The following is a 144,179-nucleotide window of genomic DNA, read 5'->3' as shown; positions in this document are numbered from 1 at the left end:
GGAGCAACGGATCCAGCTGATGTAGTAAGTCATTTATTCTTAAGTGCTTTGTTCTAATCACGATATTGAATAGTGTCTGACTGTAAACCGAAAAAAGACTGTTTAAATATGAATTGCGTGTCTGTGTGTAGGCTAAATGATGAATGAACTGCACAGGCGCGCGCTTTGTTTACTACAGTTAAACAGCGCGTGTCGTTCATTCACTCTCACACCTACATTAGTAAAGGCTATGTTTACATGAACACATCCAGACTATATTGCTAAAGCCTACTAAGATGAGTAAAAATAGACTGAAATATGTTCAAATAAAATGTCTGTATAAGCAACAAACTGCAAATTCACATGTATATGCTAATATATCATACACAATACAGAGTAAAAATGAATGTTTAGACAAGATTTTGTGATTAATTTTGGATAGATTATAAAGTTTTGACTGTAAAAAAAGACTACTGTCACATTAAATAGGTACGCTTTTGTTCACAAATTTCTGCTTAGTTAAATATACTATAGTATGAGGTTTTGTCAAAAATAAAGTAGGTATATTGAATTATCAACTAAGATTTTATTATAGTGTTTGTTCCAATATTCAAACTAATGAATCCTTACCTTTTTTAATACGTATGATAAAATGTATACTTTTTACAAAGAAATACACTTGAAATATTGTTAAAATTGAAAATTGTTGTTGTAATTGTAACCTATTTGTAATTGGTTACAATTTCTAATTGTACAATATGTATATATAGATCATTTCTTTTGTCTTTGCATTCTTTGGGACCCTGTGACACACCTTTGTGAAAGGCTAATTAATATGCAGCTCATTATGTATGTGGCACATTATCCGGCCTTTGTCTTCTCAGGTGTGAACACGCCTCCATGCATATTGCCTTTCCAAACAAAAGGTGTCCTATAAAATTTAAATCAATGTATTGTTTTGTGTAAATGATTAGCCAGGATGATTTTCAGATCATTTTGAAGCAAAAATTCTAGGCAACAACACTCATTAGTCAAAAGTCTTGTGGACACATATTTAGTATGTGTTTTGTGGCCTTATTTCAGACACTTTAAGTTTTAGTTTTTTCAATAACCACGCATAAACATTATTCTCTAAAAAATACAAACATGTACATACATGTTGCTCACATATTACGGTAGCCCTGTTTGTGCTATATAGAGTGAATTTACACCTTTGCCATTAACATGTTTATAAATAACTGAAAAAAGCACAAATGTCAGAGGATGTCAGAACACCTCAAGGACCCCAAAAACCCCTTAGACCTCAGAGGGTTAATGTCTGACACGTCTTGGTCTGTGCCTACCTGTTCCTTGTGTTCTTTGTTGCGTCTTGGATTGATTATTTGGTATTTGACCCTTGCCTGGACTGGTTTACGATTTACGGATTACCCAATAAATAACATCTAACTGCAATTGGATCTGCTGTCTCTCTCCCGTGTGTGTCGTGACAATATGACCATATTAGCCCGGTTCTGTCAACACTACATTGGCTCCCATCGATAAACATCATATACATTTTAAAATATTGCTGATTACTTACAAAGCACTAAATGGTTTAGCTCCCCAGTACTTGAGCGAGCTCTACGCATTACACTCCTTCACGTCTATTGCGATCTCAAAATTCTGGCCAGTTGATAATACCTAGGATATCAAAATCGACTGCTGGGGGTAGATCCTTTTCCTATTTAGCACCAAAACTTTGGAACAATCTTCCTAACATTGTCCGGGAAGAAGACACAGTCTTTCAGTTCAAATCTAGACTAAAAACACATCTCTTTGGCTTAGCATACACATAACACATTATAGACTTCTATAATTCAATGTTAGGCTGCATAGTTTAGATCAGCCGGAACTGGGAACACTTCCTATAAATCCTGATGTACTTTGTACATCATAAGAAGGATGGCGTCTATGCTAATATTTGTCTCTCTGTTTATCACGAGGTTTACCGCAGTCCGCCAGATCCAGGCCGTATCCGGGTCTTATGAAGCGACTGCACCTGGACACAACAACAACGCAGTCCTGAAGTGTCAACTAGTCTCTCCCTTGTGAAGGCCTCCTTCCCTTTACCTCTGTTCTGATAAAACGTCCGGGATAATTCCGATTCACATGGCTACGCGGAAGCGATAAAAAATTATCAGAGCCACCAGGCATTGTTTTATGCAAATGAGTGGCTGGATCACATAAAATAATTTTTTGTTAGAACGGTGTTCTGTTAGCGGCCCCTAAGTTAATAACTAATGATCGTTGCGATGGAAGTGAATCAATCAAAACTAACTTTAGCTGGACAATAATTTTATTCTAGAGCTGCTGTAAAGCCAAAACAATCTCTGTTACTTTAATTTCCTATTATCACTGTAAAGCTGCTTTGAAACAGTCCATATTGTTAAAAGCGCTATATATAAATATATAAAGGTGACTTGACTTGACTACAGATCAACATCAGATATGCAAATGAAGAGAGACCTCAAAATATCCTACTGCAAGTGTACCGCTCATTCTGAAATCTGAATAAAGATTTGTGCCTCTGAAGGTATGTGTCCATACGACAATTCGCCTTGTAAATTTTTTCATTGTGATCATATGTGCTAATAATATGTTATGTGTTTGGCTAGCCTATTGTAAATTATTCAACAGTGTTTTGTTAGCATGTATTTTAATACAGTTAAAATAACGGCTTGAACATAACATTTATTCAACTATCATATATTTGACACCTAATTCCTATGCAAACTCATTCTAGGTACCATCTGTCCGTAAGTCACAGAGTTCAACAGTGTTCACCCACTTTCTCATCGGTCTTGGCTAGTAAGTAATAAGCTTGAAAGTTATAAGCCTTAAAATACAGTTACACGTTGTTCAGTATATGCTTCTGTAACAGTATTTTAAGGCTTCTAACTGAGCAATAAAATTGGGAGGCCAACAGCATGGGTAGATGTTGTGTACAATTATACTCTAACAATAGTATCTTTTGCAGCACAGCGAATCACCTCAGCAAAATTTGCGCTTTGCTCATCGATGCGGGGTACAGCCAATTAATCACAGCACACCCTGTCATTATATAGCCTGTTTCAGACAAATAACTATTATAATTACATGGCCTCTGTTTTATATTTATCTGAGAGGTTGTAAACCTATTATCTGGTCTGGGTCTACACCGATAACTGCACCAGAAACTCATTCTAATCTTTGTGTAATAATCTCACTCTATTAATCACATCACTCTGACAAACACACACACACAGACACACATATACAAGCAGACAAGCTACAAGATACACAAGGAGCAGCTGGCAGATGGAGAGAGATCTAAAGTCCAGACAGTACAGGGTGAAAGAGGACACAGCGTATCATCTTTTCCAATTGAATTTCAATCTTTAAATACCCTTGCGTGCCTCTGAGACATCATGCTATTTCTGCCTTTATTTCTTCTTTCAAATGCTCTCACTTGTCTGATCTATGAATCCACATAAATAGCTGCTCAAAAGGCCATCCGCAATTACAGTAAATCCGAGTGTGATGCAGTGAGTGCAAGACACAAAGCAAAGAGATGCCCCGGGCTCAGACGAGTGCCAGTTGACCTTCTTTACACGTTTAATCGAAATCCAGCTATCAAGATACTTTATGAATATATACAGAGGGAAAATATATTGTGGTAAATAACTTATCCTGTGCCATGTGTGCTACAGTAGGTGTGTAAAGTTTTTATCTCTAAAAACTGTTTAGCTTATAACGCTAGTATATGGGGCATATAATAAGTAAAAAGAGATCGCTAGTTAATACCACTAACAAGGCTCAAAATAGCGCCACACTAACACGGTAGCTTAATGAGGGTCTCTACATACAAACCGAAGCACTGAGAACTTTGTAAGTGTACAGACAGTTTAATAATAATATACTTTATAAGGACAGTACCATCGCGAATACAGGCAGGAGCCATCTTTTGGAAACAGCCTCGACCAGTCGAACCACTAACGCCGTGCTAAGTGAGCTGAACTGTGAGATTCCAAGTCACAGTTCAGCTCATAGATATCATATAGAGACTAGATGCCCTATTGGCCGCTGTGGCACAAGAAATGTGGCCGCCATCTTAAACCGGTCATACTCCTATTTGCATTGCATAGCAGCAGTAGATGCCAGAGCACTGTGCAGGATATTCCTGCTCAAATCGGCGGACCATCACTCTGGGATTAAGTTTCACGAGAACAAAATATTCAATGTGTCCTGTATCGTAGCTACGTGTATGACATTTGCAGCGAAAAACCCGCGTGAAAATCAGTTCGGTATTCAGTGAGATAAGATTAATTAAATGCGCTGGCAGCTCATTGCACCTGCCAAACAGATTACACTGAGCGGAGCGGGTGACCGGTTTAAGGTGACGGCCCCACGGCTCGTCCGCGCCAATAGGCAGTAGCGGTCGATAGAGCGTCTATCTATATGATGTCTATGGTTCAGCTCGTAGCACGGCGTTCGTGGTTCGACTGGTCGAGACTGTTTTCCAAAGATGGCTCCGCGATGGTACTGTCTTTATAAAGTATATGATTATTAAACTGTCTGTACACTTACAAAGTTCTCAGTGCTTCGGTTTGTATGTAGAGACCCTCATTTAGCTACCGTGTTAGTGTGGGGATATTTTGAGCCTTGTTAGTGGTATTAACTAGCGATCTCTTTTTACTTATTATATGCCCCATATACTAGCGTTATAAGCTGAACAGTTTTTAGAGATAAAACTCTTTACACTCGATTATCATGAAAACAAATCCCAGAGAACAGTCGACTCGGTACCAATGTGTTATTACACCCCAGGTTCATTTTGCGCCGGAGTTCTTCTTTAAAGGTGACGTGATAGTATGTCCCAAAGCTTGCCTACTCTTTTGCTACACACTCAAAAGTATGTACTTTTTCTTCACAAAAAGAATAGGCCTAAATACTTTTAGATCGTAGTAGCCTATAAGTAGCCGAATTGGGGCTGGGCCATACTTTTAAATATTAAATTAAAATCACCAGTAGGTGTCTTTATGAGTGAGTCATTCATTCATTCAGTAACAAAGCAAGTGGCTGTAATGAACGGGTCATTGAATCTAACGATTCGTTAAAAGCCACAGATTCGTTCACGAATCACCGCTGTGTGCTACAGTTCTGCTGTGGCTTTCGTTGCAAAATAGAGCAATAAGCCTACTGACAATACCGTTTTAAATTTAGTAGGCCTACATCACTTAATGTTACCCTTTTGTTTGTTGTTTGTTTTGTTTGTTGTATAAAATCAATGTCACATTTGAAATCGTGTGGATATTCAGGAAACATTGCATTTTTGCTCGTATAATATGATCAACATTAAAACACTGCTGGATATCAGCCTGCATTTTGATCGCAGATTTAGTCACAGAAACAGCGCAAGCGGCTCGTGACAGAAAAAAGACAGACTGAATGACACTTTAATTTAAGTAGAAAATCTCAAATGAAGATCGCTGAACTAGCTGTTTTTTCAGATCATCCGCGCTTCTTCAGCAGTGTAGAGAAATCACGCGCATGGTTGCCAGATACTATTCAAAAGAACGGGTAGAAAACGTGTTACTTTACCAAAAAAACTCTGACTGGGGGTTTGAATAATTGAAATCTGGCAACCGTAAATATGAACGCTCGCAAACACAGTCTGACTGTAATGTGTTGTCGTCTCCTTTATTCACAAAAACAACTTGTTTTGGTGAAGTTTTTTTTAAACCCATCAGTCTCGTCTTTTTTCCGTCAACGATATTGCATTGTTGAAATAGTCACATTTATTGTTTAATGACATGGGTGTCGTCTCTCATCGTTTTGTCTTACTCAGGGGAAAAAAGGTTGTCAACGAACATTTTTTGTCATAGTTTTCGTTAACGAAATCAACACTGCTGTGCAGCAGAGGTTTCCACAAGAGATTGCCCTGACCTCCTTGCGGGCAGACATCGTGCTCTGGTCCACCCACACTAAGACGGTTGAGCTCATAATTGTTGAGCTGACCCAGACAGCAATATAGTGTCAGCCCAGATCCAGCCCACATCTGGTACACCTGGATTCCACAAGTACCAGATGTGGGCAGAATTGTTGCTGTCTGTGGACCGTTCCCTGGGAGGAGTGAATGGAGGTTGCATCTGAAAGGAAGAAGGAAAAGAACACAGAGCTATCATCTGCGTGCTCGCAGAGGGGTGGAGGGCATTCGTACGTCCAGTGAAAATGGGGTGCAGAGGCTAGACTAGAACATCAAACCAGCGATTTCTAAAGTCACTTGGAATCCAGAGGAAGGCTCTCAAAGGCCTGGCAGAGGAGGCAGAACAAGGAAGCTTTAGGCTTTGGCTTTGAAGGAAGGATAGAAAGCTAGGAGACGTCCCTTCTTGCTGCTCCGCCACCTTGAGAGTTTCCGGGATTAAAGGAGTGAAACATCAGTAAAGGGTGGTCCCCGGCTGATGACCCTGCAGCCAAATCAGGCAGAGATACCCAGTAGGTGGGCTCACCCTTCTTACAACTAAATACCTGTCAATAGAATAAAATAATCATGATAAATTTTACTGCATAGCAATGTGCTAAAATCATCCAGAACACTGAATAGCCACACTCTGGAAACACACATTACTTTGAGGGGATTGATTAAGTCATTGTCTCTGTTAATTAGAGAAAGCGGAGGTGAGCGAGTGAGAGAGAAAGAGACCCAAGGCTGACAGTTATTGTGTGGTGTGTCTGCACTAGCTTGAGTAACTGCAGACCTTTCTGTCCTTATATTTATCTTCACTTGCTTTCAGCAGCAAATGAAACATGAAAACTGGACAACTTGAGCTTTTGACTGCCAAGGCCAAAAAGCAGTTGGCCATGGCTTTAATTGTGTCCTGTCCACTCCATTTTCCACACTCCTCTTTCTCCATCTTTGGCAGGCTTGTCATTTGGAGTCCACGGCCTGCAGGAATAAGTCAGAGAACAGAGTTACTGTGAAAAAAGCCACTTGTCGCTTCTGTTAGCGGAGTTTTCTCTCATCTCTAATCACTCAGGGGTAGGAACTCCTTTTCAGGGTCACATTTCACCAATTTGAAAATTTTACATTTATATTTTAAATCAGTTTACTGGCGTGCTGCTGCTTGAAAGATAAGTGAAGTAATTAAGGTGTGAGATGCGAGATGAGTGAAATCTACTAAATAATATGAAATGCAACTAAACGCATGTCAATCTGTGTGTTTTCTTCCTCCATCATTTCATATTTTCTTCATCCTATAGACATCATTATCCATCTCTGTTCCCTTTCGAGGGAACTCGGACTGCATCGAATGACACTTTGCGGGAACGCCCTTAGCGTTACGCATCTGAAGTATGAATGAAACTAATCCAATCCTGATTGGTGTTGCGTCATAACGTAACATGTGACGGCATACACGGAAGCTACAAAGGCACGCCGGCACACAACAGAGTTAGCTTTTTGCTCTTCAGCAAGCGCTCTGTGTCAAACTGTCTGTCCTATTTGGTGTTGTTTGTCCCATAAGAATTGTCCTAAATAAAGGTCTGCAAAAAAAAGATATTGCAATATAGAATCTATAGTGGCTCGGATTTCGCGTTTACCGAGGCAGCGCGTTGATTACGGGTCTACTCTGCAATAAAGATTCTGTGACTGGGATCTCGCGTTGTCGAGGCAGCGCGTAGATTAAATGTCTGCATTGCAATACAGAATCTATAGTGGCTCGGATTTCGCGTTTGCCGAGGCAGCGCGTTGATTACGGGTCTACTCTGCAATGAAGATTCTGTGGGTGAGATCTCGCGTTGTCGAGGCAGCGCATAGATTTAAGGTCGTACATTCCAATACAGAATCTATAGTGGCTTGGATCTCGCGTTTGCCGAGGCAGCGCGTAGATTACGGGTCTACTTTGCAATAAAGATTCTGTGTGTGTGCGAGGCATGAACAGTCAGCTCCTGAGGGTGCTGGCTGTGTTCATTGAGAAATATCTCGACGCGCACAGCCGTGCGTTTTCGGGTGTTTCAGCCTCGCGCCTGTTGATTTTCTTCTCGAGAGATGAAAACCAAATATATTGTGAACGACTCGAATCTCGCGTTTGCCGAGGCAGCGCATAGAGTACGAGTCTGCAATGAAAGGGACACACGCGATCTGTGAACTAATACTGTTTGGGGGCGAGCCATTCACAGTCAGCTCCTGAGGGTGCTGGCAGTTGTTCATTGAGAAATATCTCAACGCATATATCCGTGGGCTGTCGGATGTTTCAGCCTCGCACCTGTTGATTTTCTTCTTGAGGGATGAAAGCCAAATATATAACGACTCGAATCTCGCGTTTGCCGAGGCAGTGTAGATTACGAGACCGTAGCCAATAACACAAAACAGTATGTCTGGTAATTATGGCTGCATTTAATTTTAAGAAATTAAAATGATGAAATTTTATTTGACTTTAAGGAAGTTAGATATTTTAATTCAGCCTACCATTCAGACCGTGTTTCACTTATACAGGGTTTATGGCTGTATTTAATTCTGCTTCAGGGGCCCGAGAACGAATCCCGATTGATATCCGAAGCCAGGCTCGAGAGCCTGGTTCCTTTGGTAAAATATTTCGATGCATGGAAAAATCTCACGAATATTTCTCCCTGGGCCCTGTGCACTAGTCAAAAGGGGTACAGGCTGCAGTTCGGTTTCCGCCCACCAAGGTTCAACCGGGTGGTCTGGACTGTAGTCGACCCAGTTCAGGGTCGGGTATTGGAACAAGAAGTAAACTTCCTGCTGGTAAAGGAGGCTATAGAACGTATTCCTCCACCAGACAGGGATTCCGGGTTTTACAGCCGCTACTTTATAGTTCACAAAAAGGATGGGGGGGGTTGCATCCAATAATAGATCTCAGACACTTGAATCGTTCTCTGAGGAGATTCAGGTTCAAGATTCTCATTATTCCCATCATCGTGAGTCAAATTCAATACCAGGATTGGTTTGTCACGATAGATCTAAAGGACGCATACTTCCACATATCCATCCTTCCATCTCACAGGAAGTTCCTGAGGTTCGCTTTCGGGGGCGAAGCGTACCAATATCGGGTTCTTCCGTTCTGCCTAGCTCTCTCCCCACGCACATTTACCAAATGTATGGATGCAGCTCTAGCACCCCTGAGGCTCCAGGGCATCAGGGTACTCAATTATATCGACGACTGGCTGATTCTGGCCCAGTCACAAGAGCTGGCGGTTCGGCATCGAGATGTCATCCTCGCCCACATCCAAAGCCTGGGGTTGAGACTCAACACAGAAAAGAGCGTGTTGACACCAGCCCAGAGAACCACGTTTCTGGGAGTGGTGTGGGACTTGGTCACGATGCGGGCACGATTGTCTCCTGCATGAATCGAGTCCATTCTGGCCACAGTGTCCAGGATAAAGCTAGGCCAAGCCATTACTGTGAAACATTTTCAAAGAGTGTTGGGGCTCATGGCAGCAGCGCCCAACCTTATTCCATTGGCCTGCTGCACATGAGGGCCCTCCAGTGGTGGTTGAAAACCAGCCAGTTCTGCATGATCAGGGTTACGCGCAGATGCCTTCGTTCCTTATCTATGTGGAAAAAAGCTTAGTTTCTGTCCCAAGGTCCAGTGTTGGGAGCGTAATGTCGCCGGAAAACCGTTTTCGACAGACGCCTCCCTCACGGGCTGGGGCGCGGTCATGGATGGCCACTTTACAACAGGCCTATGGCAGGACCATCATGCCTCCAGGCACATAAACTGCCTGGAGATGTTGGCGGTGTTCCGAGCTCTGAGGAGCTTCCTGCCGGATCTCAAAGGTCATCATGTCCTTGTGACGTCAGACAATATGTCGGTAGTGGCCTATTTAAACCATCAGGGGGGGCTGAGGTCTCGCCCTCTATGCAAACTGGCGCATCAGATCCTCCTGTGGTCCCAGGGGAAACAGTTATCTCTAAGAGCAACATACATCCCAGGGAGTCAAAATCAGGGAGCAGACATCCTGTCGAGACAGGGGCTGAGGCCCGGGGAATGGAGACTCCACCCCGAGGCGGTGGAGTCAATATCTCAGAGGTTCGGTCCAGTGGAAGTGGACCTATTCGCGTCTCGAGAGACGAACCACTGTCCACTGTGGTTTTCCCTCACTCATCCAGCCCCGCTGGGGTTGGATGCCATGGTGCAGACGTGGCCGATGCTGCGTCTGTATGCATATCCCCCGATCGCTCTGCTTCCGGGAGTTTTAGAGAGGGTCCGTAGCAACGGGATCAGTCTACTGCTGGTAGTCCCGTTGTGGCCGGCCCGAGTATGGTTCTCAGACATTGTATCGCTCCTAGACAGCCCTCCGTGGGAGATTCCCCTCAGGAGGGACCTGCTGACACAGGCAGAGGGCTCAATATTTCACCCTCGGGCTGAGCTATGGAAGCTCTGGGTCTGGCCCCTGAGGGGGCACAGTACCTAGAGGCCGGCCTATCAGCTGGAGCAGTGGAGACCATACTCAGCTCTAGAGCTCCCTCCACAAGGAAATAGTACGGCTTAAAGTGGAATGTCTTTACCAATTGGTGTAGAGAGCGCGAGGTGGATCCAGTTAACTGCCCAGTGGCTTCAGTTCTGGAGTTCCTCAAAGATCGCTTTTCAGCTGGTCTTACCCCGTCCACACTCAAGGTGTACGTGGCTGCCATTGCGGCTTTCTACACTCCTCTAGGTGATGGGCCTCTGGGGAGACAGCAGTTGGTCGTACGTTTCCTCCGTGGGGCTTGTAGGATGAGACCTGCGGCTCGTACCAGGGTTCCCACATGGGACCTGGCAGTGGTTCTCGAAGGGCTGGCCGAGGCCCCCTTCGAACCACTGGAGTCGGCTGAGGCCAAGAACCTTTCCCTGAAGGTGTTTTTTCTGTTGGCCATTACTTTTCTGAGGAGGGTAGGAGATCTCCAGGCGCTCTCTATATCTAACGGGTGCCTGGAGTTTGCTCCAGGGGACATTAAAGCCATCCTACATCCGAGGCCGGGCTATTTGCCTAAGGTGCCATCTAATGAGGCACGGCTTTTCATCCTCCACCTCACGTGATGGCGGATGAGGAGAGACTTCATCTGCTCTGCCCTGTCAGAGCACTAAAAATTTACATTCAGAGGTCCTCTTCATGGCGGAAGTCAGACCAGTTGCTGGTGTGTTTTGGGTCGCCCAAGAAGGGTCTTCCCGCCTCCAAACAGATCATCAGCAACTGGATTGTCCATGCTATTTCCTCGGCCTACTAGGTGCGCAATCTGCCTTCACCTTTGGCCGTGAGGGCTCATTCAACCAGAGGCATGGCGTCCTCTAGAGCCCTCCTCTCGGGGGCCCCAATCCAAGAGGTCTGCGATGTAGCAGGATGGGCCACCCCCCACACCTTTATTAGGTTTTACAGTATGGACATCCCGTCTACGCCTGGCACACTCGTGCTCTCGTCCTAAGTGTGCCTGTCAGCAGCTTCACACTAGGACAGGCAGGGCGCGTTGTGGCATAGTGGGTACTCGTTCCCCCAAAGTGTCATTCGACGCAGTCCGAGTTCCCTTGAAAGGGAACGTCCTTGGGGTACGACTGTTACGACTGCGTCCCTTCGCCACGCCTTCCCATGCCTGGGAGCGACTTGCTTCATCGCATAAGCTAACTAATGAAGCAAGTCGCTCCCAGGCATGGGAAGGCGTGGCGAAGGGACGCAGTCCTCGTTCCCTTTCTCAGAGAACAAGGGTTACAGTCGTAACCAGTGTTGGGAGTAACTCGTTACAAAAGTAATGCATTACAGTAACATATTATTTTTTGCTGTAACGCAGTAGTGTAAGGCATTACTAATCAGTTTTCAGTAATATTTTACTCGGTACATGTTCAGTAAGGCTTGCGTTACAACAGACTTTTAGTTTTAATTGTAAAACAAACAAAAAACAAACAAAAAAAAAAAACAGGAAGACCTGGAGACATTAACGAATGAAAAATGCAAGTAGGCTAAATTAACTGTTCGTGGTCAGTCAATAGCCGCGTGTGGTGTCCAAGTCTGTAAATAAAGACTAAATGGCAGCGTCTGATATATTTTTTAAAGCGATTTTTTTTTTTTACAGGAGTGCCGTGAGCTATGATTTCGGCCTCTGTGCTCGCGCTGGCCAGTGGAAAAGCAGCTAATGGTGAAGATGGCATGAAGAAGACTATACATTCGCGAGATGGACGTATGAGCATTAGGCTATTCGTTCTGTGTTTTCTTTCTAAACAGTTAGGCTATGTTTATGTGGTATTTTTCATGTTTTCATCACGCAATCATGTTTTTGATGCGGTGGTGACGCGTTCATGTAAGGGCGGCGGCGCTACCGATAAAGCACCTAAAAGCTGTCACAAAGAACCAGCAAAAGCAATGATTATGAATATGTCAAATATAGCAAGGAGACATTTTAATTGTTTATAAATAAGGTCAAGATGAAGTTGACGATGCTGACTCGCGATCTTCGCAGTAGGCTAGTGAATGCACCAGAGAGAAATGCACATTTCATTTCATAAGCAGAGAGCAGTCTGTTTTCTTTCGTTTTGAATTGTTCTGTTTACAAGTAGACATATCAATATAGATATATTTTTTCAGGTCCGTGAATAGGCTACCTTATACGTTGAGTTTCGGTTCATTATGAGACGCGCTCAAGTTCACGCGCTTAAATCCAGGCAATTGGTTGATGAAACATTGATTAAAATTAAGATACAATTAATACAAAACGAAATTCACTTTAAAGAAAGGCTTTGTGTGTGTAAGGTCTCTGTGAAAGTTTTAAAGCAGTCTTTTAGTGCCGCTTCATAGCAGTCGCGTCCGTAACGGAGACTGTAACATTGTTTTTTCCTCATAAATGAGAACACGAAAAATAAAATAAAATAAATATTTTATGTTCTGTGGAGAGCCAACCCTTCTTCATCCGATTTGCGCAGTTTAATTCACAGAATTACAAAAAAAAAAAAAAAAAAATCGTTGCCTCCTAAAAGTTAAAGTTTTTTTTTTGTCACGCATGACTGTCTATTTCCCTAATATTAAATATAAAACGCATGTGTAGACTGATATTTTTCTAATGTCTGGACTCCTTTCAGGGAGGAGCCTATGGATAAACAGACATTTCAATATTTTGGTATTAATGCATTTTCTGTGAATTTATATTTCAAGTTTTGACTGCAAATGTCATGTCCATAAAGCTGGAATTCCCAAATTTTAAATAATTTATCATCAACTAGTTTTGTGGTGTAGGTCTACGTATTTTATAATGTTATGTTAACTTCAAACAATACTAATAGTAATTTAAAGATGTGGTAGCATTGGATCTGGACGGGAAGGATAACGCTGGGAGTTGGAAGGGGTGTGTCACGATTCTGCAGGTTCGTGGATCTGAGTGTCGCGATTTCAGTTTCATATCGCATATCGTTACAGCCCTAGTCATTTTAGAATGTTAAGTTCTACTTCTGTATAGTTATTTTGGTGAAAGTAACTCAGAAGTAATACAGGAGTAATGTAACGCATTACAATTCTGAGACAGTAATATTTAAAGGTAATGAATTACTTTTAAATAACAGTAACAAGTAATATATAATGTATTACAGTTTGGAAGTAACTTGCACAACACTGGTCGTAACCCGAGGACGTTCTCTTCCTAGAGGTCAATGGTCTTTTCTGGAGGAAGCCCATTAACGGCATTGTTCTCCTGCCATCATCTGATTCTCCTACATACACATGAAATTATCACATGTTAGGACATAAAATGTGTAATTGTCAGTACACATTACCAGGACCTGATTCCCCTTTCATCTCTGTGTTTCACATGCACATGTACACAAAAATACACTGATTACCTGTCAGGGGTTGTGTATAGGCACAGTCTGAGTAATCTCTTGTCTTATAGACCCCATTAAAACTAAATTGGAGTTTTGTGACTTGTCCATCTTAAGGGTGCATGTGCACCTATTTTTATTGAGGAGGCTGTCCGGGGTCATTTGGTATACTTGTCCATCTTCAGGGTGCATGTGCACCTATATTTATTGAGGAGGCTGTCCAGGCTCATTTGGTATACTAAGTAAAATAAGATTTAATCCCACCGGTCACAATAGTGTCCGTAAAAAATGTTTCATTTCTAAGGCTATAAAAATGTTACTGAATGATCTATCAATGCATTTCCAGCAGATATTGAAATAATAAAGGCTCTCAATGAAATATGTGCAGTGTCGCATGTTTACTGTAAATTGTCACATGACCAGAGCTGTTAACTTCCTTTTTGCGCCAAGAGAAGAGGATGGCAGAAAGAAAGCTCCCAAAGAATAGATTAGTAAAGTATGTTAACATAAAGATAGGACCTAGATTTTTGGTACACATCATGTTTAAGGTGTCTAGTATTGATATATGCATTTGCAATTACTCAACTTTGTTTAATGTGGTCATAGAACTCACAAACATGTCAGCGGCAACAATAGTGATCGGTGGGATGACCCATTGTATCTACATGCTAATACACATAGGCTTACTGTTCTACCTTACTTTCTGCTGCTACCTAACTTTCTACCTAATTTTACACACAGACACACACACAGAAACACACAAACACACACACACACACACACACACAGACACACACACACACACACACACACAAGACTAGCTAGCTAACTAATTCTACCTAACTTTCCACACACACACACGCAATTACAGGTAGGCACACACACGCACACCACACACCCCACACACACACGCACACTACACACCCTACATACATGCACACCACACACCACACACCCCAAACACACATACCTCACACACACGCACACCACACACACCCCACACACACGCACACCACACACACCCCACACACACGCACACCACACACCACACACACGCACACCACACACACCCCACACCAACACACACCACACACCACACACACGCACACACGCACACACACACCCACACACCCCACATCCACACCACACACCTGCACACCCCACACATACGTACACCACACACCCCACACATATGTACACCACACACACCACACGCACACACACGCACACCACACACCACACACCCCACACGCACGCACACACACCACACGCACACCACACACCCCACATACGTCACACACACGCACACCACACACCCCACACACATGCACACCACACACACACGCACACCACACACACGCACACCATCCACCCCACACACACACACAACACAACACACACCCCACATGCACACCACACACGCACACCACACACACGCACACACGCACACACACACACACACACCCCACATCCACACCACACACCCACACCACACACCCCACACATACGTACACCACACACACCACACGCACACCACACACCCCACACACACACCACACACCTCACACCCCACACGCACGCACGCACACACACCACACGCACACCACACACCCCACATACACACACGCACACCACACACCCCACACGCACGCACACAAACCACACGCACACCACACACCCCACGCACCACACACACACACACACCACACACCCCACACACACGCACACCACACACACCACACACAATGCATTTCCACCAGATATTGAAATAATAAAGGCTCTCAATGAAATATCTGCAGTGTCGCATGTTTACTGTAAATTGTCACATGACCAGAGCTGTTAACTTCCTTTTTGCGCCAAGAGAAGAGGATGGCAGAAAGAAAGCTCCCAAAGAATAGATTAGTAAAGTATGTTAACATAAAGATAGGACCTATATTTTTGGTACACATCATGTTTAAGGTGTCTAGTATTGATATATGCATTTGCAATTACTCAACTTTGTTTAATGTGGTCATAGAACTCACAAACATGTCAGCGGCAACAAAAGTGACCGGTGGGATAACCCATTGTATGTACATGCTAATACACATACGCTTACTGTTCTACCTTACTTTCTGCTGCTACCTAACTTTCTACCTAATTTTACACACAGACACACACACAGAAACACACAGAAACACACAAACACACACATACACACACACACACACACACACACACACACACACAAAGACTAGCTAGCTAACTAATTCTACCTAACTTTCCACACACACACACGCAATTACAGGTAGGCACACACACGCACCCCACACACCCCACACACAAACGCACACTACACATCCTACATACATGCACACCACACACCCCAAACACACATACCTCACACACACGCACACCACACACACGCACACCACACACCCCACACACACGCACACCATCTACCCCACACACACACACCATCTACCCCACACACACACACAACACACACCCCACATGCACACCACACACGCACACCACACACACGCACACACACCCAAACCACACACACACGCACACCACACACCCCACACGCACACCCCACACGCACGCACACAAACCACACGCACACCACACACCCCACGAACACCACACACCCCACACACACGCACACCACACCACACCCCACTCACCCCACACACACGTACACCACGCACACCACACACCCCACGCACCACACACACACGCACACCACACACCCCACACACACGCACACCACACCACACCCCACTCACCCCACACACACGTACAACACGCACACCACGCACACTCCACACGCACACACACCACATGCACACCACACTCACCCCACACACACGTACACCACACACACCACACACCCCACACGCACACCACACACCCCACACGTACACCACACACACCACACACGCACGCACACACGCCACACACCCCATACACATGCACACCCCACACACACACACACCCCACACACACACACACCACACACCACACACCCCACACGCACGCACCCCACACACACCCCAGTCACCCCAATGGTTGATACAACACATTATCCCACCGGTCACAATTGTGACCGATCATAAAACTCACTTTTTCACACACTTTTCCATCAAAATTTCAAAAAATGATGATTGATTGTTTCAAAGGGATACTAATGACACATGATTTGGATATTTTTGTGTCTGGGAAAAAGTTGGGATTAAACGGGTTAAGACGTGTTTGTAGCAGGTCAGTATATTTATATGTAATATTACAAATAAAGTAAACAAAAAGTGGGGTCTGTAAGATTTTTATGCTAGTAATTTATGCATTTATTGGATCAAAAATACAATAAAACATGAATATTCTGAAATATTATTGCAATTTTTTAATAAGATGTGTTTTCTGTTTTAAAATGTAATTGTGTCACGTGATCAGTGATAAACATGATCCTTCAGAAATCATTCTAATATGCTGATTTGCTGCTCAAGAAATTCAATGCTGCTCAATGTTGAAAACAGTGCTGCCTAAAAATGTTTTTTTTTTTTTTGGAAACTATGATACATTTAAGTTGAAACCAACAGCGTTTATTTGAAATTGAATTTTTTTGCAAAAACTTTACTGACACTTTTGATCAAATGCATCTTGCTAGCACTTCGTTATATTTATATATATATATTTGTATGGAACCTGCCTACGTCACCGGCAACCGCTACGTCACGAACCACTGCAAACATCCAATAGGAAAATTCAACTGCAGTAGCCACAATTCAACCTGAAGAGGGCAGCACTCAGACGTTTTTACACCATATATTGTAGAATTAAAACACTTTAAAGGGTTAGTTCGCCCATTTAAGACATGAAGTTGTATGGAATCCTTACCAGCACTATAGTGCATACACACTGACCCACTCTGTAGTCACCTCCCTGGTCAGAGTTCTGGCCGCTGGAAGTTTTTCAAGAAAGTACTCCCGGTTAGTTTCCGGGGCCTCAAAACTGTGCGTTTTTACGTGAAAAAATGATTTGCGTATCAAAGCTTGATTAATTTAACACACAAAAAACACGCCGGTCAAAATTCATGCCTCAGTTTTAATCGGCACTATTTTCTTTCCATTTCTATCAATCCGCGCTGCTGTCAACGTCAACAGTGCGCACGTTCCGTTCAGCTGTTCCATAGTGTTTACACAATCGATTACGAAACGACGTAAAAAGTAGAAAATGATCGATGGTGCGAACTTGTAAATTTCCAGGCTGTGACCACAAGAATGTGGCGGGATCACCGTTCAGATTCCATCGTTTTCCTGTTTCGGATATCAGCTACGAGACAGCTTTGGCTGGTTGCCATCGGCTACTCTGCGGGAGCTAAAATATCCAGAATCAAGGATTATCGTGTGTGCAGTGCTCACTTCAGCGAAGACGAAAATTACATCCCCAACCAAGGAGGAAAAAGAAAAAAACTGATTTTAAAGAGTTTTGCTGTATACTACCAGTGCGGGTAGCTCTATTTGTTAACTTTATGATCCCATGTCTAAACTGTACGGTAAACAAGCTGATGTTTAGACTCCAGTGGAAAACACGTGAAAAGATGTCTAATATAAAAACAGTATATAGGATATAGGTACAATTCGCTCTGGCTACAGCTGTGGGCCCAGCATTAACTTGGACAACTTCATCTCTGTCCTCTCGCTCTCTCTCTTCCCGTTCTATCTCCATCTGTTGAAGTTCGGCATCGGTAGCCTATACACCGGTTCATAAAGGTATCCCTTTGGCGTTGTGCTAAAATTACTTTCATCCTCATCTGTTCTGTCTGACATTGTGCTAAAATTGGTTTCATCATCAGAAGTTTCGCAGTCAGACATGTTGTCAGTGAGTCGCGCTATCAACAGCTGATCGGAACGTGCGCACTGTTGACGTTGACAGCAGCGCAGATTGATAGAAATGGAAAGAAAATAGTGCCTATTAAAACTGAGGTATGAATTTTGACCGGCGTGTTTTTTGTGTGTTAAATTAATCAAGTTTTGAAACGCAAATAATTTTTTCACGTAAAAACGCACAGTTTTGTGGCCCCGGAAAATAACCGGGACCGGGAGTACTTTCTTGAAAAACTTCCAGCGGCCAGAACTCTGACCAGGGAGTTGACTACAGAGTGGGTCAGTGTGTATGCACTATAGTGCTGGTAAGGATTCCATACAACTTCATGTCTTAAATGGGCGAACTAACCCTTTCAACCTAAATGTCAAAACATTTACTGGAATCAATGAACAGCATTTATGAAGCTCCATTCTTACAGATCATTAACTAAAAAAAGTTCTTATAGTGTTTAGTTACCCTTTAACATTATAAAATGCATAGACCTACACCACAAAACTAGTTGAGGATAAATTATTTAAAATTGGGGAATTAAATTATTTAAAAATTAAATTATTTAAAATTGGGGGCGTTATGGACCTGACATTTGCAGTCAAAACTTGAATTATAAATTCTCAAAAAAAGCATTTAATACCAATATGTTGAAACGTCTGTTTATCCATAGGATACCCCCTTAAAAGTCCAGACATTAGAAAAATATCAGTCTACACATGCGTTTTATATTTAATATGAGGGAAATACACACGCATTAATTCATGCGTGACAAAAAAAAATATAGCTTTTAGGAGGCAAAATATTTTTTTGTAATTCTGTGAATTACACTGCGCAAATCAAAAGTAATACTACCCACTGGATGCAGAAGGGTTGGCTCTCCACAGAACATAAAATATTCATTTTATTTTATTTTTCGTGTTTGCATTTATGAGGAAAAAACAATGTGCGTGACAGTTCTCTGTTATGGAGGCGACCGCTCTGAAGCGGCACTAAAAGACTAAAAACTTTCACAGCGACCTCAAACAGAAGACACAAATTTCTTTAAAGTGAATTTTCGATTTGTAATAATTGTATCTTAATTTTAATCAATGTTTCATCAACCAATTGCCTGGATTTAATAAATAAGAAGTAAATATAGCAGACAATAGATAATCATGACACGGAGGCGCCTGCACCGCGTGAACTGGAGCGCCTCTCATAAATTAACCGAAACTCAGTGTAGGCTATAAGGTAGCCTAGCCTACTTCACAGACCTGAAATATATAAATATATATTGAAATGTCTACTTGTAAACAGAACAATTCAAAACGAAAGAAAACGGACTGCTCTCTGCTTATCTGTATGAAATGTGCATTTATCTCTGGCGCATTCACTACTGCGAAGATCGCGAGTCAGCAACGTCAATCTCATCTTTATTAATAAACAATTAAAATGTCTCCTTGCTATATTTGACATATTCATAATCATTGCTTTTGCCGGTTATTTGTGACAGTTTTTAGTTGCTTTCCTTACATCATCTTACGTGAACGCGTCACCATCGCATCAAAAATGATTGCGTGATGAAAACAAGAAAAATACCACCTAAACATAGCCTAACTGTTTAGAAAGAAAACACAGAACAAATGGAGTAGCCTAATGCGCATACGTCCATCTCACGAATGTACAGTATTCTTCATGCCATCTTCACCCATTTAGCCGCTTTTTCACTGGCCAGCGCGAGCACAGAGGCCGAAATCCTGCCTCACGGCACTCCTGTAAAAAATAAATCGCTATAAAAAATATATCAGACGCTGCAATTTAGTCTTTATTTACAAACTTGGACACGAACTTAGCCTACTTGAATTTTTCATTCGTTAATGTCTCGCGGTCTTGGTGTTTTTTTGTTGTTGTTTTTTTACAATTAAAACTAAAAGTGTGTTGTAACGCAAGCGTAACTGAACATGTAATATAGTAAAATATGACTGAAAATTAATTAGTAATGCCTTACACTACTGTGTTACAGCAAAAAGTAATATGTTACTGTAATGCATTACATTTGTAACGTGTTACCCCCAACACTGATTGTACCTGATATCCAAAATAATCAATATTTAATCGAATTGTGAATTTTGTGTCAATACCCAGCCCTACTATTTATGCAGCAGCAGCATATCTTACATGCTCACAGTGCACGTCTGTGAATCTATTAGCAGTAGCAAGTCAATATACTTGCTCTGCAGCTGCAGCAGATCTAATAGCCTACGCCAAGACCATTAAAGGAGAACTCCGGGCAATTTTTAAGTTAATCTTGATCGTTATACCTTTGTGAGTACTGTCTATAGAAAAAAAAAATGAACCGGATTGGTGATTGCAACACGGAGCTGTTCACGCAAATGCCCAGAGCTCCCACTCAGCTAAAACGGCAGTTATGGGGGCATATACATAAAGAGTGTCTTTGTGCCTCTTAACAGACACAAAATGTAATTAAAATGCCTGTCCAACATGAACAGGGCCCTTACATGTGAACAAGACGCGTTTAGCAACTTGGGCATTGTTTAAATTCACCTAAATAGTGTTTTAGACGACTAGCTGTAGTCTCGCGCTGAAGTCCCATGGTAACTCAGTTGTAGCCAAAGGTAAATAGCAGTGTGTAGGTGAAGAAGAAATGGTTCGCGTTTGTGTCGTTCAAGGATGACTACACAGACACAACACAGCGCCCAAATGGAAGGATAAATAAAGTTTACATTACCTCCACAGTGGTTGCACACGTCTTCGTCCATGGAATCACTTTTTTCTTCAACCGGCCCCGCTGTGTTGTGTCTGTGTAGTCATCCTTGTCAAAGTGTTCGCTGCAAATGCGGTAATCTTTAGCGCGTAGTACTTGTATGGGAGTTTGCGAATCAAGTTGTAGTACAACTAGACACAACTGCAGAATCTCGAGGTCATGGAAAGGAAGATGATGAAAATAAGTTCTTTTATTTTCGCATTCTGTTGCCATAATTCGGAACGGCACAAACGCAAACCATTTCTTGAACCGGTTCATTGAAACGAACTGTCCGAAAGAACCGGTTCGCGGAAAAGAACCGGACTTCCCATCACTACTATTTACCTTTGGCTACAACTGAGTTCCCACAGGACTTCAGCGCGAGACTACAGCTAGCCGTCTAAAACACTATTTAGGTGAATTTAAACAATGGTTGTTGCTAAACCGTTGCTAAACCGTTGTTCATGTCAATGATGTAATATCCGCGTTATCCCTGGTTCCCGCTTGTACTACCATAGTAACCATGGCGACAGAGGTGGACAACTGCGTTACGTCTGGCTGCAAGCTCATGCTGTTGTTGTTTCGTTCAAACAATTATGGACCATGGCAAGCAGACTTTGGGACAAAAGGAGAACTAAAACAAGGATCAATATCCACGTGGCGTTTTTGAAATGCCGTGAGCTCCATGTCCATGACAAACTTGACTTGACAGAGATGCCACTCTTGCATGTACTTTATTAGACAGGTGAGCAAATGTACATACAACTAATCAATGTTATATAGTTAAACATGATGAAAGAGCACATTATATGCTACTGTGGGATCCATAGTGATGGAGAACATTGAACTTTGAACAGCAATCTGAGATAAATGTTAATTGCATGGTGACGTGCAGCCAGTCCAATTTCCCCCCAGCAGCGCCAACAGTGCATCAATTATAACCCACGAAAAAAAAACGTGCAGGTATGTGTACAGAAGTTTTTTTTAGGAAGTGCGTGCATGTTTGAATTCCTGTCCTTGTTTGTTTATTCATTGCAGAACAGGATGCGAACAGGCAGCATGTATCTCATCTCTCATCTTCTCAGCACCTGTCGTGAGGAGGAGCTGGGACTCAATAATCAATAATCACCCGCTCCTTCCTTTACACTGAAACATAGCCTATTAACCAGCCCAGTATCTTACACACATGCAAATTTTGTAATACTTTATTGCAGTTATTGTTCACTTCATTTTAGAACTCCCTTTTCCTCAAAATATGCCATAGGTTCACTTAAAAATGTATTGCTTTGATACTTTGGTATCAAATGACAATACCATGGGACTTAGACAACACGATTACCATATTCCTATAGGCCTACAATGTAGACCTGTGGGGGTAGCCTACTCCATTCTTCGAAGAATACCATGATCATATTACCAAAGCCTATGTTCAAAATCATGGTAGTGGTGTGTTACAAAACATTACATGTCAGTATTTCTGTTATGTTGCCAGCTGTGGTTATTTATTTATTCACTGAAGCGAAGACTAACTGTAATAGGATATGAATAGGCTACTGCAATGTCATTTCACAAATTAACAATTTCTTGGAATAGCCTTGCTGCCTGCAGAACTGGTTCATTGCTTTTGTCTACAAGACAAAGATCAAGTCACCATGACGACTTTAGTAAACAGCGCATGTTCACTTCTTCTACGGCAGAAGGCAGTTACTCGTTTGAGTTTTGTGAGGTAAAACATTTTAAATTATATTCTCAAATATGTTGCATGTATAGTTTTATGTTTGATAGACAGATCCAAGAGGGTTATAGAACTAGAATAGAACTAGAATAATGCGCAGAGCGTTATGTTTTGACTTGACTGATGTTTTGAATGACTTTTTATTAATTTATCTCAGTTACTCGAATCATTTGAATTCGTTCAACAAAACGATTCACTGATTCACTGATCATTTCTGAATGTTACATAGTTACGCCAACAGGTGGCGACAAAAGCATCTTTTGTGAGTTATGAATGACTATCAAATCAAATCATTTTCTCATTCAACCAACATATTCGTTTTTAATAATTAAATGCTAAAAACGATTCATTGCAGTTTCATTTTACTTTATTAAAAACAATATTTTCATAAATATTTTAAGAAATAGTGTTCAAAGTGTGAGTTGAGTTAGTGAACGAGAACGAAAAATGTACCACTACTGGCAACATGGGAAATAAAAATGCGTAGTACAAGATACATAGGCTATTTGAAAAGTAGGCTATAGGAAAGCCTCATAGCATATTAAAAGTTTAACTTTCTTCTCTATAATGTAGACTACAAATTGATCATGTTATATAAAACTAAAAGTAGTCCATTGTGTTTTCTTGTCAACTTAAAAAGCTAATTTAACATTAAAAAAAATGTTTTAGGCCTATAGCTTATAAGTGTGCCCTGTTGTGGAAGTGAAAGATGGCAGGACGGAAATCACGGAACAGTATTTCTGTGAAGATGTGCCCTCAGCAGAGAGCTCGTCACGAAGCCTACAACGAGCCGTCTAAACAAGCACAGAGATGGATGGCAGAGGCGAGACAGCGCGTGTGCGCGCAGCTATATCATCAAAAATCCTTTCAGGCACTCTGCACCTCCACTGCTCCTGCCGAGCGCCAAAATCAACTTACCGCACAATTAAAAGCCGCTGAGGCAAGGAATCGTGTTAGACAACTGAGACTACACTATCAAGATCTGAAGGTAGGGGATTGATTGATTGATTGATTGATTGATTGATTGATTGATTGGTACGTTGGTTGGTGCACTCAGTAGCCTATATTGCTCTTTACGTTGCCCTGTGCTGCGCTCCAGTCCAAAATCGTCATACTCATAGATATCCATAATAAAGGCTAGATGTCTCGTCCGCGCTGCTGGCCAATGGAGGTCGACGTCCGCCCCTGGCGGCCATCTTGTCACAGGCAGCTCGCTCACTCGTAACATTGTGTTTTAATGGTGCATGCACTTTTTAAATAATCATAACTTGCTAAATTTTCTAACGATTTTCAAACGGTTTGGTTTGTTATAAATGTCAGAGATGTAGTTATCACAATGTATACTTATGAATAATAAGTGTATAAATAAATAATCATCCAGAATTATAGCCACGTTAATAACGTTTGTAAGAAACCAAACCATTTGTAAATCCGTCAAGATTTCAACGAGATAAGACTATTTGTGTTCGTGCTGATCAGTCATCTGACATCTGGTAGGCCTACCACAGAGTCCGTCAGAAAGCTTGCCTGTGACAAGATGGCCGACGGTGATGACGATAGAGGCTCCGCCGTAAGACATCTAGCCTTTATTATGGATATCTATGGTCATACCCTTCACTCGCTAACTTCCCTCTGTCTCGTTCACTTGGATGTACGTCATTGCTTACGTTGCATGAGTGCCCACTACTGGCGGAAACTGCAGTGGGCTGAACTGGAACGTCCTAAGCCCTTGATCACTTGGAATCAGCTATGGAGTTGTTGTTTTTTTATTTTTTTTTATTTCCTTTAAGAATTTGTTTAATGCAGAATCCAAATGTATATAGATGTGTTTGGGTCGTTTTAAATAAAAAAATAATAATAATAAAAATAATTAATATATCATAGAGTTGTTTGTGGTGTTGTGGTGGGGGTGATTAGACCTGAGGTAGAGATCTGCGGTAACGTCACAATCGTGTTGCATTGTGGTATATGGAACTGTCTGAAGTGTACATATGAAGTAGAGTGTACATTCCTAGGGAGCGAGGGTCTGTCCATTTAAACTTCCTTCGTCCACTTCACGACCTGGAACGCACTTCAAAATGGCGTCCGGGATTCCCCCGAGGGGAAGTGCTTAGGGAAATTTGCAAGTGCGTGTCTAAAAGTGGACTGGAACGCAGCCCTGGTCAATGGCGGTTGTTTACTTAGCAGTGTGATTAAACAGCTGTGGCTATTGGCAGTGACATACATTTTGTGTTTTCGAGAGTTTACTTTGCTCCTTCAGTTGTTGTGGTGTGAATTCACATTGTTTCTAGATTAGTGTGCTGAGTGATCAGGTGCATTTTAAATTATTGCAAAAAGCTTCATTGGCCAAAAACAAAACAATTGCTGCAAAAAAATATTATGCCAGAAAGAACCATTTACCGGATCATCTAGAACTTAAAGGAGAGAGGTTCAACTGCAGTGAAGAAGGCTTCAGGATGTCCCAGAGTGTCTAACAAGCGCCAGGACTGTCTCTTCCAGTCATCGTATCATCCCTGGTGCAGAGCATTGGCAGCAGGTTGGTGAGAGTACATCTGCACACAGGGAGGCCAAGCCTTTTGGACAACGGCCTGGTGTCAAGAAGGACAGCAAAGAAGCCACTTCTATCCAAGAAAAGCACAAGGACTGACTGAAATTCTGCAGGAAGTTCAAGGATTGGACAGTATAAGACTGGTGCAAAGTTATTTTCTTTGTTGAAGCCACCTTTCGACTATTTGAGATCTTTGAAAAATTGATTGTATGGAGAAGAAAAGGTAATTGCTACCAAGAGTCCTGTGTCAGTGAAGCATCCAGTGAGACCATCTACATGTATGTGTGGGGTTGCTTTTCATCCAAGGGTGTGAGCTCTCTCACAACTCTGCCCAAAACACTGCCAAAGAATGGTATCAAAACGTCCTGTTAGAACAATTTCTCCCAAAGAAACAGGAGCAATTTGATGATGATCCGTTTTTTTTCCAGAATGAAGGAGCACCATGTGACAAAGCAATAGTGATCATGATGCAGCTCGGAGATCATTGAAATTTTCATGGACAGGCAACTCCCTAGATCTCATATGAGAACCTGTGGCCAATCCTAATAAGGCGAGTGAACAAGTAGAAGTCTACAAATTGTCCGAACACTAGGCAGGAATGGATCACCATCAGTCAAGATTTGGCCCAGAAGCTGACATCCAGCATGCCAGAGCGAATTGCAGAGGTTATGAAGAAGAACGGTCAACACTGTAAATAGTATCTTTTTTTTCAATAAAGCCTTTAACTAATAAAAAACCATTTGAAAAAAGAATCTACAAATACTGAAGCAGCAAACTTTGTCACTGCAATTACTTTTGGCCAAGGCTGTACATAGTCATCCGTGATTAATTTACTTATTTTGTCATATTTAGCATGGTCGTATTTACCGCTGTGAAACCACAAACATATAAAATAAAACTATATTAGGTTACTTACTGTACATGACTGGAATCTTCATCTCACTTAAAGTTGGCATGAAATTAAATGTCACCTATTTTCTAAATGCATGTTATTGATCTTACTGTACACGATTCATCCATGCATGTTTATTTATTTTTTACGTTGCTCATAATTTTTAATCAAAATGTCATCTGGTGAAACGACAGATAGACAGACATATGCAGGACTTCTCCAATCATTTAGTCCACTTAAACAGACCCCGGCAAGCTGAAAAAAAAAAGCTTGAAACCATTTTCACTCAGAAATCGCTAGTAAATTTCCTTTAATCAAAAACCACTACATGAACCTCTGGATTTACACAAGTAAAATAATCTCACCCAGTTCTTTGAAAGGACGCTTGCCTAAAAGTCTAATCTCTCTCTTTTGCAAATTTTCAGGAGCAGGAAATTAACTTAATGATTTCATGCCAGTCTAACGCGCAGAGGGCTGTACGCCTGGAGCATTTACTCACTGTGAGACAGAGGAAGATAAACCACACTGACTGCATGGACCAATTACAGGTGGATATTTTTACTTAAAACTTATCAAATCTCATAGATTCCCAATACTTTTCTTTTGTTATCGTATAAATGTAGCTCAGGGAAATGTGTGAGTCAGGTCCCAAACTATTCTTCAATGCCTGCTCTACAACGGAAGTAGGAGCAGAGGGAGTCTGATCTTTGCTTCATTTCCCCTTTTCCCACTGCTGAAATGCCATAATAACATGAAGCCGCCCCCAGTTGACAATTTCTCATTGACCGTCACAGTCCTGATGCTATCTCTTAAATGAGAGAGAGAGAGAGAGAGAGAGAGAGAGAGAGAGAGAGAGAGAGAGAGAGAGAGAGAGAGAGAGAGACTCAGCAGGCAGATATTGAAGTGACTGCTTGTTTTGTTTCAACCTTTACTTTACCCTAAAAGGTTCTGCTTATTCTTCTTCGTTTAAAAAATAAAAGTTTATACTAATCATGACAACAGGGGTCCCAATCTACTGTCCTTTCATGTTATCTTTAGAAGTAAAATGTCAATGCAGTGCCGAATGTGTCATCGGTGTAACATCCGCAGGCTTGGTCAAACTGCTGCCATGCGAGATTCTACATTGATGGAATTGACATTATTAAATCATGACATTCACATTGCACAGAGACTTAGATTGAGCTGTTTAAAAAAAAGAGTACGCTCAAATCAAATATGCATGATTTATTGATCTGTAGATTGATACATGGTCTTCATTACCCTTTGGCTTCACAAGTAAATATAAAACTTAAAAGATTGTGTGTTTTTAATGCTGTAGGCCTCTGTAAGCGCACAAAGTTTTCTTTTGTTTTTTTTTTACTTAAAGGAATAGTTTACCCAAAATGTTTGTCGTTTGAAAAGTATGTCGTAATGCACTCATCCTCATGTTCCACGTTCCAAACCTGTTTTTTTTTTCTTGCGGAACACAAAAGTAAATATTTTGAAGAATCTCTTTATGGTTTTTGATGCCCAAACAATGAAAGTAGTGCTGTTTTAGTACTATTTATAAACTATTCGTTGTTGTTTTATTAGCTTTTATATTTTAATTTTAATTTAGTTAAATTTTTAGTGATTTTGTTTTGTGCTTTTTTATAGTACTGTTTGGGTTTATTTTTTTTATTTTAGTTTTAGTTCAGTTTTAGTTTTTATTTATTCTAGTTTAGTTCAATCATGACAACTCTGAATAGTTTTAGCATGTTATTGAATAACATGTCTTGTTAGACTATATCTGTTTCATTGCTGCTGCTGCTGCTGCAGAGCAAGAATTGACTTGCTACTGCTAATAGATACACAGACACGCTTCTGTGAGCATGTAAGATACAGTATGCTGCTGCTGCATAGATAGACATACATCAATCCCCTAGCAGATCTAGGCAGGTGGAGCTGGGGGAGGTGGGGGGTTTAAGACGAACTAGCAGGATAGGATCACAGCAAACAATGAACCAGACGCTTTAAATGTTGAGCAAGCAAACTCATTGGCGGCAGGGTCAGCAGAGGCCAATCAGCTTGTGCCATGCAATGATGTGATTGCTCATTTCTTTTGCTTATCTGTTTTTATGCTCTATTTAGAGAAGAAGAGTTGAACAGATCCTAGAGGGATGAGAAGGGCCTGACCATCAACCACAGATAACTGAAGACAAAAAGAAAATATTTCCTGAATGCTCTCAGACTGAAAATGCATGCTATATTGTGGCCTTGCATGCCAACTCTTTATGCGTGTGTTTGATTGGACTTTCTTAAAAATCTAGTCTACGGACCTTGGTTTCTGAGCATACAAGATATGAACAGTAAATGTGTTTCCATCAGCGATTATGTGCATGTTTTCTTATCGGATAAAGATTGTATCTGTCTCCATTGAGCGTGTACGATTTTTATGCACATTTTTAGAATTTATGCGCATCTACCAGAGGTATTTTATGCAATATCCAAAATGTGCATAGGTGGAAACATAGCTAATGGTGCAAACGTCAAGAAATATATTACCATACTACCACAGACCAATAAAGCATTTATGTTTAGGGATGTAGCTGGTTTTAAAATTCCAGCTGATGCCAATTATTTACCGAAAATTATTTTAATGTTATAGATGGTTATTGATAAATGACCAATAATAAAATTCTACAATTTATTTAGAAATAAAATACATAAAATAATAAGTGAATTACAACATGTATTTTTTTTTATTATTAGTGCTTTAAGTGTTAACTTGAAGTGCAGTGTTATTTTGTATTATTTATATACTATTATTGTTTATTAGTAATTTTTATAGTTTTCATTGTAATTTTAGTTTAAGTTTTAGTGATTGTATTCTTATGTCATTTAAAAAAATAGTTTATATATTTTAATTTAATTTTTATTTCAGTTTCAGTTTTAGAAATTTTAGTATACTTAAACTTATTTCAGTTAGTCATTTATAATGTTCCTTTCCGTTTGTAAGTTTTTCATCTAATGTGTATAGGCTATTTTATTTCAGCTTTATTTCAATTAAAGCAAACAATCTTTTTTATAGTTTTAGTAAATGATAACAACACTAGTTATATGACAGCAAAGGTAATCTAAATGTAAAATATATTGAATGCAATTGTACATTGACTGTTAAACGATATGGTACCAATATAGGAATGCATTTAATTCTGTTTATTTTTAGCAGCATTCATTTTTGAGTCATAGGACTAACTGTTGTATGAAATCCACTGTGCAGCTCTTGCAATAACCAGAGGTTTGAACCTCTGATCTTATTGTATCATATTTCATAGTTTCTGCTATATCTCCAAACTGGGTTTTGGAAAACAAAGGGGGATGCCAAAGTGGAGACTGGATGTTCAGTAATACCATCTCAGCAGATTATTATCGAGAACAAAAGCCCATATAGACAAAATGAAAGTCTTCAGCTAAAGCAGAGAGATTTTCAGGGTGAAAAAAAAAAAAAAGCAGCCCAGACTGACATTACTGGCAAATATAAGTGGGAATAAAGAACAGGGCAGCTTGCAATGTCAGTAGTCAAACACATGCTTCTGTCAAGCAAGACTTTTTTTGTGTGTGTGAAGTATCTGTAAAGCATCAGGGGGTGAAATTGGCAGCGGGGAGTTGGACTGTGAGCAAATGATGAATCTGTAAGGTGTGCATGATTATAGTGTCTGAGTAATAAAACTGTCCTCTAATCACCATTCAGATTGCTGACGTTTTGACAGAAAGGGAGCTATTGACAAAGCAAAGTGCCTTAAAGGAGAACTCCGGGCATTTTTTAAGTTAATCTTGATCGTTATACCTTTGTGAGTACTGTCTATAGAAAAAAAAAAAAAGAACCGGATTGGTGCTTGAAACACGGAGCTGTTCTCGCAAATGCCCAGAGCTCCCACTCAGCTAAAACAGCAGTTATGGGGGCATATACATAAAGAGTGTCTTTGTGCCTCTTAACAGACACAAAATGCAATTAAAATGTCTGTCCAACATGAACAGGGCCCTTACATGTGAACAAGATGCGTTTAGCAACAACCATTGTTTAAATTCACCTAAATAGTGTTTTAGACGGCTAGCTGTAGTCTCGCGCTGAAGTCCTGTGGGAACTCAGTTGTAGCCAAAGGTAAATAGTAGTGATGGGAAGTCCGGTTCTTTTCCGCGAACCGGTTCTTTCGGACAGTTCGTTTCAATGAGGAGGTAATGTGAACTTTATTTATCCTTCCATTTGGGCGCTGTGTTGTGTCTGTGTAGTCATCCTTGAACGACACAAACGCGAACCATTTCTTCTTCACCTACACACTGCTATTTACCTTTGGCTACAACTGAGTTACCATGGGACTTCAGCGCGAGACTACAGCTAGTCGTCTAAAACACTATTTAGGTGAATTTAAACAATGCCTAAGTTGCTAAACGCGTCTTGTTCACATGTAAGGGCCCTGTTCATGTTGGACAGACATTTTAATTACATTTTGTGTCTGTTAAGAGGCACAAAGACAATCTTTATGTATATGCCCCCATAGCTGCTGTTTTAGCTGAGGGGGAGCTCTGGGCATTTGCGGGAACAGCTCCGTGTTGCAATCACCAATCCGGTTCATTTTTTTTTCTATAGACAGTACTCACAAAGGAATAACGATCAAGATTAACTTAAAAATTGCCCGGAGTTCTCCTTTAAGTGTGATGCTATTTGAGAATTACACTCATATGTCTTCACCCTGAGTGAACATGTTGGTTCTCTGCATCAGAGACTGGTAAACAAGTCAGAATTCAACCTAATTATGGCTTAAAGTCATTATGTCAACATTGTAATTAGAGGGGAGAGAGGGAGAAAAATTGGTCAATTTCATGTCTCTTAAATTAAAGATTGGGGTGATGAAGATGACAGGAAGCAGATAACACAATTAGCTGAGCTGCTAGCAAGGTGGGGAGAGAAAATAGCCTTAACAACATAGACTACCATTAATTATAGCTAAAAGGAATTGCCTTTTAAAGACAGTATAATTGTGCCGAACTAAATGCTCAGCAAAATCGGTGCTTTTAGTAGGGATACGCATTTAATCATGATAAATCAAACTGCGGACTTCTTGGTGTACGAGCCTTCGAGGGGGTTCAGCCCTACAATGAGGCAGAGAGCTTTACTGACACCAAGTGGTCACCGCATAGGTGTCCCCTCGTAACCCTCAGCCATTTCCAATAGACTCACACTTATGTTGGATAGTGGAGTTTTATCAAGGGAGACACGCTTTTTACTGCACTATATTAGTAAAAGCACATCGAATCTGGCAATAAAATGAATCTAGATCAATCAAAGCAATAAAACTTGCATGTTAAGCCAATTGAGTTGCATCTATTTGTTATATATTTGTTATATATCTTCAGGAATCTTACAGAAATGCTGTTGGGGGATTTTTGTGACTCGTTGTTATTTTAGTGAGTGGCGCCCCCTGCTGGATTGCAAAGTTTCTGTGAAGACATGATATATAATCTATGAAATAATGATGATTCAATTAATAGAAATTATATATAATTTAAATCCTCGTGTCTGCTTTGTGGTCAATAAACTGTTATATACATGTGAAGATAATCACATATTTAAGTTGAGTATAAGTTATGTGAATGTTTGGGTAATTCACATAAGAGAGAATACATGAAAGGGAAATTATTGTATAGGTAGGCTACATAAAAGTCAGCTAATGCAAGGCCTAATTATTAATTATTAACCCCCCCAAAAAGTGCTTATTAACCATACAGTTTTATTTTGTTACTTTAATCAACACAATGTGTAGCCTACTATTATTAATATTATGGGCAGATCAACTTGAAAAGTTCCGCTGGAAATGACAATTGCTGAGGAAGTCCTTCATCAATCGACTGAGTAGAACTGTCTAAATCAGCGCATGCGCAAATCATCTTCAGCCTGCCTCCGTAAGGGTGTCGATTCTCAAGCTGGAACATTGGAGGAAAAAATATACTGTATTTTACACACAAAACAGGCAAAAACAAACGGATGTGCTTCAGAAAACGAAACGGCTACCGCCCTCCAGATCATTTTAATGCCAAAATTGTAAGTATTGTCATCGTTAGCGTTTCGTTGAGTTTGCCAGTGGATGGTGGGTTCTTTTCCGTCCCCCCCCCCCCGAAGAATGAGTCGTCCTCTGTAAACCCCAACCTTCTGTCTCTACATTTGTTTTTTGTACAGTCTTATGGGCAGGAACTTACTTCTATGGCTTGGTGTAAACGAAGCTTTCCTAGAAATGGAGCGGTTGAATGTATCCGAGATAGACTATACAGCGCTTATTCGCAGTCGAGGAGGGAATGCCGCTTATTTTCGCGTCTCCCGTTTCGCTTCATCAGAATGGGATAGATATCTGGTTTGAAGGCTAAACTGAGTTGTCACCTGCTGTAAGATGTATTTTGTGAGCCCCATGCAGTAGTCGTGCGCCCGGTGTGTGTGTGTGTGTGTGTGTCACGGCATTACGGGTTTGAATTTTCCTCACAAAAACAATATTTGCATAACACATGATGGTTTCACCACAGCCGTTGCTTTAAATCTCTACCCGTAAAGCAGTGTGAGCTGATACAATGTTGGTTTGGGGCATTTCAGTTCATCGGAGAGTGAAAGCTAATGCACGGCTTATAGCGTTGTATGAAATGAAGGGGGATATTTTCAATTCAAACATCTAGGAAGTGGGGGAGGATAAAGCTCAGGTTATCATTTGTCACTGACATATATCTACGTCTGTATTTCTATCAATTAACCGCATGTTTTACGTAACCAATGAGAATAAACCCCGAACGTTTTTTTGTGCGTCCTCGCGTTTCCTTTTCGTCTCGAAAGATGTTCTTATATTTTTCCCTTTCGCTGGCTGTATAGTAAAGCGCGTTCGCGATGCACGCGCGAAACCTTCGGGTGAATGAATTCTGTTTGCGCGTTCTCGTCGCGATCGGGGGGCGGGGCCCGCGGTGTCGCGTGGCGGCACAACGCTTTGAACGCGTTCGCGCGTGTCCCTGCAGAAATGGAGGGGAGACACAGAGCTCGCGCAGCTCTGACGTCAGAAAGAGAATTCCCGAGGTTAAGAGATATTTATGTCCAATCAATGACTGTCAATACGTGACCTTTTGGTTTCCCTGAGGACGTCAAGCCTGGATTTTTATTTGTTGACCACACCAGAGGCATGTCTTTTGCTTGAGGAAATTAAATGGGTGAATTCAGGTTGATTGCAAAAACAATTTTTGTTGCATTATCTCTGTAAACCTGCTTTGAAACAATTTGTATTGTAAAGCTATATTAGCGCTATATAAATGCAGGTGACTTGACTTGATTTGGGACACATGGTTCCAGTCATCTCAATGGCAAAAAGTGTCCCAATCAACCTGATTTAACCCTAATCATCATAGTGTATGTAGCCTTCTTAGTTTGTGGTGACAACAACAAGGTCTATATTTAGCGAAAAGAATGACATGCTTTGAAACACCAAGTAAGCTTCCACGTGGGGATGCCAGTCAAAGCTCAGCTGCTTTGATATCTTCAGTATCTCTGCTGTAGCAGGAATCAGGTTTAGTGAGCTTACTTCATTTGTTCCTTAAAGTCAAACTCTTACATTCACAGAGGACATTGTGTTTGGATCGTCTTCATTGTAATGGTGCATTTGGCATTAATTAAACCATATATTACCAGAGAAAGAAATAAAGTGCTCATGACCAATCTATTCAGGGAATAAAGACATTGAAAACTAGCTAAACCAAATTTAAATCAACAACTAAGTACTAGAGATTATTATTAGTAGTGCTTCACAGCTATGAACCATGATTTGCTATATGCTACTCGGCAGTTGCAGGTGGTATTTGATTGGTCAAAAATATGTAGTGCAGGAAGTTATTTTGAACCTTTTTTTGTCCGTTATAGCCATAAAATAAAATAAAATAAAAAACATGTTTAAAACGCAAAGCCAGTTTCCTCTATATAATTGGCCACTTCCACCTTTAATATATAAATGTTTTATTTTTTATTAAATTATATCTCAATGTAATTTCAGTAAGTTTATTCAATGAAGGATTCAAACCGGTAACCTCTGGGTTCCTAAAGCAGAAAGTATACTTCGTGTGTGCTTTGCAAAGTATACTTCATTGACTAGTATGTGTACACAGGCGTTCGAAGTATGCACAGTTTTGCACAATCTCTCGCCACGAGTTACAACCCATGTAGCCTAAACATCTTTGCATTCTTTAGTTGTACAAATAAGGGTACCTTCTAACCTCTTTGCACAATCTCTCGTCTATGTAGGCCTTCACTGTTGCTGTAGCTTGAATGCGTTCCGGTCTGTTCTGTTTATGTTGTTTTTCTTCGACTACCTTCTGAATAATCGACGCCCGTTCAGATAATTAAACCTAATTAAACACCTGTGGAGCACATTCAGATAATCAAAGCTAATTAAACTCGAGTGGAGCACATTCAGATAATCAACCCAATTAACAAATTAAGAGGTATATGTAGAGCAGACGTAGCCTGTCTCCGCCCTCCTACGTACTTCCGCTCAATTTTCATTTTCCTTCAGTACGTCGTCTAGGTCTGCGGTATATTCGCGGGTTTTCTTCGGCGAATTTTTACCTGCGAGCTGAGGGAGTGGCTGAGAACGATGACGTTGAGGTTGTGCGCTAGTTTGAGTTGTAGTTCAGTATAGGGGTGCATGGTATATCAAATCAATATCGTTATCACTATATCACGTTGCCCGATATCATTATCGAAAGTCTCATTATCGACATGCAGACGGAGTACTGATGGAAAATGAAAGTTGATCGGAAGTACGTAGGAGGGCGGAGCCAGGCTAGCGTGGAGCCCCCGCGGGAACATAAATCATGGAAGAAATAGACGGAGACAACAAAACGAAGCGAAAGAAAAGAAAGGACCTAAAGACAGAGCAAAGGGAGCAAAAGAAAGAACACAAAAGTAGAAATATGAGTGTTGCTCAGGGAGAAGATGAAATAACAGAGATTGAAGAGGAAACTTTAGTTCCAAAAGTAACTGGACAAGTGTAAATGCATCTGATTGTTGAAACCACATATGTAAATTTTACTCTTCCCAAAAATGCTAAAAAATAAACATGTGGGAGCGTGTTGTAGGCTATATGTAATGTTATAGCCAGATATGACGGCGCTACTGCAACACGCATTACCGCAGATGAGAAGCTGAGCATCTATTCATCAAGCCAACGAGCAAACTATCGAAAATCAAAGCGAAAGTAAGTTGCAGACGCTTAACACACAATCATCATCATCATCATTAAAAGTAAAGAAACTAAATGATCTTACCAGTGCTGTTGCTGCTCTCTTATTGCGGTCTTTGATTTTGATTTTAGCTGATGATCAATAAAATGCAGCTCATATCTGTTGCTTTTGGTGAAGTGAACTCCATTAAATCTCCATATAGCACGGGAATTGAAGATCAGATTTATATCTGTTTTGCGAAAACACATTTATGTGACCAGGTGTAAATGGAATCGTTTTGATAAATCAGATAGCTATTCGATCTGAGAAAGTGGCCAGGTGCCGGGGAAAGTGCAAATTGCCTTCTAAAGGCGATTGCACGGTTGTTGATGGGCCCTGTTTCTCTTGACATTTTCTTTTTACTTGTTTTTTTAGATTAATTTTATTGTTTCTAACATTTCCTGTTCTATAGACATGCTAATTTATTTTTTATACTGTTCAACCAGTACAACATGTCCTGTTCTGTAGTAGACATGGTTATTATTTATTTATTCATGTTGTACCATGCAGTCCAATATGACTGTCTGTTGAAAATAAACCTTGTGTTGTAAGAATTTGTTTTATTTGTAATGAATCTATTTTGATGCGTTTTCCCATAACTTTTGTATATTTGCATATGTTCAAAAATATCGAAATTAATATCGATATTGCAATATTCATTATCAATATCGCAATATCAAATTTTTTTCAATATCGTGCACCTCTAGTTTAGTAATGGCAACGGAGAAAGATGCGAGCGAAGCTATTCGGTCCAATGTGTCAACGCTGCTGAATATCCAGACGTTAAAGCCGCAGCAAGAACAATCTTTGCTGAGTTTTGTTGTTGGCCATGATGTTGCGGCCCTCCTCCCCACAGGGTTTGGTGAATGAGTTGGCTAATGCGAACGCTAGCGATTGGCTATGGCAGATCCAGAGTGGCTCTGGGCAGATCCATTAGTTTTAGACTTCAACAGAGTGCCTGCCTACAAGGAAGTTAACGTTTGACTTTGTCAATGGGGAGTGGCCAGACTCTCTGTCAAATGAAATGTAAGATAGTCTGGTAGGACCAGGCTAAAGCAGACTTTCCTCCGTTCGTCGACAGTTTAACAGCATCCCCCCCACCATCCCATCTCCTCACTTCTAGTTCTAACTACTCTTACAACAACTGGGGGGAGTACTCTGGATTCGGGCAAAAAATTCCGAGCTCAAAGCCCTCCCCCCGGATAGCACGCCAAATACGCATAATCTTTACTCTGTTTAATTTGATGTAAGTGTGAACTCGTGAATTACTGAAAAAAAAAAAACACACGTGTGACCGGTTACAAAAATACGGCGTTGCGCGTACAGTACGCTCATACTCTTCTGATGACGGAATTCGCGTCACACGCTAACCATTGCGTACCCGTAAAAAGTGAAGTATACTTTGGCCATATAAAAGTATTTTTTTATGATTCATTAAAGTTGGCCTGAAATAAAAATTCACTCTATTTTCTAAATTCATATTATAGATTTCATTGTGAACAATCCAAGTTTAATTTTTGAATATATATTTGTTTATTTTTTTAACATTGTGATGTTTAATTAAAAAACGTTATAACTCATCAGTTAAACGACAGACTTCTCTCTGGTGACGTATGCAGAACAACTGATGCATTGAACTAAGTCCCCACCCTACATTTTTTCTTGTATGTCACAATACTGAAGAAAAGATCTGTCTATAGTCCAGTTTAATTGCGACTTTAAAATAATATGTTCATAAGCGTAATTTGTTGATGAATCGGACTACTCTGTCGTGTTTTATGTTTATTGTGTGCAGCCCGAAAAACAACTACAATAGAAAGATGCATTTTCCTGACATATTTCACAGTACATTCAGGGCTGTACAGTGCGACATATATGTCTGTGTGATGAATAAATTCCCCACTGTAGCACGCACGGATGCGACAGTTTCCGTCAGCATGTTCTGTGTGAAGTGAGATTTTGTTGGGGGATATAAAGGATCCGTGATCCATACTGACTAGGCACCAGTGTTCGGAACGCATGTGATTCGCAGATTAACTGCAAATTTCTTGCGCTTGAACAGACACATACACAAACAAATATGTCAAAATGCCCATGTTGCCTATTCATGTAAACACAGTTGGATATGACTTAAGTGAACGTAAACAGTTAAGAAAGAAATGTGTAAATGTTTTGGATCTGTGCATTAGCTCTTAAACATCAGCAGGTATTTATTGGCTGCTTTATGTCATTAATGTTAATCAACAAAAGACAGCTTTAACAAAGATTATATTATATTTAATTTATACAGTGAACACCATGTAGTATTATTTTACATTTAATTATTACATTTCTGTACCTAAATAGTACTGTTAGACCTTACTTTATTTGTAACTTTGTTATATTGTATTTATCTATGCTTTAGTGCATAGTTATTAGTGTATTTGTTCTTATTTCTTTACTGACTGTTCACTTGTCTTTAATAATGTCTGAACTTTTGCTGAACTGATCCGTGACTCAAAAAAACGTATTATGATCCGAACCATGAGTTTTGTGATCCGTTGCACTTCCACTCCCTGAAGACAAACTTTTTTCCCACTCATGCACAGCAGATTTCATGGTGATTTCATTCGGGCATGATATGGCATTATGCAAATATAGGCCTTTTCACGCATCAAAGTAGCTACTGCTTAAAATGTATTGACATATTAGAGTGATAAAGAAACCTGAGTGAATAAGAAAAAGCACAGAACGCTATTAAGCACAATAAGCTGTGAAAAAGAACTTGATACTCACAAACACACTAGTCGTGTTTCCATTACCCTTCAAACTGAAATTGCGAATTGAAAATACGCCCAATGGAAACATGTCAATTTCGCAAAAACTCCCATTTATCGCAAAAAATTGTTTACGCTCGCATGAGGTGGTTATTGATGTGAATGATAACATAAGTAGCATACAGTACTGTATAGCATGCATGATGAACTGCATTATTTGTGGTTGTTTCAGCAAAGGTTTCAGACGTTTTATGCTATAATTGTGTGGCCTGTGCTACAAATTTTTTAACAACTAGCACCAGTGCTATGTTCAAAAAAGTTAACGTACAGCCATGTATTTTACCACATTAAATTCAAACTGCAGGCATTGAAAGTGACGCAGGAAATACTGTGCACACTAAACGTTAATTATTTGTATTAACTTTTAGAAGTCCACATATAGATGGCTTCAAAGTTTATAGACATGGGGAGAAAAAGCCACTATACTTTTTATGAGATTGTTACGCTCTCCTTTTTCAGGGGGGAAGTGCTTCTGTCACTTTTTTATTTTACAAGAGTGTGTAAAGTAGACAGGAAATCAAGGTCTGACAAGTTTTGCATTGTTTTTGCATTTAGGCTACATATTTTTGTAAAAAATTATGAGTTCCGTCAGTATGGTTTGCTGATAAGATATCTTAAACCACATCCTATTGCAAGAAAAAAAAACAACTCATTCTGTCTGCTGTATAGGCATTATTTAACAACAGTTACTGAATGAACAAAACCAGAGAAAATAGAAAAGCAATGTGATCAGTCACTGGAGCAGAATCCTGAATAAATGATTCCCTTATTCAGGGCCTTCAGGGTTGTGCAGGGTTCATAAGGGGCTAGTCGTCCTCTCTGAAGCACTAATTCAAGCAGAACACCGCTTAGCAAACACATCTCCTTTTAAAACAAAAAGTGTTTCGCCATTGCAAATTGCAAAGGTGACATTTTTACATTATGTATAGTAAGCTAAGGTTAAACACTTCTTTAAAGACAGTACCTTCTGTGAGTTGTTGTTGCTATAGGGGATTCATTCATTCATTCATTCATTCATTCATTCATTCATTCACTCACTCATTGTTTTGCAGTTGTTATTAGGGGGGCAGGAGATTCTCATTATTGAGAACATTTGATTGGATGAAAATCTTTGTAGTGCAGTCATGACCTAAACGTTACCTTTTTTTTGTTGAATTTCTTTGTGTTGATTTTGAATTCAAACACGGTAAAATGTGTTGCTAAGTGTACTAGATAAACAGACAGTAAACATGTCTTTCTATTCTATATTCAATAAATGACTCTTCTGAAGTGTTGTAGGTTCAAATTGCACTCTAATCCCCATTGAGCTTTTGGCTTCTATAGGAAGACTGTCTATGTAATATGTAGTTTATTTGAATAAAAGTGTTAGTTAAATGATAAATTAGTTAGGTCTTGTAAAAGTTTTCAATTGGGATTATTGACAAGCGGTACGTGTAAAACTGTGATTATATTGTCAATAAAGATTAAATGTTTGAAAAGGGAAAGATTGGGTTGTTAAATTGTAAGAAAGTTGATAACGGGACAAATGCTGTCCAGGAAAGACTAAACATATTTTTCATGATACTGCTTGTTTTATGATGAAACACAATGCTGGTGTCATTGCTCGGCAAAACCAAGCCCAAACTTGAACGCATTGCTTGTCAAAATAATTTAGATAGGCATTGTTTTCACATCATATGCTGGAGTAAAACTTGATAAATAGTTTTACACTCTTTCATTGAGGAGTTGAATCAGGACCCATCCCTGACAAAAGTACTTTTGTTCATGGTTTTCAAAGATGAGGTCATGTCATCTTTTGACTCTAGCAAATAAAATATGAATATGGGCAAAATACAATTGAGTTGTGACAACAAGCATAGGCCTATTTATTTTGCTGTATCTAACTATGCATGATTATGTTGCACTTTACTATTTGCATTTAGTTTTGTTTATATCCCTGCTGTCCGTAACCCTGTCAGACCCTGAACAGAACAAATTTTGGGGTCACGACCCAACAGTTGAAAGCCGAAGAATTCAAGTGTACGCATAAACAACTTAAGTTCATTGCGCCATTGTTTTGTCCGTTTTCATGTATTGGTTTGAGGAAAAGTTTGGAGTGCAAGTTCCCAGCATTTGCCTGGTGTCGCTGTAAGAAAAAACTGAGTTTAAGGATGAAGCTTGAGTCACTTGTGTCATTTTGGAGCCTTTCTTTCTTTCTTTTTTCTTTTTTTCTTTCTTTCTTTCTTTTTTCTTTCCTTTCTCTCTCTTTTTCTTTCTTTCCTTTCTCTCTCTCTTTCTTTCATCATACTCCACTTTCCTCTTGTCTTCTCTCTCTTTCACAATCACACTCTTTCACACTCTTCTGTCACTTTTTGTATACTTCCTGTTTCAATTTCTCTCTTTACACTAATTTTACATGGCTATGATTATCACATTCTCCATTCCAATACATCATGTCTCGCAAAATATTTACTCACCCACCTCATTTCTAAACCTATATGACTTCATACTGGAAGCTATTTTCCATGCAGCTTTCAAGCTTCAGAAAAAAGGTCAAAAACTCCATAAAAGTGCCATAAAGTGGTTCATACAAACATTGCAAGTGTTCTGATGACTTTTTTGAAGGACCTTTGTGAAGGAAACAGACTAAAATTTTAAGTCATTATTCAATGAAAAGCTCACTCCGTTCTTCTTTGCATTCATGTAAATTGTAACATCTGATTCATGAACCAGCCGTTTATTTTAAACAGATAATTTAATTGAATCGGTTAGTTTGGTTCACAAAATAAGTCTAAATTATTAATTTACAAATTGACTCTAGTTAACAGCCCTCCGGGGGAGATTATAATCTTAATTATCTCAAATAATGATCATATTAGTCTGTTCCACTCAGAAATCTTTTACATGTAGACTTCGATTAGTATAATCAACTGTTATGAAACTTTAACGGTGCTTTTGTGTTGTTTTTGTAAATTGAAAGCTTTCTCCATTATATGTAACTGCATTGAAAAGAGCAACCAGCACTGTCTTCAAAATATCTTCTTTTATATTCCACAGAGGAACGAAAGTCATACAGGTTTGAAACAACATGATGGTGAGTAAATGATGACAGAATATTCATTTTGGGTCAAACTTTTAGCCTAACTCTTTGCTATGGGAAACCAGTTTAGTTTGGTCAATTTTCAAGTGTCCAAATGCCATTTCATGACACATTCATCACTAAAATATCATATTTTGTCCGTAGAGAGGCTGGCTAACAGAGTCCACTCCCTCCCTCATACTTTAAGCGCTTTGTTTTTGCCTTCCATCTCTGTTTTTTCTTACGCATGTCCTCGCCAATGTCCGCTTTTTCCCCCCCCAGTCTTCTGTTGAACGTTTCCTCTTTTCATGTGTAGCTCCCCTTCCTCCTCTCTCCTTCACAGAGTTAAAAGGGAAGTAGGAGAATGTGGCCATAGCAGACTCAGCAGTGCCTTTAGTTCCCTGCGTAGTCGCAAACTCCTCTCCGGAAAACATATAGTGAAGGTTTGCTGACAGTCCAGATATATTATCTAAAACCTAAAACCTGGAGCCATGTAAGTATCAGTCGACCTGATCTGTAGTTCTATTAAAAGTTCATAGTTTTAATACGTATATTGATGTATTGAAGGCAGTAAGATTACATTTGTCCTTCTTAGAATGGCATAACAGTAGTGTTTGTGGAAGTAGTATTAGTGGCGTTTATATTAATTAAATATGGTAATACGCCAGCTAATACGTGTTAGTAAAAGCAGAGCGTTTTCATATTTGGTCCTATTTGAGATCACATGGCAGTTTCTCACTGGGTTATGAACTCATTGACCTTCTTAGCTCACATTTGTGTGTATCTGAGGGTGGCACAGGATCTTGGCAACTGGCTGAACATCTGAGGCTGATTTTTTCATGATTTTTATTTAATATCAGACGACAGGTCATAAGTGATATGTGGGGATTTAGTAAAGTTTGATTTTGGTTAAGATAGAGTTCTCAAAAGGTATTAGACTTGTATTTTTAGAATCATATATTTAATTGCATGTCATTTGTGTGATTTTCTGTACAGTATGGATTAGAAGAGTATTCGCCAGACATTTGATTTAATGTGAATAGGCAATGTAAATAGTTTAGCCTACAAAACAGTGAAAACACATTTTACCAGAGCTTTTCAAATGAAGTTCAGTGGAAGAGAAACTCCAAGAAACGTTGGTTGTGAAAAACAGACCTGACCTGTGACATTAAGATACAACTTATTGAGCAGACTGTACTTCATTCCCAGGGTTCATATTGGTCCTGGAAAACCTGGAAATACCAGAGAATTTTCAAAAGTGTAATTTACAGGCCTGGAAAAGTCATGGGAATGAATGAAATCATAAATAAGTGATTGAAAGGTCATGGACATGTGTTTAGTTAATATAATGGGAAAATACTGGACATTCACTGGTCAGAAGATGCAAGAACACTCAGAGCCCTTTTATCCATTCATGTCAAATTAAGATAGACACATAAGCTAAATAACATGAGACGATAAGATGAACTTTCAGAAGTGGTTGAGGGATGAGGCAAGGACTCAATCGCAGAGTTTAATGGGCTTTTTTTAGAAAACAAACAATCCAAAAATGACCCTTATGGGAAACACCGTCCAACAGCAAGGCAAGGCTCGATACAACAGCGAAGATATGATGACAATCTAGCACAAGAAAGAGCAAACAGAGGGGAAGGAAATAAGGAGGGTAAAGAGTGAGAGCAGGTGGGGCAAATTAACTGATAATCAGATAACAATGAGGGTGGAGTCAAGTCATGCTGCCTTCACCTGCTGTCGGAAATGTCTTCCCACTTCTGAGGTCGTGATCACGTCGCGTTCAAGTAGGCCTACTTTGTTGTTGGAAAGAATAGGATGGAGAGGACATCAGATTTATTTTTGTCTGTTTATTGGGGAGATCTTTAAAGCCAAAATGTATTGAAGACATTTAATTTTGATCTCAATATAGCGTCCCATTTGTTGACAGCTATATAAACATTTACTGGCAGGGCCTGGATTTTGTTTTGGAAAATGGGGGGTTGGGGGGAGATTCCTCCCTTTGGTGACTCTTATGGAGGGAGGAATTTTTTTAGACATGTTTTTTTAATTATTATTATTACATTCATCAGCTAAATGTTTTTTTTTTTAAATGCTCAGTGTTTTTTTGTTTTTACAATGGAGTAATTGTGTTGCGCTATAACTTACACATAGCACAAGGAAGCTTGATGTCAAATTTTGAACTGAATTTACAAAAAAGTCCAGTCAAATTTCAAATAGTTGCACACTTAAACAATAGAATATAAATAACAACAAGATATATGAAAAGATATAAATGGCATAAGCAGTACTTTAAGTTTTTCAGGTTGGTCTAACAGTAGTTTTCAGGTACAGAAATGCTAGATAAATTCATTGAAGTAATCCAATGTAAAATAACACTGTATTCATTGTATAAATGAAATACAGACTAATCCTAACAATTAAACTGCAAAAGTTTGGGGTCTGTAAGATTCGTTTTAATGCTTTTATTCAGCAAGGATGCATTCAGTTAAATGAAAAGTGACACTAAAACCATTTACAACAGTACAAAAGTTTTCTATTCTTCCAAGAATCCTGAAAAAATGTATTATGGAAATATTAAGTACCACAGAAATATTAAGTATTACAACTGATTTCACCATTGGTAAAACGAAATGTTTTTTGAGCAGCAAATCATCATATCAGAATGATTTCTGAAGGATCATGTGACACTGAAGACTGGAGTAATAATGCTGAAAATTTTGCTAGTTTTTGTAACGTATTCATAGAAGTTATTCTTTTTTTCTTTCTTTTTTTAATCAAATGAACAGTTATTTTAATGCTGTTAAAACTTCTACTGTATTTTATCAAATAAATGGACCCCTGGTGAGCCTAAGAGACTTCTCTTAAAAACATTAAAAAATCTTGCCGACCCCAATGTGTTGAGTGTAAATGTGGAGCTGGTGGGAATGGACATAGGACAAGCAGTTTGAAATGGAATGGAAGGATGGATGTCATTTTCTCTGTTAAATCTCATACAATGGTGAATTTGTTTGCAGAAGTTTTCATTTTAATCTCTCCCTTAAGAAAATTATTTAAAAACCTAACATTTCTGCCACCATATGCTCATTTTAGTAGACGATTAAAATGAACATGCCTGACTAAATTAGCTTAATTTGTAAAACACAGTGTCATAGATTTAATTGTGAGCATTTGCTTGATGTGACTAACATAAAGTCTTTCTCTCTTTTTCTCCCTCACCATTCTCTCTCCCTATTTGTGTCTGTGTCTTACTGTTGCCCTGTTTGTGTGTTCCTGTGCATTCCGGCCTGTGCTATATGTGTTTGCGTGTGAAGGAGAGGTCCGCAGCCTGCAGGGGGATGACATGCATGTGTCCAGGCATTTAACATCATTGAGGATTTTAAGACTAGTAGGCTGCCCTCCGCCAAGCCATGATGGACATTCTGGTAACTGGCCTTTTTCTCTCATTGCTGTTTGTTTTTGGGGTGTTTTTGTGGTGGTTTATTTGCGTGTTAATGGAATGAAGAGTGTTCTGATGTGGTTTGTTCATTTTGGTTTCTTCAAGTGATGTCCTGATAGATACTGATGGATATTGTTTGTTGTATCCAGGACCAGACGGAAATGGAATTAGAAACTCCATAATTAACAAAGTTCCCTTCTTGTGGAAGGGTTAGTTCACCCAAAAATTAACATTCTGTCACCATTTATTGTCAACATTTACCCATATGTCGTTCCAAACCATCTGTGGAACATAAAAGAAGATATTTTGAGAACATGCAATAGAAGTCAATGGTGACCAAAACTGTTTAGTTACCAAAGTTCTTTTGTGTTCAACAGAAAAAAGGTTTGAAACAAACATGGTTTGAAACAATTTCAGGTTTGAAACAACATGAGGGCGAGTAAATGATGACACAATTTTCATTTTTACTAATTTGATGATGCTACCAATGAGAGTGAAGTACTTCTAGCTCAGTCTACTGCATTTTAACTGCTGAAGACGTATCTTTTTTGGCAGCACTAATACTAACACTAATAAATAAGTAATACTAACACTTTCTCTTCTATTCTATTTAAAAAAAAAACTGCACTAAAATTAAACTGAGAGGGGTTATAGCACTTACGTATTGTTGTCTTACTGTTAGTTTAACTGCTTCTATTGTTCTCATTTGTAAGTCGCTTTGGATAAAATCGTCTGCTAAATGAATAAATGTAAATGTAAATTTTACCAAGTTTAAATCCCTTCCAGAGATTTTCCCTCTAAATTCAGTGCAGAAAATGTGGACTCCGTCTGGTCCTGGTTGTACCCATATATCATGATGTTGTGTGTTTTCTTTTCTTCACCGACGATGCTTTTTGTGTTTAATACTTGAGAGAATTATTCTGATCCTTGCTGGAATTTTTTTAATTTACAGCATGTGAAGTCTCTCCCAGTCTGCTCTCCTCTCCTCGAGTCTCCTCTTTTCTCCTCACATCTCATATGGTCTCCTCTGCTCTGTTCTCCTCCTTTTTCCACCTCTTGTCTCCTGTCCTTTCCCTGTTCCACACACACAAACACCAGTTAATAAAAACCTCCCATAAACGTTTTTATTTAGATGAGGCTAAATTAAGCTAATTATAATTGTCCCACAAAGCATTCTTTGACATTTTTATGAAGACAGTATCTGTCTTCATCACGATTTGAAGATGTTTTACTACATTTCTGGTATTTTCAGAAAGGTATCACCCTTCAAAAACGTCACCCTTCCACACACACACACACACACACACACACACACACACACACACACACACACACACACACACACACACACACACACACACACACACACACACACACAGCACACGCACACACACACACTCATGCTTCCGCCTTGGCTAGTCTCGGTCCATCAAAGCTCACAGAACAGCAGAGATGGATGGAAAACAAGAGATCCAGAGATGTTCATTAAGAGACAAAGACTGCAGGGAAGCTAAGAAGACGGCAAGAGAGACAGAAAGGAGAAGTCTGAAGAAGAGGGAGGGAGTGATAAGTCACATTATTCATGGCCAGTCCGCCTTGGCATCTGGATAAAGTTAGGGGAAAGCAAGATTTAGATCTAAAAACAGACAAGCAGACAGACATTCATTCTATTTGTGTGTGTGTAAGGGAGTTTTCCTCTCGTCTTTAATAGCACAGAGCAGCTTACTCATATCTCCAGCAGTTTATTTAGTTGCATGTTTTTGTGCAGAGCACCTCCCAACTCCATAGACTTAAGTTTGGCTCATATATTTGAATATAAAGCAAACATTCTCTCTCTCCCTCCCCCTCTCCTGGGTTAAGTTTCTTGCCCTCAGGAGATCTCTGAGTTTCTCACGCTTGATGCCAGGTTGGGGGTTCTCTGTGCTAGTGCTCTCAAGCCTGTTGGTTTTGATACTCCTTTTAGAAAACAAGCGGTTACGTCTTTTTTATAAGGGATGGAGGTGCTGCAGCCTATAGTGGATCTGGGCTGGTTTCCAGAAAGCTCAAGGTTTCAGTCCAACAAAGATTAATGCATGCTTTAGTGTGCAGTATACACAGTATCAACCTTATTTTGCAAAACGCAGGAAGTTAGCTATTTTCTTGTGATGTGTGAGATTTCTGATTCATTAGCCGCTATAGGTAAAAAATTGAAGAATATCAAAGTGCAGTAAATGGTAAAACTATTTGTGCTGCAAACCAGTATGTGTTTATAATTCTGATAAATAAATTAAAATAATATAATAACAAATAAGAAATAAATAATTAAATGGAATCTACTGTAAATTGGCAGTAATGTGCAATGCATATTGGTGGTTGACCACTGAAGATACTGTTAAACTTCTTAAATTTGGTTGGATTTTGAAAAGTGATTTGATATCACTCAATTTGCCCAGTTGATTGTTGGGTGCGTTTGCAGTGTGAGTGTTTCTGCTCAGACTCATGCTGTAACTTCTAAACAAACGTGATAGTTTAGTCATGTGACCGAGTGGAAGAGAAGTTACAAGTGCGGGTCTGTGTTGCTTTAAAGGGCTGTTATGTGTGTTTGCAGTGATTTAAGACCAAAGCGTAGCCAGTTCCTGGTGGGCCGCTGTTCTGTTGCGGTTGCTCTTCAGTAAAACCACTTCCTTTTCTCATTGAGGTTCTTTGAGGCAGCTCCCTCTTATTTGAAACTCTTACTTTCGTAGACCACTAATGCTTCTTTTATACATCTTAAGTCCTTGTTTTGTTATGTTTTTACCTGTTAAATATGGAGCGGTTACAACATTGCCACTGGCTAAATTGAATTAAATTCTCTTCACATGTTGATTCTATATATAAGCACCGTTATAAGACACCCTGAAGCTTCAGGACTAGTAGAGTTATTGATGACTAAAATCACACAGTGTACTGATGATCATGGGATGGCATGTGAGGAGTTCATGCACTATTAATGTGTAAAGAGGCAAACATGGCCACTGTTTCCCAACTCCCAGCAGGAAGTTGAAACACTGTCAGTCTTGTTCAAAATTGGTGGATCCGGGAAAGGCCCCTTTAGTCTTCCTAACCTAATAAAATAATTTTCTTTATTCAATCGCTATTTTGGACTGTAACAGTTACAGTTCACATTTGCCCTGTTATCTCCAGAGGTCGTGACCTTTTGCTCCCCCATAAGCTGCAGGATAGGGGCTGTTGTATTGACTCTGAGAGGAAGTTGCTTAGTGAGGCTGGCTGTGACCACGGGCACGGGATGCTTCTGCTTTTTAATGCCAGCTCCTGATGTGGCACATGTTCGCTCAGAAGTCACTCAAGTGTCATGTGTCAATGTTATTAGCTGGCATGACAGAAACCTCAGCTTCTCGTCATGTAAATTGCGGAAAGTTTTTCAAACTTTTTTTCAGATCAAATAAAACTCTGACATGCTTATGATAATTATATATATATATATATATATATATATATATATATATATATATATATATATATATATAATTTTACAAAATATATCTATTTCAAGTACATGTTGTTCTTATGAACTTGTATCACGGTTTCCACAAAAATATTAAGCATTGATAATAATAATAAATGTTTCTTGAGCAGCAGATCAGCATATTAGAATGATTTCTGAAGGATCATGTGACACTGAGGACTGAAAATTCAGCTTTTCCATCACGGGAATAAATAACTTTTTAAAATATATACAAATAGAAAGCAGTTATTTTAAATTGTAATAATATTTCAGAAAATTACTGTATTTTTGATCAAATAAATGCAGCCTTAGAGCATTCTTTAAAAAACAATAACATGTATTTCCGTTTGTTTGAAAATATATTGAATATAATATAATATAGGCTAATATAATATAATTAATTACATTATATTTAAGTTGTAAATATAACAGATTATTACATTCACATTATTACAGATATAAGTACATTTTTGACAAGAAAATGCTATTTCAGTCTTTCTACTACAAATTTCACTTTTAATTAATTGCTACTTGTCGTTTCTGTGTGTATATTTGTGAAATTTACTAGCATTTCTGAGTGAAAGTGGTTTCAAAGTAAATCTAACACCAATTTTGTTTCTGTGTATTTGCTGAAATGACCAAATCTGCATTTTCACGCTGCTGTGTAATAAATAGGATGTGTTATGAATTAGGCCTAGCTAACTGAACTCGTTGAGCTGTGTTGTTCTGAGATGTGTGCTTGTTGATAAAGAGGGTATTTTGAGTTGTGCATGGATGTTAGCTTTAGTTGTGTTGTTGTGGACTCATTTTTTGTCAGGGCATCTGGTTTGATCTGGTGAGAGGTGAGCGTCTAGAAAGAGGAAGAGGTTGCGGCTGACTCATTAGATTTCAAGCGCCGTGTGCCACTTACAACATCTGAAGTGTTACAACACTTCCTTTCCTCTCCTGTTCCTTTATCTGTACTCTTTACACTTGAAACTGTTAGCACAATGTCACGGTAAACTGTAAACGTAACACTGGGTTGTACACTATTTATGAGGTCAATCACATTGGCCTGGCAACTGAACAGCTAAAAAAGTACAAAATATTTAACAAAATAATTAACTAATTCATTATTAATTGTTCCTATGTATTAATTTATTAATATTGAAATAAGTATTAAATAGATTAATCCATGGTCAAGTGCAATCTACAAAGCCTTAGGGTGCTCATAATCGTTTTCATAGTTGAGGTCTTAGTTTCCCGTGTGACTGTACGAAATGAGCCGAATTTTACAGTGGGATCTCCTTACATGGACATCAATCTACAACTCCCGATAGTATTAAAAATATCTATTGGCCAAATAAACTATTAGTGTTATAATACTATTATAATACTAGGCTGTTATTTCGCACAAGGTTTTCGGCTTTTTCAGAGTGAGTTGATGATTTAAGAGAGAATGTTAATCCACTCTTAGCTCACAAATCTTCATGCTGGCGTAGGTTAGTGTGTGTGAAGATCTAAAAACTCGTTCTCTTTGTTTCACTGGGAGCTTGAGTTTCAGAGCCTGTTAGAACAAGTCAGAGTTAGCAAACGCTCTTCTCTTCTGTGAAATTGTCTGCAGTGTGTTTCGTGGTGTGTCATTTCCCCCCCCTTGTGTGTAACAAGTAACTCTGCCCTGCATTAAGACCCATTCTGATTTTCAGACCTCTTTTTAGAAGTCTGTCACCAATTTGACTTCATCAGAGCTCCAAGTTTGGCTCCCAGGTCTCCACAGGGTGGTGTCGGGGCACTGGGCTGCTCTGTCTCACTCTTGGCCCCCTTTTATCTGGAGCTTTGAATACTCATTCTGCCTGACGTTCTTTTGTGAGCATTAAACATTGCACAACTGCTGGACAGAACTTATAGGCTTTAGGCTTTTTCTTACCAATCATAGACTGATATTGGCTTGATTAATTACTAGGCAAATATTTTGTTTTAGTTTAAAATTTTGTTTGTTTTGACAATTTTTTTTTGTCTTTTCTTGTGTTTTTTTGTCTTGTTCTGTCTTGTGTTGTGTTTTATTTTTTATTGTTCTGTGTTGTGTTTTGCCTTGTCTTTTTTGTTTTTTTTTATTCTCTTGAGTTGTGTTTTTTTTGTCTTGTCATCTATTGTTTTTTTTGTGTGCAGTTTTTTTCCTTGTCTTGTGTGGTTGTGTGTCTTATCTTATCTTGTGTTATGTTTTTTTTTTTTATTTTGTCTTGTCTTCTGTTGTTTTTTGTTTTGTTGTTCCTCTTCAGTCGGTCAGTCGAGACCGTAGAATAGGAATCTCGCTAGAGGCCAATCTACTTCGAGTGAAACTAAACGAGCCAATGCACATTGACGTGCAATCATTTGCATCATCTGCTCAGCCTCACAGTGCAGGTATATAATGAACAGAAGGTGCGATTGCACTTCAGCTTGTTGCTTCGGAGCCGAGCACTTCGATGCTGTCTACACTGTAAACTACAAGTGAGCTTTTCGGGACCTCTCCACGCTGGTGCGGGCGACTGATCGCAGCACCGCGAGTGATCTTTCTCTCTTTCTCTCTCTATTGTTTTTGTTTTCATTTGTGCAAACAAAAGCTGTTCTCACAGCTGGTAAGGTGCGCAGTGAGAGCGCTCAAAGGCCGTTTCTACGGCTGTTAAGACCGACTGGCGAGAGAGAGACAGCGCACGACAAGTGCACATTCCTGTCTGTTCGTTGTGACCGTTCCCCTGCATGCTTCAGCACCAAGGAGAGCAGTCCCTAAAAGAGCTTATACAAATAGAATGCGTCTTTCTAAAGATGACATTCTATCTCGTTACCTGAGATCGCGGGATGGTCACGAACCCTGTCTCGTGTGTCTGGGTGTCGAACACTCTGAGGCAGCTACGGTCTAGACTCTCGTTCCTGCAAAGGGACAGAGTGCCCGTTGCTTTGCAGCAGCCTCCACCTAAATGGTGCTGTGGAGCCAATCGCAGACAGGCCGCCCCACCCGTCCAGGCCCCCGACAATAGGGGCGGCAAAGCCAAGGGTAAGCGGCCCTAGGACGGGCGACCCAGAGACTGATGGGACTGCTCTTCTGGAGATGGTGACCGCACTGCTCCCTCTCCCGGAAGAGGGCCGGGTGGAAAATCTGGGTGTTCCACCGCTGGCCTCAAAACCAGTGGTACCCAAATTCTCAATAAAAGAGCAGTTTCTTTCATCTCTGGGTCCGAAGAGGGGCCGGAGAGCAGTGAGGGGAGAGAATCCTCACCACTCTCATCCGCCTCTTCTATCGCCAGCGGGCAGCAGTGTGGAGTTCGAGAACGCAACCAAGCCACCACCTGCACCTCCTGCCCCGTGGAACCAGGTAAGTGTTGCACAGCACACTCAGACTCCGCTAGGGGCCGCCTCCCAGAGAGAGTCTCCCAAGCCACGTCCCTGTATTCCAGCTCAATGCCCCACAGCAGGTACGCCTACTTTGGTCTCTGCGAGCCTGGTTAGCGCTCCCCAGTCCATTTCGATGGCTCATTCGGACAATCAGGCTCTGCTATGCGATTCAGTCCGCCCGGCATCCCCCCAAGTTTCGGGCCATCCACTCCACTACAATGAAAGCAGCCGATGCCCATGTCTTGCGGGCAGAGATCGCAGTCCTACTGGCGAAAGACGCGATAGAGCCGGTCCCTCCAGCCGGTATGAGGTCAGGGTACTACAATCCCTATTTCATTGTACCCAAGAAAAGTGCTGGGTTACAACCGTTCTTGGACCTGCCGGTTTTGAATCGGAGTCTCCACAAACTACCGCTCAAAATGCTCACTCAGAGACGCATTTTCAAATGCATCCATCCCCGAGATTGGTTTGCAGCGATCGACCTGAAGAACACATACTATTATGTCTCAATTTTTCTGCTCTTTGCATTCGAGGGTTGAGCATATCAGTACAAGGTCCTGCCCTTCGGGCTGTCCCTGTCTCCCTGTGTCTTCACGAAAGTCACGAAGGGGACCCTTGTTCCCATGAGAGAACAGGGCGATCGCATCCTCAACTATCTCGACGACTGGCTCATACTAGCACACTCTCGAGATCAGTTATGCGAACATAGGGACCTCGTGCTCAGCGGGCACCTGCTGCTCATTATATACCTGCGCTGCATGGCTGAACATTTGATGCAAATGATTGCACGCCAATATGAATTGGCTTGTTTAGTTTCACTCAAAGTAGATTGGCCCTCACTTTTGTTGTTTTTTGTCTTGTCTTGCCTTGTGTTGTTTTTGTCTTGTCTTGTTTTTTGTTTTGTTTTTTTGTCTTGTCTTGCCTTGTGTTGTTTTTTTGTTTTCTGTTTTGTCTTGTTTTGTGTTGTGTTTTTTTTTGTCTTGTCTTGTTTTGTCTTATCTTTTCTTGTCTTGTTTTGTCTCGTCTTATCTTGTTTGGTTTTGTCTTGTGTTGTGTTCTTTTGTTGTCTTTTGTGTTTTTTTCTTCTTCTTTTGTCTTGTTTTGTTTTGGTTGGAGCTTTGAGTACTCTTTCTGTCTGACATTGCTTTCATGAGCATTAAAATTTGCTGGGCAGAACCTATTTTTAGACTTATGCATACTAGTAATATATAATTATATAAGTTTGTTCTAACTGTGCAATTTTTATTTTATTTTATTTTTGGTGAATTTCCTCTCCATTAAAGAACATAGACTAAGAGGAAATTCCTCATCACATTGATTGCAATTAATTCCGAAGTTAGGGCTTAGCATTTTGCACCAGTGGAATAGCTGTCCGATGTTTGGCCTCGTACCTTTAACCTTTGACCTCCTTTGTACTGGACACCAAATTCCCCCCTAAGGTGCGGCAGAAATGACTCACACCATAAAGGGCAGGCACCGCTTTTAAGAGTACCGCTTTTATGTCAAAGTGAAATTCCATTCTCAAATATCTGAGTGTGTTTTTTTTCACTTGTTTTGAATGTAAACTACACGTCTCTGCCTGTCTGTGGAATCATGCCAGCATTGCACATTTTAGTGCAAACTGCTGAGCATCATTCATTCAAAAACTCATCAAGCAATACAGTGCACACTTTTTAAGCAGCCTTGGTCCAGGACGTTCTGTATATTTCCCATTCATTTTCTTCATATGCATTTAAAAAAAGTTTTAAGCCTTATATCATAGATGAAACACAGCAGTACCAATTGAGATGAACTGGAATTCTAATAGCATATTCTCACAAGATGTATTAGAACTCCTTGTGACTCGATTGCTTAATTTGCAATCCTAAGGTTTTAGGCAGGGCTTTAAAATGTTGAACATGTTTCTAAATATAAATATCTGCAACATGACATTTTTGATTTCATAAATCTTATTTAAAAAAAATAATATATATATATATATATATATATATATATATATATATATATATATATATATATATATATATTTCAGTGTTTATTATAAATTACTTATCATTATATTTTTAGATTTATATCATATTTTTATATTTTATATTTTTTATATTTCCCCTCTCCCTTACAACGCGACACAATGCCAACCAATTAGTTTTATGAACTGGTTTATCTTAAAGGGTTAGTTCACCCAAAAATGAAAATTCTGTCAGTATTTACTCACCCTCATGTTGTTCCAACCCCATAAGACCTTCGTTCATCTTCGGAACACGAATTAAGATATTTTTGATGAAATCTGAGAGCTGGATCACTCCTCCATACTAGTCCATAGGCTTCTTGGGGATTGAACTTGCCGGCCTCGAAAAGTTATTAAAGCTGTAGTAGGTAACGTTTGTAAACAAATATTTGTTAAAACTGTCATTATGTCCTGACAGTAGAATATGAGACAGATAATCTGTGAAAAGATCAAGCTCCTCTGGCTCCTCCCTGTGGTCCTATTGCCATTTGCAGAAATACACCGCTCCCGGTCAGAAACAACCAATCAGAGCCAGGAGGAATGTCTAAGCAGTGTCAATCACGCTCGTGTACACGCTGATCACCCCTCTCTTGCACAGCGCGAGCGCGTACCGTAGTTCGTGACTCTCCGGTTCGAACTCGTTCATCCAAATGAACAAATCTTTTTTCGAGTCATTCCGTTCATTCAACGAACGAAATGACTCGAAAAAATATTTTTCCTTTTTGATGAACGAGTTCAAAAAGGAGAGTCACAAACGTGCATCACAGAACAGAGCAAGGCGAGCATTTGTGCTTATAAAACGTAAAGTTTTTTATTTATTTTTGAAATGACCGATCGTTTCGCTAGATAAGACCCTTATTCATCGTCTGGTATCGTTTAAAGCCCTTTGAAGCTGCACTGAAACTGTCATTTGGTCCTTGAAACGTTTGTGGCATTATATGGAGAAAAAGCGGAATGTTTTCATCAAAAACCTTAATTTCTTTTCGACTGAAGAAAGAAAGACATGGACATCTTGGATGACATGGGGGTGAGTAAATTATCAGCAAAAGTTTTTTTAAAAGTGAACTAATCCTTTAACGTTATCTTACTAGCTATTTATAACTTATAGAAAGAGTGTAACGTTATAAAGTTACATGTATTGCAAAATACATAATGATTTGAGGACCAAGTTTGTAGTCAAGGTATGGGCAGGCCATAGTCAATGTAAAGCATATTGTTGATGTTTCGTCCCTATTAGTGAATGTTCCATAACTGTTTATAATCCGCCGTCATCGGTGGTCCTGCTTACTAGCCTGCGCGTTCACGGCAGGCTCCGCTGTGGGGGAGGAGCTGTGGAGGGAGGGCTGTATAGCGCAGCAGAGAGCAAGGGGGTTGGACCTGTAAGTTGTGCTTGTTCAAATTTTCAGGCTAAGTCAACATTTTCTCAAAACTCCCTACTGCAGCTTTAAAGACATCGTTAAAATAGTCCAAGTGACTACAGTGGCTCATCTTGAGTTTATCAAACGACGAGAACACTTTTTGTCCGCAAAAAAACTAAAATAACGACTTTATTTCAACTACTCATTTCCTTCTCTCTGGGCCTCGTGTCAGGTTACTAGTTTAAGAGCGTACACTTCTGTTGTTGTACGTCACACGCATCACCCACATGACCAGCGTCGGCCAATAGTGAGCCTACGTGTGACGTAGCTCTACACTGTAAAAACGAATTAGTTCAGTTTACTTAATTAAATTGTGCAAACTCGTTGCCTTAATTTAAGTAAGCATAACTACATCAAGTTCTTCTTACTTAATCTATTTAAGTTTTGTCATTTAATTCTATCTGTGATCTGAGGAAGTGTACTCCCAGAGTGCATTGCGGCATGAATAAATTAATTGCTTTGTTTTACCATTTTTGCTTTATTTTACCATTAAAATTGTCTAAAAAAAATTATTTGCTATCGTTATTGGGGTTATACTGACAAGAGACAGCAAATAAAATTGCTATGGTCTAATTAATTAAATTTATTTTTAAAAAAACTTGTTACCATTGTTGTGGTTTGCATGCTGAATGTTGAAGTCTGTGTGTGACAAGCAAAATTACAAGATATTGTCAGAAATATAGAGGGATTATATCAACTCAATTAAAAGTTTATGCCATAAGTGTGAGCAATTAAATGTAAAAAGATCATTATTAAACATGATAGTTATGTTATACATCCTAAATACATTCATTAAGAACATGGAAATAATGTAAGTATATATATATATATATATATATATATATATATATATATATATATATATATATATATATATAATATTTATTACTTCACTTACTTTGAAATCAAATAACTGTGATTTCATGTTGCATCACTGCATCAATTGGAAGAGAATCCGAATGATATAAATGAAGTTCCAATTGCACAACCAAAGGGAACACTAATCACAATAATGGTGAGAAATCTTAGGTTGATTTTAGGAAATCAACATGAATTTATGAAGTCAACTTATGTGATGTTCTCCCAAAATGTTTAGTTGTATTGACAATAACATTCAAGATGACTGGAAAATGAACGTATGCAACTAAGAAGAACGATGACTGCAGAAGTGGAAGAAATTAGTGAAAAGTCTATTAAGAATTGCCCGGCATCAAAAACCATTTGCCCCGCCTGCTTTTTTTTTTGCTTTTTTTTTTGCTTTGGCAAAATATTACTCAAACCAGTCAAGTAATGTTTAATAGGGTTTTCTGAGTAATGAAGGCATAGCATGCAAACAGTACAGATTACTATTTTTTTTTTAAGTAAGTGAAACACATTATCGGAGATTAAGTTAAGTTAACTAAACAATAGTTAGTAAGAACAATGTTAGATTTTACAGTGTACGCAATTACACTAGTTTAACTGACTAGAGGCCCAAAGAGAAGGAAATGAATAGTTGAAATAAAGTCGTTATTTATGTTTGTTGCGCACAAAAAGTGTTCTCGTCGCTTGATAAACTTAATATTGATCCACTGTAGTCACTTGGACTATTTTAACGATGTCTTTAATAACTTTTCGAGGCCGGCAAGTTCAATCCCTCAAGAGGCCTATGGTCTAGTATATATAGTGATCCAGCTCTCAGATTTCATCAAAAATATCTTAATTCGTGTTCCCAAGATGAACGAAGGTCTTACGGGGTTGGAACAACATGAGGGTGAGTAAATACTGACCGAATTTTCATTTTTGGGTGAACTATCCCTTTAATTTATCTGTCCGAAACACTAAAAAGAGCCTCAACATCATTAAATCAGACTCAACACTAACGGTCCGTTCAAAGCCATTACAGACATTCTTAATGATGGCTCCTGTCTGGTTCTTCCAAGGTCGTAGGTTTGATTTTGAAATTGGTGGGGATGGGGACATCCCCAGAAGCTGAGCTGCATCTGTCATTAAAGGGATAGTTCACCCAAAAAATAAAATTATGTACCGTATTTTCCGGACTATAAGTCGCTCCGGAGTATAAGTCGCATCAGCCCAAAAATGCGTCATGACAAGGAAAAAAACATATATAAGTCGCACTGGACTATAAGTCGCATTTATTTAGAAATTGATTTGACAAAATCCAAGACCAAGAAAAAGTTATTTATACAGACTTTAATTCATTAAAACAGAAGGCATTTAAGTTATTCAGCTACACACAATAGCACAAAGAACAACAGGCTGAATATGTGTCCGGTATGTTGTTAACGTAACACATCAAAAGTTAGCTACACAATAGCATAAAGAACATACCTGAGAGGCTGAATAGGATAAAATAAAATAAAATAACATAACAAGACAGCGAGTCCAACAGTTATCGGTAAAGCAATTTCACCAAGCTCCCACGATCTTATTCCACATCACTGAAGTGTAGTGTGGAGCTGTAGTCTAGAGCGCATAGAGCGCTCTCTCGTGGCTGTAGACGGTAATGTCACCCCCAATTTCGGCAAATGATGCATTCACGTCATACCACAAATACATCAAAAACTCGCAAATAATAATCTGGGGCCGTCAGCGATCCTGTGACGAGTAAATCTTGGTAATTTTGATATATAAGTCGCACCTGACTATAAGTCGCAGGACCAGCCAAGGTATGAAAAAAAGTGCGACTTATAGTCCGGAAAATATGGTAATTTACTCTCCCTCAAGTTGTTTCAAACCTGTATGAATTTCTTTCTTAGTCTGAACTCAAAAAATATATTTTGAAGAATGTCGGTAACCAGATAGTTGATGGACCCCATTGACTTCCATAGTGAAAAAAAAAATACTCAATACTGGTTACCGGCATTCTTCAAAATATCTTTTTCAGCAGAATATCTGAAAATATATTTTCTTTTAAATATCTGTTCAGCAGAAGAAATAAATGCATACAGGTTTGAAACAACTTGAGGGAGAGTAAATGATGGCAGAATTGTCATTTTTAAGTGAACTTAATAGAAATTAACTGTTGGAATATTTGTTTCACATCAATAATGTCCAGTTTGTCCTGTTGGACATGGCACACAGCAATACTGTTAAAGGGTTAGTTAACCCAAAAATTACAATTCTGTCAGTAATTACTCACCCTCATGTTGTTCTAACCCCGTAAGACTTCCGTTCATCTTCGGATCACAAATTAAGATATTTTTGATGAAATTAACTTTTCTGGGCTGGCAGATATCAATTTTCTAGCAGCCTATGAAGGAGTGATCCAGCTCTCAGATTTCATCAACATATCTTAATTTGTGTTCCAAAGATGAACGAAAGTCTTTCGGGGTTGGAACAACATGAGGGTGAGTAATGACAGAGTTTAAATTTTTGGGTGAACTGTCCCTTTAAGTGTCACTTGTGCCATTGTTCTGAGCCATGTTTTCAGTCTCCTAATAGCACTGAAACCTCTTGAAACCTCAGCTGATGAGACTGGGATGACAGGGATCAACTTCATCAAACAGTCCTCTCATTTCAACAAGACCAAGCAATGTTGTGTTTTTATGTTTTATGTGTTTTTTTTAAAGACATAATGATTTTATACTATACACACTGTGTATTATATCCCCTTACATTAAGCCTACCTATCACAGAAGACCTTTGGCATTTTTACATTTTAAGCTGTTTTCCCAAAACATCTACAACCCCAAATCAGAAAAAGTTGGGAAATTTTGTAAAATGCAATAAAATCAAGAATCTGTTATTTGTTCATTCTATTTAAACCTTTTTTAACTGACAAAAGTACAAAGAAACGTTTTCCAATGTTTTCACTGACCAACATAATTGTATTTTGTAAATATGAACAAATTTCGATTTTGATGGCTGCAACACACCCCAAAAAAGTTGGGACAGAGACCAAAAAAAGTGAAAAGATTATCCAAATTAGATAATCCAACTATTTTGAAACAGTCCACAATGAACAGGTGAATTGGTAATAGTTGAGGGTATCGTGTTTGGGTGTAAAAGTGATTCTCAGTCTTTTTAAGCAAAGATGGGTCATGGCTCATCACTTTTGTGCCAAATATCTTGAGAGAATTGTCAAACAATTAAAATATCTAATTTCTCAATGCAAGATTGCAAAGCATTTATGCCTTTCATCATCTTCCATTCATAATATTGTCACAAGATTCAGGGAATCCAGAGAAATCTCAGTCTGTATAGGGTAAGGCAGTAGACCTCTGTTGAATGTGCGTGACCTTTGAGCCCTCAGATGGCATTGCACAAGATACCATCATGCTAATCCGTTAAATACAGGTCCTTTTCAAAAAATTTGCATATTGTGATTAAGTTCATTATTTTCCATAATGTAATGATAAAAATTGAACTTTCATATATTTTAGATTCATTGCACACCAACTGAAATATATCAGGTCTTTTATTGTTTTAATACTGATGATTTTGGAATACAGCTCATGAAAACCCCAAATTCCTATCTCAAAAAATTTGCATATCATGAAAAGGGTCTCTAAACAAGCTATTAACCTAATCATCTGAATCAACTAATTAACTGTAAACACCTGCAAAAGATTCCTGAGGCTTTTAAAAACTCCCAGCCTGTTTCATTACTCAAAACCGCAATCATGGGTAAGACTGCCGACCTGACTGCTGTCCAGAAGGCCATCATTGACACCCTCAAGCAAGAGCGTAAGACACAGAAAGAAATTTCTGAACAAATAGGCTGTTCCCAGAGTGCTGTATCAAGGGACCTCAGTGGGAAGTCTGTGGGAAGGAAAAAGTGTGGCAAAAAACGCTGCACAACGAGAAGAGGTGACCAGACCCTGAGGAAGATTGTGGAGAAGGACCGATTGCAGACCTTGGGGGACCTGCGGAAGCAGTGGACTGAGTCTGGAGAAGAAACATCCAGAGCCACCGTGCAAAGGCGTGTGCAGGAAATGGGCTACAGGTACCGCATTCCCCAGGTCAAGCCACTTTTGAACCAGAAACAGCGGCAGAAGCGCCTGACCTGGGCTACAGAGAAGCAGCACTGGACTGTTGCTCAGTGGTCCAAAGTACTTTTTTCGGATGAAAGCAAACTTTGCATGTCATTCGGAAATCAAGGTGCCAGAGTCTGGAGGAAGACTGGGGAGAAGGAAATGCCAAAATGCCTGAAGTCCAGTGTCAAGTACCCACAGTCAGTGATGGTCTGGGGTGCCATGTCAGCTGCTGGTGTTGGTCCACTGTGTTTTATCAAGGGCAGGGTCAATGCAGCTAGCTATCAGGAGATTTTGGAGCACTTCATGCTTCCATCTGCTGAAAAGCTTTATGGAGATGAAGATTTCATTTTTCAGCACAACCTGGCACCTGCTCACAGTGCCAAAACCACTGGTAAATGGTTTACTGACCATGGTATTACTGTGCCCAATTGGCCTCCCAACTCTCCTGACCTGAACCCCATAGAGAATCTGTGGGATATTGTGAAGAGAAAGTTGAGAGACGCAAGACCCAACACTCTGGATGAGCTTAAGGCCGCTATCGAAGCATCCTGGGCCTCCATAACACCTCAGCAGTGCCACAGGCTGATTGCCTCCATGCCACGCCTCATTGAAGCAGTCATTTCTGCAAAAGGATTCCCGACCAAGTATTGAGTGCATAACTGAACATAATTATTTGAAGGTTGACTTTTTTGTATTAAAAACACTTCTTTTATTGGTCGGATGAAATATGCAAATTTCTTTTGAGATAGGAATTTTGGGTTTTCATGAGCTGTATGCCAAAATCATCAGTATTAAAACAATAAAAGACCTGAAATATTTCAGTTGGGGTGCAATGAATCTAAAATATATGAAAGTTTAATTTTTATCATTACATTATGGAAAATAATGAACTTTATCACAATATGCTAATTTTTTGAGAAGGACCTGCACAGCCACATGTGCTCAGGAGTAATTTGGAAAACCGTTTTCACTGAACACAGTCTGACTCTGCATTAACAAATGCCACTTGAATCTCTGTTACGCAAGGAGAAAGCTTTACATCAGTTCTATGTGGAGATGCCGGCGAGTTCTCTGGGCCTGAGCTCATCTCAGATGGTCTAAGAAAGTGGAAATGTGTGCTGTGGTCAGATGAGTCCATGTTTCAGCTTGTTTTTTGGAGAAAATGGACATCGATTTCTCAGTCCCAAAGACGAAAGGGACCCCAACCAGACTTTCACCAGCGACAGGTGCAAAAGCAAACATCTGTGCTGGTATTGAGGTGCATCATTGCAAACGGTATGGGTAACTTGCATTATTGTGAAGGTACCATTGACATGGATGCATGTATTTGGATCGTACAGAGACATAAACTGCCATCAAGATGACATCTTTCCTGGGAAGCAAGACAATGCCAGGCCTCATTCTGCACATACTAAAACTGAGTGGTTTCTAGACACTCTGCACCATAGAAGGGATGTGCCTGCCTGTTTACTGCAGTCCAGATATGTCTCTTATGGAAAATGTATGACCCATCATGAAAAAGAGAATCAGGCAATGATGACCACAGACTGTTGAGCGGCCGTCTTGTATCAGACAAGATTGGGCAAATATTCCACCAGCAAAACTCCAACAATTAGTATCCTCAAATCCCAAATGATTAAAAAGTGTAATTAAAAGGAAAGGTGATGTGACACAGTGGTAAACATGTCTCTGTCCCAACTTTTTTGGGGTGTGTTGCAGCCATCAAAATCAAAATTTGTACATATTTACTAAATACAATTATGTTGGTCAGTGAAAACATTGGAAAACTTTTCTTTGTACTTTTGTCAGTTAAAAAAAGGTTAAAATGAATGAACAAATAACAGATTCTTGATTTTATTGCATTTTACAAAATGTCCCAACTTTTTCTGATTTGGGGTTCTATCTATCTATATCTATGTATCTATCTATCTCTATCTCTATCTCTATCTCTTTTTTTTGTGCACGGAACTGTTTATTTTTTTCTCTAGGTTTCCTTCAGAGGAAAATTGCCGCTTCGCACACGAGCCTTTCACAAGTTAGAAAGAAAAAACAAAGCCAATCAGTTTAGCGATGTGTGTTAAGCAGGCGGGCCTCAGATATATTAACTGTTTGTGTACCATGAATTGCGCATTTTTCTCAGAATGCTCTTGTAAGAGATTTTAATCTAAATAAGATGTTTCCTGATTACATAAAATAAGCCTAATACATAAAAACCACAAGACACAACCGGACAACAGTGGTTATATATAAATATATGTTAGGTGTTGATCGAAATTATTGCTGGGGACATATCAGTGTCACTGGATATTGGAAGGGTCCCTAGCGTCCCTACTAAATTCTACACCCCTGGGTTGTTCATATGACAATATGTAATAAAAAAACAGTTCAAAATTTTTTGTCATTGTTTAACATGCGATCCAGTTGTAACATTGAATTTTCCGCCCACTTATGGGAGTGTGATCACAACTTTCTCTTTTGCAGTTGTGTAATCATGTGGGCTTACTGTATGTGTTTTAGAGCCTGTTTTTATTTGTCTGCATTAAGCTTGAATTTCCTGCAGTGCCTGGCGTTATTTGAAGAAGCCCCTCTCTCTCTGACCCGGTCCTCTAGCGCTGATCTGTGTTTGATATTATGAGAGAATAATCACACAGATTAATTCCCAAATGACCTATTAATTGCTTTAAGCCCCCGGGCATGAACAGCAGAGCTTTATTCAGCCCTTCAGCACCAGAGAAACGCCACCCAGAGAGACACGTCCCAGCATGCTTCCATTTGGGTGCTCACTCTCAGAGTTTCACCCCCTACCATGTGCTTCACAAGGGCCCTGGTGACACTGGAGCTCCCAGGGGCCTCTATCACTTTTACACCATATCCTGTCTCTCGCTCACACATTTAGCCTCTTCTCTAGTTCTCATCTGCAGAAATAAATTTTCACTGGGTTGCAATGTCAAGTATTGGGATCGTAGTTGATCCGTATGGACCAGGCACCACGGTTCGAAACGCAAGTGATTCCCCAATTAATTGCAAAGTTTTATCATAGAGCGAAAGTTTTTTATTTACACATGTTTTACAGTACTGTGACAGTTTAAACATTTAAGTGATTTTAAACCATCTGAGTTTAAGAAGAGGTGAAAGAGAACTCGATTCGTAACTTGCAGGCACACTGAGCAGCACGCAAACACTGAATGTGCTCTCTTCCGGTCTGTTTGTGTTTGAACGGGCACATACACACATAATTAAGTCAAAAATACTCATCTCGGCAAGAATGCTTGTAAACCAGGCTTGTGCAAAATTCAGAATTTCAGAATTGGTCTCCATTCAATTTATGAATAGGAATTTGAATTGAATTGACTCCGCCCCACAGGAAGTTGAATTTGAATTTGAATTGGAATGACAGGAAGTGGAATTAAATTCATGGCAATTCAAAGAAATTCCACACAGTCACACATAGGGTGACCACCATCAAACAAACCAAATGTGGGACGATTACTAAGTTTGTGTGGGACATGTTACCAACACTAAAACATAACCTGAAACTGTTATATAATGTCCATTTAACTGAATAAAAACATTTGTATTCTGCATTTCAGCTGATAAAAATACTTTGTTATTTAGTCCCTTCCAGACAACACAATTACATCACAATGTAACATAACATGTCTTTATTTTACTTGCCATTTAAATTCAACATCACTGAGCAAGGCAGCAGGCATCATGCAGATCACTATTTTTGAAACAGTTTTGACTAAGTTCAACTAAAATCTAACAAAATAAATAATGAACAAATAAAATATAAAACAACATGAAATTAGTTTATTGACAGCCTTATATATTAAGAATATATTACACCAAACACTTTCATATTTTCAGAAAGGATATGAATTAAAACAACTACAGCAGGCAATAAGTTGATATATTCTGTTAAATTAAAATTTTAATTTACCGAATTATCCATTTGTTTTCTGACAGGGAACACATGGAATGAATCACCGCTCAACATTTTGATTGACAACCTACTAGTGACCGTGTTTACTCATTTCACGAGTTCACACTTACATACAATTAAAGAAAATAAAGTATAATGCGTATTTGGCGTGCTGTCCGGGGGGAGGGCTCCGAGCTCGGAATTTGGCCCGAACCCAGAGTACTCCCCCCTGTATGTAAAGTGGTTTAGGACTAGAAGAGTGGAGAAGGGGTGGTGGAGGGATGCTGCTAAACTGTCAGAGAAATGAGGTGAGACTGCTGAGTCTATATATACACACACATTTTAATCATGATTGTTGAGTGCTCTCCACCCGTGTTAATTATCTGAACGTGCTTCTCCCGAACTTTGTTAATAAAACATCATTTCTTTTCAACCATTGGATATGATTTTAAAAACGACTGTTGTATTTATACTTCTGATGAAGCTCTGTTAAATATAGGTGAAAAACTACGGCGCTAAAAGAATAAATAAAATGCTTTCTTAAAAAGGCAAAAGAACGCAAGCACATTTTCTTAATATGATAATTAAAAACAAACAGACTGATAAAAATGCGGGACATTTTCTCAATATGCGACGTGGGGCACAAGGGGTGAAAATGCTGTGCGGTGCAACACAAAGCGTGACGGGTGATCACCCTAGTCACAAAACAGAAAGAATATGTTGAATCTCACATACGTTCAGCGTTAGGAAGGTTACTTTGGAAATGTAATTGCTTACTGTTATAAGTTACCCATTATAAATGTGGTTTGGATTATTTTATTTGGATTACTTTATCAATGTAAATCAATTTCCTTTAAATTTGATTAGTAACTAATTAAATTACACATTTTACCTCAGTAATACAACTAAATACAATTACATTCATTTTGTAATTCAATAACATAATTTCATTACAGTTAACTCACTCCTCAACCCTGCATACATTTTGTTGCATACATTTCCTCAACCCTGCAAACAAATGTCCACCTAAATTTTTTTTTTCTTCTAAAGATTTACTAAAGTAATTCTGGGAGTCATGTTCTATCATGTTCTGAGTCATGTTCTATCATGTTCTGAGTCATGTTCTATCATGTTCTGAGTCATGTTCTATCATGTTCCACAAAATTACAATTACAATAAATCAAACTTAATTATTTGTTCTGTGACTAGAGCTTTTAACATTCATTGCTGGGGGAAAATATTTCCTGTTAATGTAATCTGTACAAGTAGTTATACTTCATTTCTTCACTAATATCATTTATAGATATGTAATGCAATCATATCTGACATATACGGTAAAGCTTCATTGTTAAACACTTCACTTAAAATATCTATATGAATTTCTTAGAATTTGTTTTGAATTACAATTCTGCTTCCTTTAATTCAAATTCGAATTGTAATTCTAGATCCTGTTTTTGACATCAATTCAAATTCAATTCAAATTCAAGAATTGAATTGTAATTTAGGAGTCATTCTCAATTCAATTCTGAATTGTGCACAAACCTGTTGTAAACACAGTCACTTATGGCTTATGTGAACGTAAACAATTGAGAAAGAAAACGGATATGTATCATTATATTGGATCCGTGCATTCGGTCTTAAAGTGACAGTAGCCTAATACTGTATACCTGCTGCTGTCTGTGTTAATCAAACAACAAAATACAAAGAGAAAATTTTTGTAGCTGTAAGAAAGATGCATTATATTTCATTTAAATACAGTGAAGACAATGCAGGGTTATTTTACATTTGATTATTCAATTTTTGTACCTGAATACTGTTAGACTTACCTGAGAAACATAAAACACTATTTATTTATTTATTGTATTTATCTATGCTTGTAATTTGTTTATTATTTTCTATGTAGATTCACTTCCCTACAAAATTACTCCAATCATCCTAGAATGATTAATTCTTTACAAATAGAGCTGTTCAAATCATCTGGTGATTTTTTTTTTATACACCACAGAATAACAAAATATCGCAATGTCAGCTTTTTCCAATATCGTGCAGCCCTTGTTACGAGTGTCCATGGTAAAGAAAAAAGAAACATCTTTAAAATTTAATGGTTTTATAAGGTTTTAAAAAACTTTTACAATTTTCAAGAAAAGTTTCAATCTAATAACTCTAGGAATGTAATGTGGTGTAATCATCAAGTAAAAAGTGGTAACATATTTTCCTTACACCTTGAATGCATGTGAGTGCACACATGTTGATCATTATTTCTAAAAAGTGTAAAATATTTTTCAAGCTACATTTAAAAAAAAAAAAATATCCTGAAAATTATATCAAAAATATAATTAGGTTTTTGGTGAGTTGCACAACATTTTATAACAAAGTTATGTTGTCTTTGATTTTCTATTGTTCAAACTAATACTAATACATATAACACTTTAAGAGACTTGTTGACCTCAACACACAGTCATAAGGCTCTGCAGGGGTCCTCTCGATGGTATGGCATATTTTATGATTTTTTATACATGTTTTACTGAATTTTGGTTGGATCACATGACTGAACACATTTGCCCCCATGTGCTTGTTCATTTATTAAAATGCTTTAGCACAGCCACCCACAAGAATTGGCACCCAGTAACCCAGGAGGAATTTTTTTGCAACATGTTTTGTGATGTCTGCATTGGGATTTGTATCTCAAGAGACACCCAGACAACGTGGCTTACGTTCTTCTCTCACATCTACTAGCTGTCTTTCTTGCATTCATTTGTATATTGCTCCCTTTCACTGTGGGTCAAATGGGACGGTATTTTGGGTTGCCAAAATTTGACCAAATCCCTCCTAACAGGATTGGAGGGAGTCTTAATAAGATTAGAATGGACTGAGCCAGGGCTCCAGACTAACTTTTTTCACCTCCGTCCTGGAACCGTCCTGAAAAACGATTTGAACCGTCCTAAAGTGAATGTCAACCGTCCCAAATAAACGTTGATGTTTCTGTACTTTGTTATTATCATCTATAGTTGTTAGTCACATAATAAAAACAACATTAAAATGTTTGTGATATATATATTATTATATTTATTAAGCTCCATTCAAAGTAGTTATCTGTAAATGGGTAAAAAAACAGATTTAATAAAAAATAACAGGAGTTAAATACTTTTTTGTATGAACACAGAACAAATCTCTTTTTTTTCTTTTTTTTTTTACATATACGAAAATTAAGATAAAAACACATACAGCTCAAAATGTTTTTGAGTTGGTTGGATTAAAAAATAACAAATAAATACTGGTGACTACATATCACAAAAATATCATCATTCTTTATTCTTTCAAGCAGCAGACATATTTATTTGTATGAATTAAATATAATGAGTCATTATTAAAGCTATTAACGAGCAGTGAATGCTTTTCTCTTTTTCTTTTGTTGCTTGATCAATATTAAGGACACAGACCCCATTAGGTTTATTAGCCACTGTCAATTTAAGACATCGGATCATGTCCAATGACATGCGGATCCAATCGCACTGATGCACAAGCACATCCGATACACTCAAAACTGTTTAAGACATAACCAACATAGTTTACGTGAATACTCTCCAAAACGGAAATTTCAACATATTGTTGTGTGTATTTGTCCATTCAGACACGAAAGAGAGCTCAATTCAGTACTCGCGCGCTATATAGGTGTCTATGTGCATGGCTGCACGCTTCGGGTCGGCTGTGTAAGCACAGAAAACCGTACCAAATAAAGCTCTTTTTTTTTTGAGAATCTATATATTTTTTTCTTTTTTAGAGAATTAGGCTATATATCTGCTCTACTCATTCTCCCAGACGTTTACATTTTTTAACGTTTTATGAGACATGCAGCGCATGTCAACCCTTGTGTGCCGCTGGGTAGATCAGCACGTTACAGTAAATGTGCGCATCTACCACAAACGCAGGACATCAGTTCTGACTGGATCACTTCCCAAATCGTCACTATCTTACATTTTTTTAGTTTTTATTCGTTGACGAAAATGTCAATAGATTTTCGTCATGTTTTTTGTCATTCATAGCTAGTTTTTAGTTAGTTTTCGTCTCGTTTTTGTCTGTGAAAATAAGCCACGTGATAGATGCACCGCGAAACAAGTCTCCGGGTGAGTAGCCGGCCAGCGATAGTATCTATAGTAAGTTAACAGCATGAGAAGACGCTCTCCGTTGTAGTCAGCGCTTGGTCGGTTAATTTTGGCATTTTCTAAGCATGTTACTCTAATAGGCTAGTAATAAATGAACACACATACAAAAATGTCTTTCGTCCTGTAGGCGTCCTGGAGAATATTTCTGTTCGTCCTAAACACATTTTCTATCGTCCCCAGGACGATAGGACGCCGTTAGTCTCGAGCCCTGGACTGAGCTTCCACTTTGTCTCAGCTCTGGACCCACACACACATTTGCCTCTTCACATTTGCAGAATCATTTAGTAGACCCATAAATACAACCCCTTTAAAGCATGTTATGGTTAACATCCCGTTCATTCTGCGGATCTTAACACTGTTGTGTATATGTGTTATATCTCTGTGTAATCTTTCAAGCCTTTAAAAAAAAAGAAAGAAGAAAAGAAAAAAGGAGCAGACTAAACAAAAACACAAATGTTCACAGGACCTCATTTGAGACTGTTATTGTGCAATGCTAAAAAAAGCAAGCAGGAGATGTGTTTAATACAGACAGAATCTCCGGAGGGAAGTAAAACACCACGCGCTGCGAGAATGTAGGGACGGGGGAGGATTTATACCTTGTTTGCTTTCGACAGTATTTGTGAAGTGTGGAGTGTGTTGTCAAAATTTCTGGCCACCATCGACCCCAGTGCAGAAAATAGCTCGCCAGAAAAGAAAAACAAAACTTGAGAGGGGAGGGTGAATGGGGGTCTGCCAATAGCTAAAAATACTTCAAGCGGCTGCAATCAATTTTACAGTGGAGAGAATTTCACGCACGAGGGGGAATGAGGAGAGAAGTTGTGAAAACTTTGTGGAAAATAAAATGAAAGTAAACCAGTGAGGGAGTAGGTATTCAGGGGACGTCTCCTCCTGCCTCTTTTACAGCCTGTCAAAGGCTGAGGGAACAGAAAACACAAGATAAAGTTCATTGTAGCTGCCTGGTAACTTGTTTTGCTTGGTGGACTAATAAAGATAACACATTTAACTAATATCTTAAATGTGCATTACGTTGTTTTTTTGTTTGTTTGTTTATGTTTCTCCTGAGGACACATGGAATACTGGTACCAAATTGGTCGATATTAGAATTTCTATTCGCAGGTGCTTTTGTGATTGATTTATTAAATGAAAGTCTCTCATATGGGACAGTTGCATCTCAACATGGTGGATATCATGAGGGGACAACCTGCCTCAAAAGGCTCTATACTCCTGGTTTCTTCCATCAAGGTAGACATTTGCTGCCATTTTGGGTATGAAGTTCTACTTCGCTGTCACCCTCATCCACACTTCCCTTTGCTGCTTTAACTTGGGTTTCCTCATTACAGTGAACAGTTTTTCCTCACTCCCAGGCTGGCACTCAATCTTGTAGAGACACTCAGGGGTTTGTTGTTGGTTTTGCCAGAGGCTGTGGAAGTTTCTGAAACTGTGGAGCGGTTGTGTGTCTGTGTGTATATAAGTTTTGAATTTAAAACGCTCTCCATGCATGTGAATATGACAGTGCTCTCTGAAGTTGTCATTAAACAACACAAAAGCCTTTTGTTTTAATGCTGTGTGGCTCTCTTTCTCAATATACACATACACACATGACAGTATGTTTGTGTGTCTATTGTGATGGCATTAGAGATGTTCGGTATGCAGTGGGATAGGGCCTCTCTATTTAGGACAGCTGAGCCCAAATGTAATTGGAAAAGAATTATGGCTTAGGCCTTTTAGTGAATTAAAAATAACCTCTGAATTGAGAAGGTCATGGGGGAGGAGAGGAGAGTTTAAACACACCACCCCACTCTCTGTTCCACTTTAAAGGAATGTTCCGGGTTCAATACTGGTTCATGCTGTCGATTACCACATACAATCATTGACTTGTCTCTCAGTTTGTTAAAACAGAGAAATCACATTTATTGTAATTTATTGTAATGTGCCATTCCCAGTCAAACTTTGTCAAGTACTGAAAAGTGTGAGATTATATATATATATATATATATATATATTTATTTATTTATTTCATATATTTAGGATGCATAAATAGAAATAAGTCTGACAAAGAAGTCATCCGTTTTAATCCAAAGTATTATGTCAAATGTCAATTTTTTAGAACCATGTGTATTCTACACAGAAGTGTGCATATAACCTAACATGTCAGACATAAATAGAAATATTAGAAAACAACAAAAATAATCACATTAAAACTTTTTGTTTTAAAAATTTTCAATAGTTCCATGGTTTGTATTGCTTTCAAGATTTTAATTTTAGATTTCCAAATATGTTTTAATATCAATTCCAAGTATGTTTAACGTTTAAATTGTTCAAATATAATTTTTTTTTATTCCAATTGACAATAAATATAATAAAATAATTAAATCCAATTATTAATATAGGGGATTAACAATCAAATCCAATATAAAGACTGAATTCATCAAGAAATATCTTCTACAAGATTTACAGCAATCCTAGCTTCTATGTAAATACAATTCAGTTTTTTTCTGAAAACAAATGTACCTTAGAACATTTCCAAAATAAAGGACCAATAGTCTCTCTGGCATTTTTTTACAAAAGAAATGCTTGCTTGCTTAAAATGTGAAGGCCAAGTATGGTAACCCATTCTCAGAATGTTGTCCTCTGCAATTAACCCATCCAAGTTAGTGTACACACATTAAGACTAATGAACACACACATTGCAAACCGTGGCCACGACTGCCCCCCTTTTTTTTCTTGCAATCAAACCATACAATGTCCTTTGTGCCGCAGACAGCTGGTAAACTCAATACATCAGTTGAGATATGGTGGTCCTTTTCATGACTTTCAAAAGAAAAAAGGTTATCTGATGTGCAGTATATGCATATCCACCTTGTTAGTCGACAGATTAAACTAATGAGTGTAAAAAGTTTACAAGTTCACAGTATACACAGTTCATAGTCACATTCACTGTTCATAGTTATACAGTAATGGAAGAAGCACCTTTAGACTATGACAGCCACAATACCGATATAAACATATCGGTACAATATGCGTCACATGACTGAATATGTGTCATCGTTTTCAAATACCTCAGTTTTCACAGACCACACTACTTTTATCCACTTTGGAGAGTTTTTTCAAAAAGCTTTGTTTTCGTTAATAAAAATGCTGTCTCGTAAACGCATTAGTGTGAGCAAGGCCTTAAACTGCGGTTGGTTTACATTTGTTTATTTGGGTTTCTCTCAGGTTAATCTGGTCTCTGTGTGTGCTTGTGGTGGCAGAAATCGAACTAATCCCATATCGTGTGATGTATCACAATGGCTTAACACTCTTCTTCTTTTCCCTTTGTCTTAGCCTATTTTAAAGGTGGATTGAGAATGGAACAGAGGTGGGTAGAGTAGTAGCCAAAAAATGTACTCAAGTACAAGTAAAACTACTTCTAAAAATAACTACTCAAGTAACAGTAAAACTAATAGGCTAATGTTAATAATTGCTTGAATAAGTGTAACAAAGTATCCAATGATAAACCTACTAAAGTAGCAAGTTGTTAGTTACTTTGGATCTGAATAAAATTAAGGTAATTTCTTGAATTTCAGATTACATGTAAATAATGTAAAACCTGGGTTCAAATGAAGCAGAATATCCCAGAGAGAGAGAGAGAGAGAGAGAGAGAGAGAGAGAGAGAGAGAGAGAGAGAGAGAGAGAGAGAGAGAGAGAGAGAGAGAGAGAGAGAGAGAGAGAGAGAGAGAGAGAGAGAGAGAGAGAGAGAGAGAGAGAGAGAGAGAGAGAGAGAGAGCACCATGTTTGTTAAGCCCCTTTCACACAGAGATTCCGGAAAATACACGGATAATGTGACCCAGCATTTGTCCCGGGATTGTTTGATTTCGGTTCATTCACACTGCCAGTGATTTGCCGGGATCTGTGAGTGCGTTCACACACAACCCATAAAGATCCCGTAAAGACACATGACGTCAGGATGAGACGTGTAACGTACGCGTCGAAAACATGTACACGCGCATACCGTTCCACAAAGCTGGCGAACGATCTCAGCTTCAGCGCGGATAGTGAGGAGCTCCTGGTCTCTGCTTCGTTCCAATTTGCAGACATTTGTTCGTCCTTTCTTTGTTGATGACGAACACAAACTTTCTTCTAAGAGCAACAGAGTCGAGCGATGGCACGAGCGTCATCACTATGACACACCCCTTACGGCATTGGTCCTGGCTTTTGTTCACACAGCACGCGTTCCGGGACTGATTCCGGCAATGTTACTAGGTCCCCAACCCGGCATCGATGCCGGTATCAATCCCGGGTCGTGTTTGCGTTCACACAGAAAGCGTTCTGGCAATTTCCTATGAAGGTAAATTGGTAGCAAAACTCAAGAACACGTATATGTGAATTTGAGAACTTGTACAATAAATATTCTTACTTGTACGCTAAAATATACACTCACAGCTTCAATGTGAAAACTTGTAAAATAAAAATCTGAACTTGAGCACTGAGATTTGCACTCGCAGACAATAGTCGCAAACCTGTATTCTGAATTTGAAGCTGCAGACAAGCAGTCAAATATGTGTAAAATGCCGTTCACAAAGATACAATGACAGACACAAACTTGTAACATATATTTGCACGTATTCTTACATTCACACTCGCAGTACAACCTCAAGTAGGCACTTGCAACTTCTCAAATCTGTCACTGCAATTTCAAATTTCGCGCCTTGACTTTTGCTACTCTTTTCGCGATATATTAGGTGCAAAACTGACTTGTACACTTGCAACTCAGTGGTGGCGCAAGAGGAAGGGGGCCGGGAGTGGGGGTGTTCAAAGGAGCCATTTTATTGGTTGGCGCCTAGCCAATGAAATGGGACTTATGTTATATGTGATGATGTCATGAAACCTGCTTCTCGGGACGATCTGAATATGATCTCAAACGCTAAAGGTGTTGTTGTGAGGTGCATGTACAAATCTTTGTATATTTATTGTTGCATTAAAAAAATAAAGATCTGAAATGCTAACATGGCTTAATGCATTAGACCAGTGGTTCCCAAACTTTTAACAGGCTTGTACACCCTGAGACATTATGGATCTTCTGTTGTACCAACAACACCACCAATTGTTAACAACAAGTTTTTATTTATTTATTAATATTTATTTTTATCAATTTTGTCGAGAATAGTGAATAGAATCATAAACATATGATACAAATCTCATCAAAAGTCAACATATGATACAAATGTGCTGAATATAATAATTTTAAACAGATATGCACCCAATCTCACACACAATAGGCCTACAACACATATCCAACATCTCATTAAAGCTATTGTTAACTTTTCACATACTGACAAGTATTGCTTTTCACATATGATAACATTGTATATTTCAATCAAATCAAATCAAATCAAATCCTTTTATTGTCACACAACCATATACACAAGTGCAACAGTGGGTGAAATTCTTAGGTGCAGTTCCGAGGAACATAGCAGTATGACACGATGTGACGAAAACAATTACAGCAAACATCAGACTTACATAGATTACACATCTAATGTGCGCACAATTACTCACAGTACCATATACACTAACAGAACAATAAATAATATACAATGTACAATATACAACAGTTTACAATATACAACAATATACAATATACAACAATTTACAATATACAACAGTATACAAAAATACAAAAAGAGGTAATTATACATAGAATAGATACTCGTAAGGTGCAAATATATATATATATATATATATATATATATATATATATATATATATATATATATATATATATGCAGTAGGTTATGTTGTGCTGTGTTGACATCAAGAGTTTAGAAATCTAATTGCTTGTGGGAAGAAGCTGTCATGGAGTCGGCTGGTGTGTGTCCTGATGCTGCGGTACCGCCGGCCTGAGGGTAGCAGTGAGAGCAGCCCATGGCTCGGGTGGCTAGAGTCTCTGATGATCCTCCGAGCTTTCTTCACACACCGCCTGGCATAAATATCCTGGAGGGAGGGAAGCTCACCTCCGATGATACGGCTGGCAGTGCGCACCACCCTTCGCAAGGCTTTGCGGTTACGGCTGGTAGTATTGCCATACCAGGCAGTGATGCAGCCAGTCATGATGCTCTCGACGGTGCTGGTGTAGAACTGTGTGAGGATGTGGCGGTTCATTCCAAACTTCCTCAGCCGTCTCAGGAAGAAGAGGCGCTGATGAGCCTTCTTCACGACGGCCTCAGTGTGGACGGACCATGTGAGTTCCTCTGTGATGTGGACACCGAGGAACCTGAAGCTGCTGACTCTCTCCACCGGTGCTCCATTGATGGTGATGGGGCTGTGTTCTCTGTCGTTCTTCCTGAAGTCGACCACTAGCTCCTTGGTTTTGCTGATGTTGAGGGAGAGGTTGTTCCTCTGACACCAGTGCGTCAGAGTGAGCACCTCCTCTCTGTAGGCCGTTTCATCGTTGTCGGTGATCAGACCTACGACCGTAGTATCATCAGCAAACTTGATGATGGAATTAGAGCTGTGAGTTGCCACGCAGTCATATGTGTACAAGGAGTACAAGAGTGGGCTGAGAACACAGCCCTGTGGGGCTCCAGTGTTGAGGGTCAGTGATGAGGAGATGTTGCTGCCTATTCTAACCACCTGGCGTCTGTTTGACAGGAAGTCCAGGATCCAGCTGCACAGCAAGCTGTTTAAGCCCAGAGCCCGGAGTTTCACATCAAGCAAGGAGGGCACTATGGTATTGAATGCTGAGCTGTAGTCTACAAATAGCATTCTCACATATGTGTTCCTCTTTTCCAGGTGGGAGAGAGCAGTGTGTATTGTAGATGCAATAGCATCATCAGTGGAGCGGTTATTGCGGTATGCAAACTGCAGTGGGTCCAGTGAGGAAGGTAGAACAGAGCAGATGTAATCTCTGACTAGTCTCTCAAAGCATTTACTGATGATGGGGGTCAGAGCAACAGGGCGCCAGTCATTTAAGCAGGTGATGTTGGTTTGCTTCGGTACAGGTACGATGATGGACGTTTTGAAGCATGTGGGGACTACAGACAAGGAGAGGGACCAATTGAAAATGTCCGTAAAAACACCAGCTAGTTGGTTCGCGCACTTTCTGATGACGCGGCCCGGAATACCGTCTGGACCCGCGGCTTTACGGATGTTCACCCGACGGAAAGATCGGGTTACATCCGCTACAGAGACGGAGAGTGTACTAACCTCTGTAGCTTCAGCCGCGAGAACTCTCTCCGCGAGGGGGATGTTAGTTCCCTCAAATCGAGCATAAAAAGTGTTCAGCTCATCTGGGAGAGAGGCAGTGTTGTTCACTGTGGGGTTTATGTTTCCTTTATAGTCCGTAATGCTATTAATTCCCTTCCACATGCTTCTAGAGTCGGTGGTGTTGAACTGTCCTTCAATCTTGTCCCTGAATTGGCGTTTTGCTGCTCTGATAGTTTTTCGGAGGGCATAACTTGCTTGTTTTTGCTCCTCCGCACTCCCGGAGTTAAAAGCGGAGGTCCGCGCGTTGAGTGCTGCACGAACATCGCCATTAATCCATGGTTTCTGGTTCGGGTAAATCCGTATTGTTTTGATCGGAACAACGTCTTCTACGCACTTCCTGATGAAACAGGTTACGCTATCAGCATAAGCCTCGATGTCGTCATCAGAGGCCGACCGGAACATCTCCCAGTCCGCGTGATCAAAACAGTCCTGAAGCATAGAGTCTGATTGGTCCGACCAGCACTGGATCGTTTTGAGGGCGGGTGTTTCCTGTTTCAGTTTCTGCCTGTAAGCGGGCAGAAGGAGAACGGAAGAGTGATCCGATTTGCCAAAAGGTGGGCGGGGGAGGGATTTGTAGCCATCCCGGAAAGGGGAGTAGCAATGATCCAAAACCCGGTCCCCTCGTGTGTTAAAGTTTATGTGTTGGTGGTATTTAGGTGCTATTTTCTTGAAGTTGGCTTTGTTAAAGTCCCCGGACACAATGAACGCGGCCTCAGGGTGCGCGGTTTCCTGCTCGCTTATTTCCCCATACAGTTCCTTTAGTGCCCGGTCTGTGTCGGCTTGTGGGGGAATGTACACAGCCGTGATAATGACCGCTGTGAATTCCCTCGGTAGCCAGAATGGTCGACACAGAAGCATGAGAAATTCCAGATCAGGAGAGCAGAAAGACTTGATAGAATGTACGTGCCTCTGATCACACCAGGATTTGTTGATCATAAAACATACACCCCCACCTCTGCTTTTACCTGAGAGGTCTTTAACTCTATCCGCTCGGTGCACTGAGAACCCCGCGGTTTCGATGGCCGAGTCTGGAATCTCAGCAGACATCCAAGTTTCTGTAAGGCAGATAATGCAGCAGTCCCTCGTCTCCCGTTGGAAAGAGATCCGCGCTCTCAACTCACAGAGCTTGTTGTCTAGAGACTGAACGTTTGCTAGCAGAATACTGGGAAGCGGGGGTCGATTTGCACGCCGTCTTACTCTGACGAGAACGCCGGCTCTTCTTCCCCTTCTTCGGCTGCGTTTCCGCGGCCAAGCTGCCCAGACAAAGGGCTCTGCTGCCGTGTTTGTAAACAGCGGGGCATCACTGAAGAAATGAAAGTCCGGTTTTCGGTGTTCGATTGCGGAACCAATGTCCAAAAGTGTTTGTATGTCGTACTGAATAAGACAGACAACATCCAAGACAAAAAACAAAAGAACTGTAAACAGAACAAACAAAAAACTACCATGTTGTGACGGAGCTCGCAACGCAGCAGCCATACTCGGCGCCATCTCAGTTCCAAACATCCACAATATTTTCTTAACTTCTCTGCTGTAAAATAATAATAAAAAAGAGAACACATTAACAATAGTAAACTAAATAGTAAACAGTAAACTAAATTGTAGTCAACCAAACAGAATAGGCCTACCACCTCTCCATCCACATCACCAGTTTAATCAATGTAAGGGATGTGCCTGGATGTTCTCAGGAAATGCATTTAATACTGAAACGTCTGTTTATATATCCATTCTCCCTTAATAAAGCGCCAGACATTTGAAAAATATCAGTCTACACATGTGTTTTATATTTAATATGAGGGAAATACACTTGACATGACACAAAAAATCTTTAACTTTTAGGTGGCAGGGAACTACACTGCGACCAAAATGGTCGCATATGCGACCTTTTGAAATGCCATTGCGACCCTAATTTTTAATGGGTCGCAAATGTATCACCGTTTGATTATTTTTCTACCTATAGGTTTTAGGCAATATGCTATGATTTACTATGAGCATTTATTAAAACAGAAATGTGTATTTTAAGAATACGTTTTATAACGTGCTCGGAGCATTCAACAGATCAAGTTGGCTTCGCGCTTGTTTAACTGAGAGAACGAGCAGAGAGAGTGAAACCCCCGCGCGCGCACTCCCTCACCGTCTTAACACTGTCTTGCTCTCTCTCCCGCCCTCGCTCATATTAATGAATTGAGTTGACTGAACATCTTTGAGAATACACGATGGTAAAAGGTCGGACGACCAATTTTTTTTTTCTCCCTGAACTACCACTGGTTATGAATTGTGCTAAAATAACGTTGCCTCATCTTCTCTGAAAAGCTTTCCACACATTCAGATTACATAAACAACACTTTCAATAAACAAAACCAAAAAATCTATCTAGTGATGAAATGTTTTCTGTGTTGAGACAAATCTTGTGCGATGTCCTAAACTGCCTGGATAATCACACAACGTGTGCCGTGGTCCGTTAATGACACGTCCAATTCGCGAATTAATATGACTCCTTTGAACCGATTCACTTTAACGAATGGTTAAAACAACTGATCTGTCCAACACTAAACTCAAGAGACATAAATCAGAAAAACTTTACAATAAGGTTCCATTTATTAAAGTCTGGTTAACTACATTAGCTACATCATACACTGTTCGTTCGTTGGCCAGAGGAGAACTGGCCCCCGACTGAGCCTGGGTTCTCCCAAGGTTTTTTTCTCCGTTCTATCACCTGCTGGAGTTTTGGTTCCTTGCCACTGTTGCCTTGGCTTTTGGCTTGCTTAGTTGGGGACATTTAATTATTCAACAATATTTTTGATCTGCGTTACTTCATGTGGACGATTACGCAACTTTATTCTAGAAACAAACTTCTTGTAATTATTTTCATGTTATCACTGTGAAGCTGCTTTGATACAATCTGTATTGTGAAAAGCGCTATATAAATAAAGATGACTTGACTTGACATTAAAACATTCTATTAATATTAGTTTCTATGTGGATTTACTCCATGACAAAACCACCCCAGTCATTCTAGAATGATTTATTCTTTCCAAATAGAGCTATTCAAGTCATCTGGTGAAATTGTTTTTATATCGCAATATATATCGCAGAAAAATAAACTATCGCAATGTCATTTTTTACCAATATTGTGCAGCCCTAATGTAAATTCTGTGGGCCTTCAATTGCAGGACTGTCCAAATTTCTAACTGCGTCAAAACAATTCAAACACAAATCATTGAAGCTTCACAATGACAGTATGAAGCACGCGAAGTGGATTATATTTATTTTATTTTTCCTTAAGAGTTCAGAAGTCTGCCCATCTGTGCCAACCATAGCATGTTGAAATCCAAAAGAAATTCATTCTTTATTGTGTAGGCCTACTGTATTTTCTATTGCAGTAAATCTATCCCAACCAATTTTAAAGAAAACAAGAAGGCATTTGGTTTAAAAGATGGCAAGTAAAATAAAAAGCACATCTGTATGCAATAGTTTCATTATTGGTCATTATTATCCAGAGCGGCTTACTATAAATAATTTGTGCGACCAAATCATGTTTTGCGCTAGTAACTGAAAAAGTTAGTAGCGCAAGTGCCACCAGTGGAAAATGTTAGTGTAGTTCCCTGGGTGGCAAAATATTTTTTAGTAATCCTATGAACTACACTGCGCAAAACAAAAGTAATACTACCCACCGGATGAGGGTCGGCCACCACAGAACATAAAATATTCTTTTTATTTAATTTTTCGTGTTCGCATTTATGAGGAAAAAAACAATGTTACGAACGTGACAGTTCTCCGTTATGGACCGCTCTGAAAGCGACTTTAAAACTTTCACAGAGACCTCAAACAGAAAGCACAAAGCCTTTCTTTAAAGTGAATTTCGTTTTTTTTTTTTTTATTGTATCTTAATTTTAATCAATGTTTCATCAACCAATTGCCTGGATTTAATAAATAAGAAGTAAATATAGTAGAAAATAGATCATCATGACACGGAGGCACCGGCGCGTGAACTGGACTCTCGTCTACCGAAACACAGCTTATAAGGTACTTGCCTTACAGACCTGAGAAATATATAGAAAGCTTGAAATGTCTACTTTTTAATAGAACAATTCAGAACAAAAGAAATCAGACTCTCTGTTTATGTAATCCTTATGAAATGTGCATTTCTCTCTGGCGCGTTCACTACTGCGAAGATTGTGAGTCAACATCGCCAACTTCATCTATGCAGCCGTCACTGACAAACACTTGTTTATTGATAAACAATTAAAATGTCTCCTTGCTATATTTGACATATTCATAATCATTATGCCGGTTCTTTGTGGCAGCTTTTAGATACTTTATTGGCAGCGCCACCCTTGCATGTTACATGAATGCTTCACCACTGCATCAGCACCGAAAACATGATTTTTTTCAGATCTAAAATCAAAAATCGTGATACGAACCGAATTGTAGGTTTGGTCTATCGTTACAGCCCTAGTAAGATGAGAAAGTAGGAGTTTAGTCGTTTGTCAAGGTTGTAAAAAAAAACAATGGCTATCTGAACATCTTTGCCAAGCACAAACCAGTACAGAAGTAATCAATAAATTATCGGGGAGGGACATGCCTTTTTTCATAATCATTTTGGAGGGTCATAGAAAAAATTATTGCTGGCGAAGGGAGGGTCAAGTCGTTTTTGACTACAGATCTCAAAACTCCTCCGGTAGCCCCTTAAATAAAAAACGAACAGTTCCTTAGATCTTTTTTCGCGTACCCCCTGAAATCTGTCCACGTACCCCCTGGGGGTACGCGTACCCCAGTTTGACGACCGTGGCATTAGACTGATATTAAAAGAAATAAATTATATTATCAAACTCAGTAAACAACACCATACTAATAATGCATAGGCTACTATGTACAGAAAAGCAGATCAACACAGAATATGAACACAACGCATTTAAGACAGTGGTATGAAAAGGCCAAACTCAGGAAACACCATGCCCACTAATAAACCATAGAAAAGTAATTTGCACATAATATGAACGCAACGCGTTTAATTGTACGTTAAGCATTTCCCTCCCATAGAAAACCAAGAAAACGCTTCATGAGGCTTAATGGACCAACAGTTATAAAAATAAAAAAACACACAATTTGTTATTATTAATAAAAACCGCAGGCAGCAGGTTTATTTGCACTAAACACATATTTGCTTTCTTTTGTCATATTCTGGGCTCATTGGCTTTTCTGTAGCCTACAAGGCTATGGTTAATTAGTATGGTGTTGTTAACTGAGTTTGATAATATCATTTATTACTTTTAATATCAGTCAATCACAAACGGGTTTCGTGACATCTTCACAAATAACAGAAGTCCTATTTCATTGGCTAGGCGCCAACCAGTAAAACGGGTCCTTTGAACACCCCCGCTCCCGCCCCCCTTCCTCTCTCGCCACCACTGAGTTGCAAGTGCACAAGTCAGTTTTACACCTAATATATCGTGAAAAGAGTAGCAAAAGTCAAGGTGCGAAATTTTAACTTGCAGTGTCAGATTTAAGAAGTTGCAAGTGCCAATTTGAGGCTGTACTGCGAGTTTGAATGTTAGAAGAAGTGCCCATTTGTATTACAAGTTTGTGTCTGTCATTGTATCTTTGTGAACGGCATTTTACACATTTGTGACTACTTGTCTGCAGCTTCAAATTCAGAATACAGGTTTGTGACTATTGTCAGCAAGTGCAAATCTCAGCGTTCAAGTTCAGATTTTTATTTTACAGGTTTTCACATCGGAGCTGTGAGTGTAAATGTTCGCGTACAAGTACGAATATTTATTGTACAAGTTCTCAAATTCACATCTACGTGCTCTCGAGTTGTGTGTGTCTGTGTGTGTGTCTGTGTGTGTCTGTGTGTCTGTGTGTGTTTATTTGCTTGTCTTACAAAATTTTACTGTGACTGAAAAGGCACTCATTATGATTGGATTTTTCTTTAAAAGATGAATCAAACGGTTCATCAAACGCAGCTGATCCTAGCATTCTGGACTCTATAAGATCTGTATACACCTTTAACTTCTTTGAGTTAATTCTCTGATGAAATAATAAGTTGCAATTAATTACAAATACAGTATTTCTCAATTGCTTTGGCACATTTTTCAAAACAGACTTAACATTCTCTAAACTGTAAGTGCAATTGTCACAACTGTTTACTGGAACATCAGAACTCTATAGCATGTATGCAAAATGTCGTAACATTTAATTCATGCTTCAAAACCAGGTTATTGTGTCAGTAAATTGGCACTAAAATAACACTTTTTTTGTCATCGTGGTGTGAGTCACACTGATCAAAATGTTTAGTTGTTTTCACAATGGAAATATTTGTTACATACAAATTTCATTGGGTTTTTTTCTACTTTTTTGTTGACACTAAATGCTTTCTATACTATACAAAAGGTCAGTTTTGTCTGTGAATCACACTGAGCATTTTAAAAACCTAATTCAAAGTTAATACTGTAGTACACAAAAAGAAAATGAACATTTGTACTTATACAGTACATTTATTTTTGCATGATAATCATACATGATAATCGTAATTGTATTGAGTCGTGAGACCAGTGACGATTCTCACCCCTACTATAATAGGCATCGTCGTGACACCATGGGTTTTCTTAAGTTGGAGCTGTAATTCTTGTACGCAGAGATAACTTGTTTTGGTGCACATAGCAGGCATTGCATTATATAGCTTCTTGGCTTGAAAAGTTGGATTGATTTAATGTGAGGCCATGGGTGCCTTGCCTCCATCGATACAAACTCTTCTTTCCCCTCCTCAGCCATATCCTCCAGAGCTGAGCCAGCTCAAAAGCGAGCAGTTGATTCTTACGAACATGTAGCGCAGCCTGTACATATTATAAACTATTAAAACTATACATTCATTATTATTTAACATTACTGGGAGGAAAATCTCTGAATGTAGCAAAGTAAAAGTACATTTCTGTAATGAAAAATGAACTGGCCAGTTAAACATACTCTTTTACAAGTACATAAAAAAAAAGGTTTCTCAAGTAAATGTAGTGCTTTGCTACTCACCACTGTTTGTTAGAGGATTATGATTATGTGGGCTTGTTTGATGGACCGATGATGACCTCATGACCACGTGCATGATAATTTCCAAACTCAAGACATCCAGTGTAGAGGGTTTCCTGTGTGTGTGTTTCTCCACAGGGTTTGGTATTTACTCTAATATGTCTCAGTACACAGGCCCTGTCCCGGCCGACCGCGAGTCTCCGATGACGCGGAGCGAGATGTCCCCCAGCCGTGCCCTGCATCCTTCCCCCACACAGAAACCCAACACCTGCTGCTTCTGCTGGTGCTGCTGCTGTAGCTGCTCATGGTACGACCCACTCTTCACATGGTACATTCCACTCATCAGCGCTGCTAGTCTTACATTCCACATCCATTCCTTCACGGAGATTATATTCACCTTCATATGGAGTGCTGGAGTCAGGACGCAACTTTTTGGCCAACTGGAAGTTAGCATCACCCTGCTTCCCTCAACAAAAACCCAGTAGGATTTTTCATTGGATTTTGGATTATTGCAGAAAACAAGCTCTCTGACCAACAAAAGCTATGAATTTTTACACATTTTGTTCACCGTCTTCATAAATGAAAACAACTTCTATGAATCTTTGAATCACCAGTAGGAAAAAAAGCTAAACATAGGCTATAAACAAACTACACCTTAACCACATTACTTTGGTGTGCCCACCATTAACCTTAATATACTTAGTATACTTAATATCATAGTCTACTTTTTACAATACAATCAAATCCCTGTGCAAAATCAATCCTGTGTTATTTCCGGCCAAATATTCAGTTACACTTGGAAATAATGCCACATTAAATTGAACTTGATATGACAGTAGGAGGGAGAGCTTCATAACAAAAAGATCCCTCACCACCACTTTCAGTTATTTTTATGTGTGTGAATGAGATGTGATATGTATTTCAGCATGATCAATTATATGTGTTTGTGAGTGCAGGTGAATACATGCTAATCATATACACGTTGTGTGTTGGTGTGTGTGTGTGTGTGTGTGTGTGTGTGTGTGTGTGTGTGTGTGTGTGTGTGTGTGTGTGTGTGTGTGTGTGTGTGTGTGTGTGTGTGTGTGTGTGTGTGTGTGTGTGTGTGTGTGTGTGTGTGCACCTCTGGATGAGTGAAATTCAAGTGTAATGTCAGTCAGGAGAATAAATGTGGTTAAGAACACTCTCGTTACACCAGAAGCCCTGGAGGAAATGGAAGCCGAATTAACTCCCACACATCTCTCACACACTTATGCACTCGCACTCATTCTTCAAGCACACCAGCTGCACATAGCTGTTAATAGTAACTCTGGTGTCCCTGTGAAATCACGCCACCTTCACAGCTGTCTTCCAGTGCCCTGCGAAAGTCTGATCCCCCTGTCCTGATACTGGCACGGACGAAGGAGTCGTACTTAACACAGGAATACCAAGGTACACTGGGAAGCATATCTCAGAGGAAATATGCCGCAGCATGCCTACCCGTAGGGAGTACTTAAGAACACACATATGGCCGGAGGGCTTCATATGGAGGAACGCTGGAGTGACCAGCTCGAGGGGTGGCAACTTTCAACTCCAGGAGTGGCAAGGTGGCTTGCCGAGGGAAAGACACATGCTCAAGGAGGCTTACAGTGGAAATACACATGTGGGGGTTACTCAGGGGAGGAACCATGCACGCGGAGGCACCTAGCCGACGCACAGGCAATAGACACTGGCGCCAGCGTCAGCAGTGCTGGAGGAACTCAGGGCTTCAGAGAGGAAAGCTCACCCGAGGAATATCGCACGTATCCAGTCCGTGGAGTGGAATGGCGAGCAAGCGAAGACACCTGAGCGGGTCCAGTACTAGCTGACTGAAGCGAGTACACAAGAGGACACAGGCTCCACTCGGAGATTATAAAATCTGGCGAATGTGTTGGGTGTCGCCCAGCCTGCAGCTCTTCAGATGTCTGTTAACGAGGCGCCATGCGCTAGAGCCCAAGAGGAAGCCACACTCCGGGTGGAGTGGGCTGTCACACCAAGGGGGCGCGGTCGGCCTTGCTGTTGGTAAGCCAAAGCAATGGCGTCCACTATCCAGTGGGACAACCTCTGCTTTGAGAGAGCCTTTCCCTTCAGTCTCCCACTATAACAGACAAAGAGCTGGTCTGAGGTCCTGAAACACTGCGTCCTGTCTACGTAAGCACGGAGACCGCGTACTGGACAGACCAGTGCCAAGGCTGGGTCTGCCTCCTATAGGGAGGGATTCAATCTCCTCGCTCCTCTCAGGAACCTGGCAATCAGGTCGTGCTTCCCCAGAGACTTACCTTCCACTGCTTCGTGATATGCGGCGATAGCGGCTACACACACCTTCAGGGTGGAGGGAGACAGCCTTCGCTCCAGCCCATCTTGCAGGAAGGAAAGCACGACACTGACCGAGCATCTCCTGGGGTCTTCTCGGCGAGAAGAGCACCAGTTGACGAAGAGGTTCCACTACAACGCATAGACATGTCTCGTGGATGATGCTCTAGCGGAAGTGATGGTAGCCGCCACCGTTGGTGGCAGGGTACTCAAACCTGCCTCCTCCCGTCCAGGAGCCACACGTGGAGCCTCCAAAGATCGGGTCGAGGGTGCCAGAGGGTGCCCCATCTCTGAGAAAGGAGATCCGTCACACCAACACCGGAGAGTTTGCTCGTCTCGAAGAAGATGATGTCACAGAAAACTCAGGATTTGGCTTGTGGAGTGAAGAGAAGCTCTTGGCTCCGAAGCGAAAACATGATATGCCTTTGCCGGCGTCTCTCCTTTTATACCCACGCGGTGGGGCGGAGATACGCTATGCAAATTCCGCAGACCCATGGCATTTCATCGCCATTGGCTCGTTTTATAATACACAGAGATGATTGGGTTTCTAGGCGAAACCCCCATTCGTCGTCATCCGACGTAACTCGGAGTGACTACGAAAGCCTTTCAGTACAATCAGAGTGGTCTAACCGATTGCCAAATGAATGACTCATATGAACTGATTATTTTTTGTGTTTCAAAGCCATACAGTGTGGCCAATGTAGTCTGACGATTTCCGAACAAATTACTTTTATGTTCCAGTCCAGTTCTAGTTGATTCAGTGATTAAAATCCTATTGGTTCATTAACTAATGACTCTAATGAACCAGTTATTTTTAGAGATTCAAAAGAATACAGTGTGACTAGAGTAGTCCAACTGATTCTCGAATCTTAATTACTTAAATCAACCAGTGAGTTTTAGTGACTCAAAATACAGCATAACCAGTGAAGTCCAAACAATTACAAAATGAATGCCTCTTATAAACTGGTTCTTTTCAGTGGTTTAAAGCCATACAACCAGTGTAGACCAACCGATTACCAACTGAATGACTCTTATGAACTTTCTTTTTTAACCATACAGTGAGTCCAGTGTAGTGAAACTGATTCCCAAACTAATGACATTAATTAACCTGTGTTTTTTTTCTGTGTTTTAAATCTGTACATTGCAATGACTCTTATTAACCAGTTATTATTAGCAATTCAAAACCATAAACCATGACCAGTGTTGTCCCACACAAATGATACTTCTTTTTACTGATTTGTACTCCAACTCATTACTGAAATGACTCTTATTAAGCGGTTATATTTAGTGATTCAAAACAATCGGGTTCGATCGGTGTAGTCTTACTTGTTCCTGAACAATTTACTCTTATAAACTAGTTCTTTTTAGTCATTTAAATCAGACAATGTAATTAGTGTAATCCGAACGATTCCCCAAACAAATAACTCTTAGGAACTGGTTCTGACGATTTCCGAACAAATTACTTTTATGTTCCAGTCCAGTTCTAGTTGATTCAGTGATTAAAATCTTATCGATTCATTAAATAATTACTCTAATGAACCAGTTATTTTTAGAGATTCAAAAGAATACAGTGTGACTAGTGTAGTCCAACTGATTCTCGAATCTTAATTACTTAAATCAACCAGTGATTTTTAGTGACTCAAAATACAGCATAACCAGGGAAGTACAAACAATTACAACATGAATGACTCTTATAAACTGGTTCTTTTCAGTGATTTAAAGCCATACAACCAGTGCAGTCCAACCGATTACCAAATGAATGACACTTATGAACTTTTTTTTTAACCATACAGTGAGTCCAGTGTAGTCAAACTGATTCCCAAACTAATGACATTAATTAACCTGTTTTTTTTCTGTGTTTTAAATCTGTACATTGCAATGACTCTTATTAACCAGTTATTATTAACAATTCAAAACCATAAACCACGACCAGTGTTGTCCCACACAAATGATACTTCTTTTTAGTGATTTGTACTCCAACTCATTACTGAAATGACTCTTATTAAGCGGTTATATTTAGTGATTCAAAACAATCGGGTTCGATCGGTGTAGTCTTACTTGTTCCTGAACAATTTACTCTTATAAACTAGTTTTTTTTAGTCATTTAAATCATACAATGTAATTAGTGTAATCCGAACGATTCCCCAAACAAATAACTCTTAGGAACTGGTTATTTTTAGTGATTCAAAGCCATATGGTGTGACTAGAGAAACATGAGACAAAGTTCATAATTATATCAGAAAATAAAAAATCCTCAAGGCTCACATGAATTTACCTGAATGTGAAGTTGAAGGGCCTTGCATGTTGAATGTGAGTGTGTTGTATGCGTGTAAGTTGTGTTGTTTTATTTAGGCACTGCTGTTATTTCTCAATGCCGTTTTACCACCTTCTAGTCTCACTGTTAGGAGTGAAGATGACCAGCGCGGGCGGAGGAAAGCACAGGAGACAAAGCTGGAGCCCTTTCCATGTGAAACTTGGTGAGAACACATACTCACACAGTTATACATTGCCATACACATACAATCCCATATACTTTTTTTTTATCATGAGGGTTGAGCTCTTTCTCTTAATCAAGGCAATATGGATTATTATGTTTATTAGGGATGTGAATGTACCCAACGTCTCTCTCTCTGTCTCTCAGCCCCAAACCAACGATGGAGGAGATTAAACTGTGGGCACAGTCTTTCGATAAGCTGATGAAGAACCCGGCGGGGCGGAACAAGTTCCGTGAGTTCCTGCGGACGGAGTACAGCGAGGAGAACATGCTCTTCTGGCTGGCCTGCGAAGACCTGAAGAAGGAGATCAACAAGAGTGCCATCGAGGAGAAGACGCGTTTGATCTACGAAGACTACATCTCAATCCTCTCCCCCAAAGAGGTACACACACACACACACACACACTCTAGCTCAATGGTTTAGAGTTAACTTCTCTGCTGTCTTTATAGCAGAAATTTGATCATGGAAGCACATCTGTGAGAGGAAGTAATCTGAAATCATTGTGTTCTTTTAAGCCCTTTTATTTGCGTACTTTTGATAAACATGTAAAACAAGATCCACATACAATCTAAATCATTGTCGCAAAAACAGCCCCTGAAACACAAAACAGGGTGTTTAACTCTGTTTTGCAGATGAGCGAAGTCTGTTCATCACACATGACAATCAAAAGGACAAAACTCTCACATCCATTAGATATGCTGTCGATGTACATGTGCTATCAGGCCAGGTTGTAAAGGTAAAATCTAAATGTGAAAGTAAATGTGTGTGGACTGGAGTTTGTGGATAAATGCTAATCTTTCTAAAAAAAAGTTCTATAAATCTGATAAAACACTTTAAAGCGGCACTATGCAGGATTTCTGTTTTTGTCAAACAGCGATCCCTAGAGTCGCTGTAGAGTACTTGTATTTAACGTTACTGTCATAAACACCACTCACGCAGAGCGTATCTGCACTCACGGCCTCTGCACTTCATAATAATAAAGTAGCCTACCGCGTTAGGCTTACCTGAGCCTAAATGCCAGATGACACCAATAAAGTGTATCATGTACATCGCATTATTTCGCAGGGCTCTCAAGTTTTGAAGACAGGCAAGAGTGGCATCCAGCCAACAGATACATTTTTGTCATTGGTTGTTGTGTTAAATCTTACCCAGATACAATAGTGCTATTTTCTGATTGGCTATTGTGTAGCTCGACAAACAACACCAGAGGAGACGCGCTTGATTCCTGCCGGTTCCACAGTGAGAGCGGCGCGGCCAGAGTTTTGGCATATTAAATATATTACAAATAGTTTTTCAGCGTGAGAAATACAATGTGTGGGGGGAGATTGTGGCAAAAGACCGAAATGAGACCGAAATGAGTGACTGTCACGCTCAATGCGTGACACTTGAGAGCCCTGATTTCGTAACGTCCGTTATGATGTTGTTAGACATGATTATTGCAATTTATCTTTTTTAAATTTGCAAATTGCGCTCATTTACAACATGTAGGCTTATTTATGTCCTGATAATTATGTGATATATTGACAACTGTTCTCATGATAATCGCAGGAATCAACTTTAACAGTGAAAGACTGAGCGAGTGGGACTCTTGTCCGGTTCCTCGTTTGCCAGATTCTCGTTACCTTTTTCTTGACTCTTCCGACAGCGCTTTCTTCGTTTTTTTTCGCCATTCTGAAAACGCAGGTCCGATGTTTACTTGTGTCTGACTCCTCGCTCGGTCAGTCTGCCATTTCCTCTTTCTCTGTCCCTCCGACAATGCTTTTCTAGCTTTCTTCTTCTTATATGCCAGCTTTGCCATGGGACGATAGTTGTTCTTATAGCTAGCCGTATCCTGGATGGGGGCGTGTACGTGTGCAGTGCCGTAAAGCAATTCGTTACCTCGCGAGAGCTGATATCACACGATACTTCCTAACACCGAGGCCGGCGGCCCACCGGCCCAAAGTTGCAAGGGTGGTTTTGCGGCTCACAGGCACCAGGGGGGTGCGAGACGACCACCATTCAACACGAAATCAGTAATATAAACATTAAAATGACTCCAAAGCTGTTCGGTTAAGGTAAAAAAGTTACTTAGTTCTGCTTTAAGGAAATCCAGGACTTAGAAAAAAATCATAAATAAAGCTTCAATTTAAGTTTTTTTGTTTTTTTTAAATGCATGAAGTTTTCTGTTGGTTTGGTTTAGGGTTTGCCTAAAGTAATTCTAATTATATGTTTATATTGAAATTGACAACAGAGGACTTAAATGGTGTTGTCTTTGGTGAGGTGAGTTTTTCACGCATTTCATCCTCACTTCAAAGGAGGCCGCAGGATAAACTCATTTAAAGGTGCTGTATGTCTTTTTTTTTTTTTTTACTGTCCTAATGCACAAAAATACCATAATAGGTTTGCAGAGATTTAGAAAACATGTCAAGTTCACATACTCCATCTAAAAAGCTGTATGACCAGAGGCATATTAAAACGCGGATCAATCAACTCATAAGCATACAGTGTAAGGCTTGTTGCCTTCCATTCTAAAATTGAGCTCGTTCCTGTTGTGTTTCCTCAATGTGGAAACTAACATGAGCGTCGAGTCTGAGCCGGAGGGGGAAACGACTCTCTCCAATATTTTGAATTTGGACTGAAATACCATTTCAACCACTAGCTGTCAATATTACATACTGCACCTTTAAATTAAATAAAGCATAAATACTGTATATATATACATCCTTTCTAATCAGCCACCGAAGATAATGTCCATAAAAAGTCCAGTTTGCAGTAACTGCAATGGAAAGATTGGTGGCTGTTCTTTATCACCTCTGTTTTGTCTCTTCTTTGTGGAATGCAGATTTCAGCCTCTGCGCAGGTCTGTGATTGGCTGCGTTCTAACCAATGAGAAGCAGCTTGGGACTTATCTTAAAGTAAACTTATTTGGATGCTTGACTTTGGATGCTTAAAATTTACACCACTAAATGTTGAAAAAGTAAACGTTTAAGAGATCATGTGTGACAAAGAAATGAGGCGTGAAGGAATTCTGCCAGATGTATGATTGAAGCCTAATGTTTTTTGTCTCATCCTGATATACAGATCTCTAGCACCATAGTGGCGGTCGATCCTGCTTTCTATTATGAGATGTTTATGTTTTGCCTCCTGTCGGTGTGAGACGGCGGGGTGTGCATGAATTGTACACACTCGTTGCGTTCTCGGTGCGCACGTGTGCTGCTGGTTTGCGTTATAATTAACTGTGTTGACATGTTAAATGTGACTTTTTGCCATTTTCATCATTGGAGTCAGAACTCACACCTTCAAACTCCAACACTTTCTAGAGGCAGCTGAGTAAGTAAATTAAGGAGCAAAGGTTGAGCAAAAGAAGCTATAAATTGATCCCTGCTGGACGCTCTACTGTAAAGTGGTTATATAAATAGGCCGTAGAGTACAAGAGTGAGTGAGTGAGTTCGGATGGATGAGCTTCGTTTTGCCCTGAACTCCTAGTTCCTGTAGAGTGTACGAGCTCTTGAGTGTCTAGTATGAGAATGAAAGGAATCATTAAATAGAGTCGTGGAGGAAAGTAAACCATTGTTGGACTTAAGTACTAACTGTGATTTAAAAAAAAAAGATATTTAAGACATTTTGAGGTACACTACTGTTCAAAAGTTTAGGGTCGGTTAGACTTTTTAATGTATTTGAAAGAAGTCTCTTATGATCACCAAGGCTGATTTCGTTTGATGTTTAATATTACAATTGAAATGATCTGTTTTCTATTTAAATACATTTTAAAATGTAATTTATCTCTGTGATGCAAAGCTGAATTTTCAGCATCATTACTTCAGTCGTCAGTGTCACTTGATCTTTCAGAAATAATTCTAATATGATGATTTGATGCTCAAGAAACATTTCTTATTATTGATGTTGAAAACAGTTATGCTGCTTCATATTTTTGTGGAAACAGCGATATGTTTGTTCTCTTACGAGAGTATCTCTCGTACTGCGTAATATCTTACGCTATGGGGGAAAACCTATTTTCCACGAGATATTGAAGCCAAAAATTATCCTTAATTTTGAATTAATGTAAAACGCTGTGCGGCAGCATGCAGACATAGGCAAGACGGCTCACAGCAGCAGCCTATCGAGAGAGGCCCTGCGTGACGTGATACCCAATGGGGGCGCTACACACCCATTTTGTCACGTCCCGCCAGAATAGGCGTGGCCTTGGCCTATAAATACGCTCGACAGGCTTATACAAACTGATTTTCATCTCTTCAGCGAAGCTCAAGCATCGCTGGATCCGGAGTGAGAAGCCGCGCCCGTCTGACTGTAAGCCTTCTGCGGGACGAGCCTTCGAGCCTGAAGCCGCTGGCTTTCACCTCGCCGCCTTCAGCCGCCGTACCTGCTACGCTTTCCGCCGTCAATATCCTTTTACTCCGCTGAGAATGTGTGTTCGCCGTCGCGACTCACACTCGCTCTCTCTTTATCTAAAAAAGCAGCGTCTTTTTAAAGATGCTTCGTTCCTGTGGCTCGTGCCGAGCCGCACTCAACGACGGGGAACGCCATTTCATCTGCGTTTCCCGCCTGGGTAAGGATCATGCAGCTCTCGCGCTCGCTGAGCGAGCTATTGCCATGGTGACTCTGAGGACTCGCCTGGCATTTTTTCTCCGAGTCTGCACTCCCGTCCGCTGTAGTGCCGCGCCGTACTCAGCGGGTCCCCGAGCCTTCTCCAGCCCGTGAAAGCTCGTCGGTTCGCCCACCAGCTTCACCAGCTTCAATCGAGTCGCTCACTGACGGACAACGGCCGCCGCGCGCCGCCGCCTCCGCCATTATGACGACGAGATAGCTGCATCTGTAGAGAAGGCCAGCTGCTCTATCCTGGCTTCGGACAGTGAGGATTGGGCGAGCTCTGTGGAACTCCCCCCCTTCTGCCCGCTAGTCGTCAGGGAAACGGGCCAGCATCAAAACCACGGCTAGCTTTTTTCACGTTATAAGAAAGCTACCCCGCCCCCCGTGGGCGTGCGTCACCGGCGAATTGAGGAAAGAGTGTGTTTTAGTCCCGCCGAGGCCGGACCAATCTCCATCTCTCAAACATTTCTCAGCTCCTCTTAGTTTAAACGGCTGAAAATGTCAATATTGCAGCAAGGAGCCTGTTGTATAACACGCACGCCTGGAAACAAACGGCGACACACACAAAACTGACGCTCTCTTATCCGCTCGGGCTAATTTAAGTTTTTTTCGTTTCCCCCTGTGGCGAAACCCAAAGCCTTCGCACGGGAGACCCCTGTTCGAGCCCAGCTCTCACAGCAGATAAAATTTAGTCTCGCTGCGGCCAGACTTACACCCAAACTTTTTGCTGGTTCAGTTCCAAGAAAATGCGACTGTTCCAGTGTATTTTGCAGTAAACAAGTCGGTACCATGGCCCGCTTGCCTGCACACAAATGCTGTTTCCACCGCGACCCAGAAAAATCATATAAGCAGTGTATTTTCTCGTATTCCGGCCACAGCCGATGGTGTTATGAGTGTAATAAAAATGACCACAGCCCAGTGTTCATTTCTACACACAAACACAGCCCGCCACAGTGCAGGGCTCGCACAAATGAGATCGACTCATGTCAATTGTGCATTAAATGTAGTGAATGTGCCCACAACCCAGTGCCCACAAACACTACACACTGCATGTGCCACGTTTTCTGTAAAAGAAACCAACACACATACAGTCAGCTAAGACCCACGGTGTTTAAGTCTCACCGCGGCCAGACTCCACCGAAACTTCTTGCTCGTTCAGTTCCAAACAATGTGACTGTTCCAGTGTATTTTGCAGTAAACAAGCCGGCACCACAGCTCGCTTGCCTGCACACAAACGCCATTTTACGACGACCCAGATAAATCCCAAAAAGAGTGTATTTTCTGGAATTCCGGCCATGGCCGATGGTGTTATGAGTGTTGTAAGAATGCCCACATCTCAGTGCCCATTCCCACACACAGACACAGCCCGGCACAGTTCAGGGCTAGCACCAATAAAATCGACTCATGTCGATTGTGCAAAAAATGTAGTGAAGGTGCCCACGACACAGTGCCCACAAACACTACACAATGCGTGTCCCACGGTTTCTGTAAAAACGAAACCAACACACATTCAGTCAGCACAAGCCGACGGTGTTCTCAGTGTAGTGAGTGTGCCCGCTGTCCCGCGCCCACATTCCCTCACAGACACGCTCAACCCCACGGGGTTTGTCCCGCTCGCTCTCTCACCACAATCTGTCATAGAGAAATCGAGCGCGACCAGGTTGCCCGCCGTGATCGGCGCGCCCCCCGCCTTGCACACTGTAAACACAGTGTTTATGTCTCAGCACAACGAAGCTCTGCGGCCGCAGATATGCCGCGGCCAGAGCCCGATTTCATTCTACCTCTAGCTATTCACGCAGATGCATGTGGGGAACCTTCTGGGGGTATCAGAATGGGTGTTGAGCACTATAAAAAGAGGCTATTCGCTACAGTTTGCTCGACGTCCCCGCCATTACACGGCGCAAGTCGAAACTACGGTAAACAACGAAGTATCTCATCTACTTTGAGCCGAAATAGCGAAACTACTGAGCAAATGGGCCATAGAACCTTTATCTCAGAGCGAAGGGAGGCTATACAGCAGATATTTTCTGGCACCGAAAAAAGATGAGGGTCTCAGACCCATTCTAGATCTACGGCAGCTGAACAGAGCGATTGTGAAGCGCCAGTTCAGAATGCTGACAACCAGGAAAATCCTCGCGCAAGTTCGCCAGGGAGACTGGTTTATGTCAATAGATCTGAAAGACGCCTATTTCCAAATACAAATAGCGTGACGTCACAGGCAATTCTTGAGATTCGCCTTCGAGGGCCAGGCATATCAATACACAGTCCTGCCATTCGGCCTGTCCCTAGCACCCCGTACATTTACGAAGTGCATGGACGCGGCTCTCGCACCCCTGAGACTTCAGCGCATGCGAGTCTTGAACTACTTGGACGATGGGCTGATTCTAGCTCGATCACGCTTTTGTCCCCAGTTAAAAGGCCACCACGTCTTGGTCCGGTCGGACAACATGTCAGTGGTGGCATACATAAATCGCCAGGGCGGCGTCAGGTCCCGAAACCTTTACAGGCTGACGGAACGCCTCCTGGTCTGGGCTCAGCACAACCTGCTTTCACTGAAAGCAGCGCATGTGCCTGGTCGCCTGAATCTGGGACAAGACAGTCTGTCCAGAAACAATGTCCCAGCAGGGGAACGGTCGCTGCACCCGCAGACGATCCAACTGCTGTGGGAGACATTCGGCAGAGCGCAAGTGGACCTGTTCACGTCCCAAGAGAACGCTCACTGTCCAAACTTTTCTCCAAGAGCAGAGATGCCCTGGCCCACGTTTGGCCCCGCTGCCCCCTCTATGCCCCCCCCCATCTCGCTCCTGCCTCAAGTGCTGGAACGAATCAGGGAAAACGGATGCCCAGTGCTGCTCGTGGCTCCGCTCTGGACGAACCAGATTTTGTTCCTAGTCCTAATGCGGCTGACCAGCACTCCCCCGTGGCCTATACCGGTGAGGAGAGACATCCTTTTTCAGGCAAAGGGCTCGATTTGGCATCCTTGCCCGAAATTATGGTCCCTACATGCATGGGCCATCAACGGGTACCCGCTAACCTCCCGGAGGGAGTGTTAAACACGATCACGCACGCTAAAGCCCCGTCTACTAGACGGCTCTATTCCTCGAAATGGTCAGTATTCTCTGCCTGGTGTCAAGCTCAGGGCTTTTCACCCGTAGACTGCGGGGTCACGGAAGTGCTTTCCTTCCTTCAGGAGCTGTTGGATAAGGGCAGAACCCCATCCGCGCTCAAAGTATACATGGCGGCCATAGCGGCGTTTGCAAAACCGACGTCTGGCCAGTCACTGGGGAAAAACGACCTGGTCGTGCGATTCCTCAGGGGAGCTTGGAGGCTGAATCCTCCCAGACCCCCCTCAGTCCCTGGGTTGGACCTTTCTATGGTTTTGGAAGCCATGAAAGGTGCCCCATTTGAGCCAATCCATTTGTCAGACATGAAACATCTGTCTTTCAAAATGGTGTTTCTTATGGCTCTCGCTTCAGTGAAGCGCATAAGGGACTTACAAGCGCTCTCAGTAAGCGCGTCATGTATGGAGGTTGGGCCTAATGACTCAAAAGTCATACTCAAACCAAGACACGGGTACATGCCCAAATCCCTCAACACACCGTTCAGGGCCCAGGAGGAGGAGGAGGATGCAAGTCTCCTTTGCCCTATCAGGGCATTGAGAGCTTATGTATACCGCTCGTCTGTCTTCAGATAGACCGAGCAGCTCTTTGTTTTGTTCGGTGGACGCTCCAAGGGACTGATCGCATCAAAACAAAGCCTATACAGATGGATAGTCGATGCCATAGCGCTGGCTTACACTTCTAAGGGCCTGCAGTGCCCTTTGGGTGTCAGAGCGCACTCCACGAGAGGCGTGGCCTCGTCGTGGGCGTGGTCTAGCGGAATTTCCTTGCAGGATATCTGTTTGGCGGCAGGCTGGGCCTCGCCGTCTACATATAACCTAGAGGTTTCCGCCTTACAGGCCAAGCTGCTGTCGGTCTAGAATTCAGTACTATCTGCCCCGCTGCGCCGGCGCAGAATGCTGAGTTTTGCTTGTGCATCGCTCACTGGTCGATAGAACAGCTCCATGGGTGTTGAATAACCCGTACTTATACCCAGTTCAGGCTGAACACGTTCACCCTGTCTGCGTGAAACACTGTTAACATAACTAGCTCCTGTGGGACGCTATTTCATGGGGAATGATGCTTGTAGCCTCTCTTCTCAGACTCTCTGTGAGTCTACGGTGATTATGCACTATATGAGCCCCCGGCTACTGCCCTTGGGACTTTGGTGTCGGATCCCAGTACGCACGGCGTGTTGCATTGTGTTCCCTATAGCGTAACATATTACGCAGTACAAGAGATACTCTCGTAAGAGAACGTACTCGGTTACAAACGTAACCTCGGTTCTCTCTAGAGAGGGAACGAGTACTGCGTATCTTGCCGTGCATACAACAGCGCTGGTTCGCTTCAGTGATGAAAACCAGTTTGTGTGAGCCTGTCGAGTGTATTTATAGGCCAAGGCCACGCCTATTCTGGCGGGACGTGACGAAATGGGACACATTGGGTATCACGTCACGTAGGGCCTCTCTCGATAGGGTGCTGCTGTTGCCGCAAGGCAGCCAATAGGCGCGCGAGCCGTCTTGCCTATGTCTGCATGCTGCTACACAGCGTTTTACATTAATTCAAAATTAAGGATAAATTTTGGCTTCAATATCTCGTGGAAAAGAGGTTTTCCCCCATAGCGTAAGATATTACGCAATACTCGTTCCCTCTCTAGAGAGAACCGAGGTTACGTTAGTAACCGAGTACGTTTCAGGATTCTTTGATTAATAGAAATTTCAAAAGAACATTTATTTAAAATAGAAATCGTTTGTAGAATTTACTGTCAATTTTGATCAATTCAATTAGCATGAATTAAAAAAATAAATATTTCTGACTCCAAACTATTGATTGATTTTTTTTTTTTTTTTTTTTTTTTTTTACATTTTGTGAAGAGCGATATGTTATTATTTCAGTGAGAAACCATAAAACTACTTTTATGAGTTATCTTCGTTAACAACATTATTTGCATATTTATGGAGTTAATAAGACAAGTATGAAATGATTTTACAAATACTTATGCAGTGATCATGACAGAAACAGTACTCAAAATTCATTGGTCAAAAAAGGGTGGTAGGAGAAGTGTTTGATTTCAAAAGTCTAAAACATTGTTTAACACAGGCTTAAAATCTGACCTTCTTAAACCTGAGTTTTAGAATATAAACGGCAATAAAATTATATCTTTTTTTTTTAAAAGCATTATATTTTAATATTCACAATACTGTCTTTCTGTCTTGAAGGTGAGTCTGGACTCTCGCGTGAGGGAAGTGATCAACAGGAGGTTACAGGATCCCACCCCTCACATATTTGAGGATGCACAGCTGCAGATCTACACCCTCATGCACAGAGACTCCTACCCACGATTCCTCAACTCCTCCGTCTACAGATCACTGGTGCAGGGGGGGTCGCGCTCCTCATCTGAGTCATAGACCCCCAACCCCCACCTCTTTCTCTCATTCTCTCCATCCCATTTCTCTCCATCTCCCTCATTGCACAACCACTCGAGGAGAAAGTACTCCTTTTTCGTGTCGTCACGGTTGGATTATCATTTTAGTTTTTTTGCTCGGTCCATGTTCCTCCCTCATTTTTGAGGGAATCCCACATTTCTTCTGAACCTGCACAGACTGAAACTGGAAGACACAGGGTTGAAAATGCAGTTTTAATTTTTCCAATCCTTGTTCCAGCATTAACTACTGATTTTCATAGAAATCTTTTTTTTTTTCAAGCAAACATGCTTCACTACTTGTATCTCCTGATGTCTCTAGTTGAAGAGAGCTGAGAGGGCCTCTGCAATAACATACACTGGAGTGGCCTGACCGATCTGCTCCTCTCTCTTCACCATGACCTGTCCACTGTCTCTGTGCTCTGATTGGCTCTTTGAGGCGAGGGTGTCTAGAGGTGATTGGTGGCATCGTAAAAGAGAGGGATAGCACTTTTTCCAGGTGCTAAACAAATAGGTACAAAAATATCCACACACACTGTTTCGAAAATCAATTTCCAGGACCAGGCGGAATCTCTGAAACTTTACGGATTTTCTGCTCTGATTTTGAAGGGAAATCTGCGGAATCAATTTAAATATGATATAAAAAAAAGTGTAAACTAAACTCATACTGTTAGCTGAAAACATTATCAACTTAAATTATGTTTCATATTTCTGTGCATTACAGATTTCGTTTGGGCCTGTTTATTTCAAAGAACAGATAACAACAACTTAACAACATAGGAGAGAGAGGAGGAACACCATTTTTAGAGATATCAAATAAAACAAACATGACAGAGATGAGAGAATGCCATGGTCTTAATTAGACTGGTCACTCACATTTTAAAAAGAGTTTTTGAATGTTATTTATTTTGTTAAACTGTGACCTGATTTGATTTTCTTGTACAAAAATCAAAGAAAACCTGGAACATATACGGCTTACCGAGCAAACTGTTAGTGAGTGCTCAATCGCGCAGTGTTCAAGCGTGTGCTGGTATGAAAAATGTGGTGTGAAAATCACAAGTCTCTCTGGCGCCTCCTACAAAGCAGTTTCAGGTACTGCAGTTCTGTGGAGCTGTTTTTCAATGTTCCTGCATTTTCTTCAGTCGGAAAGGCAAAAGCAGATGCTCTTAGTCAACATAAAATCAAAATTAACTTTATTTAACTACTTTATTAGTCAGTGCACATTATTCCACAGAAAATAGTTTGTCTTGGTAAATGTAAAAAACTTGTTCTGCCTCTAAAACAACTTTCTAAAATCATCTCAAGGTAACTTTATTGTCCCCGAGGGGCAATTATTTGTACATTATCTAAATTGATGGCAAAATTAAATAGAGTTATTTAATCCCCAATTTATGTCGTTGTAATAAAAGTGAATGTATAATATAATAAGTTAATAAAATAATAGTGAATAACGCATTTGAATTTAAGCGTTATACTTCCATTGGAAATTATTTTAACATCTCGCTTTTTGCATTATCATGTCATCACAGTGTTTTTTCTGTCTGTTTTTCACACAATGTACATTTTAAGGAGAATATCTATTTATGTGTAAGAACAAGAAAAAGTATTTTTTAGTATTGTACAGAAACCTTTTAAAAAAAGAAGCCATTAGCTGCTGTAAACTCTATTTGAAAATCCTCTCAATCCCTCATTGATGTCACTGGTCCAGTGCACTTCATTTATTCAAGTTTAATGCTCAGTGTTGCATCTGCACTTGTGCTTAAACTCATTTCTTTTACAGATGCCTTCAACAGCCTCTGAACCCACTTGATATTAAAGGATAGTTCACCCAAAAATTTAAATTCTGTCATAATTTACTCACCCTCATGTCGTTCAAACCCATAAGACGTTCGTTCATCTTTGGAACACAAATGAAGATCTGTTTAATGAAATCTGAGAGATTTCTGTCCCTCCATTGACAGCTGCACAACTACCACTTTGATGCTTTAAAAAGTTCAAAAAGAGATCGTCAAACTAAACTAATACATATGAATTGAGCAGTTTAGACCACATTTTCTGAAGGGACAAGATTTCTTTACATGATAAACAGATTTAAATGAATTTAAACATTGATCAGCAAACATAAACAGAAGCTCAACTGAACCCTCCTTGATTAGCTGTCAATGGAGGGACAGAAAGTGCTCAGATTTCATCGAAAAGATCTTCATTTGTGTTCCGAAGATGAACGAAGGGTTTATAAGGCTTTAGAACGACATGAGGGTGAGTAATTAAGAACAGAATTTTCATTTTTGGGTGATATCCCTTTAAGAAAATAGTAGGAATATCGGAGAGTAACCGGTTTGATTGATGTTAACACTGTGAGCTGTGATACCACTCCAAACATATGCATCTCTAAATATTTCATAATGTGCATATGAAACCTACCAGTACTGTGCGAGTGGGTCCACAATAATAGAGTATTGTTATAGAGTTGGCCTTTTTATATCAGCACTGATCTGAAAATCTGATGTTCATATTTCCCCTGAACATTCTCCTTCCTTAAGTAGTTCTTTTGGTTTGAGTAAATAAGTCTTAATATCAGATCTTTCATTTCACATTGAAATGAGGTAAATCATCCACATCCGCCTGGTACTTTCAGGATTTGGTTCTTTGTAAATATATACGTACAGAAAATAAATGTATACTGAATTAAGGACCCTAGTGGTGAAATTTCAAGAGTCATGTGTAAATTTAGAGGAACTTCATGTACTGTGGTACCAAAAAAAATAATAATAATTGACTGATGCCTTTTTTCTTCTTCCATCAGTTGTGCATGAAGATGTACATTTTGGAATATGTGTGTAAAATATGTGTGTATATGGTTATATATGAACATATATTTAGTATTGCTCTTATTGTCCGACATGATGTGACCAGTCTAACTTAAGCCAGATAGTGTGTGTGTGTGTGTGTGTGTGTGTGTGTGTGTGTGTGTGTGTGTGTGTGTGTGTGTGTGTGTGTGTGTGTGTGTGTGTGTGTGGTAAAAGTTAAGTGAACTTAAGACAATAGGAGAGAGATGTCAATGTCATTGCGGCCTTTGACAGCGAACACTCAATTACACAGGGATATTCAGTTACACAAAGCTCTTTAAAGACACGCTCAATGAGGGACGCTTGCTGGTGGACCTCTTAAAATTTCACATCACTTGCACTTTGCGTTTACACTGAGAGTGATTTAGAGGTCACCTTACTGTACTGTATCAGCTGATCAAATGAGCACCACTGTTCACTCCTGGTTGTCACGGTTCATTTTTGCATAATGTTAAACTGTCACTCACGTCAACTCAAATTGCCAAGTCACATTGAAAGTTAATTCAGATTGCTTTGCAAATCGCTGTCTGTGTGAACACTTTGTAACCAATGCGATGCAACAGATTTAAACGTTCCCAAAACGGATAAGCTGATCTTTTTCATGTCACGGCTGATATTAAAATTCTACACTATTTTGTCTAAATAAATAAAAGATAAATATAAAACTGTGATTAAAAATAAAAGTTAATTAAGGCATCACAACATTATAATGTTGAGTATAAAATGGATATTCATTTATGGATATTTGATGATTTGGTGCCAAAGATCACATTAATCAGTGATATTAAATTATTAGTATTTTTAAAGATTATTCTACACTCAAAAAAAGTCATACTTTTAAGATGTATGTAATTGAATTGCATCTTAAGTTTTCATCCATTTGGATTACACATTTTTGACTAAATAAAAAATAATTATTGTTATGCATATTTGTCAGTTATACATACAGTAAATGTAACAGGAATGATGTATGCACTTCTATGCAGCTATTTGCATCTATTTTATTTAATTTAAATAATCATATTTTCAAAATGCATTTATTCAAATTTATTGACAAACAGATAAATGTGTAAACCTAGTTATTGTGTATTTAAATCACATTCACTATTATTACTATTACAGATGTCTTACATGTTTAATTTATGACTGAGAAATATGCATCGCATCACATCTAAGTTTGATAGTTCAAGTTAAAACTTTGTGGTCCGAATGGATGTACATTTTACATGCAATTCAGGCCTAAATATTTTTTTTTCTGTATATGTAAAAATAGGGGAAACGAGCATCACAATAGAAATATAAATTATCTAATATCTGCCAATAACCAATATGGTTCCAATGTTCCATGCATATAGAAAGAATGCAAAATGAATGCATCTCAACATGGAGTGTTTAAATCTGTTGTATCGCTCACTAGCAATTGTCCTCATGTTATTTCGACAGCTGCACAGAATAGAAAGACTTTCACAGACTTGTATTTGATTGGAGACAGAGACTGTGACCTAGAGCTGCTTATGTTTACAAATTATTTTTGAGGTGCCAAAATTAATCTAGCCTTCTAACAGTCTCAAACTAAGGACATTTGTGTGGAGGAGTGAGTCTGCCAATAACTGATGCGTTTGTTTCCATCATCAAATTGGCACTTTGTTATAATATGTTATGGTTTTGTTGTCACCTCACACGCTAGCCTCAAGGTCTTGGCATCTCATTGGCCTTCCCTCACTCTTTCCTATGTTCTCTCCGGTCACTCTGTGAGGTTTTCTCTTTGGCGTGTATTCTCACAAGATTTGCAGTGCCATGACGTACAGCAGTGAGATCGCTCCCTGACTCATGGACTTCTATGGACACTTATTTATTGACATTATCATTATATTTTGTATTAAAATAAATCAAGTTATGTTTTAAAGAGTATGTTTATGGATTTCTGGACCAATTTTTTTGTTTGTGTGTTTCCCAAAGTCTGACCATTACTGTGTAACCTCCCCTCGCCCTTGGGTGCCTTAGCAGGACGCCCTCTTCCGGCTGTGGTTGGGGCTGAATTGAGGTCCCTTTTATCCCAGGGCAGCTCATTGCCGGAGATGATTTAATCAAGGACCCGTCTGTAATATTCCATAACTTTTGACTTTGTTGCATTTTTTTTAAATGTTTTTTAAAGAGAGGATACTATAGTGATAATAATAAATATGTTTGTGTTATTATTCATTTACAGCTTGTCAAGAGATTTAATTTTACTGCAGCCTCCAAAAGGGCTTTTCAAATTGTACTGAACCCTTAACTGCTTAAAGTCACTATAAAAATCTAAACTGACTATTTCTTTTTTTTTCTTTCTTTTTTTTTAGAATATTGCAGTATTTGTTATAAATTATTCATCTGCCACATCATTATTTATTTATTTTTGTAATTCACGTACCCTCGTAATCTTTAATCAAAATAACTTCCCCTCATCTCTTCTCTGATGATGCGTTTACTGGTGTGAGGGCGGGACAACCTGTCAATCACATGACATCACAGCAATAGCAAAACAACAATGATTCAATCAGAATCAAGTCCAAATTATACCTGTATGCACTAACCTAGTCAAGTATATGATAAGTGATACATATTGAAAATAATAACATTGACCCAGGCTGCAGAATCACTTGTGCTTAATTTTAAGTGTGAAAAGACCATATAAAGTAATATGATCTACAGTATCCCTCTAAATAGTTTATACTTAACTTGACCCCCTTCTGCACATCTGGTTTTACTTTAAGGAAGTTGACTGTGCTGTTAGTGGATTTAAAAAAAAATGTATAGCATTAAGAGCTCTAGGCTCTCTTCCTCGCATTACTGTCAGTTAGTTATGTCACATGTCTCACTATTGTGTTGACTTGATCCTTTCAACTCTGGGCTAACCGTGACCGCATAAAGTATCGAAACCAGTGTGAAATGCCAAGTTAGTATCCTTAAATGCTCAGGGATTTTCTCTGGCTTTATCGTTCTCGTTGCCATCGCTGGCAGCATGTAGGGAAATATGTCAAATTGCCAGAACAAACACGGATATCAGTCATGCGGCTCTACACACTCCGCTTCTGCCGTGTAGGTGACCGCTGACTGAAAAAGCGAATGTGCTTCTTGCACAGATAGCAGCACTGTTCAAACATCTGTGTCGCATAAAGTTTGAATGTATTTAGTAGGGGGGAAAAAAATGCGAGACGGAAATATCAACACAGAGACATTTTTCCCTCCCCCTTCAAGTTCCACAAACATTCCTGGAGTTGAACATGAGGCTCAGTTCTTTTTTTACAGTCTATGCTCAGTTCACGCTGCCATTCCAACAAGAATCTGACGGTAATAAAGAGAGTGGCTCGTCATCTGGACAGAGATGCGTAACTCTTCAGGAAACACTCATTAAAACGGATAAGTTACTGTTACATGATAAAAGGTGGAAACAGAAACAGATCCTTTATAAAACAATAAATGAGAAACTCGCCCTGTGTACTAAAAGTTGACACGAAATAAAGTTTAAATATATTTTGTGAATGCATAATATTTAAATTATTGTAAATGATTAATTCATGTTTTTCTTTAATTTTTTGTTTTTGTTTTGGAGGTCTCCTACAGGTTTACATGAATCAAAAGTCAAAAAATCACTTTAATTGTCTCATTGAAGCATCGCCTCATTTCTCACAGTCTGAAAACAGTTTGTTCAAAGAGAAGCTTCCTCTGCTCTGATTAGTCAGATGGCCCAGTCTGTTGTGGTTGGTCTACTCTGCTCTGATTGGTCAGATGGCCTGGGGCCTGTTTCAATAAGGAGGTTCAACCAACTCTGAGTTAAAACTTGAACTCTGAGTTGACTTACCCTGAGATGGGAAACTCTGAGTTTTCGGTTTCAGAACAGCTGAAATGAGTAAGTTCAATCAACTCTAAGTTGACTGACTCTGAGTAAAGTGGGTGCACCACAACTATAAAAAGCGCAGATATTATGAGTCACCATGGTAACAGCACCAGACAAAAAGAGGTCTGCATATTTCTCACCAGCAGTATGCAAACATTTTTTTTTTAAGCAACAGGGCAGCAGCGGCGATCGAGAGAGTTAGTTTGGGAGAAAATAGTTGCTCGAATCAATGCGTAAGCTTACATTTTATTTACTGTTATACAGTGTTGGGTGTAATTACCAAGTAATCTAAATACTGTAATTTAATTAAAGGGATTACTCTTAATTCTTCTATGATATAAAGTAAAATACGATGTCCTTGCATTAAATACTGCATAGACTAGAACAATTCTGTATAAAACAATATTGGATTTAACATAACATTTTTAAAAGGTATATTTTTAAATGTAACCATCTCTCTCTACACTTTGGTCAATTCAAGAATAATTCATGCAATTGTATATTGTTAATTTGAAAGCATTAAAAGTGTAGTTTATTGTCTCTTTTTGTATTGTTCAAGTGGTTGATGTTGATATGGGATTTATAAAGTAATTAGTAATAAGTAGACCAATACTTTCTAGAGATAGTAATTATTACATTAATCTAATTACACTGTTGAAGATGTCATTTGTAGTTAGTAATTAATAACTATTTTAGATTAACTTACCCAACTGTTATAATATCAGAGGTGAAACTGGAAGAACAGTATGTTATTCAACCTAATTTTAATGTTCATGTAGGTGCAATCCTGCAGGCATTAAAAGAACATGGCAGCAGTGAAAATGAAATATAAAAACATAATTCAATCAGGTAAGGCTTGAGCATATCATGGATGTAGGCTACCTGACTTTACAAACATTTGACATATTAAATAACTAAATAGCATCCAGTGTCTAGCAGTGCAGCAGCATTTTTGACATAGGTCTAATTAACACAATTACATGTTCATTCTCATTTGGCTTCTTCTCAGCCAACAGAAAGAAGGAAGAGGCTCGCAAAGATGGAGATGAAGATGGAGATTCAGAGGAGATGAAGATGGAGATGAAGATGGAGATGCAGAGGAGATGAAGATGGAGATGCAGAAGAGATGGAGATGGAGATGCAGAGGAGATGGAGATGCAGAGGAGATGGAGATGAAGAGGAGATGGAGATGGCCCTGAGCCTGAATGCTGGAAGGCAAATGGCTGAGAGAATTCCTGGAGGGACTTCATCAGAGCCAGTCACTCCCAAAGATTAAAGTGTCTTCATAAAATGTAAGAGGTCTACATATGTGTTATTTTTTATATAGGCTGTTTTTGATATTTCCATATATTTTACTTTGGGTTGGGTTTTTTGTTGCTCCCAACAGATTCTGATGGTAATATCTGTCTTTTGGAGCCTCCTGTCCCAAAAGAACCCCAGACAGTTGTACGTAGCCTACTCAATACACCAGAAATTATGACAAATAGTATTATAAAGTGTGCTCAACCAAATGCTCATCTTCACAGGCAGATGGGGATGAAGAAACAGTTTCTGACGCCACAGAGAGGCCTACAGAGGAAATATTAATATTATGTGTTTACACATCAAACAATCTACACATTCACATTTCTTCACATTATTTATGTGGAGTAGCCTATAGAATCTAAGTTTATATCTAAGTATAAACGGATATTCTTATCTCTCCCCCGTCCCTCAGAGTGTGGAAGAACAGTAGGAGAAAGGTCCATCAACTTCTGGTGCACAAATGAACATAGTTCAGTGATTTTCAGTGAATGCCACAGTTTAATTCTGTAGAATTTGTTTAGAACTACATGATGTAACTGTAATCTACTGTATTTTCAGTTGCCAGTTAAAAAGTTATATAGACTTCATCTTATTAAAAAAATTGGGGGAAAAAACAGCAATGAATAAATGTACCGAAAGAATGAATGAGGTGTTTAAACACCGCTTCCTCTTTAAAAAAGGGGAGGAGACCGAAATAAACTCTGGGTTTACTGAAGAAAACCTGCTCCCGACCAGGTTAGGTTCACAGAGTAAGTTACCATGGTAACTGACTCAGAGTATAAGTTACCTCTCTTTCAGAAACGGGCTTGACTTACCCTTTTACCTCCCATTCTGAAACAGAAAACCCAGAGTTTCCCTCATCTCAGGGTTAACATACTCAGAGTTTTCACTTAACCTCCTTTCTGAAACAGGCCCCTGGTCAACTGATTGCAGCGCGTGTCAAAAAGGAAACATCATGAATTTCAGCTCTAGAGGCTTCCTCAGCGCTTGATACGAATGGTAACTGTGGCGTCGGTTTTTCCATATAAATTTTAGTGAAAATCGTCATAATTTTGAAGAGCAACAAAGTGGATTTGCAGCGCTGAAAACAGCATCTTCTCGACATATCGACAACACAAACCAAACTCTTTACAGGTCTCAGTTACAACTAGTGTTTGAGGGCAGGTCAAGGTAGACATTGTTCGCGGGCTGCCAACGAAAACCATAGGCTGGTATTATTCGAGTTTATTTTATAGTTACGTAGGTACAGTCAGAGCCATAGAGAGAAAGAGTTGCAACACTCTTTGATTTCGCCGCTATGGCTGTCACGTGGTAGATGTAAGCCCGAATAGTTCCAAAACATACGCTGGCTGTCATGTTCTTCTATGGGACAGACAGCAGCGATTGCATTATTGAATATTGGTATATATAAAATGAAACACACACCCAAGTACTTTTTAAGCTGTTATTGCATTATTGCATTTTGTTAATGTCAGTTTTGCATTTGGAGAGGCAGGGTGACAGCGAAATACTGTATATTATTTAGATAAGTTCTCTTACAAGAGGTTCTCTCGTATTGCATAAGTTGCTTAGGCTACGGGTATAGTCATCTTTTCTCGAGATATTGAAGCCAAAAATTATCCTTAATTTTCCATTTATTGTTAACGCAGTGCAGCAGCCAGCAAACCTATAGCAGGCTATCTTGCATGCTCATTGGCTGCCCTGTGGCAACTGCTGCAGCCTACCACTGAGCCTCACGCGTGACTTCGCGCCCTCTACGTGTCACAGCCCGCCAAAACGGGGGTGGCTTAGCGTATAAAAGTCAGGCTCGGAGGCTGCGTCACCGATTTCATCATCTTCAGCGAAGTTCTCTGCATCGCTCGACTCTGAGAGAAGCAGCCGCCGTTGAAACCAGCGACCAGCAGGTAGGAAGTTAGATGTAGGAAACGTGCCCACAACTACATGCCCACGCCTACTATCTGCCCACTCTGTTGCATGGCCAAAGCAGCCTCATATCGGTCAGGTTATGAATGTTATGTGCTCGCACGCGAGCGCTCACGCTTACTAACAAACACCTCGCCCCAGGCGCCGCTCGCGCATCACAAAGTGATCATAAAACGTTTCCCATTCAAAGCAATCGGGACGTCACATATGAATGTAAGTTACGTGCCCGCTCACAAGCGCTCACGCTTACTAACAAAACTTTTTGCCACGGGCGCAGGTCGCGTATCATGAAACGTTCCCCATTCAAAGCAATCGGGACGTCACATATGAAACAGCCAGCTACCGCTGGCAGCGAGACGCCGTTTTCGAGTGCAGAGGGCCCGTGCGTCGCGCCCAGACCTCCGGTTCAGTTTCCCAAGCCCATGAAGTGCGGCGATCGGAACTCGGAGGCCATTCTGTCCCTAGCTGTACATGTAAAAACATGGGAAGTGATTCCAGGGATATCAGAGTGGGTGCTAAGCACAATACGACAGGGCTATTCACTACAGTTCGCTCGCTGTCCCCCTCGCTTTCGAGCACGAACCGAGACGAAAGTGAAAGCGGAAGTAGCGCATCTACTCCGCGCAGAAATGACCAAACTGCTGTGCAAAGGGGCTATAGAACCAGTACCTCCTTCTTTGAGCGAGTAAGGCTTTTACAGCCGCTATTTCCTCGCACCCAAGAAGGACGGAGCTCTAAGACCTATCTTAGATCTGAGATATTTGAACAAAGCTCTCATGAAAATGCTCACGACCAGACAAATCCTCACGCAAATTCGCCCGAGGGACTGGTTTATATCTCTCGATCTGAAAGATGCTTACTTTCAGATTCAGATAATACCCCGTCACAGGCCATTCTTGAGATTCGCCTTCGACGGCCAGGTATATCAATACACCGTCCTCCCGTTCTGACCGTCTTTAGCACCCTGTACATGACGAAGTGCATGGACACGGCTCTCGCTCCCCTGAGAAATCAGGCATGCGGATTCTGAACTATTTGGACGATTGGCTGATTCTGGCACAGTCAGAGATAGAACTGTTATCTCTCAGAACAGTGCTCCTCGGTCATCTGGGAAAGCCTAGGTCTCACGGTAAACTGGACCAAGAGCTCATTACTGCCCAGTTTGTCAGTTTCCTTTCTGGGGATAGAACTGGACTCCGTGGCTATGATGGCCCGTTTATTGACACAGCGCGCGCGCCGTGTGCGACACCTGGCCGCGTCTTTCCAGAAGGGCAGCTTCGCTTCTCTGAAAACGTTTCAAGAATGTTTCAGCAGTGCTTCAGCTGGGGCTACTGCGCATGCGCCCGCTACAACGCTGGTTGAATGCTCGAGTGACTCACCGAGCTTGGGCTCTCGGCTGCAGACGAATCAGAGTGACTCAGAGCTGCGTTTCAGCTCTGCAACCCTGGTTAGCGGCCAACTGGTTCCAGCGAGGAGTAACGATGAGAGCCGTCTCATATCGAAAAGTCATCTCGACGGACGCCTCAAACCTCTGTGGTCAGACCGAGAGAAATGCCTTCACATAAACTGTCTAGAGATGATAGCGGTTGAGAACGCGCTGAAGCACTTTCTCCCGCTCATACGAGACCACCACGTTCTAGTATGATCGGACAACATGTCTGTGGTGTCATACGTGAACCGTCAGGGCGGTGTCAGATCCAGGAATCTCTGCAGTCTGACGGAACACCTCCTCATATGGTCCCAGCACCTTCTGCGCTCGCTGAGAGCCGCGCATGTGCCAGGCCATCTGAACGATGGCCCAGACAAACTGTCCAGGAACAGTGTTCCCCCAGGGGAATGGTCCCTGCACCCCCAAACAGTCCAGTTACTGTGGCGCCTTTTCGGCATAGCGGAAGTTGACCTGTGTGCGTCAAAAGACAACGCTCATTGCCCTAGGTTCTTTTCAAAGAACGAGGATGCGCTGGCCCAGCCTCCCACTCCATACTTTCCCTCCGGTCTCTCCATTACCAGAGGTAATCAAGAGGATCAGGGAAACGCGCCACTCGGTGATCCTTATAGCCCCGCAATGGGAGAACCGATTCTGGTTCCCGGAGCTGACGCGGCTGTCACACACAGCCCCTTGGCCGATTCCGGTGAGGAGAGTTCTCCTCTCTCAAGCCCGCGGCTCGATCTGGCATCCCCATCCAGAGCGCTGGTCTCTGCATGTATGGTTAATCAACGGATACCCGTTGTATTGCCAGAAGGAGTGATGAACATGATTACGTAATCCAGAGCTCCCTCTACGAGGCGGCTCTACGCGTCTAAATGATCTGTGTTCTCCAAATGGTGTGCCGATAGAAATCTGGACCCACGGACATGTGGGGTATTGTGGTTGTTTAGTTTCCTTCAAGAGCTGTTGGACAGGGGCATGTCCTCCTCCACGCTTAAAGTTTATGTGGCGGCCGTTGCAGCATTCGCTGAATCAACGCACGGCCAGTCAATAGGAAGGTACGAGCTGGTCATCCGCTTCCTTAGGGGAGCCAGGAGGATGAATCCCCCCGCGACCCCCGTCGGTTCCCATGTGGGATCTTTCCTTGGTCCTAGAGGCCCTGAAAGCTTTCCCCTTTGAACCGATAGACTCCGTGGACCTAAAGTACCTCTCGCTTAAAACCGTTTTTCTGACAGCTCTGTCATCAGTTAAACGTGTGGGGGATTTACACACGCTGTCTGTTAGCGCTGCGTGTCTTGAGTTTGGACCAAATGACTCTAAAGTCATCCTTAAACCAAGGCATGGCTATGTCCCTGAGGTGATAGGCACTCCATTCAGAGTGCAGGTCATTTCTCTATCGGCTCTACCAGCATCCGATAGTGAGGGCGATGTTAATCTCCTCTGCCCTGTCAGGGCTTTGAGGGCTTACCTTACACGCTCCGCCCCTTTCAGGCGCTTGGAGCAGCTCTTGGGCGCACCAAAGGTCTCACCACCTCAAAAAAGAGCCTGTCCAGATGGATAGTGGATGCTATTGCATCCGCTTATGTGTCTAAAGGTCTGCAATGCCCGTTCCACCTGCAATGCCCATTCCAGGTCTGCAGGGCTCATTCCACCAGAGGCGTGGCCTCATCGTGGGCTTGGTCCAGCGGGATTTCCATTCAGGACATTTGTGAGGCGGCAGGCTGGGCCTCCCCGTCCACATTTGTTAGGTTCTATTACCTGGAAGTTCCCGCCCTGCAGGCTAGACTTCTGTCAGTATGAGCGGTGTGTATGTACTGCCCAGATTTATCATGTGCAGACTACTCTCACGTGACCTTAGCTCTCCTGGTTGAGCTTTACTGTATGGTGAATATTTATATAGACCGGCAACGGTCCCGCATTGCTGGCCACCTGTTTCCCACTTATCTATGTTCCCCGGGAATCCCTGGGACTCATGAAGTGGATGCTGGGCGTGCACGACGTTGACAATGGGTTCCCGTAGCGTAAGCAACTTAAGCATACGAGAGAACCTCTCGTAAGAGAACGTACTCGGTTACATACGTAAACACGGTTCTCTCTAGAAGAGGGAACGAGTATTGTGTAACCCCACCGTGCAGGCACCACGAGCGATTTTCACTTCAGCTGATGAAACCAATGACGCAGCCTCCGAGCCTGACTTTTATACGCTAAGCGACCATTGGCAGGCTGTGACGCGTAGACGGCGTGAAGTCACGCGCGAGGCTCAGTGGTAGGCTGCAGCAGTTGCCGCAGGGCAGCCAATGAGCATGCAAGATAGCCTGCTCTAGGTTTGTTGGCTGCTGCACTGCGTTTACAATAAATGGAAAATTAAAGATAATCTTTGGCTTCAATATCTCGAGAAAAGATGACTTTACCCATAGCGTAAGCAACTTACGCAATACTCGTTCCCTCTTGTAGAGGTTGTAGAGGTCCTCTGGAACAACTTGACGCGCAGCATTCACCACTCGAAACTCAGCCAACACGTCACATAATGAAAAGTTAGTATAACCCAAAAATTAAATTAAATAAAAGTTGCTATAAAGGTGGTAGCGATTCATTACCGAACTCTTACTGTCACAGCTGACTAAGTCGCGCTAGCTAACTAGCTAGCAGGCAGTGCTTGAAAATTGGTTGAAACAACCAAAATAAATATAAATAATTACCCTGTGAATGTACAAATGAAGACCAGTATAAGCATTGCAAAGGGCCTCTAATACAATATAGACAGTTGACAATTCAAAAGAGGTCGATATTTCAGCAACTTACCTCTGGAACAACTCGACGCGCAGCAATGTAAGTGAATGGAGTCCAGCGCCCAAATGACTGTGTTTGGAACTAACCAGATCTTCAAATCCTAGAAGTATCGCAGTCGCAGTCTATGGTTTCGCAACTCTTTCTCTTTATGGCTCTGGGTACAGTATGTAGCTGGAAGTGAGTCTGGAATTGATGATGGCTCGTTTCACCAGTTCAGAATGAAGTCTTTCTTGACAATAACTTTATTTTTTGTGCACATTGATCTTTAAAACTTTGCAGACCTTTTACTTTCATAAATAAAATAAAATATAAATATTAGTTGAAAAACTTGTCAATTTGCCTACAAAAGCACTACAATTATTCACTGGGAATAAAGGAAAACTAAAACTGAAATAAAAATAAATAAAACGCATAGCACTATATGACTTAAAATAAATAAAAATGAACATGAAAACTAAAGATATAAAAATATAAGCTAATTCAAGCCTTTCCATTATTTGTAGTCTGAACAGCAAAAAAATAAAAAATTAAATCTTTGCATGAACTGATCAGATCAGATTTCATTGTTGTTGTTTCTCCACATTTGTTGTGCATCAAGTCATTGCTACTTTATTAAAGCATTGCACATATAACTCATTCCCATTATTTACACTGTTGTCTTCAACGAATGTGTTTACATTTGGATATGGAAACTGAGACCAGTGTTTCAGAACAACTCATTTTTCAGAAAGGAGGATTGTAACATGTAGATTGTTACAATCCTCCTTTCTTCTTCACCTGAGGCTGGGTCCTACAGACTATACATTCATGGTTTACTCCCTTGAAAGTTCTAGAAACTTCCTCCAAACACTGTGCATTTTAAATAACCCACCCATTCATTTGAAATCAGCAGATCTAAATGCTTGCTTAGTGACCCTTCAAATCCCCCATGACTGGTGGCTATTGTGTCCCTCGAACGCCCCTCTGTGGAGACAGTTGCTTTGGAGATTCCCACCCTATTCTCTAACCCATCACACGTTCAAAGCTTTGTTTTCTTAATGATCAGGCAGGTACTAAACCCATACGTGCTGTTATTTAGGAGTACCTTTCATGATCCCTTCAATTCAAAACCAGATCTGACAGCATTTATTTTTGGTCAACATAATTAAGAAATGTTGTGATAGCTCTTAGGAAATTACTGCTCGGACAAAGGCCTGACATATTTCACCAGCTGAGTCTTATGCAAGTCACAAAGGGTCAATTCTATTCTCAGATTTGATTAAGATATGAGGACACTGCTGAGAAGTTCCCAAAATATAGGACCAGTTTTGTGTGCAAGTCCTCAGGATCAAAGACATGAAACACTGGATTAAAACATCATATTCTTGTTAATACATCACACATATGATGTCAGTGGAACACAGTTGTTGAGTGTTTGCTCTGAGTATTGTCTGACTGTTCCCTCTAGTGGAAAACATCTGAAGCACAATAAAAAGCAGCAGCACACTAAATATGGAATACCTTAAAATTAATTTACTCAGCTCCATGTTTTTCAAATGTGACCATTTGATCATTTTTTTCCCCTGTGGAAAACATTCCAGTGTCTTCTATACAATGATATAGTCAATGCAGATGAGAGATATTGAGCTCCATAATGTGACCCATGGAACTCAAATACCAGTGATACCACAATATAAGTTGTATAATAATCAAAACAATATCAAACATCATTGGTTCCAATTGCCATTGGTCAAACCTGTTGTGATGTTTCTTATATTTGATTACTGTTGACACCCTACTGTTCAAAAGATTGGGATCAGTAAGGAGTTTTATATATTTAATACTTATATTTAGCAAGAACGCATTATATCGAAAAGGATTTTCAGATCATAATTGACCGTAAATATTTTTATAATGCTACAAAAATAAAATACATTTTAAATAAATTGTTCTTTTAACTTTATATTTATAAAAAAGTATATGATTTCCACAAAACTGTTTTCAACACTGATAATAATATGAAATGTTACTGAAAAACAGCAGAGTAATGGTTACTGAACATTTAGCTTTGCCAACATTTTTAAAATATATTTCAATCATGACAACTCTGAATAGTTTTAGCATACATTTAGTTATTTTTTATGTTATATGTTAGTTTAGTTTTAGTATTTATTTATCTTTAGTTATTGAATATTGCAATGTTAATTTATTTGGTCTTGGTAGACTAGATGTTTCACTGCTGCTGCTGCTGCAGAGCAAGTATGGACTTGCTACTGCTAATAGATACACAGATGCGCTGCTGTGAGCATGTAAGATACAGTATGCTGCTGCTACATAATTAGACATATATCAATCCCCTAGCAGATCTAGGCTGGAGGAACTGGGGAGGTGGAGGGTTTCAGAGCAACTCTGATTAGCTTATACCAAACAATGAACCAGTTTATCAACCGTTAATTGGCTGCAGGATCAGCAGAGGCCAATCAGCTAATCAGTTAATTGGAATATTTCACATAATCACTTTAGTTTTTGACATATTTTTTTTATCAAATAAATGCAGCCTTGGTGAGCTTATGAGATTTTTCAAAAACATTAAAAATATCTTATAGACCCCAAACTTTTGAATGCCATTTGTACATTAGCGGAGGAGCAGATTTAAGAGTAATGACTAAATGTTAGTCTATTCCGCATCTAAAGCTATCATATGACTTGAGAATGACTAAAAATACTGTGCAATCATACTTTTTTTATTTTTATTATTTTAAGGTTGAAAGAGCAGCTAAAACAGGGGGGAGTTATACAGGTCGGTCTGGAGCGACGAAGTAAAAACAAAAACACTCAATCCACAAAATATTTCTAGGCAAATTTACTGAGGCAAAACAGTCAAATTATTCATATAATACATATGAACCTTCAATCATGTACCCCATTCTGTTTTTCTCTTTGTTTGGCTGTCTACAAGAAGCGAACTACCGCCTATATTAAGACTCAAATATTAACCGTAATCCTTTAAGACTTCCTAAACTCTGGAAAAGCAACCAAGATTTGGTTAAATAAATCATCTGCTAAGTGCATAAACTGCATATACATATGAAAAGCACACGTTCAAAACAAACAAACAAACAAAAACATTTTATGAATGGGTACAAATTCTTTCAGCAATTACTTGGCACTCAGAGCAAAAAGGCACAAGCGCTATATCAAAAGGAAAAGCAAGAATGAACAAGCCAGCTGACTTACTGAGTCTAAGTTATCGGCAGTGCATGAAAGGCAATGATATTACACCAGTAAAAAATAAAAAATAATAAAAAATAATACAGAGCAGGTTTTTGAAGTAGCAACACTCATATATTACACAGCTATGAAAATGAATGTATCAAAAAAAGACATCAGATTTTTTTTTTCTCAAAAGAAAAAAAAAAACAGTTCCTTTCACAATGAATTCAGGTCATCTCTTCATATGAAGAATCCTGCTCCCTTTAGTCTTTAGCAAAACTATGAAAAGAGAAAACAGAAGACAATAAATACAGTATTCAAAACATGTTTCCCCCTCGCCCCTGTAAATGAAGAATAATAACTAGTGGAATATATTGAATATCTTGTTTTCTAATAAGGATATCAAAACATCCTTAAAACATTTACCTAAAAAACAAAATAGCAGAACTGCAAGATATTTAAGGGGGTATTTAAACAGGTTATCTGCTAGGGAACACCAGCATGTGTGTAATTTTCCTTCTGATCTTATAGTTACTGAAATATAAACCCTGTGAAAACTAAACCCATTATCCTCTCTATATTTTATTTTGTTCCATTGTCATTGTTTTAAATATAAAACTCCTCAAATTGATCATTTCCTTATAGCCAATTTATGCAGTCAGTAATGCTGGTAAACTGAATGAAGTACGGCTATAAGGTTAGATTACAGTGAATAAATACTGCCACCGTGTGGCAACATTTTAATATTAAGACAAAAAGCATGTGTTTATCGGTCGCATAATGGATTTGACAGTTTTTAGGTCTTCAGTAACCCAGATTACTCAAGTCAACCAATGGCTTTTGCACTGCAAGGCGTGTAGAGAGATTCTTACCTTCCACCGGTTTCCACACTCGTTGCATAGCACGAAGGTGGTCATGGGTTCATCCGCACTGCGTGTCTGGACCTGCGGGGAGAGACGGTGCGTTACATTCCTGCTTGTTTCACGCTTAAATGCAGCTTTAGCCCACTTGCAAACTTCCTTTCAGACATGCAAACGGACCAAAGCACAGAAATGTGGGGCTTTTTTTGTTTCAGAAACTTGATCCGCCCCATTTTCTTTTTTAAAGCGTGGCTTAAGTGTACACATACTTGTGTAACCTACAGCTGTGTCACGCTCAGATTGATAGCTGTTTTTTTTATAATGATGGCAAGTATAAACGGTCCTAAACGCTGGTGAGAAGTTGCTCACAGCATACCTGAGTGTAAGTGCAGTTCTTGCCCCTGCATTTTCCACAGATGAACATGTCAGTCTCCGTGCCGCCCACTTTGGAGAGCTGATGCTCTCGAATGGACTCCTTGGTCAGCGCTTTCCTGATCTCTTTCAGCTCTGCGCTTGCCATCTCCTGTCAAACACGCAATTCACACAAACACACTTCACATCCTGCAGAGAAGCTGCAGTTTACTAGACCTTTAGATAGTCTTTTCTTTCCTATTGTGAATTATATTGGAGTGAATCGGCCTATCAAACCAGAAAAAAATCTAGGGCAGGACTTGATTTTGTCAATTGGGAATTGATTGGATTGTTGTGGTTTGCTATTGCTGTGATGTCATGTGAGTGACAGATTGTCCCGCCCTCACACCAGTAAACGCATCATCAGAGAACAGAAGAAGTGATGCTGCAGGAGGGAGGGGAAGTTATAATATATTTAAAAATAAACAATAAATGTGCACTGAATGAATACTGCAATATTCCATAAAAAAAGAAGAATTGTCATTTTAATCTCATGATGACTATAACACTTCTCAAGCCAAAATCAGATCCAGACGTACCTCTGCGGTCATACTGGCGATGCGGTCTGGCGAGATGTTGCCACACAAGACGTTCCGGCGTAAGTCTGGGTTTTTCTGATCCTTGAGGTTAGAAATGCGACTCCTCAGTCTGGTCTTGTACTTTATGTCAGTAGATTTAAACTCCTGGTAGATACGTGTGCCATGAAGTCCAGTCAAGGAAGCACAAAGTCATTATTTTGCCTTTATAATGACATTATGACACAAAGTCATTATCCTTTCAAGGGGAAGCAAGCAATTTTTCCTGTATTTCTTTAATATATATGCAGAGACTACTGCAAGTAAACCATCTGTTGGCAGCTTTCAATAAAAATTGTAAACACTGTGGCGCTATCAAAACATTGTTTAGGGTATTAGGTCAAGGTTTGGCTGATTATCACGACCCCTGCTGGTAGATGTTGTAACTACACAATTTGCAGGCAAAATGCATCTTTATTCAGTTTTTGTGTATTCAAAATAAAAGTTTGGGGTCAGTACATTTTTCTTTTTTATTGTTTTCTTTTTTTTTTTGTTAAAAGGACACATTTTTAAAAAGTGACCGTAAAGACATTTATATTGTAACAAAGATTTCATAATAAATGCTGCTCTTTATATTCATAAAAAAAAAATCATCATGGTTTCCAAAAATATATTTAAATAAAAAACGTTTTTTTTTAATTGTAAAAATATTTCAGAACATTACTGTTTTACCAACTAACTTGGGTAATAAGAAGGATATAATCTTCAATCTGTGCTGCCAGGTGTTCACAGTCTGCTCCGATTGTCTGGTGATCACCTGAGAAATATATACAAAGAATAACTTCCTTAAATGTAAAACCAGTTTATGCTTAACATGCCCCTATTATGCTATTTTGATTGTTTCTACGTCTCCTACATGGTCTCCTACAGATGGTCCAGTCTGTTGTGATTGGTCTACTGCTTGCAGAGCGTGTCAGAAAAGAAACACCTATTATCTGAATTTCAGCGGCTTACTCAGCGCTTGATAGAAACTGTTACGGTGGTGCTGGCTTTTCCCTATTAATTCCAACGCGAATCCTCATCCTGTTGAAGTGCAGCAAAGTGGATTTGCAGCGCTGAAAACAGCATCTTCTTGGCATGTCGACAACACAAACCAAATTCTTACGGCTCTCAGTTACAACACGTGTTTTTATGCGGGGCGGGTCAAAGTAGACGTCATTCACGGGCAGCCAATGAAAACCATATGCTGGTATTATGCTAATTTATTACATTGTTATGTAGGTGTGTAACAGGAAGTGAGACTGGAATTGGTGCTGACTGGTTTCACCAATTCAGAACAGATTCTTTCTATTAGGAGACAATAACTTTATTCGTCGTGCACTTAGGGGTCGGAGATATTGACAAAAATGAATATCTCGATTTTTTTTTCAATATCTCGATATCGATATTCAGACGATATGTTTGCAATCCTTCAAAGAAATGTGTGCAAACTGGCAAAGAAGGTCCAGTTGGTCTTTTGACTTGCTGCATTTGACCTATTATTGTATAGAATTACTAGTACATAAATAAATGAGACATTATTGATTTAAAGACTCCTAAACTTTTTAAAATAATAAAATATTATTCAATAAAGTCTTTATTGTTCTTTTATATTTTTAATAGGGGTGTAACGGTTCACAAAATTCAAGGTTCGGATTGATATGATGCAGTGGTGACATGGTTCGGTATGTTTTCGATACAGCAAAAATAAAGAAATGCTATAGAAATGTCCTATTTATTAAAAGAAAAAATATTTTTAAATAAGTGTGAATTTTCCTACATCTTGAAACTTTTCGTTTTATAAATAGGGGTAATCTTTGAAGGATGAACAAATAATTTTTGGTCATCACATTAAAAATAACATTTAAACAACATATAACATTTGAGTTTTGAAGTGCTGGGAAAAGATGTGTAACGTTGAAAGCATGTTAATATTTCTGCCAAACTTCCATGGTTACAAGTTAGTGTTACTACATTAAATCCATGGTGAATGGTCTGTGGACTTAAAACCTATAACTAGTTCATTCATGGAACGATGTTTCTCCTGGTTTCTACATCAATGCTGTTTGATCCGTTAATAACGGAGAAATTGTAACGCTTCTCACTAGATCTCGCAGCGATGTTATTACATAATTGGCGAATTCAAATGCTTTGTTTACTGGATCTCTTATGTAGTAACGGTGTCGCTTAATCGGCTCGCGCTGCCATAGACATCATATAGAGACTAGATGCCCTATTGGCCGCTGTGGCGCAAGAAATGCGGCCGCCATCTTAAACCAGTCATACTCCTATTTGCGTTGCATAGCGGCGGACCATCACTCGGGGATTACTTTTCACAAGTAAGATTTAACATTTAACATTACCGTACTATTGGTTGTATTTTGTGAACAAAATATTCAATGTGTCCTGTATCGTAGCTATGTGTATGACCTTTGCAGCAAAAAACCCGCGTGAAAATCAGTTCGGTATTCAGTGAGATATGAGTAATTAAATGCGCTGGCAGCTCATTGCACCTGCCAAACAGATTACACTGAGCGGAGCGGGTGACCGGTTTAAGATGGCGGCCCCACGGCTCGTCCGCGCCAATAGGCAGTAGCGGTCGATAGGGCGTCTATCTATATGATGTCTATGCGCGCTGCACTGACATTCGTCCGAACTGATAAACGGTCCCCGAAGCACAAAATAATGAGTTTCGTTCCGCTTTCATTACATTTTCCATTTGATGTTGCGCAACGTTGTGGTGTTCGCTCCAGCGCGGATTTTGGTCGGCAGGAAAAATGGTCCAACCACCGGAATGGTTCGGTTTGTAATGCGTACCGAACCGATCTCTTGGGAAAATGTATTCCATCTTTTGGACTCATTATACAACGCAATTTTCTAATGATGCAATCACGAAGCTCGCCACTTGAGGACGCCACAGACATTTAAGAAAACCTTTTTAACTTCAGATTTAATTTTTCCGCAAACAACTCATATTTTGCCTTTTCTAGCAGCTATTTTATTAATCGTACATCGGCTTTACTCTTTGGATTGTTGCTTCAACCTAAGAAACGTCATAACTCACAGGTAAGAACTCCGTAGTTATATATTGCAAATTAGTAGCAGCTTACTCTCGTGCAATTGAGGAACGATCGTGATTTTGTACAAGAAATAAAATAAAATACAGTCAAACAAACCCCTACAGTATTAAAATCGCTACATATAATTGTTTAGAAGGTTACAGTGTGCGTTATTTGTTTTCTCTTTAACTTCCTTCAGCTCTTTTCATGTTTGGGGGGTCGGATTGTACAAATTATAAAATATTCGATATCCAAATTTTTCATATCGTCCAGACAACAATTTGGATATTATCGTCTAAACGATATATCGCCCACCTCTACGTGCACTTGGATCTTTAATACTTTTCAAATCTGTCACATTCACAAACAGCTATATTACACACTGCATAAAAGGTAATAATCGAAAAAGCATAATAATCCTGATAAAACCAGCGTTTAATATAATAAAATGACATAATTATATATAGCTTATAAATAAATTTATAGTAATTCATCCACATAGTAAGACCTAATGAGTTGTCAACTCATTTTATGCTATAAACCATTTTGTAAGGTCAAAACCAATATTTATGATGTTTTATTATTATGTTTTATTTGATTTCACTAAAAAATATTTATATTTCTAAATATTAAATAACTATAAACTCTATTCAAATACTCTGTGTAGCTGAAATTTAACTGAATTAAGTAAAACCAATAAATTCAAATGGTTTAACTCAAATTTTAAATCCACACATGAAAATGAAACATTAACAGATCTCGCCCTTTAATCAACTTTTGCAAAAATACATTTTATAAAACTTTAGTTCCCTTAATTTCACAGTTAGAGTTAATGTAACTTTGTTTAATTAAATGCAATGAACTTTAACTCATAATTGAGTAAAATGAACGTACAGTTACTTAGCTTAATTTGTTCATGGCTTACCATCAGTCTGTAGGGCCGCCACCAGCAGCTCTCTGCATTTAGTGCGCACACTGTCTGTCGTGACGGGTGCAGGTGGGAAGGAGGTGAATTTTGGGGTGACTGGAGTGGTGGGAGTTTTTGGCGTCTCTTGTTTGTTACTAGTCAACAAGATGAAACAACATTTCACTGTTTTGTAAAACTCCTTAAAATAATAAATAATTAAAAATAATTGAGAATGAAGAAAAAGTGTTTTCTTTCTCATATATATATATATATATATATATATATATATATTATATATATATATATATATATATATATATATATATATTATATATATATATATATGCAAAAAATACTTTAATAGGATTAAGTTGCTATCTAAAGAATACATTTTTCCACATTTCTTAAAAGTAAATGATGCAATTTAATAAATGTAGTATGTATTGTATAAAATAAATATGAATTTCATTGCAGCAAGCGTTATTTACCATCGTTAAATTAAATAAAGTGTGATATGGACAGTCAAACCAAAATTTATTCAGACACCTTCAACATTTCTCACATTATCAGTTTACTCGCTATAGTTTCGAAAATGGTAATAAACTAAGACAAGTACTCAGAGTGATCAAATCAGTTGATATTTCACTGGTTTTGGCCATCCTTCCTGTTAGACTGTCTCACAAATGAATTAGGATGAATAGCTGCCAGCTGTTAAATTTAAGAACACCATTAGATAATACCAGTTTAGGTCAACCAATTACCAAGCAATGCTTAATTTGGCTCAGTCTCTGGTGTAAAAATGGCGCATTAGCAATTAAAGAAAAAACACTTTCAGGTCAAAGTGTCTGAATAATTTTGATCCCAAATGTTTATACATTTTACTGGTATGAAGAATTTTTGGGTATAATATGTCACAGTTTACTTTATTTTGCTATCTTCACTTACATAAATGAACTATAGTGTCCTGCACCCATTAGTAAAAAATATAAAAAATTATATCTGGCGTCTGAATGATTTTTGGTTTGACTATATATTGGCCATCAAAAAACCAAGATCCAATCAACCACTAGAGACAAGCAGCTTGAAGATTACGCTTTTAACCGTTACAAGGTCAATCTTTTTCCTTTTTCTTTTTTTATAGAACATGCACAGATTAATTATATGGAAGATTGTTTCTGACACAGAATAAAAAAAAATGTAAAAGATAATTTCGACCTCACAATTTGGACTTTTTTCCCTCACAATTGCGAGTTTATCACAATTGCAAGTTTATATCTCGCAATTCTGGCTTTTTTTTTCTCACAGTTTTTCAAATTAATATCTCGCAATTCTTACTTTTTCCCAGCAATTATGTATTTATATCCCGCAATTCTGACTATTCTTCTCACAATTCTGTGTTTATATCCCGCAATACCATCTTCTTTTCTCGCAATTGCAAGTTTATCTCTCGCAATTCTGACTTTTTTCTCACAATTGTGATAATATATTCTGCAATTCCGACTTCTTTTCTCGCAATTATCAGTTTATATCCCGCAATTTCGACTTCTTTTCTTGCAATAACCAGTTTATATCCCGTAATTTCAACTTCTTTTCTCGCAATTATAAGTTTATATCCCGCAATTTCGACTTCTTTTCTTGCAATAACCAGTTTATATCCTGCAATTACGAGTTTATATCCCACAATTGACTTTTTTCCTCATAATAACAAGTTTATTTCCCGCAATTCTGACATTTTTTTTTCGCAATTACGACTTTTTTCCTCACAATTAGGATTTTTTTCCCCTCACAATTACGAGTGTAAACACCGCAATTTTTCCTCACAATTATGAATTTATAACCTGCAATGCTGACTTCTTTTCTCAGAATTGTGAGATATAACCTCACAATTGCGAGTTATAAAATCCAATTCGGAGGAAAAAAGTCAGCTCACACAATTCTGACATTTACTTACAATTGCAAGTTTATATCTCACATTTCTGACTTTATAAAGCACAATTGCAAGGGAAAAAAGTCATAATTGTGGGATAAAAAGTGGCAACTGCCTTTTTTTATTCAGAGGCGAAAACAAGCTTTCATTGAATTGTTCACGATAAGATCTATAATATGTATTCACAAAATAGATCCCACACACCTGGTGTCACTGGATCCAGGACAGTCTTTAGAAGACGAGGACTGGAGAGGAGATCCACCTTTTTTCTTCTCCTCTGATTTAGCCTCAGAACCGTCTACATGAAAGAAGATTCACAATCCAGCTTGAACATTAGACAAACTCATTGCATTTACTATTACCAAGTTAACTTGTAACATCCTTAAGATAATAAGAGCAAGAAAGCAAACAGGCAGCAGCCTTGTGCCACCACTTTTTAAAATGGAAATCTTCAGTCTCCTTCTCAATCATTTTCATTCAGTGTCAAATAAAGGAAAACGCTTGTCTTAAAGGTCTTGTTTAAGCTGTCTGGGTGTGAATGGAGATGCAGTACCCAGCAGTTTCTTCCAGGTCTTGATGAGTGATTTAGCCAGTGTCTGCACCTCCTCTTCCGAACTCTGCTTCCGCACTGCATTCACTGACATCCCGATCCGTGTCGACTGCACCGTGGGCCACATTAAAACAATGGGAAGATCATTTTTGTTATAATAAATTTAACAGTGGACTATAACAAAATCCAATTTGTGATATATTGTAACTTGATACATTTTGTTCTAAATTACCATCCAGTAGCCAATCACTAAGCTTTGACTAACTGGTCACTCTTCAGCTATAAAATTTTCAAAAGAGAGGGGATCGTAAGTAAATAAAAGAACGAGCAAATGCCTGAGTGAGATTCTAAATATAAATGAATAGAAGAGTAATAGCAGAGGAATTATATTGTTGGAATGGCTTTCAAAACCTTTTTTTTTTCAGCTGATGAATGATAAAAACTTTGACAGCCAATCCGAATCCATCCTGCTTTCAAGAGCTTGATCATTTGAAGCAGCAGGCGACGTAAACTGCAGTGCGTGCTTAGAATAAACAGAACAATATCGTCCGCTGGTGTGGACGCTAATATAGTTATCGTTATAGTTCTCTTCACAGTTATCATTCTTGGTGTGAAGGGACTTTAAACAAATGTGTTTCCCCCAGTGTATTCATTTTTCTGCTGCATGTAGATCCTCTATTGTGTTTGAAATTCTCCTCAGGTCTGTTTGTCTGTACATTAACTCTACTCATACATATTGACTGAATCCATATACTACATAACACTACAGTGAATCAACTTGTATAACATGCATATAAAATAGAAAAATATATGGAATACCACATTTGAAAAACACATTGGTATGTTCTAAAACACATTGGCTCTGTTCAGAATGAAATACTAGCATACTGCAGTATGTACTGTGTATACTGTCTATTATTTTCTTAAATATTTTTTATTATATATATATATATATATATATATAGCATTTTTACAAATCCTGTATTTTTTAACCATTGATTGATCACAATTGAAATGGAAGGTCGAGCACATTGCATTGTGGTATATACCCTGCAATATACAGTATACTGCACTTTTTGGCAAATCTAATTTATCCAGATATTCTATACATGCATATATAAATGTTGCATACTACACTCTGTGGAAATAGTACAAGCAGTAATATAGCCAATAAGAACAAAAGCATGGGATTCCCTGACTGTAAGAGAAAGAGATGATTATGTAATCCAACACAGCACATGCTCTGCCCACAAATGCTGTCTCCAGTCCAGCTGAGATAACATTACCTGTAGGGTCTCCAAAGACATCTTCATGTTCTTCAGCTCCCGAAGCAGGTCAATAGCACCATCCTGAAGATACAAACACAGCGAGGAGAAAAGACAGTTACACAACAAATTCTCAAATGCATTAGTAAACACTGGCTTCTTCAACTATAGGTTGGGTCATAGAAAAACACAGTAGTCTGCACATAAATGCGGTGTTTTGGGGACATAACTGGGACTGACTGGTGTGAAGTGTTGGATAAATGAGTCTTTTGTTTGCGCTGGAGAAATTTGGAGAACAACCAGCTGCCAGCTCATCACAGTATACACAAACGCTTCAAACATGAGAGTATAAACACCAAATGTGTGATTGTGCATGAAGATTGACCAATAAGAGCCCGGTGGTGGACTGGATGAGGATGAAACAGGTGATAATCACACTAGATCTCGTGCTTGTTTATGAAGACAAACAGAAACGAGCGCGTGGATGAAATCAATAGTTCTTCCCTATCCGTTTTTTCAGATGCTAGGAATAAAGAAATATGTCACACTTACAGTGTTTTTCTTGTGCACCATTTTGTCCAGCTTCTTGGCAATGCGCTCCACTTCTTGGTCCTTCGCCATGTTTACAGGTTTAGGGCTGTTTGATGGCGCCCGATGGATGTGCCTCCATTTATGTGTGAAAATGCCCCCTTCTCTCTGTGTGCGTGTCTCTTTTAGTGGCAGTATGAGAGGAATCCACTGCCTTTCTCTCCGCTCTCGACTGTTGTTCAGTGATGACCGATTCGCGAGCGAATTGTTCGTTAGAATCGAATCTTTTCAAATGACCTGTTCATAAAATCCGTTTGAACGTCTCGTTTACGAATCAGACTGAATCAGTGGTTCTAGAGTCAACTACACACCGACTCACAGGAAACGAAGACCCGCGTCTTTTTTAGTCATGTTTAATTCATAAATGAGCCAATGAGAGGAGTGAAATGATAGCAAGAACATTTGAATGATAAATGAGGTGAAAAGTATGTTATTTTAATGTTAAAACATTATGTAATTTAAATGTTTGAGTCAATGGCGGGTTCATTTATATACGTACATATCAAGTGTTTTAATGTATTTGTTCTAGATAAATTTTTTGCAGTCATTATACATATTCATTACAACACATTTGATAGAAATGTGATAGACTGTTTTACAGAGCAATATGCGAATACATATGGTTTTATCATTCTCAAAATTATATGATTAAAAAATCACTGAATCTTTTTAAGAACCGGATGTTTCAATGCGCTGTTCGAAAGAACCGATTCGCGGAAATGAGATGGGCTGGCCATCTCTTCTGTTGTGAAGCAGGGCGTTATGGGAAGTGAAGTATGACCCAGCTCAGCAACTGGGTAGTGAATCAAACAGCTTGTTAAATAAATACATAGGCCTAAATACATACATGCACACATACATACATACATACATACATACATACATTTCTGAACAAACATTTTTAACAATTCTGATTTTGTTTTGACATATTTTATAAACAACTTTGATGTTTCATTTAGGTCATAAAGTCAATACTCAAAAGTTTTGTTTTAAGATGGTGTTTTTTTTACAAGTTTAATTTAAGTTATATAAGTAGATAAATTGGATCTAACCTTATCATTACAATAGTTGCTTTAACCTTTAATTTCACAGTTCACGATTTGACACTGGCTTTGTTTTACTGACAGTTACAGTAAAATAGCATATTAAGTCTAGTCTCAACATCATGATAAGGAATGATAATAATGAAAAAGAGTGTTCACTCTATAGGCCTACTGCAAAATAAGAACATATTTTGGCCTACTGTGTGTTGCTTAAACAGGTTTTAGTTTAGACTGGATCAGTAGAGGGCGTCATTGTAACAAAAGTGCTAAAGTATTTAGACATCTTAACCACAATTTAAAATGCATGCATTTCATTGCAGCAAAATGTTAAACCAAGTGACGTTTATTTTAACCATACATTGTCTTAACGTCAAGTTTTCTATGAATGAGAGAACAATGGAGCTCGATGTTTAAACGTTTTTGTTTGTTTGTTTGTTTGTTTGTTTGTTTTTTGGTATTTTGTTGTCTAATGAAAGGACATTATTGATTAAAAGAGTATCTTATATATTTCAGAAAAATAATCTGAGATATACTGCATTACTTAACAGCATGTTTGATTCACAGTAAAGAGTATAAGTGCCAGGAAGGTAAGTTTAAGGAGAGGAGTGAGTTGCGATAAGACAAATATAATGTAGTTGTGTCAAAAATTATTTTTTCATCAAATAAAGATAATATCAGAGGTGGGAGTAAGGTTGGAGGTTCAAGGTGGGAGGTTCAATTCACAAGTAAATCTCAAGTTGCAGTGCTAAGTCAAGTCAGCGATGCAACTCAAGTCGAATTCTTCTCAGGACCAAGTCAAGTCATGTTACAATACGAACCAGAAACAAGAGTGTTTATATTGGCCTCAAACTTATTTATTTTTTCCTCAGAAATTATTAAATTCCTTAATTAGGGTGATATCAGCTAAATTGGGCCACTTTTTGGTAAATCGTTTGGGACAATAATACAATACCATATATGCCTTTTCCATGATTAATAATGACTGTTTTTGATAATTTTGCGTTGAAATTATGTAATAAAATAGAATTATTTAGGCCCTACATTTCTTGAAACATCAGCTGTGGCAACTTTTTTTGCATAAGCAGTTTCAGGTAAAATGGGCCAGTTGTTCAGGTAAAATGGGCCAGTCAAACTGCGAAGGGAAATAGTAGGCTAATTTATCCTCAATTTGAATTTTAAAACACAATTGCTTATACAGCCACATGACATTTAAACTGCATTAAACAAACATATTCATATGCGCCGTTAAAAAAAAACATTGTTGGTGCAAACCCACATATTCAAATGTGCAATTAAAAAAGTCATGATATATTATATATATATATACGTTTATACCATAATAATAATGTATAAAAATTTATTAGAATACATATTTATTGTTATATTATATTATTGTTACTATAAGAAAATTGTTGCAAACAGTTGAAGTTGAATTCACAAGTGTAACGCATTCATTTTTATTTGTTTTATAGTAAATGTCATAGGTTTAACTTTATTTATGAATTTATGAAATATCACCTACAGGGATTTCATACACGTGGTTTGTTTGTTTAAAAATCTTATAAACATATGAGTTGCCCCACACATGGGGCAAAAGGCTCACCAGCATCGGGCAAAAGGCACAACGTATTTACACAAATACTTTAGCTAAAATAATATGTTTTAATAATGTCTAAGTTAATGCTTGTTCAAAACAATTACTTTAGTAAAGTTTGTATTTTCATTTTATTTTAATAAACAAAATAATTATTTTGTGTTCAATAAATACTGTCACCATAAATACTGTCATTAAATAAGTTCATTTTAAAATACAGAAACAAAAAGTAAAAATTCTGTGAGCATAGAATGAGATCCCACAATAATTTAATAGGCTAGCTTTAAAGTAGCAGCAAATAAATGATTTTATTATATGATATGGTTAATATGATATGATGGTTTCATTATAAATATGGTAATTATCTCTAAGGTGGACACCCAACTAATATATATTACCATCTGAATCTAACCATGTCATGTAGCCTAATCAAATGGAAAAGTCAGCCAGCTGTTTATCATCAATATGTTAATTATTGTGCCTTTAGCCCCAACAGCAGGGGCACCTTTTACCCCTAATACAATTCTTTTATATATTGTTCTGTTATTGAAAACTGTTTACCTTGAACAAAATGAAAAATCATTAATCTTGTTCATGATTTAACCTTTGTAACCTTTGTCTCAAAATATAGTCAATAATTGTATTGATTCTCATTTGCTACATAAATCCACAACATTTGAAAAAACATTAATTGTTATATAAAATTAGTTCAGTGTCAACTTTGCATTGGTCAACCAAATTTCCATGTGCATCATCAAAAGTGGTTGTTAAGTAAAATGCTGAGTTGAATTTTTATGATATCTAATGGTTTAAAAGAGAATAAAGTCAAATGCGCTTTTTACACGGGTGTGCCTTTAGCCCCGTTGTTCCCTACTTTTATTTATGAAATTAAAACTGCCAGTGATGGCGGCCAATAACTTTCTGTCAAATTAGTCATTGAAACATTCATTCACTGATTCGTTTAAAACCGCTTGTTCATTCTGGTACAAATCAGTTGACTGGGTTACTGAATCACTTAACCAATTCATTCAAAACCTCGGATTTGTTAGGTAACAAAACAAAACGTGTTGCTTGCTTGCCACGAAGACGCCAAACTCATTTGCTGTGGCTTGTTTAGAACTATTTTTGTTGGAGAAAAATGATTTCCTCACCCTCATGTTGTTCCTAATTAAGATTTTTTTGATGGAATCTGAGAGATTTCTTTCCGTCCATTGACAGCTCTGTAACTACGCTTCAAAAAGTTAATAAAGAGATCGTAAAACTAATCCATATAAATCGAGCGGTTTAGTCCAAATTTTCTAAAGAGACTTGATCTCTTTATATGATGAACAGATTGTGTTCACATTTAAAACACTGATCAGCAAACATAAAACAGAAGCTCAACCGCTTGACACGCAAGAACAAACCTCATTGGTTCTTGCAGAAGCTCAAACGTGATGCGTAACACAAGAATGAACCTCATTGGTTCTTGCTAAAGCTCAAACGCGCTGCATAACACAAGCATGAACCTCATTGGTTCTTGCAGAAGCTCAAACGTGCTGCGTAACAAAAGAATGAACCTCATTGGTTCTTGCTGAAGCTCAAATGTGCTGCGTAACACGAGAATAAACCTCATTGGTTCTTAAGGAAGCTCAAACGCGCTGCATAACACGAGAATGAACCTCATTGGATCTTGCTGAAGCTCAAACGTGCTGGGTAACACAAGAATGCACCTCATTGGTTCTTTCTGAAGCTCAAACGTGCTGCGTAACACGAGAGTTAACTTCATTGTTTTTTGCTGAAGCTTAAAAGTGCTGCGTAACACGAGAATGAACCTCAGTGGTTGTTGAGGAAGCTCAAACGTGCTGTGTAACACGAGAATGAACCTCATTGGTTATTGCAGAAGATCAAACGTGATGCGTAACATAAGAATTAACTTCATTGGTTCTTGCGGTAGCTCAAACGTGCTGCGGAACACGAGAATAATCCTCATTGGTTCTAGAGGAAGCTTAAACGTGCTGCGTAACATGAGAATTAACCTCATTGTTTTTTGCTGAAGCTCAAACGTACTGCGTAACACATGAGAATGAACCACATTTGTTCTTGCAGAATCTCAAATGTGCTGCGTAACACAAGAATGAACCTCATTGGATCTTGCAGAAGCTTAAACGCCCTGGGTAACACGAGAGTTAACTCCATTGTTTTTTGCTGAAGCTCAAAAGCGCTGCATAACACGAGAATAAAGAACATTGGTTCTTGCTGAAGCTCAAACGTGCTGCGTAACACGAGGAAGAACCTCAGTGGTTCTTGAGGAAGCTCAAACGTGCTGTGTAACATGAGAATGAACCTCATTGGTTCTTGCAGAAGCTCAAACCCGCTGCGTAACAACAGAATGAACCTCATTGGTTCTTGCAGAAGTTCAAACGTCCTGTGTAACACGAGAATGAACCTCATTGTTTTTTGCTGAAGCTCAAACATACTGCGTAACACATGAGAATGAACAAGATTTGTTCTTGCAGAATCTCAAATGTGCTGCGTAACACAAGAATGAACCTCATTGGTTCTTGCTGAAGCTCAAACATGCTGCGTAACACGATAATAAACCTAATTGGTTTTTGCAGAAGTTCAAACGCGCTGCGTAACACAAGAATGAACCTCATTGGTTCTTAGAGAAGCTCAAACGTGCTGTGTAACACAAGAATGACCCTCATTAGCTCTTGCTGAAGCTCAAACGCGCTGTGTAACACAAGAATGAACCTCATTGGTTCTTGCTAAAGCTCAAACGCGCTGCATAACACAAGAATGAACACATTTGAAGAAGAATGGTTCTTGCTGAAGCTCAAACGCGCTGCGTAACACAAGAATGAACCTCATTGGTTCTTGCTGAAGCTCAAACGTGCTGCGTAACACGTGAATGAACCTCATTGGTTCTTGCTGAAGCTCAAATGTGCTGCGTAACACGAGGAAGAACCTCAGTGGTTCTTGAGGAAGCTCAAACGTGCTGTGTAACATGAGAATGAACCTCATTGGTTCTTGCAGAAGCTCAAACGCGCTGCGTAACAACAGAATGAACCTCATTGGTTCTTGCAGAAGTTCAAACGTCCTGTGTAACACGAGAATGAACCTCATTGTTTTTTGCTGAAGCTCAAACGTACTGCGTAACACATGAGAATGAACAACATTTGTTCTTGCAGAATCTCAAATGTGCTGCGTAACACAAGAATGAACCTCATTGGTTCTTGCTGAAGCTCAAACATGCTGCGTAACACGATAATAAACCTAATTGGTTTTTGCAGAAGTTCAAACGCGCTGCGTAACACAAGAATGAACCTCATTGGTTCTTAGAGAAGCTCAAACGTGCTGTGTAACACAAGAATGACCCTCATTAGCTCTTGCTGAAGCTCAAACGCGCTGTGTAACACAAGAATGAACCTCATTGGTTCTTGCTAAAGCTCAAACGCGCTGCATAACACAAGAATGAACACATTTGAAGAAGAATGGTTCTTGCTGAAGCTCAAACGCGCTGCGTAACACAAGAATGAACCTCATTGGTTCTTGCTGAAGCTCAAACGTGCTGCGTAACACGTGAATGAACCTCATTGGTTCTTGCTGAAGCTCAAATGTGCTGTGTAACACAAGAATGAACCTCATTGGTTCTTGTTGAAGCTCAAATGCTCTGCGTAACATGAGAATGAACCTCATTGGTTCTTGCTGAAGCTCAAACGTGCTGCGTAACACAAGAATGAACCTCATTGGTTCTTGCTGAAGCTCAAACGTGCTGCGTAACGCGAGAGTTAACCTCATTGTTTTTTGCTGAAGCTTAAACGTGCTGCATAACACGAGAATGAACCTCATTGGTTCTTGCAGAAGCTATTAAAATATGTGCTGCGTAACATGAGAATGACCCTCATTGGTTCTTGCAGAAGCTCAAATGTGCTGTGTAACACAAGAATGAACCTCATTGTTTTTTGCTGACGCTCAAACTTGCTGTGTAACGCGAGAATAAACCTCATTGGTTCTAGAGGAAGCTCAAATGTGCTGCGTAACATCAGAATGGACCTGATTGGTTATTGTTGAAGCTCAAACGTCCTGTGTAACACGAGAATTAACCTCATTGGTTCTTGCAGAAGCTCAAACGTCCTGTGTAACACGAGAATAAACCTCATTGGTTCTAGAGAAAGCTCAAACCTGCTGCATGGCACGAGAATAAACCTAATTGGTTCTTGCTTAAGCTCAAACGTGCTGCGTAACACATGAGAATGAACCACATTTGTTCTTGCAGAAGCTCAAATGTGCTGCATAACACAAGAATTAACCTCGTTGGTTCTTGCTGAAGCTCAAACATGCTGCGTAACACGAGAGTTAATTTCATTGTTTTTTGCAGAAGCTCAAACGTGCTGTGTAATACGAAAATAAACCTCATTGGTTCTTAAGGAAGCTCAAACGCGCTGCATAACACAAGAATGAACCTCATTGTTTTTGGCTGAAGCTCAAACGCACTGCATAACACAAGAATGAACCTCATTGGTTCTTGCAGAAGCTCAAACGTGCTGCGTAACACAAGAATGAACCTCATTGCTTCTTGCTGAAGCTCAAACGCGCTGCGTAACACAAGAATGAACAAGTTTGAAGAAGAATGGTTTTTGCTGAAGCTTAAACGCGCTGCATAACACAAGAATGAACCTCATTGGTTCTTGATGAAGCTCAAACGTGCAGCGTAACACGAGAATTAACTTCATTGTTTTTTGCTGAAGCTCAAACGTGCTGCGTAACACGAGAATGAACCTCATTGTCTTTTGCAGAAGCTCAAACGTGCTGTGTAACAAGAGAATAAACCTCATTGGTTCTTGCAGAAGCTCAAACGTGCTGCGTAACACGAGAGTTAACTTCATTGTTTTTTGCTGAAGCTCAAACGTGCTGTGTAACAAGAGAATAAACCTCATTGGTTCTTGCAGAAGCTCAAATGTGCTGCGTAACACAAGAATGAACCTCATTGTTTTTTGCTGAAGCTCAAATGTTCTGCATAACATGAGGATAAACCCAATTGGTTCTAGAGGAAGCTCAAATGTGCTGTGTAACACAAGAATGAACCTCATTGGTTCTTGCAGAATCTCAAACGTGCTGTGTAACAAGAGAATAAACCTCATTGGTTCTTGCAGAAGCTCAAATGTGCTGCGTTACACTAGAATGAACCTCATTGTTTTTTGCTGAAGCTCAAACGTGCTGTGTAACACGAGAATTAACTTCATTGGTTCTTGCAGAAGCTCAAATGTGCTGTGTAACACGAGAATGAACTTCATTGGTTCTTGCAGAAGCTCAAATGTTCTGCGTAACATGAGGATACACCTAATTGGTCCTAGAGGAAGTTCAAATGTGCTGCGTAACACAAGAATGAATCTCATTGGTTCTTGCAGAATCTCAAATGTGCTGTGTAACACAATAATGAACCTCATTGGTTCTTGCAGAAGCTCAAATGTGCTGTGTAACACAAGAATGAACCTAATTGGTTCTTGCAGAATCTCAAATGTGCTGCGTAACACGAGAATGAACCTCATTGTTTTTGGCTGAAGCTCAAACGTGCTGTGTAACACAAGAATGAACCTCATTGGTTCTTGCAGAATCTCAAATGTGCTGCGTAACACAAGAATGAACCTCATTGTTTTTGTCTGAAGCTCAAACGTGCTCTGTAACATGAGAATTAACTTAATTGGTTCTTGCAGAAGCTCTAACGTGCTCCGTAACACGAGAATGAACCTCATTTGTTCTTGCAGAAGCTCAAACGTGCTGCGTAACACAAGAATGAACCTCATTTGTTCTTGCTGAAGCTGAAACGTGCTGCGTAACACAATAATTAGCTTCATTGGTTCTTGTTGAAGCTCAAATGTGCTGCGTAACACATGAGAATGAACCACATTTGTTCTTGCAGAAGCTCAAATGTGCTGCATAACACAAGAATTAACCTCGTTGGTTCTTGCTGAAGCTCAAACATGCTGCGTAACACGAGAGTTAATTTCATTGTTTTTTGCAGAAGCTCAAACGTGCTGTGTAATACGAAAATAAACCTCATTGGTTCTTAAGGAAGCTCAAACGCGCTGCATAACACAAGAATGAACCTCATTGTTTTTGGCTGAAGCTCAAACGCACTGCATAACACAAGAATGAACCTCATTGGTTCTTGCAGAAGCTCAAACGTGCTGCGTAACACAAGAATGAACCTCATTGCTTCTTGCTGAAGCTCAAACGCGCTGCGTAACACAAGAATGAACCTCATTGCTTCTTGCTGAAGCTCAAACGCGCTGCGTAACACAAGAATGAACAAGTTTGAAGAAGAATGGTTTTTGCTGAAGCTTAAACGCGCTGCATAACACAAGAATGAACCTCATTGGTTCTTGATGAAGCTCAAACGTGCAGCGTAACACGAGAATTAACTTCATTGTTTTTTGCTGAAGCTCAAACGTGCTGCGTAACACGAGAATGAACCTCATTGTCTTTTGCAGAAGCTCAAACGTGCTGTGTAACAAGAGAATAAACCTCATTGGTTCTTGCAGAAGCTCAAACGTGCTGCGTAACACGAGAGTTAACTTCATTGTTTTTTGCTGAAGCTCAAAGGTGCTGCGTAACACAAGAATGAACCTCATTGTTTTTTGCTGAAGCTCAAATGTTCTGCATAACATGAGGATAAACCCAATTGGTTCTAGAGGAAGCTCAAATGTGCTGTGTAACACAAGAATGAACCTCATTGGTTCTTGCAGAATCTCAAACGTGCTGTGTAACAAGAGAATAAACCTCATTGGTTCTTGCAGAAGCTCAAATGTGCTGCGTTACACTAGAATGAACCTCATTGTTTTTTGCTGAAGCTCAAACGTGCTGTGTAACACGAGAATTAACTTCATTGGTTCTTGCAGAAGCTCAAATGTGCTGTGTAACACGAGAATGAACTTCATTGGTTCTTGCAGAAGCTCAAATGTTCTGCGTAACATGAGGATACACCTAATTGGTCCTAGAGGAAGTTCAAATGTGCTGCGTAACACAAGAATGAATCTCATTGGTTCTTGCAGAATCTCAAATGTGCTGTGTAACACAAGAATGAACCTCATTGGTTCTTGCAGAAGCTCAAATGTGCTGTGTAACACAAGAATGAACCTAATTGGTTCTTGCAGAATCTCAAATGTGCTGCGTAACACGAGAATGAACCTCATTGTTTTTGGCTGAAGCTCAAACGTGCTGTGTAACACAAGAATGAACCTCATTGGTTCTTGCAGAATCTCAAATGTGCTGCGTAACACAAGAATGAACCTCATTGTTTTTGTCTGAAGCTCAAACGTGCTCTGTAACATGAGAATTAACTTAATTGGTTCTTGCAGAAGCTCTAACGTGCTCCGTAACACGAGAATGAACCTCATTTGTTCTTGCAGAAGCTCAAACGTGCTGCGTAACACAAGAATGAACCTCATTTGTTCTTGCTGAAGCTGAAACGTGCTGCGTAACACAATAATTAACTTCATTGGTTCTTGTTGAAGCTCAAATGTGCTGCATAACACAAGAATGAACCTCATTTGTTCTTGCCGAAGCTCAAACGTGTTGCGTAACACAAGAATGAACCTCATTGGTTCTTTAGGAATCTCAAATGTGCTGCATAACATGAGAATGAACCTCATTGGTTCTCGCACATTAAGCGAACATGTTCCTTTTACCACAACTGATGTGTCTCTTCAGAAATTTTGTACTAAACCGCTCAATTCATTTGGATTAGTTTTACATTCTCTTTATCAACTTTTTGAAGCATCAAAGTGGTAGTTACGTAGCTGTCAATGGAGGGACAGAAAGCTCTCAGATTTCAATGAAAAGATTTTCATTTGTGTTCCGAAGATGAACGAAAGTCTTACAGGTAATTTTTGGGTGAACTATCCCTTTAAAAGTGCAACTCGGGTCAAGTCATGTGACTCAAGCCCTCCACCTCTGGAAAATATTACAGTCACATATTGTTCTGACTGTTTAGCAGCATCTGTTGGTTTTTATATCAGATCGATACAGATTTTAACATGTCACGTGACGCAGAAGGCAATATATTGTGATACGCTGAATCAGAGCTCTGAGTGTTACTGCCCCACAGTTATGTGCACATACTGGGGTTAAAACCTCCATATATGAGTGAAGGTGACAGCATGGCATGTTCTCCAGCTGAGGAAACCCCACCTCAGCAATGAGGGAATGTGTTCAGAGGGGGGAGGGAAGTCCCCGAAACAGCCAGCTCAGGCCCCAGTCACTTGGGCAGGAAACCCGGTCTTCATCACCCTGCTGAGGTCATTTCTGATTATAACTGGACCGGGATAAGGCAGCTCGATCGACTCACTAGAACATGCCCTGTTCCTGCCATACATTCCCTTTTTAGAGGGTTACAGGCGGTGCCATTCTTACTTTGGACTTTTGTGTGGTTTAGAAATGTGCTGATTGATTGAGGTGTGTTTATTTCACTCGGCTTATCAGTGTGAGGCTGTTGCCGACCATTAATCTGTCATTACGAGACATGGGGTCAAACTAATCTTAAATAGAGAAATTACAGATTGTCATGTTTAAAAAAAAATAAAAAAATTAACACTTCTTCATAACATTTCACAACAGTTTTGACTGAAGGACATTAATGAACAACAATTTTTAACCCTACAATGCGTGAACAAAAGAAATCTTATGAATGCATAAAGGGAGTCAAAATGACCAGTATTGGGAAACAAATAAATAAATAGGTGTCATTTTAATTAAATAATTAAAACAATTTATTATACACAAATGTTTTAATAAACATTTTTTAAAATAATTTTACCTTTTTAAAAAAAAATCTGAACAATATTTTTTTAACAATTTACTGAATTTGTGTCTTGATAATTTTTCATACAAATATTTCGTAAAAACCTTTGACTCTTTATTTTTGGTAATAGTCATGTAATTTAATTAAAATGTTTACGTTTAATTTAAGAACTCTCCTTTTTTTTAAAAATTTAACCACTAAATAAATAAGTAGTCATACAACAATAATTGGCTTAAGTTCACAGTTTACATGTTACATATCCTTTATTAATGTTGTTATAACTGTATGTGGGAGATAGTATTCATTATTTATTAGGCATAAAGTAGGCATATTCTTATGCTTATAACAACCAAACCAAGGTTATGATGATGACATTTAGATTTTTTTAGGTATCAAATATCAAATAACATTGATATGGTTTTGTTGTTCTAAGCATATGCATTTAAGTATCAAAATGTCTCATAAGGATATTGTAAGACTGGAAAAACTAGTTTAGGAACGACCACTTCTCGAGTGGACAAAGGACCTTGCTGCAAATTAACATTTGAACTCCCCCTTGTGTACTATCAATACAAAGGTCTCACCTCCCTCATCCTAATCTTCATTTCTTCCCCTTATCCCCCACTCTTGGTGAGATCACCCAAACTCACACAAGAATCTATATGGTTTCAATGTGAACAATCGTTTTATACATGTCATTTTGAATGTCTCAGTGCGACTGGTACAAATGTCTCATTTCCAAAGAATTAAACCAGAAGGTAATAAAGTTCTTAAGAGTTTAGAAATATCTTGCACACAGAAGGGGGTGACTTTTCAAGCAAATGTCCCTCTGCACACAAAAGTTGTGATCTCCAAATGCAAATTACCATTGTTAGCACATGTAACCATCATGTGAAAGAGGTTCTGGCTATATAATGGAATGGAGCATAAAGATCAGTGCCATTCTGTACCTCAGATCAGCCCGTGAATGTTGAGAGCCGTCGTTACTCTCAACTTCATGTATTACATGTCGGGTTTGCATCTTTTCTCTTTATTCCAGAGCATTTGATGTTATTGTATTGATTATATTTGAACTGATTTTTAAATTGGCATGATACATTTACCTACATTTACCTATGATACATAAATTGTTACATTTGATTATTCTAATTGACTTTGAAATGATTTTCATTCAAGAGTTTAAAAAGAATAGTCAAACATTCGCTCACACTTAATGATGGACAGATATCATTAAACCCCTTTTTTTTTTTGAAGTCAGATGAAATAACGAGAAAATACATATGAGAAAATGTATTGCATTTAATCAAAAATACTTTGCCACGAGAAAAGACAGCAACACGTAAATACCTTCCGTCCAATTCGTACGAATTTGTACGAGTGATTAAAAAGTTGCTAATTCGTATGAATTCGTACGACCTCACTCGTACGAATTTGTACGATTTGTCTAAACCCACGTGATGGGTAGGGTTAGGGCCGGGGTCAGGGGTAGGTCAATTGTACAAATTCATACGAATTGGCCAACTCGTAAAACATTTACGATTTAGCAAAAATCTTTCTAATTCGTACGAGTGAGATCGTATGAATTCGTACGAATTAGCCACCTCGTAAAATTCGTACGAATTGCGGTGAGATTGGGCTCTGCGGGTTGGATGCCGGACTTTGGGCCGATCGAGCGCGAGTTTAGGCTACAATATGGATATTACTTGTGCCTATACTTTATAATAAATAATAATGTTATCTTCCAAATATGATTAAATAGTTATATAGGAATATTAATAAAGCGTACGATTAATATGGCCAATGTGTTTCCGTCCTTCCATTGAAATGCTATGTATATAATGTACTGTTTTTAAAAGCTTCACCTAAGAATCCCCGTTCAGTTGAATAGTTTCAAGCATGTACATTTGTTTAGCTCAGCTTAAAGCACACAGGAGAACAGAGCTGTGTGTGTGTTTGAGTGGGAGAAAGAGAGCGCGAGAGAGTGACATCTCATGCAGGCAATATCATGTGTGCTGAGTTTAAACAGATCACTCTGTCAATAAGCACTTTCAAATTGAAATCAGATGCTGACCACTTCTAGTCCCAAACTTACATCCTCTTTACAATCACAGAGGAAATTTAACATAGAGGGAGTGCGACCTGTCCAGTGCAGTCAAAAAGCTCATGCATAATTGCAAACAGTTTTAGGAAAGAAACCCAGGGCTTGGAATATCATCATATGTGCTGTGCCGTTACTGTAAGCGCATTGGTATGTGTTTATTACGGGCGAATGATGCATGACCATCCTGGCACCAGCGGACATAGACAAATATCTCGGCAACAAACAAAAGCAAATGGTGAATGTTAGATGCATCATATCTGTTTGACCTAAATGAAAGCTGATTGCGCTTATTTAGCTCACTGCTGTGTTTCTCTTTCTCCTCGTAGCCTTTTTTGTGCTGTTGTTGCTGAAATGTGTTCTCATATTACCTTTGTAACAAATGTATCTTTTACTGGCCGTCCTCAATATGATAACAAACTCCAGTCGATGCCATATTTAATGTCTAGAGTAATTTTTCATGGTGTTGTTCACTCTCAGGCAGTGAGATACCGTAAAACATGTGAGCCTGGTCGAAGCGAATGATGAGTTACATAAAAACTCCGGGAAAAGGGGACTGAACATCATCCAAGATCTTATTAGAGACAAAGAAGCATTCTCCTCTTCTCTGTCAAGGGTCCTCTCCGTCTGAAAGGAAAGTGCATGTTCTTGATTTTTAACACATGTATCAGAACACATAAAACAGTGTCTGTAGGACTGCAGGAACGGCCCCAGGCTTGCTCTTGATGTGCTGGGAAAGAGATTTTAGGCCAGTGCTGATCTGCAGAGCCCACATATTACAATTCTGCTCTGATCATTTTCATCCTGACATACACATCTACAAAAAGTGATTCTGCAGGATGACAGCCTCTAAACAAACATTAGTGGTGTTTGCTTTCTGGACAGTCATGGTTAACATTGACTTCAGTAATTACACTCCTTTTTTTTTTTTTTTGAAAGGAACAAATAATAAAATTATTATTTTTTATTTATAAAAAATTGAATAATAAAATTATACAATAATGCATTAAATGAATTTAAAAAATATGTTTTTACTAATATATATATATATATATATATATATATATATATCAAAATAAATGCTGTTCTTTTGAACTTTCTATAGAGAATTTGTAATCATCGTTTCCACAAAAATATTAAGCAGCACAGCTGTTTTCAGCATTGATAATAATGAGAAATGCAGTATCAAATCATCATATTATAATGATTTCTGAAGGATCATGTGACATGTAATGATGCTGAAAATTCAGCTTAGACATCACAGGATTAAATTACATTTTATAATATATTCAGATCAAATTAAAATATTTTGATTTAATAAGTGATAAATAAATATATACCGGCCTCAAACCATTTAATGGTAGTGCATAATGTCATTAACAGACAAGCTTCAATATACTATACAAAATTACAGTAGTTAGCAATATTACAACCTAAACAACAATCCTTCTCATTTCCTCAAACCTCATTTGTCTTTGCACATCATGTGAATAAAGGCACACATTTCATATTGAGGCACATTCATTTCAACCCCGGTGAGTCGTATCGATTCATTTTATCATGCCTTTATCCGTGTTATTGTAGTATTATTCATAAACTATTGTACATATATTTTTAATTTGCTTTTTATTTTTGTACTTTTAAGTTTTCATTTTGAAGTGTTAGTAATTTTATAATGTGCTTTTGTAATTTTTCTTATTTTTATTATAAGGCCGCGTGTCCACCAAAGCGTTTGTTCACGCAGCTGGCGTAAAATTCCAATTGTTTTCAATGGGAGCGCCGCGGTTTTTAAACGCCATGAGCGTAACGAGGCTCTGAGCGTGTATTTAACGCTCAAACGCTGAGCCCCCGGCGTTTTTTACTGGTCGCCGAGAGTTGAAAAATGTTCAACTTTGGGTAAAACGCTGCGCTCATCACTGTCACTTTTTACACAGCCGTCCAATCACAGTGGAGGAGGGGCGGGACAAATACCACACGACCAACTGTCACAACATTCTTTCTGTACAACGACGTCAACCAGCAGAGCTAGCCGAACAAAATGGATGAAAAATACATTTTTAGTATGAAACAAAATTATCTGCGAAATCAGTTACAAGTAAACTGTGCTGCGGATATTCTGTTTCATAGCAACGAATCGTCTCAACTGAAAAAACGCAGCGCTGCCAAAACGCTCTCAAGCGCCCACAGCTAGGCGTTTACAGCAGAGCGTCCAGCGTTTTCAGCCGGCTAAAAACGCTTTGGTGGACACATGGCCTAAAGCTTTATTTACATTTTTATTTCAGTATTAGTTTTCATCATTTTAATACTTCTGCTTACACTTTTCATTTCAGTTAGCTGCCAAGGCAACATTTGTAATTTTAAATTAAATTTACGTTTTTCAGCTATTTCAATTTAAGTTTTTCAGCTTTATTTACCGAAAATGAAAAAGAAAAAAAAAATCTGTCTCTTTTATTTTTTTTATTTTTTTTTTGACTACTACACTTATCTTTATGTTCGTTTTGGAGCTTGAAAGTTTCAAACCACTGAAACATTATTCAAAATATCTTTTGTCTTTCAAAGAAGAAGGAAAGTTGTATTGGAACACAAGGGAGATGACAGAAATTCCATTTTGGGTGAACTAAACATTTAAACGGTTGTAGTTGCAATTATCATAAAATTGTGAAAAGGACAGAACTGTGCAGCTTAAGCAAAAAACAAACTGAACCAAATTTTAACCAGACTGTTGTTTTTTAATGTCCATACTGTGTTGCGAGTGGTCCATTCTTATTAGCCAAAGTAAAAAGAGCCCACCCCGAGTGATCTTTAATACGAAGAGTTAGGGGTTTGTTCAGATCATAACCCCTAAGTGTGAGCAATAGTAATCGTGAAGCTTCCCTTAGTAAGCACCGATTGGGATGCCTAATGACATCACTGTTTTCCTTTTGGACTCACGACAGTCATTTCGCCTTCAACAGGAAGTACAATAATCCAGCCACACAATAAGCCATTAAACACATAACCCACTCACACACACATCAGCAATCACAATTGCCCCGGCACACTAACCTTCTGTTTTCCTGCCGCCATCCAACCTAATATGTATATATATATATATATAAAGAATCTACACACATTTTTTGTCATTCTTGACTTTTCATAAACACTCTCCCAAAACATCAAACCTCAATCGCAGTAAAAGTAACACTATAAGTACATTGTACCTAACAAATATTTGAGCATTCCAGTGACAAAACTACCCTGATCCTCTAAGTTTAATCTTTCCCCTCCTTTCTACAGCCCCCATTCCCCTTCCAGTCTTCTTTTTTTGCCCCGGGACCCATTAAAGCACTTTCTCTCTCAAGCAGAAACGCTTGACAGCAACTTTTCGTGACTGTCCTCAAGACACCATCCTCAGCTCACCCACCCATTCCAGCCATCCACCACCCAGCCTCATCTGATCCCCCCTCCTCTCCGCCCAGCCTTGACCCTCTTCGTCAGGGGAACGTCAGCTTCCCCTTGGCCTGTCTCAGCAGGGTTTCTGTGCTGCTGTGCTGCAGGGCGCTGTGTGGGAAGCCCTCAGCCCTCTCACTCTCACACGCACCTCACGGCTCTTCCTATTCAACACTTCCTCCTGCTGCCGGCCTGCCATTGCGCTCACACATGGCTTTTTTGTTTTGTTCTGTTTTCTTTTTTCATCTCTCCCTCTCTCCTTCTCTCTCCTCTGGGATCGGCAGAAGAATAGGGGGACAGTAAACCTGAGGTGTGCGCATTTCCTCTGCAGAGGCGCTGGTGAAATTAGGACTCCAGTTGTGTCAGCATCCCTGCCTGCTGCCTGTCACTCTTGCTGTTTCCCTTCCTTCATCATCTTCCTCCTTTAAAGGGATAGTTCACTCAAAAGTGCGTTAATATGTCTTTCCGAACTCATAGAACTTTCTTGCGTCTGTGGAACAAAAAAGAATACATTTTGAAAAATGTGCTGGTCTCTCTTTTCCATGCAATTATAATAATTGTGAACTGAAGGTTTCAAGCTTCAAAGAGGACTTGAATGGAATGTTCAAAATCGAATTGACAGTAATCATATTTGCATACTTTTTTATTCGTTGATTCTTGTTTGCAACCAGTCATGGGGATAACGCATTACAAGTAATGTGAGTTATATACGTAATCAGATTACTTTTTTCAAGTAACTAGAAAAGTAACTCAGTACTTTTACATTTAGGACAAAATATCTGAGTTACTTTTTCAAATAAGTAACGCAAGTTACTTTGTTTTCTCATTTATTAACTGACAGCTCTCCTGTCATGTTGAGAGAAATTGGGAGTGAGATGCAGAGATGTTGTGTGCGCTGATTCAGATTCAGATGAAGGATTCAGTATTTTCAAAAAATGAATAAAAAAAGTGAAATGCAAACCTGCAATAATTAAATATGTTAAATAATGCAAATATTGTAATCTCACTTTATTAACCAGTGTCTTTGCTGCTGACCTTCTATGATCAAATTCAACCATACTAATAAGCAAAAATGACTTTAGACAAACATCTTTTTGTTTATTTATCTTCTCCTACATCTTATTCTTCTGCGATCCAGAATAGCAGCACAGCTGAGAGGTTTGTCTGAGCTGCGCTATCTACTGTACAGGCATGAATTTGCATTTCCTTCAGCCTGAGGCTAATTCATTTAACTTTTTGGTGTGAAAGTGCCTTTACATTTGCCAAATATAGAACTTACTATTAAAAAACAAACAAGCAAGCTCTGCCCATGTGATAAAAAGTAACTAATTTAGTTACTTTTTAAACACAATATTGTAATGCATTACTTTTAAAAGTAACTTTCCCAAACACAGTGCAGCTGACTGGAAACAAGACGCAAAGGTAAAGTGGCCCTGATGTGGCAATTCGATGCAACGAACTGAAGCTTAGAACTTAATATCTAAACTTTAACACACTAGTTTTACTTAATTATAATTATAATGTAATCATAATATATGTTTAGAAGATACATAATCATAGTATGATTACAACTTTAAAGAGTAAATTGCGCTATGGCATGAAAATTGCGCTTGTAATTATCTCATGATTTATTCTGTAGTTAACGTGATTAATCTTACATGTTGAAATGGCAGAAATTGTTATAATATTATTATCATATTTCATAAAAAAAAGTGATGTAGTTTGAAATGTAGTGTTAAATTTAGACATGGCTGAAATTTCATTATTTTTATAAAAACAAATGTTTAAATATAACAAAATATTTGCATAAATCTTATTCAAAATGTAGTGCAACATTTCAAAATGGCTGATAATTCTTATTAATAATCATATATTTTATAAAACAAATTTCTAAATATAAATAAAATATGTTTGCTTTTAATGTGTAGTGCATTCAGTTTCAATGCAAATTCATTAATTACATGTAAACACATTAGGAATATTATTAACATTAGTAGCAATCATTAACATAATTAACTAGTATTAACACTCTCATAAGGATTTGATCTTGTTTTCTATTATTAG

At 39.4% G+C, this 144,179-nt stretch overlaps 2 protein-coding genes across 14 annotated transcripts; one reads left to right on the top strand and one right to left on the bottom strand.

The window, feature by feature from the left end:
* The first annotated feature begins 32,445 nt into the window (after positions 1-32,445).
* rgs19 (regulator of G protein signaling 19) lies at positions 32,446-102,832 on the top strand. 12 transcript variants are annotated; one of them, XM_077214311.1, is made up of 7 exons: positions 32,446-32,632; positions 41,685-41,721; positions 45,030-45,140; positions 82,918-83,057; positions 87,484-87,555; positions 87,720-87,954; positions 97,478-102,832. In XM_077214311.1, exons 3-7 carry the CDS (start codon positions 45,126-45,128, stop codon positions 97,664-97,666), a joined length of 651 nt encoding a protein of 216 aa, XP_077070426.1. In that variant the 5' UTR covers positions 32,446-32,632; positions 41,685-41,721; positions 45,030-45,125; the 3' UTR covers positions 97,667-102,832. The 12 variants fall into 12 exon arrangements, with proteins under 12 accessions (XP_077070426.1, XP_077070427.1, XP_077070420.1 ...); XM_077214308.1 differs by having other exon boundaries at positions 32,494-32,632; positions 87,472-87,555; XM_077214312.1 differs by lacking the exon at positions 41,685-41,721 and having other exon boundaries at positions 32,468-32,632.
* An 11,723-nt stretch (positions 102,833-114,555) lies between these two features.
* tcea2 (transcription elongation factor A (SII), 2) lies at positions 114,556-125,442 on the bottom strand. Of its 2 annotated transcripts, none has more exons than XM_077214302.1 (10): positions 125,131-125,442; positions 124,600-124,662; positions 123,317-123,422; positions 122,968-123,061; positions 120,855-120,991; positions 117,592-117,648; positions 116,856-117,010; positions 116,282-116,428; positions 115,918-115,989; positions 114,556-115,324 (listed from the first exon to the last, which is right to left on the bottom strand). In XM_077214302.1, exons 1-10 carry the CDS (start codon positions 125,197-125,199, stop codon positions 115,316-115,318), a joined length of 909 nt encoding a protein of 302 aa, XP_077070417.1. In that variant the 5' UTR covers positions 125,200-125,442; the 3' UTR covers positions 114,556-115,315. The 2 variants fall into 2 exon arrangements, with proteins under 2 accessions (XP_077070417.1, XP_077070416.1); XM_077214301.1 differs by having other exon boundaries at positions 116,856-117,002; positions 117,584-117,648; positions 125,131-125,410.
* Positions 125,443-144,179: the final 18,737 nt, after the last annotated feature.

This window comes from Siphateles boraxobius, unplaced genomic scaffold, assembly GCF_051911475.1.
Source record: "Siphateles boraxobius isolate OS27281-9 unplaced genomic scaffold, OSU_SipBor_1 68, whole genome shotgun sequence".
Classification (NCBI taxonomy): domain Eukaryota; kingdom Metazoa; phylum Chordata; class Actinopteri; order Cypriniformes; family Leuciscidae; genus Siphateles; species Siphateles boraxobius.
Note: the sequence above shows the minus strand (reverse complement) of the source record. Positions and strands in the feature narration are given on the sequence as shown.

Excerpts from the sequence above, each read along its gene's own strand:
- tcea2 (XM_077214302.1), bottom strand. The coding sequence starts at position 125,199 with ATGGCGAAGGACCAAGAAGTGGAGCGCATTGCCAAGAAGCTGGACAAA. Across the intron at positions 124,663-125,130 it reads TGGTGCACAAGAAAAACACT|GATGGTGCTATTGACCTGCT; the intron begins GTAAGTGTGACA and ends TTGTATCTTCAG. Across the intron at positions 123,062-123,316 it reads GACCTGGAAGAAACTGCTGG|ACGGTTCTGAGGCTAAATCA; the intron begins GTACTGCATCTC and ends TCTTTCATGTAG.
- rgs19 (XM_077214304.1), top strand. The coding sequence starts at position 32,576 with ATGTGCTTCAGAAAACGAAACGGCTACCGCCCTCCAGATCATTTTAAT. Across the intron at positions 83,058-87,471 it reads TGCTGCTGTAGCTGCTCATG|TCTCACTGTTAGGAGTGAAG; the intron begins GTACGACCCACT and ends ACCACCTTCTAG. Across the intron at positions 87,955-97,477 it reads CAATCCTCTCCCCCAAAGAG|GTGAGTCTGGACTCTCGCGT; the intron begins GTACACACACAC and ends TCTGTCTTGAAG.